The sequence below is a fragment of the Heloderma suspectum genome, chromosome 2 (assembly GCF_057233095.1).
Source record: "Heloderma suspectum isolate Gila_16-S chromosome 2, 16-S_ref, whole genome shotgun sequence".
Classification (NCBI taxonomy): domain Eukaryota; kingdom Metazoa; phylum Chordata; class Lepidosauria; order Squamata; family Helodermatidae; genus Heloderma; species Heloderma suspectum.
The window spans coordinates 177,209,228-177,350,640 of NC_139459.1; the positions used below are offsets into that span (position 1 = coordinate 177,209,228).

The following is a 141,413-nucleotide window of genomic DNA, read 5'->3' on the forward strand; positions in this document are numbered from 1 at the left end:
TGTCCTTCCAATGAGCACTTAGGGTTGATTTCCTTTAGGATTGACTGATTTGACCTCCTTGCAGTCCAGTGGACTCGTAAGAGTCTTCTCCAGCACCACAGTTCGAAAGCATTCTTCGGCGCTCAGTCTTCCTTATAGTCCAGCTCTCACAGCCATACGTTGCTACTGGGAAAACCATAGCTTTGATTATATGAACCTTTGTCGGCAAGGTGATGTCTCTGCTTCTTACTATGCTGTCTAGGTTTGCCATAGCTTTCCTCCCAAGGAGCAAGCGTCTTTTAATTTCATGGCTGCAGTTACCGTCTGCGGTGATCTTGAAGCCCAAGAAAATAAAATCTGTCACTGCTTCCATTTCTTCCCCTTCAATATGCCTGGAAGTGATGGGGCCAGATGCCATGATCTTAGTTTTTTTAGACACCAATAATTGTACCATATTTCATTTGATTATTGGTTCTGTATTGAATGATCCAACAGGAGGGAACATGTGGTCCAGTTCATGTTGTGTAACACGTTCCAAGCTACTTCAGCCTAAAAGGTCTTCCCAGAGTTGACGATGGGAAGCTGGCGGACGTAGGGAAGCCGTATTTGTACTTACCGATTCGATAAATGACTGCCAGGTCTCATAAGAACTGTCTGATGTTGCTTGACAAAAATATACCACTAAAACACACACACACACACACTGTATAAATACTAATTAGCAGCAACATTGATCAGAGCAGCAGAAACAGGTAAAGGAGGCACTCAGGGCAGTCCAAAAGCTTTCTGGAAGAGGGCTGCTACTTTGGTCTGGCATTAAAAAGCCAATAAGGGAGGAATGAGGCAAAGCGGGGGGGGGGGGGGTGCGCCACCCACCAGTGATTCTGTGGAGGAGTCTTCTTCCTTCCTTGAGTTTTCTGGTTTGTTTTATTTGTTTTCTAAATTTCTGGTTTGTTGGGTGTATCCTGTTTAACAACTGTCAAAATATGCCTTTTCCTACTACCCAAAAAGTATGCTATCATGCCCAGGTGTCACAATTTTGCACACTGTGATTGTTCTGCAATAGCGCACTCCCCGAGTGCTAAACATTTTCAAGGCGCAATCCTATGTATATCTACTCAGAAGTAAGTCCTCTGAAGTTCAATGGGGCTTACTCCCAGGTAAGTGTGTATAGGGTTGCTGCCTCAGACTATTAACATTCAGGACAGGTTCATAAATGGTGGAACCCACTTCCCAACGACAGACAGCATCATGCTACTAGTCAAAGAAGACAAGCGGCGGTGACAGCACATGCCAGTAGCAACCTACACGCATAGTGAGAATGTAGGTACTTGATCTATTATTACATAAATGCCATGAAGGGGTGAGCAATGTGTGGCCCTCCACGTGTTTTGGCCTACAACTCCCATCAGCCCTCACCATTGGCTATGGTGGCTAGGACCAATGGGAGATGTAGGCCAACAACATCTGGAGGGCCACAACTGGGCCACCCCCGTGTTGGAGGATATGGAGGGCCCTAATTCATTAATATTATGAATAAAGAATTCAGGAATTTAAGTCCGTCTGCTTGTAAAGAGGAGTGCATAGCCCTCCTCCACCCTAAAATACCTCCTCCTCTGCGGAGGACCGAAGAAAATAAATCTGTGAATTCAAAGTGACCGTTGAGAACACGACCTGTGTTTGCACAAATGTAAAGCATGCAAGAAATAGTCACCAGATGGCGCTCAACAACAGGGACCCTGTTCTTCACTGTTTGCAAAGCTAACCAAATTTCCATAAACTTATAGGCATCATCATCATCACCATCGTTAATAATAATAATAATAATACTTTTTAGCCTGCCCTCACAAGGCGGCTTACCATATTACAAAAAGATTAACATGCACACACCAACTGCAGCAGCTAATGATTTTAAGCACCAAATGCTGACTGGACCAAAAGTGTCCTCAAGTTTGTTTGTTTTTAAAGCCAGCAATGATGAGGCTATATGTATCTCCCTGGGAAGAGAGTTCCAAAGGTGTGGTGCCACCACTGAGAAAGTCCTATCCATAGTACCCAGCAGCCTAATGGCTGTTACTGGTGGACCACAGAGTAGGGTCTCTGATGCTGTACTTGATACTTGGGCAGACTCCTACAGGTGCAGGAAGTCCTTCAGAAAACATCATCTCAAATCATTTAGGGCTTTAAAGGCCAAAACCAGCACTTTGACTTGTGCCTGGAAACTAACAGTTAACCAATATAAATGATACAGAATAGGAGAAATACAATCCGAATGCCCATCTCCCACAAGCGTGCTAGCCGCCACATTCTGTACCTGTTGGGGTCCTCAAGGGCAGCCCCGTCTAGAGCACATTACAGTAATCTAATCTGTATGTAACCAAGGCATGGGTCACTATGGCTAGGTCACCTTTCTCTAGATTGGAAGCAGGCTGGGGTAAGATCCTATCCTCCGCTTCCTTTAGGCAGTGTCTGACTTTTTGCCTCATTCATTCCTGCTTGGTGCAGATGGAAGTTGCAAACCTTGTGACCATTTATGTGGGAATAAATAAGGCACATGTAACTGTGTTCTGACATCACCTGTGATTGTGACAGCACTGCCTGGCACAGCCATTGAAGGGGAAGATGTGGGGGCAGGAGGAAGTGGCTGTGGGAATTACATGATTTACATTCATATCAGCGGGGAGTGCCTATTTTGCATTGGTTGAGACCTGCCCTTGGTTTGCCAATCATTATGTCTAATGCTGCAATCCAGTGCACATCGACCTGTGGGGTGAGCCCCATTGACAACAGTGGACTTACTTCTGAGAAAACATGCATAGGGCTAGACTGTTGTTGCTTTGGATTTAGTACTAGTAGTATTTTAAATACGTTAGAGCTGAGACGAAATTTCACAGAATGTTGAATTTTGCCAACATTTCAAGCTTTCAACATGAAACTTCAAATTTGAATCCTGAATGTTGGCAGTTCTTAATAGTTCTGTTTTGATTTTGGGAAGTGTCAGATATGAGCTATCAACTCTCAATAATTTCAAACACTAAATGCCATTGCAGGTCAGTTATTGATATTATCAGTACTAAAGGCATTGCAATCAAGTACTACCTACAGAATTGGGGGAGGGGGGCTGAGGGTCCCCTAGACAGGGTATATCAAAGACCATCAATGATAATGCAAATGAATAAAAATGTAAGAATGGTGGGGGAAGATATTACATGAAGTTGAACATCCTATTAGAACATTATAATATATATCATATATGTAAAGTATAGAAATAGAGTAAGTACCAAATGGCCAGAATATTATTTGTCAATTGTTAAAAAAATGTGTTCATTCAGAAGATGTCTTCATGCTATTTAAGTGATCTTCTGAATGCATGTATTTTTGACAACTGACCAATGGAATTCTGGCTATTTGGTGCTCTGTTTTTATATAGTTCTATATAGTTCAAGATCATTAATAGTTTGAAGCTCAGGTTCATATACCTTGGCATCACTTCACATGTGGAGAAATTACACATGGGGAGAAAAAAAATATAACATCCATAGTCTCATCTTTTCTTTGTCAGGCAAATGTGGGGGCAAGGGAGCACTTCCATTGTGTCAGACAATTAGTGGATGGCGAGGGGGTGCTTAACACTCCCCTGGCCCGAACCCCTCATAGGGGGGGAGGCAGCAGCTCAGTGGTAGAGTACTTGATTTGCATGCAGAAGGTTCCTGGTTCAATCTCCAGGGAGGCTAGAAAAAATCCTTCCTGAAACCCTGGAGACAACATCCAGGGGGAATATCTGTGGGCATAGGAACAATTAAGGACCCCTTCCTCCAACTTCCTGACCTCCCACTGCTAATGCCCCTTCCAGCGCTGCAGTCATATTATCTTGGCAAACACACATCTGGAAACATGCATTTGCCAAAGTATCATGTGTCGTTCCAGATGCGTGCATGGGATTTGGTGTGCAGGAGGCAATCTGCCCTCGCTTATTCTTTTGCAGGCTGTGGGCCAAACAACACCCCCCCCAACACATACAACTTGGCTGGAGAAGTGAAAATGATGACGTACACACATTGTCCCTCTGCCAAGCAGCAGATACACATTAATCTCCTGTCATTTTGTTTGCAGGTGGCGTGCTGTCGGGCCCCGTCGAAGCCAAACTGGCTGACTTACTCCAGGCTATCTCCTCCTTTCTCAGCAAGTATCCAGCCTTGAACGGTCATGCCATCCAGCCAGCCACTGCCTCCCTCATCACCTGTGTGAATAGTAAGTTTATCAGCCCGGGTGCTGCCAAGCCATCCTGAACAACATTTTCAAGGCCATTTTAGAGGATAGATAGGCTGATGGTATAGAATAAAAGACAGCAATGGGGGATGGGGGCTCCGATGTCAGTGGGGCAGTGAATCTGCTCTGGGTTTCAGTCAGAACTCTAAAGGAGCTATCCAAGGTGCTGAACCCTATCTCCAAGCTAGGTTCAGCACCTTGGATAACTCCATCAGAGTTCTGACTGAAACCCAGAGCAGACTCACCGTCCCACTGACATCAGAACCACGCACTTCCACTGGAGCACAGCCACCTCGCTCACCACAAACTTTGGAGAGGGAATGTTAGCAAGCGCAGCTTGTCCTGTCCCAGGAATGAGAGAAGTGGCATCTACCGTGATTCACGCTTCCACACACACATTTCTTTACTTTAGTGTATTACATTTATGTCCTGCATTTCCTCCAAGGAGCTCAGGGTGGTGTTTATTTATGTGTTTGTTCATTTACAGTATTACCCCTCTCTTCAACCAAGCAAATGCTCCCAGACTTGCTTACAAAGATTAATAATAAGACAGTCCCTGGCCTCAGATTTATAATCTAAAAAGCAGGACGCAAAAGGAAAAGGGATTGGGAAGGAGGAGGAAAAAAGACAGAGGAACATGGTTCTCCACCCCCATTTTAGCCTCATAGCCACCCTGTGAAGTAGGTTAGGCTGAGAGAGTGATTGGTGCAAGGTTACTCAGTGTGAGCTTCTTGGCTGCGTGGGAATTTGAATCTGGGCCTCCCTGGTCCTAGTCGAACACCCCTTACTCCAGCCTTCCCCATGCTGGCTGGGAATGATCGGAATTGCAGTCCAGCATAACAGGGGAGGACCAGTTGGGGGAAGAGGAGCTGGTCACCATAAGAGTGGAAGGCTGACTAACGATATGACCAGTAAGATTTCATACCTGCCAGTCAGTGTGCATTTAAAGGAAGCCACCACTTGCTGATGTTGATTAAACTCACACACACAATATTATTTTTAAAAAGCACAGCTGGGGGGAAATAGTTACATATATGGATTACTAACTGTACACTTAAAGAAGCTGATGATAGGTAGTCAAAGACAGGGTTTTTCAGGGTGTGAGCTGAGCAATTAGTATAGCATATATAACACTGAAACCAAGGCAGCCTAAGAGAATTGGGCAAATGGCGTCATAAAGCCAAATGGGAACAAGAACCAAGGCAGTACCAGGTCACAAGCAGGGCTTCAACCAGGAGACTCATTGGCCTGGTTCTCATACAACGCTTAACCGATGGTTGATTCCCTTACCCAGGGTTTGTCTGGCAGATGATCAAACAAACGGTGGATTGTTTTCTCAATTCCTGGTTGTTTGTTTCCCTTCCCCTCCTTTGCCTGCTCTCTCCCTGTATCCCAGATGATTTTGTGGCACTGTAGTACTGGCATGTAGAGTGGCTGGGTTTTTGGGGGCTGCTCTTGCCCACCACCTCTCTAGCCTGCCAAAACAACCCATGGTTTTGGGTTCACACAACACATGGTTTAAACAACCCAAAGTTCACAAACCAGCAACAAACCATGGGTTCTATTTCTGAGGTTGTTTGTGTTTAACAAATCATGGGTTGTCAGCGTGGCTGTGTTCACACATCGCAACATCCCAGAATTCAACAATCCAAACGATGTGTTAGCATAATGTGCACACTAGGCCATTCAGGGGACATGTAGGATGACTGGCTGAAGATGTAGACTTTTAAACTAACCCGGTCAAAAGCAGCCAATCTGAAATCCTGGAGAGGACGTTCCGTTATTGTGATGTCACCCTGTTCTTCTAGTTCATCATCAGCACCTATTTTCCGTATAGCTGTATAAGCTATATACACTGGTACACTGGCATTGGTAGAGGCTGATGCTAGTTTCCTTGGCTCTAACCCCTCCCTTTACTTTAGTCAAGTAGTTGAAATTTCACTTTTTAGGTCAGCTGGATTCAAAGCCTTTCTGAGTGCCAGAAGAACCACTGCCTTGTTCAAATGCAAATAAAAGGAAGGGCATCACACATTCCCCCTAGATGACACAGGCGCCGACAGCCTAATCTCTATAGTGCAAATGTGATGTCACTGGCTAAGGATTGCCAGAGTTAAATTTCCATGAACAAAGGCAAATGGTGTCAGGCCGATACTTCCATAAGACTTACTTAGCTCTCCCTTAAGCTCTGGCCTGGTCTCCTTCTCGTTGTTCCCCTGAGCAGGACTGCCTCCAAAGCAGCTGAGTGCAGTGGCCGCACAGTTGTTCCCTGCCCTGTTTTTAAAGAGGAAGTTGTCACCCTGTCTGTGGTGAACAGAAGCTTCCTGAGTAGGGTAGGGAGTCCTACTGTGGCAACTGTTCTCTTCAGTTCTAACACTTCCACATAGGGAGATGCACTCCTGTTTACACAAGAGTGCATTGCACCTCTGCTTTTTCCTTGCTCTAAATCCTCTCAGGCCCTATTCTCACATTGCCTGTGTAGTGTGGTTGCCACTGAAACGCCAATTTGCCTATAGGGGTTGTGTCAACCAACTAGAATGAAATCCATTCTGGCCTAATCTTGTGCTTTTTAAAATAGCCCCTTGATAATGCAAGTTATCTGGGTGTTCCTCTAGCCCTTTTCAGGCATTGAAAATGTGGTTGACGAACACATGTGGAGGAGACAGGCATAATTAAGAAAGGAATTGAAATTAAAACCACCAGTATCATACTGCCCTTATAGAAATCTATTGTATGATCACACTTAGAATACTATGTATAGTTCTAGTCACCTTACCTAAAAAAAAGGATATTGTAGGACTGGGAAAAGTGCAGAAGAGGGAAACTAAACTGATCAAGAGGCTAGAGCAGCTCCGCTATGAGGGAACCTTACAACATCTGGGACTGTTTAGCTTAGGAAAAAGGTGAGTGATAGAGGTTATGCATAGTATGCAGAAAGTGGATAGGGAGATATTTTTCTTCCTCTCTCATAATACTAGAACCCAGAGTCATCCCGTGAAGCTGATTGGTGGGAGATTCCGGACACATAAAAAGAAAGACTTCACACAGCACAGAGTTAAACTCTGGAATCTGCTACCACAAGATGCAGTGATGGCTTTAAAAGGGAGTTAGACAAATTAATGGAGCATAAAGCTATCAATGGCTGCTAGTTACGATGGCTATATATTATCTCCTGTATTGGAGGGAGTATGCCTATGTACACTTGAGTGGGAGGGTGTTGTTGCACCCATGTCCTGCTTGTGGGTTTCCCACAGGCATCTGGTTGGCCACTGTGTGAACAGAATGCTGGACTAGATGGACCCTTGGTCTGGTCCAGCAGGGCTCTTCTTATGTTCTTATGACAGGTTGTGCCACCCCCGCCCCCAACCTACACGCAGTCATTAATGAAAGCATGTAGGTCAGGGGTGGAGCTTGCCCTGGAAGGACAGCTGGAAGGGGACAGTGGGAGGTTGGGCCAGCTTCTTGCTGTGGAGCCTTGTCTGCTCCACATAACAGTGTCAAGATACCCACCATACACATCTATTGTCTATGTTTCTCAAGCCTGAAAAAGGTTATCATCACCGAGCTGCTCCTAAAGACACAACTATAATGTCCAGTTGAGAAGTTGTCATCCTTCACTACTGTGGCCTGGAGCGGGCATAGGCGGAAGCTGTGTGTATCAAACAGCTCCCCCATGGAGCAGGATTTTTTATCTCCCTATGTCAGGGTTCCACCTGGAGCAGAGTTTTTTAGGATTTGGACAAGGCAATAGACATGGCAGGGGGTATCTACACAGGGTTTTTACTCTGGTTTTACTGCACCCTGAAGACAATTGTGGTAGATAGGGATGTAAAGATTGGGCAAAATCTGTTCCATCTGTGTTTCACGGATTGTCAGGTGCCTTTCATTCCATCATCTGCCCATCTATGGAATAGGATTTTTTTGGCGTCTGAATTTGCGCAAATTAGCAGTTGAGCAAATGTGCATTTGCGCAAATTCACACATGCGAAAATGCACAATTTCCCCCCAAATGCACATTTTCACGCTTTAGCCTATTGGGGAAATGCGCATTTTTGGTCACTTTTTAAAATTTTGCATATTTTTCTATGATGAAAATTCAGGAAGGTTAGAAAACTGGTCCACAAGTCCACAGAATCCACCTGATGGGAAAAGCCAGTCTGCTGCAGAACCCACAGGTCGGATTCATGAAAATCCAAACTCATTTGGTTCCATTGTGGATTTCTCTGACATCCTCAGTGATAGATGATGCATGCTCATGTCAGCAGCCAGCTCGCTTTTCCTTGCCATAAAACCAGATTTTGTGAAACTGGTTTTCTGATGGATTTTCCTGTTGCGGAGGTTTGGTAGTCTCATGTGAGCTGAACTGCCCTTGCTGCAGGCTGCTGGAGCAGCGCTGATTGGTGGAAAGTGGCAGGGTGGGTGGGGAGAGCAGAGTCATGTCTACCAGCAAATAACTTCGAATTGCACTTTGCTGAGTACAGGAGCAGAGGGGTCGGGAGAATTCCTCTGCTTGTTGTTATAAATATTCATTGAGCACAGGAGTGGGGAGCAGGAGTGGTAAAGGCAAGCCTCAAGCCTGCATTTTAAAACTAGGCATCCCTGCTTGGAAGTATCTCGCCCTCTACTGCAGTTCACTGCCTGCAGGGCGGGGGAAGAGTGGCAGAGAGCAAGCCTCAAACTGCACTGTTATGGAAGTGTGAAGGTATGCATTTATGGAGATGCTATGAACTTATGGCAATACGCAGATATGGAGAGCCTTACTGATTTTAACAGCTGACGACCCCTAATCACACAGAGGAGGGCTGGGGGCAGAGACGAGTGCTGTCTACTACAGTTGCTGCTTACTGGAAGTAACTCGTCCTGCATTGCAGTTCACTGAGAATGGGGCAGGGGGGAAAGGTGCAAAACCTCCATTCATTTGCTGCTCTCCACCTACACAGTTGATGATGCTCATTTCTATTCACAGGACTCCACCCACCCCACCCCATGGTTTCAGGTGCCATTTGCCCCATGCAAGTGGATTTTTCTTAATGCATAAACCGCTTTACTGGCTATCATTTCCCCTGGGAGGAACTAACCTGATTTCATTAAAACCCAGCTTTAAACAGAATTGCCTCAAAACCCATCTCCATGTAGATTTGGTCCAGGTTGGTTCCTTTCCCAGATCCCATTAAGAGCAGAAGAACTTGGGAAGGAGAAGGTGGGTACAGGAAAGTTATGTCCTTTCAGTTACCAGGAACCACGCTGTCATAACAGATGTGCTCCAGAGCCAGTCAGCCATGGCATGCTCCTTGCCCATGGAGGGGTTAATCATTATGAGTTCCCTTGGGCTTATGATATTGGCCGGGTTTGCACAATCAGTGGTGATCCATGCAGTTTGGGTTGTTTCCCCCACCTCCGCAAGTGCCCGCCATTTGCTTAATTACCCGAGCCACATCACGGGTTACTGTGTGGTCCGAACCTGGCGCACGGTGCAGCAGGGGCAGCTTCTAACCCATCCCACAACCCATGGCTTGTAGTGAGGGTTGTGGGGTAGGTTAGAAGCCACCCCCACTGCACCATATGCTGGATTCGGATGACATGGCAATCCGCAATGTGGCATAGTTAATTAGGCAAATACCAGGCATGCAGGCAGCACATGTGGGGGCAGAGGAAACAACCCATAGTTGCGTCGTTTCCCCTGCGATTGTGTGAACCTCGCCATTGCATCTCCATCACAGGTTCTTGTGAACTCATGCTCCCGTCATTAATGAACCATCAGCTATACCTTTGACTTGGCTACATCCTACAACTGGTATCTCTGATTAGTCTATCCCTTAACACCTGGCTATCTTGCCTGGAATGTCCTCTCTAAACTCTCCCCTTAGGGTTCAGGAGAAAGTTCAGGCACAGAGGATGAACGAAAGGGAAGACTCGGGCATGGAGATCTGAGCATGGGGGAAACTACTGTCATATACCACTGTTACTCTCCTCGTGATCACCAGGGTCTTCTGGAATGTCCCACTACAGTCAGCTCGACCTCCTGTCAATGGGTGGTTCTGCTGAAAATTGCCTCGGCCTGCACAGAGAGCTGCTACACACATATGGTTCCCCCTGCAATTTCGACCCCAGACAATGCAGCATCTTGGGAGCAATCACGCTACAAAGGCAATGCGAGGATGGGATCTTGGTGAGCATGGAATAAACATAAAAAGAAGGCCTCAGCACTTGGCAGCTTTGGGGGGCTGCTGGGAACCCCATCCCTGCAAGGCCACCCCTGAGTCTGGGAGTCACCTGCCGCTGCTCTGGGGTGCTTCATACAACGCCTCAGAGCAGCCTTCCCCAACCAGAGGTTCTGGACTTCAGCTGCCATCAGGCCCAGTCAGCAGGAGCAATAGTCAGGAATGCTGGGAGTTGCAGTCCAAAACATGTGGAGGGCACCAGCTGGGAAAAGCTGCCCCAGAAAGCATCCAATGTATAGTGTCACGTTGGGGCATTCCTGGCAGTTTAAAACCATGGCCCAGGGGTCCACCAATGTAAGGGGGGGCATCTTATGAGGCCCCTTGAAACATGGAGCTGACCCTGAAACAGGGGAGGTGCTCATTAAGTGTATGCAAGAACTGCTTCACCCATTACTAAATACCTGCATGGAAGGCAGAAGTAATAAGGCAGAATTCAGTAGTTGCAGCTTTTCCCAGGTTGTCTGGTTGGAAAGGCTTCATAGACATATAATCATAGGGTGGGAAGGGGCCTACAAGACCATTGAGTCCAACCCCCTGCTCAGTGCAGGAAGCCTGATTCCCAGGAAGTCTCCCATCCAAGGACTAACCAGGGCTGACCCTGTTGTTTTCTCTTTAATGCTGTTGTTAAAGGGCCAATCCATACTTAAGTTTCTTTTCGCTTCCAATAAGGTTCACCACTCTTTCACGCTACACAGGACCTGCCTTGAATTGGGACCGGAATTTCCCACTTCTGTGCTCCCGCTTTCAATACCCTGATATCCCGGTATTTCCCATTCATGTGCTCTTTTCTTCCCTGTTCATTACCTTATAAGGTTGTAGTCCCCTCCCACACCTGTCCATATGCAGCGGTGTTTGTATTTCCCTCCTGTCCAATCACAGCTCTAGATGCTCCCATCTGGTCTTCCAGCTACTGATATCATAGGTTTCTTAGCACTGGAAGTTTTATCACCAGCCAGCAGAGGGCTAGAGGTGCCAGCTCTTGTCTGATCTGAGAAGCTAAGCCAGATCAGCCCTGGGCAGACTTGTGGATGGGCAACCACAAGGAAATCAAGCTTCAGAGGGTTGTTCTCTCATTTAATTTTCTTGGGCTCCAAGATCACTGCAGACGGTGACTGCAGCCATGAAATTAAAAGACGCTTGCTCCTTGGGAGGAAAGCTATGGCAAACCTAGACAGCATAGTAAGAAGCAGAGACATCACCTTGCCGACAAAGGTTCATATAATCAAAGCTATGGTTTTCCCAGTAGCAGCGTATGGCTGTGAGAGCTGGACTATAAGGAAGGCTGAGCACCGAAGAATTGAGTTCAATATGGCTTACGCCCGAGTAAGTGAGTGTCCAGGATTGGGGCTGCGAGAAAACATTACAGCACCAGTTACGCTAGAATGGGGGGGAGGGGGAGGCAGCGTGTGTAAAGGCACTCAGTTGTGATCCTTAATTTATTTTTTTTAAGCCAAAGCAGGGGATAGAATTAGAAGGAGGTAAAAATTAGTATCATTTGAAGGGAGAGAACAACCCCTTGCTCAGTGCAGGAAGCCTGATTCCCAGGCGGTTGCCCATCCAAAATTCTGACCAGGGCCCACCCTGCTGAGCTTCCCAGACCAGACAAAAGCAGGCACCTCCAGCTATTTCCTTGCTAGTGATAAAGCTTTGAGTGCTGAGGAACCTATGCAATGTCATCTCACAGTCTTTGAAGCTGCACAGCTTTGAAGCTTCGAAGATGCTAGCACCCCCCCCCCAAGCTGAGCACTGGGTGCCGTCACGACTGCCCCTCTTCCTCGCGCTGGCTGCAAAGGGCTGGCACAGGGAAAAGAGCATCAGCAGACACCCTCCAGCCTCTCGCCTTGGCCTCCAGCAGGTGGGGGGGGGGGAGAAGAGGATAGGTGCCTCCTTCTTCCCTCCACCCCCACCTGCTACAGCGGCGGCGGCAAGGGACAAGCTCTTGCCAGGCTTCGAGCCCCAACAGGATGCTCACACCATCCCTACACACTCACACACACACACACACACACACACACACACGGATAGAGGAAGAGAGGGATGGTGGGCAGGGAATCAGCAGAAACAGGGAGAGTTTCTGCTCCTCCAATGAGAGCTGCCATCTTTAAGAGCAGGAAAACAGCGCAGCTCTTGAGTGTGAACCGAGTTCGCGCATTCGATCAAGAACCGCAACGGGGAAAATGGATGAATGTGGATAATTATGGTTTAATGTGAGTGCGTTTAACCCGACAGGACCCCAACTTTGTTGTGATGGCAGGCACAATGTAGATCGGCCCAAAGTCACAAATACTCTGCTCAGCGCTCATGAAAAGATGACAACCCTAAATGGGGTTAAGCGGAGGGGGAAGGAGCAAAAAAGAGGTGGTAGCTTAAGCCTTGGTTAGGAAGCAAAGATGCAGCAATGGTCTAGAAGCAAGAAAGGAGGAAGACGGGGCGGATGGTGGAGCTGGGAGCGGGTAGCACAAGCCCCAGATGCAGGAAGCAAGAAGGGAGTATGGGAACTGGAGCACAGGAGAAAAGGGTCTATTTCACAAAACCAGCAGACGAGGTAGTAAAATTTCTCCTGTACGTGGGGGATTGCATGGCTGAATGCTTTCCCAAGGGAAAAATATTCCTTCCCTGAACATGCCAAACTAGCGTATTAGAAAGAATACTTGGTGGGGATGGTTCTTATTTCTTTGTTATATTTGTATCCTGCCTTTCCATCCAATGGAACTCAAGGGGGCTAGCAGCAATGCCAACAAATACAATAAAATATAATCAAATGCAATGGGCAGCCTCCAAGACTGCCCGTAGCACTCACCGCTAGCACAACGGGGACCTCGCGCTTCCTAAAGCAACCTGAAACGAGCAGAATCGCTTTTTGCAGAATTAAGCTCAGCTGGCCTGTCCCAATTCAGAAACAAGCATTTCCCCCTTGTTTCCAGAGTTGCTTCTTGTACTGCTTGTGCAACAGATCAAGCGGGAGCACGGTGACAGTATTAGATACTGCCCAATAAAACAATAAAGTACAAAACATAAAAACAAAGCAGCTAAAGCATCAAAAAAAATTCCATAAAAACAACCAGCTAAAACCAATGACAGCATATTTACAAGTCAGCTTATGGGCCAAAGGCCCATCTAAATAAAAATGTCTTTGCCTGCTGGCAGAAAATAATCAGAGATGGGACTAGCCAGGCCGCCTTTGGCAAGGAGTTCCAGCCTGGAAGAAGGCCCTCTCACCGGTTCCCATGAAAAGCGCTTCAGATGTTGTTCAGGACAGAAAGAAGGGCGTCTCCTGCAGCTCTCGATATTATTTCTTTATTATTTATTTAATACCCAGGCCAGCTTTTATGGGAGAGTGCTGTCTTTCTGAAAGATCTTTTCTCCCTAGCCTCTGGTTTTCTACATGCAAGCATTTTTATAGAGAAGTGCTTTCAGTCAATGGATTCCCTCTCCACCCGTTCAGCAATCTGCAATAGTACACTTTTGCTATTTATGTGAACTAGGCCGGAGAGGCCATAAACAGAAGGGGGTGGGGTCAAGCCCTTGTCCGTTTAGACAGTGATTACTACCTACTGTTTTTCTTTGGGGGATGAACTTGCTTTGCACATCTCAATCTGTTGCAATATCCAGCTGTTATAGATCTTTATGTGGAGTTTGATTTGCTCCCACCATATAATTTTTGGACGAAAGACTGCCGGATACCCACATGTTGGCCAATAAGCTTGGCATGGTTGTTACCGAGATGTCTTTTGCGGCTTCAGAAATGCAGAAGTAGAGGCACAAAACTCAACTTCCTCTTTCTGACTCAGTCTTTTGTCACATCACTTTACAGTTATTCATATATTCGGAGTAATTCGTGTTTGGGTTCCTGGCCTGTGATGGTGCAGTATAGATTAGTTTGCTGTGGTAAAACCCAAATTGAAACCCTTGTAACTTTCTCCTGAGAGGCTCATTCACTATTGTACAGTGTGTTGCCAAGATGGTTCTAAAGTCTGCTAAAGCAGCCTTCCCCAGTCTGGTGCCCACCAGATGTGTTGGACTACAGCTCCCATTGTCCCCAGCCAGCATGGCCAATGGATGGTGGGAGCTGTATCACAACACACCTGGAAGGCACCAGGCTGGGGAAGGCTGTGTTAAAGTAACATCCTGCAGTGCTGGTCACGTCTTCAACAAATGTAGAAACAAGTGTGGAAAAAGGGAGGGCGGGGAGGAAGGCACCGTGGGTAGCACTGCTATTCTGCAACTGCACTACTGATACCAAAGAGTTGGTATTAATACAGGATTCAGCACTACTTTATTTTATTTTATTTTAAAGCACAATTCTACCCATGTTGACAGCACAGGTAGACAGGAAAGCATTGGTGTAGGTGCAAAATCTTTTCTGCTCCAACTGTTCTTACTTATCAGGGGTCAGCCCCTCATATCTGTTAGCTGTTCTTAGTAAATCACTGCTCATATTTTGTGTCTGGGGGAGATTTGGAAGGCGCCTCCTTAAAATGGGACCAGTATATGATCTCTCCTGGAGACAGGCTGGAGAGATTTTTTTCAAGTGCAATGAAGGGGTTTTTGTGCAGGGGTCCAGAACCTCAGACCCAGGAGCCTTCTGGGGGTCCCAATCTGGCCCTGTGGAGGTCCCTAGGAGGCCATGCCTGGCCCTACCCCAACTACCAATCGTTTGGTGGTTTCCCAGCTTTTGTGCCATTTTCTCCCATTCTGAAAGGTTTAAATGCCTCTGCAAAGGCTTAGTTACGGGCAGGAAGAGGTTTAAGCTAAAACGCTGGTGCTTTGGCCCCACCCCTTTTGTCTTGGGCCCCGCCCACTGTGGCCCCTAAGAACGTTTCCCACATGGAATTTGGCCGTGGGGCTGAAAGAGGTTCTGCACCCCTGGTGTAAAGGAGGGATCATTGTTCTTGGCATGGTTACTCATGTCACTTTTGCCTCTGGCAAAATAGACCTTGCAGGGTTTTGTACTGTTTCAAGCCCCTACAAAACCTGTTTGATCAGAGGTGAACGCGGTGCACATGCGCACACACAGACCTGTGTGCGCTAGGGGTGGGTGGAAGGTGGGCTGCAGTCCACCAGTCGACCACATGATGCTTGCTGGTTGCTGTGATCCTCACAAAGAATACTAGATGGGGAGAGCAATCCTATGGCCGCTAGACAGTGTCTAGAGGGGCACAGGATTTCTCGGTTCCTGGGATCCAAGGTTGGAGCCAGCGCTCCGACCACATTGCCAAGAACCGTGCTCCCCTCCCTTCCCCGCCACCTCATGGGTGGTGCGTTCTGGCCGGCCTCCGCACTCAGAAACGGAGCACAGAGCAGGTAAATAGGGGGTGTTCCCAGGGGCAGGGAGGGGAGGAGACACTGGAAGCTGCTTACGTGGCTTCCTGTGCACTATGCAGCCTCTCTCACTCCCACTCCAGCGCATCCTGGCTAGACAGCCAAAATTAGCCATCTAGCCACAAAAGCAGGGTGGGCGGATCCCAGATGAGAGGATCCCCTCCGTGCTCTGCCCACCCTGCATAGGATAGTCGGCCGCCTCCGACTTCTAAGGATGATAGGATTGTGCCCAAAATGGATCATGGTTTAATCCAGCAGGGCTCATGTTCTTAAACAAGGGTACAGACTCAGAATAACTTCAGATTAGTTAAACCTTAAGTCAGCATTCCCCAACCTGGTGCCCTCCAGATCTGTTGGACTACAACTCCCTTCAGCATGCTTACAGGGGATGTTGGGAATTGTAGTTCAACACATCTGGAGGGCACCCAGTTGCGGAAGGCTGCCTTAAGTGGGAAGAGACCCGGAACTGGCACTCTTGCTTTGTAAATTGAAAAGACATAAATGGTCTGTGGGGATTCTATTACAAAGACCACCCAAACTGAAGTTGACCCATCCGTGTTACACACTGTGGCAGTGGTCCTCAACCTTTTCAGACCCAGGACCCACCTTTACTCTAAACATGCATTTGAGGACCCACTTAGTTCCCCCCCCCTTTATGTATTTCTGTACTGGTAGTGCTGCTTTTGCAACCCACCCTGGATCAGTCTTTGACCCAGTATATGGTCCCAACCCACCCACGAGTTGAAGACTGATGCATTATGGGAAGTGATTCCTCCCTCAAACCAATGGGCAAACCCCTATTCTCTCAGCTTCAGTACCTAGCTCTAATATGGGGATAATGGGATTAGCCTACCTTATAGGGCTGTTGTAAGGTTTTCTGAGATTATATGAAGCATTTTGGAACACTAGAAGCACATTATGAATGTTGACCTGTGATGTTCAGGACCCAGGGGTACCTAACTACTGCATGCATATATCCTGCATTTCTGTGACTAGCGCAGTCAAGGTGGCTTACAAAGCAAAACTATCAATTATAAAACACTATCACAACCATAAAAACCCAAACACAGAAGCAAGCAATATTGTAAAACTTGTTAGAATGCCGCTAAAAAATCATAGCCTTTTTTTAAAGTCCTGTCTAAATAAAAGGATCGTAGGAGCCCATTTAAAACAGGTAAGGAGGGGGCCAGTTGAAGGCGATTCCTTCTGTTTAGACACCACAAATGAAAAAGCCCCTTTTTAACACCCACCCATCCCGCTCCCCAAGATCTCTGACAGCAAAGGAACAACGAAGAGGGCCTCAGAAACCAAATGCAGATCTCAGGCAAGTTAGTATTGGAGGAGGTGATGCACATATATAAATGAATTATATTTTTTTTGGGGGGGGGGTGTTTTTCAGAATAGAAAGTATGGTTTGCTAATCTGACCGAAAAGTCAACCCAGTGAGACCTGGTGCAGTTGTACTAGATGGCAAAGCCAGTGGGATCTGCCCCCAGGGCCCTCTTTCTTGAAAACCGAAAAGTATGCAAATCAAAGGGACAAACAAGTTTCCTCACACGGAAATGCTGTCGGCAGGAAGCAGCAAAGTCTGAGTGGCTGCGAGCTCACAGACCAACAAGGCTCTGCAAAGTATGCCACATCCATGGGGCTACCTGCCAGAGCTGGTGGCTTTTGAGTCATCCAAGGATTTGGGCTGGGATTCACATCGGGGTGTCCTGCTGAGGACTTGACCATGGCAGACCCTGAACCCACTGGTAGGTGAAGCAACCTTCTGATCTCTTTAAGGCAGGAGTACGAAACTCATCTCTAGCACGTTGCTTGTCATAGCAGGAGGCAATCCCTGGGGCTCATCTGGGGCCTCACTTAAGGTTTTGTGGTTATGACCGTTGGAGGATTTCTCTTTGGAGACGGATCTCTGATAGTAAAGCGTGGTTAGGTGAGACCATCAATTTATTCAAGGTTGGAGAAAGACTTTTTTTCCCGAGTCAAAGGTGGTACAGAAGAAGCATTGTTATTCATGGTATATACGCAGCTTTCCTCTGTGATGAACAGGTTTTTCAGGGAGTCAACAACCTGCAAAACCTGTTTGAACAGAGACGACAATGGAGCAAAAGAGACAAATGTGTATGCCATGGAGGAAAGATGCCTCTGTCATGCAACAAGCAGCCCTGTCTGTCTCCAGCGCAACTCAGTACACAGTCTTTGAGCAAAGCTATGTAGATTCAGAGCTCATTTCAGCTGTATGTAGAAAAACAAGAGTATTTATTCATCACTGCAGAAATCTCTGTTGTATCTTTACTGTATCCTCAGTTAGAAGGAGGGCTCAAAACATAGCTGGGAATACTTGGCATCCATGGAAAGAGGCATTTTATATTTGGGATTCAACATTTGCTTTTAAAAGGCTGACACTTCAGTTTTCTCTCTAAAATTTCAGCCATTGACATGTGTATGCACACATAAGTTGGAATCCACCCTAAAACTTTAGAAATGCATATTTTAAAACTCTGTTTTTGAAAGCTTTGTATTTTAAGCATTTGATTTGTGAGCTGGGGTTTTCTGTACACACATCTGACATTTGTAGAAAACTTTCCTCAAATTCCTTTCAGCTTTTACATGGGATGTTTCAGTGGAAGGTATTTAGATAGCCCAGGGAGCACTTACAGGGTGACTTGTCCCCTGTCAGCCATGCTCAGCGTTGTGATTAGCACATCTTTCAATTTCCTGATCGTTTTTACCTAACCGCATGCTTCTTGTGCACGTTCCTGCATATGGAACACCAAACCCTAGTAGAATCAAACAGCAGGAAAGGACATAGAGATCATGTTGTCAAGCTCCTGACCTACAGCAGGACCTCACATACACCAAGCCCATGTCAACAGTACAACCATCGCCCCATAGACCAGCCCTACCCTACAGACCACAATGTTGTGCCACAAGTATTACCCAGGAGCAAACAGTGCACCTCATGGAAGAGGTGCCTGCATGAATCACAAAACAATTTAGATCAGGGGTGCACAGAAGGTGATTTGCAGTAGATCAGCTAGGATTTCTGACTCCCAACTGTTTAACAATAGCAGCAGCAAAATTACTTCCTCCTCCCCCCTAAATCATGCTGCTGAAATGAAGAACGCTTGAGGTAACCAGAAGTGGATTGTTGTTTGGAAGGACCACAAGCTCATTTGGCTCTGGCATTTAAAACAAATTCCTGGGCACAGAATTATTTAATTCCCACTGTTTGTGTTTTGCACCAGGTTCCAACTGGTAGGTCTCAGGATTTTAGTAAAAAAAGAAAAGAAAAAGACATAGATCCTGAAAGCCTGTCCACCCCTGAATTAGATGGCTGACGCAACTGGGCCAAGCCACATGCTAGAAAAGAAAAGAAAAACCCAGAAGTTGCTGGTGTCCATCTGACCTGTAGGAACTTTATTCCTAATTCTAAACATGAGATCCTGAGAGTGAAGAAAACCCTGTCCCTACTGTGTGGCTGTCTGCCATGTCCGTGGGAAGACCCTCATTTGTAAAGCAACTGAGGGAGTGAGAAATCTTCCGAAATATTAGAAATGAAAGGAAAGCATAGACCTAACCCATCATACCTGATCTGCCTGTGGCCTGCGAATTAGAGTTCCAGCAGGTAATCCACCTGGAGGCATACAGTGAAAGGGGTCTCACAGCCTAATGAAGGGGGAAGACAGGATGGGTGGGAAGAGCCATTTGAGTCAGGTAATGGTTGAGGGGATAGGTACTTAACTGATAGCTAAAGGCTAGAGTGAGAGGTTAAGAGCAGTTACAGAAAATCATCTTATAAATGTAAGTCAGTGCCCTTTGACTCCAATTTACAGTGTGATTTTTCATATATTGCTAAATTCAGGGCTCCTAAAAAATGGACATAAGGTACCTAAATTCCATACCAAGAAAAGCTGGATTGTATGTTCTATGTAAAAACAAATAAAAACAGTCTCTCTCAGATATTTTGAGCCCAGCCGTTTGGGGATAAAAAGTAGCCCACATTGCTTGGACCCAATAATTTTCTTTTAAATAGTTTGTATACCAAAAGCTGCATATGAATCAATGTGTTTCTGTTCTAGGAGGGTGGATGGGAGTCCTGGGTTCAATTCCCAGCTCACTCTCAGTTCCTCATATGTGAAATAAGAACCTTCACCACAAGGCTGTTTTGGGAATAAATGGAATTTAAAAAAACAAGAGTTGGATCCAGAATCTGCCTTCCATGACAGGAAGGGCTCTACTCACAAAAGATTCCAAAGCCTGATTTTTGGGGACTCCCAAACACCACATCTCACCCCATTCAGCAGGGTCTCCTGAGTCTCTGTGTAGCATTTTCAGGGCCTGCCATGAGGAGATGGGAGCAGGGAAGTCCACTTCTGCCAACACAGTTGATGCAGTGTTAATTTGGATCCAAACCTAAAAGGCATTTGACTTTCTATATGAAATGGGTGTGGTTCTCCTGAGCATTCTTATGGGAGCACACTCATAAGTCCCATTGACTCACTCACATGTTCACTGCACAGCAGTTTCCAACCAAATTGCACTGCATAAATGACAAATAGTTCTTGATGCCAGTTCAGACCTCCATTTCACTACATTAGGTAGTAGGGCAAGGAAAAGTAGCCACTGGCTCTCTTTCTTTCTCTGTGCTGGATGTTTCTACAGTCCATTCGCACTCAGGAAGAAGGCAGAAGTTCCACTTCCCTTTGCGTTCCTCTTACCTCACTTCACAGAAAGTGTCAAATGTTTAAAAAACTTGGCATCTTTCCCTGCTTTGGTTAGAACATTATTTCCGGTTTGGGGCCTGATACATGCAGAATAGATGTTGACACTGCCAAACAACAAGCAAGCATTCGGAGAAGGGTGCGGAGAGCCACTTCCCACATTTACACAATGTCTACATGGGAGAAGACACTTCTGTGTATAAATTAACATGCAACCCATCACGCATGGAAATGGGTAATCATCAACAAGTAGTTTGCAGCTTAATTTCTATGCAGAAGTCTGGGTGGGGGCAGCTTTCTGTCCAACTCACTGATTCAGCAGACTGATTGATAAGTTTACAATGATTCGCTTGAGGATAGGACAGAAAGCAATGACTTTAACTAACAAGGAGCTGGATTAACCTGCTTAATGACATTCTATCAAGGTACCAGCAATTTTTTGGTCACTGTGTTGGAGGTTCAATGATGTTGTGTCAGGGATCAGATGGCAGTGGATCTAGAGAAGCAATGAGCTGCACATTCAAGAACATGGTAGAGTTTGGGGAGGACAGGATGCAAATATGGGAATGGAGCCTGGTTGAAGGTGTGAGGTGCGGAGGGATCCCATAGGTGGAGTGAAAGGAATGAGAGGAGTTGGTAAAAAAAATATTTGGTGGGGATGGTCTGGGGCAGGGGTGAAGAAGCTCACACCTGGGGGCCAAATTCAGTCCTCCTGGGGTCCTAATCTGGCCCTCTGCGGTTCCCCAGATTTGTTTGGTTGTTTCATTTCTATACCGCCCAAGAGCTGAAGCTCTCAGATGGCCATGCCCCCTTTTCCAAGCAACTCTTTGGTGCTTTCCCAGCTTTTGTGCAGTTTTTCCCACATTCTAGAAGGTCGACATGCCTCTCCTAAGGCTTAGTTACTGGCAGGAAGAGCTTTAAGCTGAAATACACTGTTATTTTTGGCCCATCCCGTTTTGCCTTTGGCCCTACCCGCCACTGGGATGTGGCTCCTGAGAGCTTCTCTGAAATGGAATTTGGTCCTTGGGCTGAAAGAGGTTCAAGACCCCTGTTCTATGGTTTAAACAACTTTAAAATGTGTACAAATGTGTATCCTTGGTCAGTAGGGAAAGGTGATATTGGGTATGGTGTTTGTATGTGAGATTTACATGAATAGTAAGTTGCTTCAGAATGCAAGCCGCACCCCCTAACGTATAAGATAGGAAAGGTATATATTTAAATACATAAATAATTTGTTTAGATTAAACATTATGACATACTCTCCTGGGTTGTAGAGCCCTTCCTTCCTTGGCATTTACATAGGTATCCATGTTATAAGGTATCTTCATGGGTCTGTGTGTGTTCTACATTTTGGGAATTCTACTATGCACGCATAGAATTTGATATTAAGTACAGAATTCTGTATCCTGACCTTTCAACCTCCTTTTTCTCCCCCAATGTAAGTCTCCAGTCCTGACGACTGCAAAAATAGGATTGGAGCAGTGAGAGCACCTGGTGAAATCTCAGCAAGTGTGGGGAAGTGGGCCCAAAAAAGGTTTCTAGTGGTGAGAGAGTAGGGTTTCAGTTCTTTCAAAGCCATTTGCTCATTTCCATTGATAGACAATGCAAAATAGGCAAATACATATCATTTGCACAATTCATAAGCCTTGTAGATCTCAACTTTTCTTGGTACAGTTTTGAAATATCTTGTGAAAGATATTTTCCCCCTTAAATCATACAGTATACACAGCCATGCATAGCCTGTCTAAGTTTTGTCTTGATCCAGCCCTTCTATGATTCAATGTATATTGCATAGAGATATGATTATATCTGCCAAATAATCCATATCAAATAATGAAATAATGAAGAGCAAAACCAATTGTTTTCCTGTGATCGCTCATTAGTAAGACATGACATGACTGAAGGGAGGAATATCATGGATTAAATATTCACAGGGAAAGTTGAAAAAGCCTTCTGAATTCCGGGCTGTCTGAGAAGACCGTGCACCAGTTGTCAGGACCTCACTTTTCTGCCAGATATGTGGTTCTTGTAAACCCTGCTGGTTGTTGTTTTCCAGCACTTAAGTTGCTAACTGATGGTGCTGGTTGTAGTGATTCTAGGCTAGCGAGCACAGTTACTCTTTGTGTTTTGGATGGGAGGAGCCATAGAGTCCTGGACTCCCATTGGATAATGCCCATGTCATCACCACCAGGCATGTCTGTCACATTTTCCAACCTTGCTTTGGGTATGCCCCCACCCACCACACCACCATGCACTGTCTGGATTTGGCAGGTGATTACGAAGTCCAGGGCCTTTTCAGTAGTGGCATCCTCCCTGTAGAACTCTGCCAGAGGCTTACCTAAGGCTCACTCCTATGCGTGTTTAGACAGAAAAAAGGCCTATAACTCCCAGCATGTCCCAGCCAGCATGGCTGGCTGGGGCATCCTGGGAGTTGTAGGCCTTTTTTCTGTCTAAACACGCATAGGATTGCACCCTTTAGACAACGGATGTCAGGGGGATGGGTAAGATCTTTCCATATAGGAAGGCATTCACTGCACTGGGAGCGGGCTGAAGACTGATTTTTACCATAACTATTTTTTAGTGGAATTGCATCTATTTTGTGCACCTTGCATGGTTGATTTACAGTTCTGTTGTTATGGTTCTCCTTTGACTTGTTCTTGTGGTTTCTGTTACTATGGTTCTTGTATATTTTATGTGAGTGCAGGGTGGGACTGGGGGTTCTGCATTTTTATTTTTATTTTTGGTTTTAAATTGACTGCAAACCATTTGGAATGTCCATTGGCCTGGGAATAAGGGATACACATTTTAGAGCACTCACACCCTCTGCCTGCTCATGCCATTTTGAAGGCCCACAATTTGCGCATATGCACAGAGAAAAAGAGGAGGCGGCTTTGGAGGGGTGGGCGAAATTGTCTACCATTCTGTCTCAAAGATCAGGCGTATGTCTCCAGCTGGTGGTGGTAGTAGTAGTAGTTATATGCTGCCATTCAGGCCCTCACAATTAAATCAAAAGCCAGTTCTCAGATTATCCCAAATAACAAGGCTATCCCACCCCCACCACTAGTAAGGGTTGCCCCAGTCTGTTTCATTGGGTCAGATCCAGATTTATGCTGGATCAACTATGCTGGCGGAAGTGGCCTTCCCCGCCCCCTCCTTCTCATGGCAGCCCCACTAGCCCCATGATAATACTACCCAGAGCGTCAGGAGACCCTGCTGAATGGGATGAGCTGTGGTATGAGTGTGGGGGAGGGGGATCTCCAAAACTCAGGCAGAGCCCTTCACGAAAAGACCCCTTCCTCTTGTGGAAGGCAGATTCTGGATTCCACCCATTATGTGAAGATAGGCTACTTGCTTCAAGTGTGCAGACCTACAGCATTACATCCAAGGGCAGAAGCCAACTTTCTGGACATGCCTCTGTGTTGACAACCGCTACAATAACTTTTACGTGAGTTTGTGACTTTCAGGTCACGGAGACTTCTCAAACTACCAAGGTGGTTGGATTCAGTTGAATCAATCCTGCCTGCACACAAGGTGAGGGCCTGCAATCCCTCTGACCCAAGACAGTATCTGTGACTGGCCAAGGTATTTCAAGTGATATACTGCAAAAGACGAAATTCAGCCCACAGCTTTATACTGTCCCTCTTAGCTGCCTCTCAATTAAAATTCTGCTTGACAGTCTGCATAGTTTAGTCGTGAGGCAAGCAAGGAGGCGAGCCCCAGCTGGGTCGGAATGACTTTGAGAGCCACCGGCTCCTTTTTTCCTTCTGCTGCTTGGTGACGCAACCCCTCTAAGGCAACCACATCCTCTTTCCGGGGGGAGGGGAAAGGCGATTTCGCTGTGTTTGTACCGTCAACCCCTGCCAAGTTTGAAGGTTTTTGTAAATGTCCGTAGCCCGGAGGTAGGCCTGCTTTAGACGTGCTGCAGAATGAGGCACAAACGAAGTTGTTGTCCTGAGGTGGTAAGACGGACAGCATACCACTTCAGAGTGTAGCTGGTGGATAGCCTTTTTTTAATCACCCCCTCCGTAAAAAGCTCTCTGCATACAGTCAGCCATTTAGCACACCACGGAGAAATGCTGTGTAGTTCTCTTCCTAAAGTCTTATAGTTTATTATAAGTAAACCTGTTTCTGAGGGGATGTATTTTTATGATGTCCTTTAATTTTTGATTTTGTAAACCCCTTAAAGATGTTGCTTCAGATATGGTAAGCAGTATATAAATTGATTAAATAAATAAATAAATAAATACTACGTAAATAAGTCCAGAGGCCCTTCCTTCACATACACAAGCATTCTAAAATGGCTCCTCTCTCCCACCTCCAGTCTAAAGTGGTCAGGCCCACAGTTCTACCACCTCAGCGTCCTACTTCATTCTGCTGCACGAGCAGATCTGGCTGTGCCTCTCAACAGACAGACTCTACGGGGCAGCAGGGCTGTGTTGCCGCCCCCGGCCCTGACACTGTACGGCTTCCCCAGCCTTACTGCTGAAGTCTATGTGCTTGACTGTAGGCATCTGTGGCATAAAGGCCTATATGCGTAGACCTCATGGGCTTTCACACCTTCTGGAACCCCATGCAGTTGGGGTTCCAGATCACATGGGAAGCCTATGTGCACAGAGGCCTACGTGTGCAGGCTTCCCCGCTGCAGATGTCCATGCTCAACACCCAGATGTCAAGAATAGAAAGGTACATGTTGTTGATGTGTGTGTTTTTGTTTTGAAATTAATTTTTTATTGTGAAATGTCAACAAAACACAAGAAAAGAAATGTAGTTACATAACTGGATCCAGAGCTTCCTTGTTGCTTTGCTGTTGTTCCGCTTTACACCTCCCTCCCTTTCTCTCTATATATATTTGTGTGTGTGTGTGTGTGTGTGTGTGTGTATATGAGAGAGAGAGAGAGAGAGAGAGAGAGAATACAGCTTCTAAGAAAGCTACATGTATAACAACAACAATAATAGCAACAACATGTCTATAGCTCAAGAGCCAAATCTGTCTGGGTGGTTTACAAACAATGTTGGGGTCAGTGGTGCAGGCCCACTTCTCCTTAATCGCTAGTGCAGCCCCTGGCACACAACTAATTTGTGCGTGGGGCTTCTGCCATATAGTCACTGTGTGGGCCATAGGCAAATCACTGCCTCTAAGCCTCAGTTCCTCCTCGCTAAGATGGAAATGATGACATCCTATCATGGGGTTTCTCTGAAACAAGGGTTGGAAAACAAGAAGTGCTGCATTTAAATAAAGGCACATTACGACACTTCACAAGCAGTGGGGGTACGGCAGGGTAGTGCTGAGGAGGCAACTCCTGCTTTACCTCTTCCCATTACGCTTTTACTGTTCCTGCCCTTTGCCACTCCCAATCTCCCACTCAGCACCCCACAGCCCAATATCTTCCCCAGTCAACATCCTCACTCAGCACCTCCAGGTCCCTCTCCCTCCCCTACTAGAACACCACACCCCAGTCCAGGTTCAACCCCCCCCCCACACACACACATACACATTTAACCTCCTCATTCACTTTCTGTCCCTCCATACTTCAGCTTCTGCCTCTACTCCCACTTGCCACTACAGCTTCTCCCTCCTTGTGGACATAAGCGAGGGCTGCATCTGGAGCAGCGCTTTGCTCCATTCCCATGAAGGTCCTCAGTGATGGATCAAAAGGCGATGGCGTGAGCTTTTGCAGACTTGTCTCTACCTCAGACTCCCCGAAGCAACAACTGCAACCTGCAGTTACAATACGAATTGGGTCATGGACAAGAAGGAAGAGGAAAACAAGCAAAATTCAAGTACCATAGCCACCTCCCTCTTGGGTGAGGAGGAGCCAGATGGATGTCAGTCCTAACCAGGCTGGTGGACAGAGCGTCTCAGTCTCCTCCCCTTCTGATACAGCCAGAAATGGCTGCTGGTGGAACTAATGCCACCCACAATGGAACATATAATTGGTGAAGTTGGACTCGATGGTCTTATAGGCCCCTTCCAACTCTACTATTCTATGAAGTAGTTCCAGAATCTGAAGAGATTTTGAGCTGGTTGGTGACCGTAGTGATAAACCTTCTCATTGTGATTGGCTGAGTAGCACTGATGTCATGTTAAGGCTGAGCTCATGCATTGATGATGTCACAGACAGACAGCCTACGCAGTAGGAGGAGGAGCTTAGGGACATCAGGGAGCTCCATTTGCTGCTGGAGGAGGTGAGCAGAACAGGCAGAGAGGACTGAAGAACAGGGATTTGAGGAAAGAGTAACTGACGGAAGAGGAAGCCTGAGAGTTATGGAAGCATGTAGGTAAGGATGAGCAGAGGAATCAGTGTGTGTTCATGTGCGTGTGTGTGCCCAGGAAGAGGGGCACCATTTGGGGAAGGCAGGGTACAGTTCCCCCCACCCCCTGCAGTGTTTCAGACCAGACATGGTTATTCCTCAGTGTGTGTGTGTGTGTATATGTGTGTATGTGTGTATGTATGTATGTATGTATGTGTGTATATATATATATATATATATATATATATATATATATATATATGATTATTATGAAATAACCACAACAATTGCTGTTAACATGCACTGTTTTGGGGTTGGGGTGGGTTTTATTTATGTATGTATTTATTTTTACATGTATATCCAGCTTTTATTTCTCACGCAAAGAACCCAAGGCAGCTTACACTGTCCTCCTCCTCTCCATTTTATCCTTACAACAACCCTGTGAGATAGGTTAGGCTGACAGTCAGTGGCCCAAAGTCACCCAGTGAGCTACATGGCTGAAGGGGGACTAGAACCCAGATCTCCCCAGTCCAACACTCTAACCACTACACCACATTGGTTCTCATACTGATATTTCATTTTGATATTGAACACATCCACAAGCTGGCCTTTTGACACTTGCTGTGAATCTTGCCCCCAGCCCACTATTGGAATCTTTTGGCCCCCTTTTACAGAAACATAGAAAGCCACCCCTGAGCAGGAAAGAAGCCAGGAGGCCAAAATAAGTAGCAAAGGAAAAGTTTAAGGAACTATAGGATCAGAAAGAGGAAGGGCTCAAGCATTATTTTTTGGAGGCCCATTACAAACTTGTAGCACAGGCCCCTTCCCACACATATAAAATCTCATGCAAGGAAAGTTTCTATTTTATTTCTCAAATGACACTTTCTATGTTTCTGAAATTATACCAAGGTCCACACTGGGGCTTTTGTACCATACCTCCAAACGCTACCCCTGTCCCTTTTGCTATTTTTGTTTAATGTAACATTCAGCGTAAAGAAGACTCCTAGTCCTACAAAGCTTGCTGACTATTATAGAACTTTTTTGTTGATCCTAAGAAAAGGAAAGATATTACCATGTGAGTGTTTTGTTCTGTTTTATTCTAATGGACCAACATGGTTCTAAACATTTTATAAATAGACCAATTCACTTTAATCCATACTGTCCTTTTAAATTACAAAGCCATTTATTAATCTTTTTATTGTGATTTTAACAAAACAAAACAAATTATGAAAAGAAAAAGAAAAAAAACAAGAAATTACATGCATAGAAATATAAGTGTTCCATTGAATACAACATTCTTTTAAAAAACCCAGGAGATTATGTGTAAGCTTCAAGAAAAGCAGACCAAATATCCATATATTTATCCATTCACGAGTGGCGCCTATGTACTGCCTATTCAAATGTTGGTAGTGTTGTTAGGTCCTCAGTCCATTGCATTATAGAAGGTGAACATTTATTCTTCTAATATTGTAATGTCAGTCTTTTAGCTATCAAAAGGGCTCGGAAAATCCATTTGCGCTGACCATACGTTAACTTCCAAGAAACTGGTAAATAGTTTAGGAGGACATGTACATTATTCAATATTAAAGAGTACTCCAATACAACGTTTATCCATATTATCACCTCCTCCCAAAAGGTGGTGACTATTGGGCATTGCCAAAACATATGGATAAGAGAAGCATTAGGTGTATTACATCTCCAACAATTACGTGAATTAGACAAACTATTATTAAAAAGACTTTGTGGAGCCCTATAAACCTAAAACAAGATTTTTTGCTGAATAAGGCGTAGCCTAAGATCCGTAGATACAGACACTAAAACCACGATCCATTGATTAGACAAAATAAGCCGCTCCAATTCTCTATTCCATTCCTATCTTAAACCTTGAGTACCATATTTATTTACAGATAAGAAGTATTTATATACATGAATTGTGGATTGATATGACTGATCAGCCGCTATAAGTGTTTCCAATAATAATGGAGACACTGAAGCTGTAAAAGCCGCTGGACCAAACCTAGATTCCAACAAGTGTTGCCATTGCAAGTATTGCCATTCAACCATAGTGGGTAAATCATATTTAGCACGCAAATCAGAAAATGACAAACTCATTTCTGGGCCTAATAATTGATCCAGTGTAAAAATCAACTTATCTGTCCATATCTGCCACAAAAACATTTTCTTTCCAATTTTTAAATCTGGATTTCCCCATAAAGTAAATTGAGCATGAGAAAATGGATCAAACCGTATTTGATGTGAGATTATTTATTTATGTATTTATTTAAAACATTTGTATCCCACCCTATATCATTAAGATCTCAGGGTGGTACAGAGATAAAATCAGTTTAAACAATATGAAACAATGAATAATTTAAACAATATGAAACAATGAATAATTTAAACAGCTAAAAGCATATTAAACCATTAAACAAGCTACTATCAATTAGAAAATCTAAAACAGTTAAAACAGTGTGCAACTTTAGGGAATTCAGTTAGCCCTCAAAGGCTTTGGTGAAAAGCCATGTTTTAACTTGGTGCTGAAACAAAACCAACATCTGCACCAATTAGGTCTACAAGGGGAGGGCATTCCACAACCAGGGTGCCATAGCAGAAAAGGCCCTGGTATTGTTTATTTCACTTATAAAAAATAAAATAAATATAGATTCAAAAAAAAGAAGGCCCTCTCCCATGCCCCACCATAGGATATGTCTCACACTGATGGGACGCAGAGGAGGGCCCCTCCAACAGATCTCAATCCTCAAGCAGGCATACATAGGGAGAGGTCCTTCCTCAAATATTGAGGCCCCAATTATACACCACACCTCTCTGTCAGAATTGTGGGAGGGGATTTGTCTATTCTAATATGTCAAGAACCTAATACCATCCATTTGGAAAGAAGCTTCAAACTGACGGATTCCAGAATTGACCAGGGTGGAAAATCTAACCAGACTGGAAAAGACCAACATTTAGTACAGGTCAGCAAGTAGGCCCGATGGTATAAAGCAAGGTCTAGAAAGCCAAACCCACCTTCTTTAATTGGAAGTTGCACCTGTTTCAGAGATATTCATGATGGAGATGAACACACACACCCAAATTTAAGAAACAAAGCATTACGCTTTCGGAAATATTTGCCAGGTATAAATAGAGGAATCCTACGTATAACATGAACAGTTGGAGGTATGATATTTATCTTTAGTGTGTTAACTTTACCCCACAAACTCACCTTTAATTATGCCCATCTATCTATATCTGGTGCAATCTCATTAATCAACTTATTCAAATTTAGTTTAATCAATTGGAATATATCTCTGGGAATAAGTATTCCCAAGTAGGTAATAAAATCTGGGCACCATCAAAACTGCCTACCAGCCAACACACTAGAAGATGTATTATCTCCAATCGGCATCAGTTCAGCCTTTGACCAATTAACTGAATAACCAGACAGATCACCAAAGGTATTAATCAATTTCATCAAAGCTGGAATAGATGACTAGAGTTTTGAAATAAACAGTAAAAGGTCATCAGCATAAAGAATAATTTTAAATTCTAAACCAGCATGCACAAAACCATGAATACTACTATTCTGTCTAATTGCATACAGCAGGAGTTCCAAATATAAATCAAATATCAGTGGGGAAAGTGGACATCCTTGTCTAGTGCCTCGCCCAAGAAGGAAAAAAGCCAAAACCCAACCATTAGTCATAACTCTAGCTCCTGGGATTGAATATAATATCCTTTGTTGTTGTTCAGTCGTTAAGTCGTGTCCAACTCTTCGTGACCCCATGGACCATAGCACGCGAGGCCTTCCTGTCCTCTGCTCTCTCCCGGAGCGTGCTCAAGTTCATATTCATTGCATCGGTGATGCTATCTAGCCGTCTCATCCACTGCCGTCTCCTTCTCCTTTTGCCTTCAATCTTTCCCAGCATCAGGGTCTTTTCCAGTGACTTTTCTCTTCGCATTAGGTGGCCAAAATATTTGAGCTTCAGCTTCAGTATCTGTCCTTCCAATAAGCACTCAGGGTTGATTTCCTTTAGGATTGACCGATTTGACCTCCTTGCAGTCCAGGGGACTCATAAGAGTCTTCTCCAGCACCACAGTTTGAAAGCATCAATTCTTTGGCGCTCAGCCTTCCTTATAGTCCATCTCTCACAGCCATACGTTGCTACTGGGAAAACCATAGCTTTGATTATACGAATCTTTGTCAGCAAGGTGATGTCTCTGCTTCTTACTATGCTGTCTAGGTTTGCCATAGCTTTCCTCCCAAGGTGCAAGCGTCTTTTAATTTCATGGCTACAGCCACCATCTGTGGTGATCTTGGAGTCCAAGAAAGTAAAATCTGTCACTGCTTCCATTTCTTCCCCTTCTATATGGCAGGAAGTGATGGGGCCAGATGCCATGATCTTAGTTTTTTTAATGTTGAGTTTCAAACCAGCTTTTGCACTCTCCTCTTTCACCCTCAACAAGAGGCTCTTTAGATCCACTTCGCTTTCTGCCATTAGGGTGGTATCGTCTGCGTATCTGAGGTCGTTGATAATTCTCCCGGCAATCTTAATTCCGACCTGTGATTCATCCAACCCGGCGTTTCTCATGATGTACTCTGCATATAAGTTAAATCAGCAGGGCGACAATATATAGCCTTGTCGTACTCCTTTCCCAATTTTGAATCAATCGGTTGTTCCATGTCCGGTTCTTGCTGTTGCTTCTTGGCCCTCATACAGGTTTCTCAGGAGACAGGTAAGGTGGTCTGGTACTCCCATCTCTTTAAGAATTTGCCAGAGTTTGTTGTGATCCACACAATCAAAGGCTTTAGAGAAGTCAATGAAGCAGAAATAGACGTTTTTCTGGAATTCTCTTGCTTTCTCCATGATCCAGCAAATGTTGGCAATTTGGTCTCTAGTTCCTCTCCCTCTTCGAAACCCAGCTTGTACTTCTGGTAGTTCTCAGTTCACATACTGCTGAAGCCTAGCTTGTAGGATTTTGAGCATAACCTTGCTGGCATGTGAAATGAGCGCAATTGTGCGGTAGTTTGAACACTCTTTGGCATTGCCCTTCTTTGGAATTGGAATGTAAACTGACCTTTTCCAGTCTTGTGGCCACTGTTGAGTGTTCCAAATTTGTTGGCATATTGAGTGCAGCACTTTATCAGCATCATCTTTTAAGATTTTAAATAGCTCAGCTGGTATACTGCCATCTCCGCTAGCTTTGTTGTTAGTAATGCTTCCTAAGGCCCACTTGACTTCACTCTCGAGGATGTCCGGCTCAAGTTCAGTGACCACACTAACATGGCTACCAAGGACATTAAGATCTTTCCTGTATAGTTTTTCTGTGTATTCTTTCCACCTCTTCTTAATCTCATCTGCTTCTGTTAGGTCTCTGCCTTTATCATGCCCGTCTTTGCACAAAACGTTCCCTTGAGATCTCCGATTTTCTTGAAAAGATCTCTAGTCTTTCCCATTCTATTATTTTCCTCGATTTCTTTGCATTGTTCATTTAAGAAGGCCTTCTTGTCTCTCCTTGCTATTCTCTCGAACTCTGCATTCAGTTGGGTATATCTTCCCCTTTCTCCCTGGCTTTTCGCTTCCCTTCTTTCCTCAGCTCCTTGTAAAGCCTCATCAGACAGCCACTTTGTTTCCTTGCATTTCTTTCTCTTTGGGATGGATTTAGTTGCTGCCTCCTGAATAGGGATGTACGAAAGTCACTTACCTGGTCTCGCAGCTTGCTTCGCGGTGGGGGGGAGGCGCTTCGCTTCTCCCCCCGAAGTTCAGGCCGGGGGGGAGGCTTTCCGCCTCGCCCGGCCGAAATTCAGGCCAGGGAGAAGCGCCCCGTCTCCCCGGCCGCGAACTTCAAAGAAAAAAAAAAAGCCCCGTGATAGGCTACGTGACGATTAACGTAGCCTATCACGGGTGACTTTGCAGATCTAGCCGTGATAGGCTACGTAAATCGTTACGTAGCCTATCACAGGGGCGTTGTGTTTTTTTTACTTTTCTTGTAATGGCGGCGGCGGCAGCCGTTCAAAAGACCAGCTGCTGCTCCCGCCCCTGACGAAGACCTGCCAAACCGCCGCTGGGACCCACCGCCAGGAGCGACATTCGTGAAAGGTAAGTCCCATCCCGGGCGGGGGGGTGGCGGAGAATTTCTCCCCGAACAACCTTTGGAGGACCGAATGCGTTGGCACTCGGCCTCCCGAAGTTTCGGGGAGAAATTCTCCCCCATCCCTACTCCTGAACAGTGTTACAGACCTCCGTCCATAGTTCCTCAGACACTCTGTCTATCAGGTCTAATCCCTTAAATCTATTCCTCACCTCCACTGTATATTCATAAGGGATATGATTTAGGTCATACCTGAATGGTTTAGTGGTTTTCCCTACGTTCTTCAATTTCAGCCGAAATTTTGCAAGAAGCAGCTCATGATCTGAGCCACAGTCAGCTCCAGGTCTTGTTTTTACTGACTGTATGGAGCTTCTCCATCTTTGGCTGCAAAGGACATAATCAATCTGATTTCGATATTGACCATCTGGTGATGTCCATGTGTAGAGTCGCCTCTTGTGCTGTTGGAAAAGAGTGTTTGCTATGATCAGCGTGTTCTCTTGGCAAAACTCTATTAGCCTTTGTCCTGCTTCATTTTGTACACCAAGGCCATGCTTGCCTGTTATCCCGGTGATTTCTTGACTTCCTACTTTAGCATTCCAATCCCTTATGATGCAGAGGACATCTTTTTTTGGTGTTAGTTCTAGAAGGTGTTGTAGGTCTTCATAGAACTGATCAACCTCAGCTTCTTCGGCCTCAGTGGTTGGGGCATAGACTTGAATTACTGTGATGTTGAATGGTTTGCCTTGGATTCGTACTGAGATCATTCTATTGTTTTTGAGATTGTACCCCAGTACTGCTTTTTCCACCCTTTTGTTGACTATGAGTGCTACTCCATTTCTTCTAAGGGATTCTTGCCCACAGTAGTAGATATGATGGTCACCTGAATTAAATTCGCCCATGCTTGTCCATTTTAGTTCGCTGATTCCCAAGATGTCGATGTTCAATCTTGCCATCTCATGTTTGACCACCTCCAGCTTACCTTGATTCATTGATCTGACATTCCAGGTTCCTAAACAATATGGTTCTTTACAGCATCAGACTTTCTTTTCACCACCAGACACATCCACAGCTGAGTGTCCTTTCAGCTTTGGCCCAGCTGCTTCACTCTTTCTGGCGCTACTTGGAAATTCCCTCTGCTCTTCCCCAGTAGTATATTGGACACCTTCCGACCTGAGGGGCTCATCTTCCGGCGTCATATCTTTTAGCCTTGTGATACGTTCCATGGGGTTTTCTTGGCAAGAATACTGGAGTGGGTTGCCATTTCCTTCTCCAGTGGACCACATTTTGTTAGAACTCTCCGCCATGACCTGTCCATCTTGGGTGGCCCTGCACGACATAGCTTATGGCTTCACTGCGTTACGCAAACCCCTTCGCCACAACAAGGCAGTGATCCATGAAGGGGTTATATCCCTTTATTATATTATAATAATAATTATATTATATTATTATATGATATGATATGATATCCTAACCCATTTCAAAAATTCCACCGGAAGACCAAAATTACTCAATGTAGCAAGCATACATTTCCAGTGAATTTTGTAAAAGGTCTTTTCAGCATCCAAAGAAACATTCTTTCTGGATGTAAAGCTATCAGATCAACAAGTCTCAAATTATCAGCCCCCTGTCTGTTTTTAATGAATCCCACGTGGTCTGGTCAGACCAGCACTGTAATAACTTGTTGCAGTCTATTGGCTAAAATTGCTGTTAATATTTTAATATCAACGTTTAATAACGAAATAGGTTGATAGCTAGCACAATATGATCTTTGCCAGGATTAGGAATAGCTGTAATATAAGCATCGTTTAGCGATGAGGAAAGAGACCCCGATTCAAATATATATTTATAAAGATGATAAAACTTTGGAGCTAAAAGGCTAGAAAATGTTTTATACCACTCAATTGGGAACCCATCCGGACCAGGGGATTTCCCAGTGTTCATATTCATAATTGCTTTCATAATTTCTTCCAGTCTCAATGGAGCCATGAAATGTTTCCTTTGTAAAGAATCTAAGCATGCGAGATTAACCTGAGCAAAAAAAGCTTTCATATCCTGCTCCGATATCTCACTACCCTTACTATACAAAGCCACATAAAACCTTAAAAATTCACAATTCACAAATTATAAAATCATGAATGATCTCCCCACAGTCAATTTCTCTTTGCAAGTTCACACTCAGTAGATGGTTTAGCTAGGTGGTTTAACCATTCTTGCCTTAATCGTAGAACTCCAGCAATTGTTGATGAGTGCTAACTTGGTGAAATTTCTTTCATCTGCTGTCACTGGCAGTGTGCAAAGCAACTGTAGGTCTATGTACATGTCACTGAAAATGAAATAATAAACTATTTATAATAATAAACTAATAAATAATAATAATAAATAAACTATTTATAATAATAAACTATTTATAATAAAGTATTTATTACTTATTTTATAAATCGCACCCGGAGGAGGCAACCTTCCTAGATCAATGCACAATGAAAACATTAAAACATCACATAAAACCATGAAACACAGAAGCAAAAACACACACACATTAAAATAAGAGTGGCATTAAAACTGAAGAGTGACAAAACATTATGTAACAGTAAAAGCCTGACAGAACAAAACAGTCTTCACTGTTCATCTAAAGCCGCCTTGGGTTCCTTAAGGAGGAAAAAAGGCAGGATATAAATGTAATAAATGAATAAAGTGAATTTTTCTCCATGATCACTCTAGTTGTCCATTGAAATGTTTCGTTGTCCTAAGCTCCTCAGCAAACCAAGAAGCTTACGTTTTGTGTCCCTGCAGAGGACGTTTAGGAGGTCAACTGCCCAAGTCAACTCCCCTTTGTTTGTTCGTTCATTCACAGTTCTTATATCCTGCCCTCCCTCCAAAGGAGGAACACGGAACAGCTTACAAATATTGATAAGAAAAATACCAATAAAACAACAACAACAAATCCTGCTATTACAATAAAACAAGTAAAACATGACATAATTATCAGAGAAGCACACATACACACACCAACAAGTCAAGAGGCAAATACTTGTGTAAATCAAAAGGTCTTTAACTTAGGTTTTAAGATATTCACAATGGGGGCTAAACTCACCTCTTCTAGGAGGGAGTTCCACAAATGGGGGGGGGGCTGTTACTTAGAATGCCCTGTTTCACATCCCCAGCCTCCTCACCTTATTTACGGCAGGGACAATGAGTAAAGCATCTCCTACAGAGTGAAGGGCCCTACTTGGCTGGTAAAGGGGGAGGCCCTCCCTCAGATAGCTGGGTCTCAAGTCATTAAGGGGTTTATATGCTACTACCGAGACCTTACATTAGGCTCAGTAGCTCACTGGCAGCCAGTGCCATGCTTTTACGTTAGGTGTAATATTCCTCCTAGCTGCTCCTACTAGCAGGCAGGCTGCAGCACTCTGAACTAACTCCAGCTTCCAGACCATCTTTAAGGAAACCCCCATGTAGAGTGTGTTGCAGTAATCTATCTGAGATACTACCAGAACATGGACAGCTAAGGCCAGATTATCCCGCTCCATTAAGCAGACCAGCCAGAGCTGGGCAAAAGTGCCCCTTGCCACTGCAGCTATTTGGGCCTTTCAAGCAGATCAGTACGGGCTTTGACAGGTTCACCAATGCTAGCGGATGGAAAATCCCCAAGGGCATTCAGAAATCCTTCAGGATCTAGCAAGGGTGGACCAGTTGAATGCATCCCCCACCCCTGCAGAGGTTGTATGTCCCAGTTAATTTAGGCATTTATTCACGTATATTGAGGCCTGTAAATCCTGTTAACCACATTGGCTGCCATTGCTCCTGGGATCGATGTCCCTCCCACCAGCTCTCCCTTCCTCCTGTCTATACATACGGAAGACTGGGGCTGTACTTCTTCAGAGAGCATGTCACACAGGAATGTACAAATTTCTCAGTCTCTCAAACTACAACGCGTAGTTTAATTGCACAAGCATATTCCCTCTGTTCTAGATAAAGGCCTGAGCCAGATTTTTTTGTGTTTCCTGCTCTAACATTTTTTAAAATTTCATTTCATTTCTGTACTGTTGAAGCTGTCTGGACGGTTCACAACAAAACCATAAAATAAAACAAATGACAAAACACAGCATAAAACTTTTAAAAGTGTAGAACTATTATATAAAACCAAAGTAAAGACCAGCAACAGTGCAAAGATCTGAAGAATAAAATAACAGATTTAAAACAAGAAAAACTGAAGAACTAAAATGCCTGGGAGAATAAAAAGGTCTTCACCTGCTGCTGAAAAGACTACAATGCAGGTGAGCCTCTGGGAGCTCATTCCACAACTGGGGTACCACAATTGAAAAGGCCATCTCCTTAATAGTCACCTGTGTCACTTCATTTCGTGGGGGCACCCCAAGGAGGGCTTCTGAAGACGATCTTAGTGTTTGGGCAGGTATATATGGGAGGAGAAAATCCTTCAGGTAACCTTTGTCAAGCTGTTTAGGGCTTTGAAAGTTAATGCCAATACTTTCACTTGGGCCCTCAAATAGACTGGAAGCCAGTGTAGATCACAAGGCACTGGCATAACTTGTTCATATGGACCAGTCCTTGTGAACAGTCTTGCTACCCTATTTTGGACCACCTGAAGTTTCCAGACCATTTTCAAAGGGAACCCCATGTATAACGTATTGCAGTAATCCAGAGAAGAGATTACCAGAACATGGATAACTGTAGTTAGGCTATCTCTGTCTAGATAAGGACATACTTGCTATATCAGCCTAAGCTGATAAAAGGTGTTCTGCACCACCAAGGCCACCTGTAACTCCAGTCACAATGCTAGATCCAAGAGCACCACCAAACTATGAACCTGATCCGTTAGGGGGAGTATAACCCCCTCTAGAACAGATTGAACATCATGTAGCTGGGCAGACAAACCACCCGCGAACAGTACCCAATATTATGGCTTCTGACTGGCTCCAGCAAATCCCACAAAATCTGGACAACAGGTACATAGATACAGGGAAATAAGTTTCTATAATTATCTTCAAGTGTGATCTACAATTTATCTGTATTTATTTTCCTCATGGTAATGGGGCTGCAGTCTGGAATGGCTTTCCTTGAATTCCCAGACCCCAGTAAATGACCCCAGTCATGCTTGGGCCCTGGAAGAACGAGTCTTGAGGGCATAGGCATAGTACAAACCTATATTGGCTTTATGTCAATTGAACTATTGTGGCTTACCCCAAAGGATCTTGGGAATTGTAATGCGGTGAGGTGCTGAGAATTCTGTTACAGATCCCTAGCCATTCCTTACAATAATCACGCATGTTTTACTGTTTATTTCAAAACTCTAGTTGTCTATTCCAGCTTTGATTAAATTGATTAATACCTTTGGTGATCTGTCTGGTTATTCAATTAATTGGTCAAAGGCTGTATTGATGCCGATTGGAGATAATACATCTTCCCTAGGAAGTGGGAATCCCCTTTGAACCAATTTAAGTCTCTGGTGTGTGTGTGGACACGCTCTTAGGTGGGTGCCGTGCTTTGTGCACCTGGCTGTCCTTTGCCCAGCCAGCTTGCTGCTGATGCCTGCTGTGTAACTTCCCCAGCAATCTGTGATTCAGGTGGCTGTGGGTTGGGTTGCCAGCTCTTGAAATGAGAAGTTCTGCTAGTTCTAGGTTAGAGGGTGGCAAAGAGGTAGGGTGGCCACATGAATCGCTAAAAAAAGAGGAAATGCGTCACCAACAAGAACAAGATAGGACACCAATTTGTATAAAATCTGCCTATGCTAATTTATATGTATAGATGCGAATTTGGAAATAATAATTCGAATTTAAATAGAAATACAGTACATCTCAGCATAGTGTGGAAGACTGTGACCAGGTGACCTGTGGGCCTTGCTCAGTCTGCTGTCCGGGTGCTGTCAATGGGCAACTTCGGGCACAATCCTATGGCTGCTAGATGGCCATAGGATTTTTTATTTTCTGGTTGACTGGGAACCAGCGCTCTGAGGCTGGTTCCCAGTAAACCACCTCCCCGCCCCCACCGCCTCATAGGCAGCATGGTTCACCCCCAGCTCTGCGCTTGTAAGAGCAGCATGAAGCTGGGGGAAAGGGGGCATTCCTGGGGCGGGGAAGGAAGGGGACAGCGGAAGCACCAATACGACACTTCCTATGCACCATCTGGCCTCCGCCCCACCCCTGCTCCAAGCAGTCCCGGCTAGACAGCCAAAATCGGCTGTCTAGCCACAAATGCAGGGTGGCTAGAGAACAGAGGAGAAGATCCCCTCCGCCCGCCCTGCATTGGATAGTTGGTCGCCTCTTAGTTTGGAGGTGGCCGACTATCCCCATAGGATTGCATCCTCCAAGGCTCAGCTCTTCCTTCTGGTGGTCCTCTATCTTTATACTGGACCTGGGTTGGACATCCCTTCAAATGGGGGGTGCCTCCAGAGTACAGGTCAGTTCTCTGGCAGCCCTTCAAATAGAGGAAGGTCCTCTATAAAAGAGGATCCATAAGTCAGGGGGTGCAGCACAGTGGTTTTTGGCAGGGCTGGGTGTGGACTTTGCCAAGTCCAGGGATGGAGCCCAGTACATTTGGTGAGCATAGGGATGGAACTCAGCAGAAAAGCTGTCTAATCACCTCACCTCTGCAGCTTTAAGAATGTCTAGGGGGATAGGAGGAAATAGCAGCCTCATCTCCTTGCTTTTCTGGCTATTGGTGTGAAAGCAAAGAATAAACCTGGCCAGTTCTGTTCTGTTTTTAGGTCACATGGGAACCCTAATTATGAGGCAGGACCCCTGGAATCCTGGCTCTGGACTGGATTCAGGCCCACAGCAAACAGGCAATTCACTGTACCCCCACCTCCACTGCAGTGATTGTTGTAATGTCCTGACTGAGAACTTTAGCCCCAGAGAAAAAGAAAGTCAACAGAAAATAACTTTGTGGTGTCTTTGGAAAAAGTAGGAATGAGAGGCTGTTGAAGAAGAGCTGGAAAGAAGTAGCAGCTGAAAAAAGGGGTAATGCCCTCATGTCCTCCTAAACAGTTTCCAGACATCGGTTCAAGAGCTCCACAGCCTCCCAGGGATGAGTAGAAGAAAATGAGAGGTAGAGCGGAGTGTCATCTTCATACTGATGACACTTCAGCCCAAACCTCCGGATGACTTCCCCGCAGTGATTTAATGTAGATGTTTGAAAGTATGGGGGACAAGGTAGAACTTTGTGACGTGGCAAAGGCTAATGGCCATGAAATGGAGACGTCCTCCAGCAACACCTGCTGAAACCACTCCTCCAGGAAGGACCAGAACCACTGTAACACCATGCCTCCTAATCCCAACCCAACTAGATGGTCCAGAAGCAGACCACAGTTGATAGTATCAGAAGCTGCTGGAAGGCCCAGGAGAACCAATAGGGTTGCACTCCCCCTGCCCCCATCCATTCCCTGGAGTACGTTATCCACAAATACAAAGAAGACTACTCCCACCCAAGCCACTCCTCAAACCAGATTAGAATGGATCTAAATAATTCGCATCATCCAACACTACCTGCTGAGGTCCCAATCCTGTTCCCCATCCCCCAACAGCTTTTTTTTTTTTTTTTAAGAAAAACAGTCACATTAAATGCATTTAAGTATTTAATGTAATGTGTAGTTTGCTATGCAATTACACTTCGGACTATGCCACTTTGAACTTGGGGGTGGGGGGTTGCTTCAAGTAAGCAAGCATTGGATAAAGTTGCACCTTTCTCAGGTTTGGAGCCACTGTTTAAGGCTGGACTCCTGTGCACACTTCCTTAGAAATCTGATGAACACAATGAGACTGGCATCAGAGTACAGATGCATAGGAGATGACATTTCTTGCTATCAAATGTCGTTTTGACATAGTGTCACTGATTCGTCTTGTCTTTTATCATATATTTGACTAATTAGTATTCACCTTTACACATTGTATTATCCTCTCCTCAAAAAAATCAATTGCCTGAGGTCATATTATGTTGCTAGCAATGGTGCCTGCCTAGTTAGCGCTGCTTTAGCTTTAAAAAAAAGGAAGTATTTCTTGTCATCTGGAAAGCCTCTTAATCAGGGTGATGACAGACGTAATATTTAAAGAGACATCACAGTGTGTTCTTGACCTGTGAGGTAAGCCTGGTGTCCTCCTGGCTTTGTAAATTGCATGATGGTTGTATAGTCTTATTAAGTAGAATGTTGGGTCAGCCATAAGTCCTGGCCTGCCCCTATGTTTCAAGTGTGCTGCTTGTCTTTATTTATTTTTTAAGTGCCACATGTATATTTATTCACTTATACTTTTATCCTTTTTTATTTAGTGGAAGCAGTTTTAAATAGAAACTGTTTTCAAAGAACTGCAAAACTGCTCAGGGGATTGCGGGAAGACCCCTTGGTGACATCACAGGCGCTAGCCAATTGGCGCCGTCCACACCCAACTCTTTTTCAGCAAACATGCGTGATTGTTTTTTCCCTGGACAGCAACAGGGTCATTTGTTTTGAGGAGAGTTCTAAGCCAGAACTGCAAATCTTATGTCTGTCTTTACCCTCAATATTCACTAAGCCCCAATGAGATCTGGAACACATCTCAGTGTTAGTGATTCGAGCCGGCTTCAACAGATTTCAGTTTGAAAGGAAGGCAAGGCTCCTGTATAATTTTAGATCGCAAGAAGGGCCAGGATGTGGTATGCATGGTTAGGTTCCATATTTCATTGTTTGAACGAGGCCTCACTGAAATGTCTCTTTAATCCCTTCTTTCCTTTCCAGATCTCAATGGCCAAGTGAAAGGGAATGAAAACAAGAAACGCTACAGTGAGATTTTCCGGAGTCTGGATGCCCTAGAAATTTCAATTGGAAATGAGTATGTATCCAAGAAGGGTTTCATAGTGCTCCTCATAATGCAGTGCACACTGTCAAGGGCTCCTTGGAGGGCTCTCTCAGTCTAATCCAGTAGCCAAGTCCAGACGCAGACAAAGGTATTCTTTTCAAAGCTTTATTCTTCTTTTACAACTTACAACTCTACAGGTAGCAACTAGATCTGAGCAGCAGCATCCCTATGCCCTAAGTTGGAACAGTTGGTCCCCGTTTGAAAGGCAATTACTGGCAGACCCCTGAATATAAGGACTAGGGAGAATCCCTCCCCTTTTCCCTTGGATCCTCTGGGCGCAGCCGTTCTTTGAGCGCGAACCGGGCACTACGCCTCCTTTCCGCGCCCTCCATTTGGCGTTGCTCTCTGCGTCTGCGCCACGCATCCACCAAGTCTGCTATCTGTGCTGGGTCACTCCCTGGACTGCTTTCTAAGCTAGGAATGCTGGTGGGAGGAATCTCCGTCAGCTGTTGGTCCTGGGAAAGAGGAGCGTGCTCCTCTCCCAGGAGCGACTGCTCTTCCTCAGCATCAGAACTTCTCTGGGATTCTATGGGCTCAGTGTCCACCCTGACATACACCAATAAATGTCTCTGTGGAATTGGGTTTTGCGGGTACATGACTTCAGGGAGAGAGGTTGATGTGAACTGGATGGTGGTGCAGGCTCTGAGTCGGCAGCCATCTCCATGGATTTGTGGCTCTTGGAAAAAGGGCAGCTCAGTCATGAAAATGGCTTAGTATTGTTACAGCCGTAATTATAATGGTCTTGCCCAGAATTTATCTTTTGGCTGGAATTGCAGAATGCAAAGCCAGAAGAAATTCCAGCGGAGCTGTTCTTGCTGTTAGGTCGACTGGGGTCAGATCTACACCTCGTTTCACGTCAGTACGATCCCATCGTGGTGATGCTCTATCCCTCTTGCACATTTATACCTCGTAGCACACACAATGACATCTGTTGCGGTATTGTGGATAATACGGAATAAAAAGCAGGAAATAACACTAGAAAAGCGGTATAACAGAATATATAACGTGCCCCAACATTTGTCAGTGCACTTCAATACTGATAAAAGGCATTAGATCTAGCCTTGCTCTAAGCCCTTGGGCACTTAATTTGTAGCACAGCGCACACATATGTTTTGTGAAGGTTGCATATTATAAATGCAAATGCATGCATGCTGTGTTGCCACATAGAGCTCTGCCCTTAATAAGAGGATTAAGGAGATGGATGGGGCTCTGTTATACGTGGTCCCGCTCCCCACCTCCTCCCCAAGTCTCCATAGCCTCCAAACCAGGAGGAGGAGCCTGGGGAGGGGAGGAGGAGGGGCCCACAGAGGGAGCTCAAGCCTCCATGGGCCAGATGGGGAACCTCTGCAAGCTGGATTAGGCCCATGGGCTGGAGGTTTGCCACCCCTGTTACACAGTGAGACTGCACATACATGTATATAGAGAAAAAGACCCCTTTTATTGACTGAAGTATTGAATATCCAAAACATTATCCTTATTGGTAACATTTACTAACCTATTGAAACCTTTTTGGCATGGGCCAGCTAAATTATATACAAAGGGCAAGTGTGGACACACTCTAGGTTTGCTGCGAAGCATAATTAAAATGTTCTGGTGATTAAGATATAACATAGTGTGAGCAAATTAACACTGATTTACTCCTGGAGCATTCTTCTGTAAGGAAATGGCATCATGTCCCTGACCTTGAGCCATGTCTCAGTCAGGACACTGCATCAGGAATCACACACATTCCAACGGACAGAATATGACTCCCTGTGGAGGAGCAGAACATGGACTCATAAGTAGAAGACCTCAGTTGGACCCTGACCTCTAAAAATGCAAGCTGGTTAAGTGAGCAGCTCAAGCCCTCGGGAGAATCCGTGCTCGAGCTGCCCAGGACTCTGTGCTTTCCCATAACCCCTTGCTTCAGAGGCACCAACAGACCTGTCTAGGGGCTACTGGATGCCATAGGCATGCAAGGCTCCAGGCCCCTTTAAACTCTGTCCACCTCCCACTGAGGGACAGAGCTTGCATCAATCATCAGTCATAAGGCTTAGCTGTGCTCTTTGGCTTGTTATAGCAAGTTGTCTGCTGCCCCTTGGATCTATCCAAGGACTAGTGTGTCCCTCTATCCAGCAAGAGGCTCATGTCTCTTCCTGTGCTGTCCCTGAAGCCTGCTTCCCAGAGGTCAGCTACCTGCCCCTCTTGCTAGATCCTGGTGTTCTGTCCATGCACCTAGCCAAGGTTCAGTGAATGTACCTAGTATCTGCAGGGCCTAACTAGGACAGATTTCTAGCATGCAACTGATGCATTTATATATCTGTCACGCTGATAACTTATTCTTGCTTTGACCTACACGGGAGTCCTAGGCAGTCTTTCATCCAGACACCAGCCAAGCTGAGACCTGCTTAGCTGAAAGAATATAGCAGCACTGTTGGTGCCTGTTTACTCAGAAGTGAGTCCCATTGTGCTCAATGGGGCCTGTATCTGAATAAGTGTGTTTAGGACTGACGCTGATCTGCCCTAAAATGTAGGGAGATGTTTGTGTGAACAGAGAATAATGGTATCAGGAATACTATGCTACACTATGTTTGCAGATCAAAGGAGGGCTGTTCTCATGGATGTTTCCATAGAAGTAGAATCAGCTAACACTGATGTGTGGAAAAGTGCAAATGGAATCCTAGGTAGCAGTAGATATTAGTGTTGGATTTGCAAAGTTGAAGGAAAGAGAGAAGGAAATTGAAGCTTCTAGACATTCATGTAATTTTATCAAACCAACTTCTCTAGCAAGCTACTCCAGTTTACACAGTCTTAACTTTAGGGCAGGGGTGCAGAACCTCAAGCTCGGGCCAAATCCAGCCTGCCTGGCATCCCAAACCGGCCCTCTGGGTTCCCCAGATGGCCATGTCCCCTTCCCCTAGCCCAGCCTCTTTTCCCTGGCCATGGTTTCCTGGGTTTTGTGCCACTTTTTTCCCCCATTCTGAAAGGTTGAAATGCCTCTGCTAATGCCCAGTAAGAGCTTTAAGCTAAAATGGGCTGGTATTTTTGGTATCTTTTGCCTCACCCTTTTTGCCTGTGGCCCCGCCCACCACTAGAATGCAGCCCCCAAGAGCCTCTCCAAAATCAAATCTGGCTCTTGAGTTAGAAGAGGTTCAACACCCCTGCTTTAGGGGACAATTGGCCCTTTTGGTGTGCTGTCACTGAAGATCTTAGAAGGCAGGCCTTCAAACTGATGAATGAGCTGCAGCTAGGGACTACCTTGTGTTACGGTGGTGGCAAAGACATCTTTGCCACCATGTGTAGTATATAATAGGACTGTGCTGAAAATTTCTCCCACATATTTTTTGACCATTCTCATTCAATGTGATGGAAAAGAAATGGTTTTCGAAAAGAAGTTCAAAGGAGGAGAAATTTCTGAGAAATTCTCATGGTTTGGTTTTGGATTTCTTGGGCTTACCCTCCTTACTTATGAGGAGGCCGAGGAGTGTGCATCAGTGTGCTGTCTTTCATCGTACAATAATCTCTGGTAGTCTGTAGCCTCCTCAGCTTCCTGCACTTCAGTTAAAGCCATCATGAGGAAAATATCATGAGGTAATTCTTCCCACAGGGCTTTTTCAGTTCAGGAACTGAAGGTGGCCTGGGAGGCTGCAGAGTAGTGGAAAAATGTGTAATAGAGAAAACAACACACAGCACCCTCACTTACCTTGCAGTGATTAGGTAAGCTCAAAAGTACTACCAAAAGAAATTCAAAATTCTGCCTCAGAAAAGTGGAAGCCTCAACACAGCTGATGCTGTTGCCACTTATAGAAGCAGTGCAATCAACCAAAAATGCTTAGGAAAAAAGAAAAAACCTGTGCTACAACCCCTGCCAATAGTGAGCCCTATTTGTGAGAACATGTTGGAGAATTTCTCCTCCCCAAAGAGAAATTTGGTGATATTTCTCTGCCCACAAATAAGCTGGAGAATTTTGAGAGGCTATTTGTGCACAGCTCTAGTATATCATAGGGAGCCACCCCAAATGGTTGGTTGGGGTTAGACAAATGCATTGAGGATTAGGCTATCAGTGATTACTAGTCATGCTGGGTAGAGGCATATGCTGGGGAACAAAAATGGGAGAGTGCCTCATGTCCTGCTTGTGGGCTTCCCAAGAGACATCTGGCTGGCCACTGTGGGAATAAAATTCTGGGCTAAACAGGCCTTTGGTTTGATCCAGCCGGGCTCTTGTTATCCTCGTTCCTAGTTGACAGTACCTGTGTAATACACTTGACTAGAAACTCTCTTGGCCTTTACAAAGGGTGTAAAGATACATCTTTTCAGTTCAGCCCTTCGAACTGTGTAATTTTTAAAAGATTTTAATGTTTTCACTGTTTTTAGTGTGCTTGTTTTTATTGTTCCAAGGTTTTGTTGTTCTAAGGTTTTAAATTGTTGTACACCGCCATGATGACTTTTTAGCAGATGTTGTTGCTCAGTCGTTAAGTCGTGTCCGACTCTTCATGACCCCATGGACCATAGCACGCCAGGCCTTCCTGTCCTCCCCTCTCTCCCGGAGCGTGCTCAAGTTCATATCCATTGCATCGGTGATGCTATCTAGCCATCTCATCCTCTGCCGTCCCCTTCTCCTGTGCCTTCAGTCTTTCCCAGCATCAGGGTCTTTTCCAGGGAGTTTTCTCTTCGCATTAGGTGGCCAAAATATTTGAGCTTCAGCTTCAGTATCTGTCCTTCCAATGAGCACTCAGGCTTGATTTCCTTTAGGATTGACTGATTTGACCTCCTTGCAGTCCAGGGGACTCGTAAGAGTCTTCTCCAGCACCACAGTTCGAAAGCATCAATTCTTCGGCGCTCAGCCTTCCTTATAGTCCAGCTCTCACAGCCATACATTACTACTGGGAAAACCATAGCTTTGATTAGACGGACCTTTGTCGGCAAGGTGATGTCTCTGCTTCTTACTATGCTGTCTAGGTTGGCCATAGCTTTCCTCCCAAGGAGCAAGCATCTTTTAATTTCATGGCTGCAGTCACCGTCTGCGGTGATCTTGGAGCCCAAGAAAATAAATCTGTCACTGCTTCCATTTCTTCCCCTTCTATATGCCAGGACGTGATGGGGCCAGATGCCATGATCTTAGTTTTTTTAATGTTGAGTTTTGGACCAGCTTTTGCACTCTCCACTTTCACCCTCAACAAGAGGCTCTTTAGATCCTCTTCACTTTCTGCCATTAGGGTGGTATCGTCTGCGTATCTAAGGTTATTGATAATTCTCCCAGCAATCTTAATTCCAACCTGTGATTCATCCAACCCGGCGTTTCTCATGATGTACTCTGCATATAAGTTAAATCAGCAGGGCGACAATATGCAGCCTTGTTGTACTCCTTTCCCAATTTTGAACCACTCGGTTGTTCCATGTCTGGTTCTTACTGTTGCTTCTTGGCCCTTGTACAGGTTTCTCAGGAGACAGGTAAGGTGGTCTGGTACTCCCACCTCTTGAAGAATTTGCCAGAGTTTGTTGTGATTCACACAATCAAAGGCTTTAGCGTAGTCAATGAAGCAGAAATAGACGTTTTTCTGGAATTCTCTTGCTTTCTCCATGATGCAGCGAATGTTGGCGATTTGATCTCTAGTTCCTCTGCCTCTTCGAAACCCAGCTTGTACTTCCGGTAGTTCTCGGTTCACATACTGCTGAAGCCTAGCTTGTAGGATTTTGAGCATAACCTTGCTGGCATGTGAAATGAGCGCAATTGTACAGTAGTTTGAACACACTTTGGCGTTGCCTTTCTTTGGAATTGGAATGTAAACTGACCTTTTCCAGTCTTGTGGCCACTGTTGAGTGTTCCAAATTTGTTGGCATATTGAGTGCAGCACTTTATCAGCATCATCTTTTAAGATTTTAAATAGCTCAGCTGGAATACTGCCATCTCCGCTAGCTTTGTTGTTAGTAATGCTTCCTAAGGCCCACTTGACTTCACTCCCGAGGATGTCCGGCTCAAGTTCAGTGACCGCACTATCATGGCTACCAAGGACATTAAGATCTTTCCTGTATAGTTTTTCTGTGTATTCTTTCCACCTCTTCTTAATCTCATCTGCTTCTGTTAGGTCCCTGCCTTTATCATGCCCGTCTTTGCACAAAACGTTCCCTTGAGATCTCCGATTTTCTTGAAAAGATCTCTGTTGTTGTTCAGTCGTTCAGTCGTGTCCGACTCTTCGTGACCCCATGGACCATAGCACGCCAGGCCTTCCTGTCCTGCGCTCTCTCCCGGAGCGTGCTCAAGTTCATATTCATTGCATCCGTGATGCTATCTAGCCATCTCATCCTCTGTCGTCCCCTTCTCCTTTTGCCTTCAGTCTTTCCCAGCATCAGGGTCTTTTCCAGGGAGTTTTCTCTTCGCATTAGGTGGCCAAAATATTTGAGCTTCAGCTTCAGTATCTGTCCTTCCAATGAGCACTCAGGGTTGATTTCCTTTAGGATGGACTGATTTGACCTCCTTGCAGTCCAGGGGACTCGTAAGAGTCTTCTCCAGCACCACAGTTCGAAAGCATCAATTCTTCGGCGCTCAGCCTTCCTTATAGTCCAGCTCTCACAGCCATACATTACTACTGGGAAAACCATAGCTTTGATTAGACGGACCTTTGTCGGCAAGGTGATGTCTCTGCTTCTTACTATGCTGTCTAGGTTGGCCATAGCTTTCCTCCCAAGGAGCAAGCGTCTTTTAATTTCATGGCTACAGTCACCGTCTGCGGTGATCTTGGAGCCCAAGAAAGTAAAATCTGTCACTGCTTCCATTTCTTCCCCTTCTATATGCCAGGAAGTGATGGGGCCAGATGCCATGATCTTCGTTTTTTTAATGTTGAGTTTCAAACCAGCTTTTGCACTCTCCTCTTTCACCCTCAACAAGAGGCTCTTGAGATCCTCTTCGCTTTCTGCCATTAGGGTGGTATCGTCTGCATATCGGAGGTTGTTGATAATTCTCCCAGCAATCTTAATTCCGACCTCTGATTCATCCAACCCGGCATTTCTCATGATGTAATCTGCATATAAGTTAAATAAGCAGGGTGACAATATGCAGCCTTGTCGTACTCCTTTCCCAATTTTGAACCAATCGGTTGTTCCATGTCTGGTTCTTACTGTTGCTTCTTGACCCTCGTACAAGTTTCTCAGGAGACATCACTCCCATCACTTTCAGAATTTGCCACAGTTTGTTGTGATCCACACAATCAAAGGCTTTAGCGTAGTCAATGAAGCAGAAATAAACGTTTTTCTGGAATTCTCTTGCTTTCTCCATGATGCAGCGAATGTTGGCGATTTGATCTCTAGTTCCTCTGCCTCTTCTAAACCCAGCTTGTACTTCCGGTAGTTCTCGGTTCGCATACTGCTGAAGCCTAGCTTGTAGGATTTTGAGCATCACCTTGCTGGCATGTGAAATGAGCGCAATTGTGCGGTAGTTTGAACACTCTTTGGCGTTGCCCTTCTTTGGAATTGGAATGTAAACTGACCTTTTCCAGTCTTGCGGCCACTGTTGAGTGTTCCAGATTTGTTGGCATATTGAATGCAGCACTTTAACAGCATCATCTTTTAGGATTTTAAATAGCTCAGCTGGAATACTGTCATCTCCACTAGCTTTGTTGTTAGTAATGCTTCCTAAGGCCCACTTGACTTCACTCTCGAGGATGTCCGGCTCAAGTTCAGTGACCGCACTATCATGGCTATCAGGGACATTCAGATCTTTCCTGTATAGTTCTTCTGTGTATTCTTGCCACCTCTTCTTAATCTCATCGGCTTCTGTTAGGTCCCTGCCTTCTTTGTCCTTTATCATGCCCGTCTTTGCACAAAACGTTCCCTTGAGATCTCCAATTTTCTTGAAGAGATCTCTAGTCTTTCCCATTCTGTTGTTTTCCTCGATTTCTTTGCATTGTTCATTTAAGAAGGCCTTCTTGTCTCTCCTTGCTATTCTCTCGAACTCTGCATTCAGTTGGGTATATCTTCCCCTTTCTCCCTTGCTTTTCGCTTCTCTTCTTTCCTCAGCTACTTGTAAAGCCTCATCAGACAGCCACTTGGCTTTCTTGCATTTCTTTTTCTTTGGGATGGATTTCGTTGCTGCCTCCTGAACAATGTTATGGACCTCCGTCCATAGTTCCTCAGGCACTCTGTCTATCAGGTCTAATCCCTGAAATCTATTCCTCACCTCCACTGTATATTCATCAGGGATATGATTTAGGTCATACCTGAACGGTTTAGTGGTTTTCCCTACGTTCTTCAATTTAAGCCGAAATTTTGCAAGAAGCAGCTCATGATCTGAGCCACAGTCAGCTCCAGGTCTTGTTTTTACTGACTGTATGGAGCTTCTCCATCTTTGGCTGCAAAGGACATAATCAATCTGATTTCGATATTGACCATCTGGTGACGTCCATGTGTAGAGTCGCCTCTTGTGCTGTTGGAAAAGAGTGTTTGCTATGATCAGCATGTTCTCCTGGCAAAACTCTATTAGCTTTTGTCCTGCTTCATTTTGTACACCAAGGCCATGCCTGCCTGTTATCCCGGTGATTTCTTGACTTCCTACTTTAGCATTCCAATCCCCTATGATGAAGAGGGCATCTTTTTTTGGTGTTAGTTCTAGAAGGTGTTGTAGGTCTTCATAGAACCGATCAACCTCAGCTTCTTCGGCCTCAGTGGTTGGGGCATAGACTTGAATTACTGTGATGTTGAATGGTTTGCCTTGGATTCGTACTGAGATCATTCTATCATTTTTAAGATTGTACCCCAGTACTGCTTTTCCCACCCTTTTGTTGACTATGAGTGCTACTCCATTTCTTCTAAGGGATTCTTGCCCACAATAGTAGATATGATGGTCACCTGAATTAAATTCGCCCATGCCTGTCCATTTTAGTTCGCTGATTCCCAAGATGTCGATGTTCAATCTTGCCATCTCATGTTTGACCACCTCCAGCTTACCTTGATTCATTGATCTGACATTCCAGGTTCCTAAACAATATTGTTCTTTACAGCATTGGATTTTCTTTTCACCACCAGACACATCCACAGCTGAGTGTCCTTTCGGGTTTGGCCCAGCCGCTTCACTCTTTCTGGCGCTACTTGGAAATGCCCTCTGCTCTTCCCCAGTAGCATATTGGACACCTTCCGACCTGAGGGGCTCATCTTCCGGCGTCATCTCTTTTAGCCTTGTGATACGTTCCATGGGGTTTTCTTGGCAAGAATACTGGAGTGGGTTGCCATTTCCTTCTCCAGTGGACCACATTTTGTCAGAACTCTCTGCCATGACCTGTCCGTCTTGGGTGGCCCTGCACGGCATAGCTTATGGCTTCACTGAGTTACGCAAGCCCCTTCGCCACAACAAGGCAGTGATCCATGAAGGGGGAAAAGATCTCTAGTCTTTCCCATTCTATTGTTTTCCTCGATTTCTTTGCATTGTTCATTTAAGAAGGCCTTCTTGTCTCTCCTTGCTATTCTCTCGAACTCTGCATTCAGTTGGGTATATCTTCCCCTTTCTCCCTGGCTTTTCGCTTCCCTTCTTTCCTCAGCTCCTTGTAAAGCCTCATCAGACAGCCACTTTGTTTCCTTGCATTTCTTTCTCTTTGGGATGGATTTAGTTGCTGCCTCCTGAACAGTGTTACGGACCTCCGTCCATAGTTCCTCAGGCACTCTGTCTATCAGGTCTAATCCCTGAAATCTATTCCTCACCTCCACTGTATATTCATAAGGGATATGATTTAGGTCATACCTGAATGGTTTAGTGATTTTCCCTACGTTCTTCAATTGAAGCCGAAATTTTGCAAGAAGCAGTTCATGATCTGAGCCACAGTCAGCTCCAGGTCTTGTTTTGACTGACTGTATAGAGCTTCTCCATCTTTGGCTGCAAAGTACATAATCAGTCTGATTTCGATATTGACCATCTGGTGATGTCCATGTGTAGAGTCGCCTCTTGTGCTGTTGGAAAAGAGTGTTTGCTATGATCAGCGTGTTCTCTTGGCAAAACTCTATTAGCCTTTGCCCTGCTTCATTTTGTACACCAAGGCCATGCTTGCCTGTTATCTCGGTGATTTCTTGACTTCGTACTTTAGCATTCCAATCCCCTATGATGAAAAGGACATCTTTTTTGGTGTTAGTTCTAGAAGGTGTTGTAGGTCTTCATAGAACCGATCAACCTCAGCTTCTTCGGCCTCAGTGATTGGGGCATAGACTTGAATTACTGTGATGTTGAATGGTTTGCCTTGGATTCGTACTGAGATCATTCTATTGTTTTTGAGATTGTACCCCAGTACTGCTTTTCCCACCCTTTTATCAACTATGAGTACTACTCCATTTATTCTAAGGGATTCTTGCCCACAGTAGTAGATGTAATGGTCACCTGAATTAAATTCGCCCATGCTTATCCATTTTAGTTCGCTGATTCCCAAGATGTCGATGTTCAATCTTGCCATCTCATGTTTGACCACCTCCAGCTTACCTTGATTCATTGATCTTACATTCTAGGTTCCTAAACAATATAGTTCTTTACAGCATTGGATTTTCTTTTCACCACCAGACACATCCACGGCTGAGTGTCCTTTCGGGTTTGGCCCAGCCGCTTCACTCTTTCTGGTGCTACTTGGAAATACCCTCTGCTCTTCCCCAGTAGTATATTGGACACCTTCCGACCTGGGGGCTCATCTTCCAGTGTCATATCTTTTAGCCTTGTGATACGTTCCATGGGGTTTCCTTGGCAAGAATACTGGAGTGGGTTGCCATTTCCTTCTCCAGTGGACCACATTTTGTCAGAACTCTCGGCCATGACCTGTCCGTCTTGGGTGGCCCTGCACGGCATAGCTTATGGCTTCACTGAGTTACGCAAGCCCCTTCGCCACAACAAGGCAGTGATCCATGAAGGGGTTTTAGCAGATAAGGCAGTATATAAATGTTAATAATAAATAAAATATATTTATCAATACACAGTTCATGCTTTTTTGGTACTAGATCGGCATGGCCCAAGACATTTTGGTTCTTGAGGTGGAAAAATCCTAATGGTATTCTTTTCCCAGCATGGTAAAACATTAACAATACATTAAATAAGATTCACCACACTGCAATGGCACCCAAAATCCCCTACCAGAGGCAGCTGGCTCATTCTGCATAATGGCATGGACCACCTCATCTTGTTCAGTCCTAATGGAGAATCATTTATTCTGCCATTTATGTAATTTCCCCTATTGGTTCTTTCTCATTTGCAGGGCAGTTGATATGTTCATTGATGACGCTAATGACAATGGTATTGGAGTCTCAAATCCAGAGCCTGAAAAACTACAGGTATGTTCAAAGTGATCTTGATTCAAGGGTGAAAAACCATTAGAATGGTGCGCTTGCTAAAAACGTCTTTGTGCCCTCGGAACAAAAGTAATGGCATCCCTTCCTTTGCATGATAGACTCTCCCACAGGATCTAGTCCAGGAACTATAGCGAGATATTCTGTCTGCACATAATGGGTGTGTTGGGGAAGGAAATAGCATTGCTGCAGGGAAATATGCATGCCACTGTTTGCCTCCAGCCCTTAAACCTGGCTCGATATGCAGTCTGCCTCAGAAGACCAAAGGTGCTCAGATTTCAAAGAATGGTAAAGCAATAGAGAAAACAAAAGGTTCACTATACTGGGGAAGAAAGGTCTTGCTGCTCTTTGCCATGTAAGGACAAAGCAAAAAGCACTGGATGGGCACTCCAGCACTGCTATTGCATAGCAAAGGAGTGCACAACTAGCAAAGAATAAAAAATAAAATAAAACCTAAAATAAAGTTCACAAAATGGTGTGAGGAGAGAGAGAATTTCAATGCTCATAACTAATTGTATCCTAGGGAATATCCAGTAGCTGACACAGAGCCACATTTCATACACAAATCATTGCTACAGAGCGAAATGATTGCATTTTTCGAAAACACAAAATATTATGCTTTGAGCACAAGGAAGGTGTGGTGTCCCTGCAACATAAGATAAAACTGAAAGGAAGATATATAGGCTGCATTTGACATGAAAATAATCTATAGATCATTGCTAAGTAAAGGAGCCTCAGTCTTCTACATTCCCAGCTTTCCTCCTCCAGCAGGGTGTTGAGGGGATTTGATGTGTTCACTTCTGGTTTAACTAACTGCAGAGTAGCGTTATATCCAAAGCTAGACAAAGGCCTAGAGTTCAGATGTTCATGGGAGTAACAGAGGCCATCGTGGCTTCTCCCACTGGCCCCATGTGTGCCATGTGTGTGACTGCAATTTGCATTATTACCCGTGATGCAGCGTGGGTTGCCGTGTTGTCCAAATCTGGTGCAGTGGGGGTGGCTTCTTACCCATGCCACAACCCATGGCTTGTAGTTGGGGTTGTGGTGTGGGTAGAAAGCCACCCTCACCATGCCAGATTTGGACAACATGGCAACCCACGCGGCATCATGGGTAATTATGCAAATCTCAGTCATGCGCGTGGCACATATGGGGGCAGTGGGAGAAGCCACAATGGCCTCTTTTACTCCCATGAATGTCCAGACAAAGCCAACCTGTGGTTAGCCTTAACTATGGTTTACTGTAGGGTTTTGGAACCTCAGATCTCGGGGCCAAATCCAGCCCTCCAGAGTTCCCCAGATAGCCATGCCCCCTACCCCTGACCTTACCCCTTCTCCCCGACTGCCAGTTATTTGCTGGTTTCCCAGCATCTTGCAGTTTTTCCCCATTCTAAAAGGTTGAAATGCCTCTCCTAAGGCTCGGTTCCTGGCAGTAAGAGCTTTAAGCTAAAATAAGCTTCTCTGAAATGGAATTTGGCCTCAGGCTGAAAGAGGTTCCCCACCACAGTTTACTGAAACAAGCCAACTTCAAACCTTGGTTTACAAAGCTGACTTAGTTTCAGTAACCATAGTTAAGATTAACCACAGTTTAGGGCTGGGGTCACGAAGAGTCGGACACGACTGAACGACTGAACAACAACAAAAGGGTTCAGACACAATGCTTAACTGCAGGTACCTTAAAATGGAAGCAAAAATTTCCAGTACCACAGCCATGCTGGAGAAGGAGAGGGGAGGGGGGAACGGTAACACTGAGGTAGGCAATCTGGTGCCCTCCAGATGTTTTGGACTGCACCACCCATAAACCCCTGCCAGCGAGAACAATTGCCAGGGATGATGGGAGTTGTTGTCCAAAACACCTCAAGAGCACCAGGTTGCCTATTCATGCTAAACCACAGTTTATCATTGCATCCAAATGCAGTCATAGATTGTGCACAACGAATGCATAACAAATGTGCATGTCTGGTCTTAGATGTGCCATTTTCATTGTAGGCTTCCTTGTTGTTGTTGTTCAGTCGTTAAGTCGTGTCCAAGTCTTCGTGACCCCATGGACCATAGCACGCCAGGCCTTCCTGTCCTCCGCTCTCTCCCGGAGTGTGCTCAAGTTCATATCCATTGCATCGGTGATGCTATCTAGCCATCTCATCCTCTGCCGTTCCCTTCTCCTGTTGCCTTCAGTCTTTCCCAGCATCAGGGTCTTTTCCAGGGAGTTTTCTCTTCGCATTAGGTGGCCAAAATATTTGAGCTTCAGCTTCAGTATCTGTCCTTCCAATGAGCACTCAGGCTTGATTTCCTTTAGGATTGACTGATTTGACCTCCTTGCAGTCCAGGGGACTCGTAAGAGTCTTCTCCAGCACCACAGTTCGAAAGCATCAATTCTTCGGCACTCAGCCTTCCTTATAGTCCAGCTCTCACAGCCATACGTCGCTACTGGGAAAACCATAGCTTTGATTAGATGGACCTTTGTCGGCAAGGTGATGTCTCTGCTTCTTACTATGCTGTCTAGGTTGGCCATAGCTTTCCTCCCAAGGAGCAAGCGTCTTTTAATTTCATGGCTGCAGTCACCGTCTGCGGTGATCTTGGAGCCCAAGAAAATATATCTGTCACTGCTTCCATTTCTTCCCCTTCTATATGCCAGGAAGTGATGGGGCCAGATGCCATGATCTTAGTTTTTTTAATGTTGAGTTTCAAACCAGCTTTTGCACTCTCCACTTTCACCCTCAACAAGAGGCTCTTTAGATCCTCTTCACTTTCTGCCATTAGGGTGGTATCGTCTGCGTATCTGAGGTTGTTGATAATTCTCCCAGCAATCATAATTCCGACCTGTGATTCATCCAACCCGGCGTTTCTCATGATGTACTCTGCATATAAGTTAAATAAGCAGGGCGACAATATACAGCCTTGTTGTACTCCTTTCCCAATTTTGAACCAATCGGTTGTTCCATGTCCGGTTCTTACTGTTGCTTCTTGACCCTCGTACAGGTTTCTCAAGAGACAGGTAAGGTGGTCTGGTACTCCCATCTCTTTAAGAATTTGCCACAGTTTGTTGTGATCCACACAATCAAAGGCTTTAGTGTAGTCAATGAAGCAAAAATAGACATTTTTCTGGAATTCTCTTGCTTTCTCCATGATGCAGCGAATGTTGGCGATTTGATCTCTAGTTCCTCTGCCTCTTCGAAACCCAGCTTGTACTTCCGGTAGTTCTCGGTTCACATACTGCTGAAGCCTAGCTTGTAGGATTTTGAGCATCACCTTGCTGGCATGTGAAATGAGCGCAATTGTACGGTAGTTTGAACACTCTTTGGCATTGCCCTTCTTTAGAATTGGAATGTAAACTGACCTTTTCCAGTCTTGTGGCCACTGTTGAGTGTTCCAAATTTGTTGGCATATTGAGGGCAGCACTTTATCAGCATCATCTTTTAAGATTTTAAATAGCTCAGCTGGAATACTGTCATCTCTGCTAGCTTTGTTGTTACTAATGCTTCCTAAGACCCACTTGACATCCCTTTAGGATGTCTGGCTCAAGTTCAGTGACCGCACTATCATGGCTATCAGGGACATTAAGATCTTTCCTGTATAGTTCTTCTGTGTATTCTTTCCACCTCTTCTTAATCCCATCTGCTTCTGTTAGGTCCCTGCCTTCTTTGTCCTTTATCATGCCCGTCTTTGCACAAAACGTTCCCTTGAGATCTCTGATTTCCTTGAAAAGATCTCTAGTCTTTCCCATTTTATTGTTTTTCTCGAATTCTTGGCATTTTTCATTTAAGAATGCCTTCTTGTCTCTCCTTGCTATTCTCTCGAACTCTGCATTCAGTTGGATATATTTTCCCTTTCTCCCTTGCTTTTCACTTCCTTTCTTTCCTCAGCTCCTTGTAAAGCCTCATCAGACAGCCACTTTGCTTTCTTGCATTTCTTTTTCTTTGGGATGGATTTCGTTGCTGCCTCCTGAACAATGTTACGGACCTCCGTCCATAGTTCCTCAGGCACTCTGTCTATCAGGTCTAATCCCTGAAATCTATTCCTCACCTCCACTGTATATTCATAAGGGATTTGATTTAGGTCATACCTGAATGGTTTAGTGGTTTTCCCTACGTTCTTCAATTTCAGCTGAAAATTTTCAATAAGAAGCTCATGATCTGAGCCACAGTCAGCTCCAGGTCTTGTTTTTACTGACTGTATGGAGCTTCTCCATCTTTGGCTGCAAAGTACATAATCAATCTGATTTCGATATTGACCATCTGGTGATGTCCACGTGTAGAGCCGCCTCTTGTGCTGTTGGAAAAGAGTGTTTGCTATGATCAGCGTTTTCTCTTGGCAAAACTCTATTAGCCTTTGTCCTGCTTCATTTTGTACACCAAGGCCATGCTTGCCTGTTATCCCGGTGATTTCTTGACTTCCTACTTTAGCATTCCAATCCCCTATGATGAAAAGGACATCTTTTTTGGTGTTAGTTCTAGAAGGTGCTGTAGGTCTTCATAGAACCGATCAAGCTCAGCTTCTTCGGCTTCAGTGGTTGGGGCATAGACTTGAATTACTGTGATGTTGAATGGTTTGCCTTGGATTCGTACTGAGATCGTTCTGTCGTTTTTGAGATTGTACCCCAGTACTGCTTTTCCCACCCTTTTGTTGACTATGAGTGCTACTCCATTTCTTCTAAGGGATTCTTGCCCACAGTAGTAGATATGATGGTCACCTGAATTCGTCCATGCTTGTCCATTTTAGTTCACTGATTCCCAAGATGTCGATGTTCAATCTTGCCATCTCATGTTTGACCACCTCCAGCTTACTTTGATTCACTGATCTTACATTCTAGGTTCCTAAACAATATAGTTCTTTACAGCATTGGATTTTCTTTTCACCACCAGACACATCCACAGCAGAGTGTCCTTTCGGCTTTGGCCCAGCCGCTTCACTCTTTCTGGCGCTACTTGGAAATTCCCTCTGCTCTTCCCCAGTAATATATTGGACACCTTCTGACCTGAGGGCTCATCTTCCGGTGTCATATCTTTTAGCCTTGTGATATGCTCCATGGGGTTTCCTTGGCAAGAGTACTGGAGTGGCTTGCCATTTCCTTTTCCAGTGGACCACATTTTGTCAGAACTCTCGGCCATGACCTGTCCGTCTTGGGTGGCCCTGCACGGCATAGCTTATGGCTTCACTGAGTTACGCAAGCCCCTTCGCTACAACAAGGCAGTTATCCATGAAGGGGGTAGGCTTCCTAATTAGCCCCAGTTAACAAGTATTTCTTATTAACACTTGACATAAGAAAGTTTGTTTTCCCATAAGGAGGAGGGGATTATTCTTTAAATGGGCTTTGATTTTGTAGACTTCCACATGCTGCAGACTGTGGGATTTGGCCTTACTCAGATGGTCTTCTTTAGTTTAAAATGATTTCTTGTCTTGACTGAGCCTGCAGAGTGGCCATTTCAGATGTGAGGCTTAAATCAATCTGTGGAGCAAATTTAAAACCCGTATTGCTTACAATATACATTCAGCTGAGGGCAGCTTCTTATCATTCCTCCTGTATTCTGGGTGAGATACTGGAGAGCAAAATATATGCACATAGTAACAGTAGTCAAAGGCACATGTGCGTTTCAATCACCACTTCACTACTTTTGTGTATTTTGCTAGCAGTCAAAAAAGAATCAAGCCCCTGTTTCTGAGTGTTTTTTCCCCAAAAAGTGGCAATTTAAACACACAGGAGGAATACATAATTGAAACAAGACGTGTATTTTGTATTTTGTGCCTGTTCCTAATCATAAAATATATTTTAAGAAGTAACTCTCGAAGATGTATCACTTCTGCTTCCTATCCAGTATCAGCATCATTCACAGATGGCACAAATAGCGTGAGATTCACTTAAAGTAGCTTAGGAATCACCTTCTCCCATACCAGCCTGCCCATGCGCTGAGATTTGATGAAGAGACTCTTCTCTATGTCTCAACTATAGCGGAGGTGTGGTTGATAGAGACAAGAGAAAGGGCCTTCTCTGTGGCTGCATCTAAATTGTGGAATTCTTTGGCCCAGGAGATTAAGTTGGCACCATCTTAAAAAATATAATATTTTATTATATTGGGTTTTTTTCTCTTTTGGAGTGTTATGGTATTATTGGTTTTCATGATCGTTATCCTCCCTGGGTGGTGCATAGGCACCAGACAGGCAGATAGAATTTTTAAAATCAGTCAATCAGTCAAAGCATTTTTTCATGTCCTGCATGAAAAGTTGTCTGAGACTACACGGCAGGGCATTCCAGTTACCTTTTATGAGGTTTTGAATGGCATCACCTTCAGACACTTTCCTTTTATCATCTGCTCCTTCCCATGTTCCTGGATCAGAAACACATTTCTTCGTGTGTGTGTGTGTGTGTGTGTGTATTGAGAAGCACAAATGGGGTTTGGTTTGCCTTCTGTGTTTGCCCGAAGGCAAAACCAAAACAACGCTGTTGTGTTAAACAAATCAAATGAAGCTTTGAAGGGGGGGGGGGCTGGGCATTCTTGGGGACATTTTCAGATTTTGAAAAACTTACATTTTCAATTTTTCCACATTTCTTTGTTTTGCAGACAGATGAACGTTTCTGTAAGTGTGACAGAGATGTGGAGCCAGGAGAACAAGCAAACATGTCAGGTAAGTGCCGGAGAGATAAAACGAAACGGACAGTTTATATTTTGATTTGCCCTATTATTGCAAACCGATTTTTGCTATTATGCTTGGGGTGGAGAAAATGGATGGACAGAAGGGTTGTTGTTGTTGCTGTTGTTTCCCCCCTCTCCCATGATCTGAGAATTCTGCCTCGTCCAAAGAAACTGACTGGCAGGAGATTCAGGGCAGACAATAAGAGAGAATACTTTTTCAAAAAGCCCACAATGGAGTGGTGGAATTCACTGTCACAAGCCGTATTGACAGTGGCCACTAGCTTAGGTGGCTTTAAAAGGAAATTAGACAATTGCATGGAGCATAGAACTACCAAGGACTATTCAGTCATGACAAGTCTATGGAGCCTCCATGTTCAGAGGCAATATGCCTCTTGAGGACCAGTTGCAGGGGAGCAACAGCAGCAGAGGACTGTTGCCTTCATAACCTCCTTTTGGGCTTCCTGGAGACATCTGGTGAACTTCTGTGGGAAGCGAGATGCTACACTTAGATGGACCTTTGGCCTGATCCAGCATTCCTATTGTTACATGAGCAAGGAGGCTTTCAATGAAATGACTAAGCAGCCTGTTTGTAATAAAAGCTGCAATGTTCTAATTTCACTGACACACCAGCACCATCACTACTTAGCAACATGACTACCCTAGGACCTGTTCTGGCAAGAACTGAGATCTTGGAATTGTTGTCGATCACAAGCTGAATATGAGCCAACAATGTGATGTGGCTGCAAAAAAGGCAAATGCTATTTTGGGCTGCATTAATAGAAGCATAGCTTCCAAATCCCAGGAAGTACTAGTTCCCCTCTACTCAGCAATGGTTAGGCCTCATCTGGAGTACTGTGTCCACTTCTGGGCACCACACTTTAAGAAGGATGCAGACAAACTGGAGAAGGTTCAGAGGAGGGCAACAAAGATGATCAGGGGACTGGAAACAAAGCCCTATGAAGAGAGACTGAAAGAACTGGGCATGTTTAGCCTTGAGAAGAGAAGACTGAGGGGAGATATGATCGCACTCTTCAAGTACTTGAAAGGTTATCACAGAGAAGAAGGCCAGGAACTCTTCTTGATCATCCCAGAGTGCAGGACACGGAATAATGGGCTCAAGTGACAGGAAGCCAGATTCCGGCTGAACATCAGGGAAAACTTCCTGACTGTAAGAGCAATACGACAATGGAACCAATTGCCTGGGGAGGTGGTGGGCTCTCCCACACTGGAGGCCTTCAAGACGAGCCTGGATAGCCATTTGTCGGGGATGCTCTGACTTGGATTCCTGCATTGAGCGGGGGGTTGGACTCGATGGCCTTGTAGGCCCCTTCCAACCCTACTATTCTATGATTCTATGATTCTATGATTCATGGTACTTCCGGATGATGTTTTATAACACAATTGCCCTGCCTCGCTCACGGAATTTTAGGTGGGTTCCAAACGCTAATAGCTTCCGCTGTTGACCTCCCTGTGTTTTCCCACTGCTTCTTCTGCCTTTTTTCTTACCATAGAAAATTTGTTAAGGAGGAAAAGATGGAGTAGCTGTATGCTGCTCTTTGGTTGGTAGTGCTCAGAGCCATCTGTCTGGAAGCATCCTCACTCCATGGTTGCCGAGCAACTGTCAACAGACTACCTCCGCTGCTTCCAACTGGAAGAGGGAGGAAAATGGTGGTGCTTCCCCAGCCCACACACACACACACACACACACACACATTCTTAGAACGATCTCATGGCTGAAGCATGCACAGCATGGTGACAGGATGAAAGTGACCCTCCTGGGAGGCGTGTGAGTCTGTTGCGCCCGTCATCACTATACAGAGCTGCTGAGGTATCAGAGCCAATCTTGCCTTGGAACAACCCTTTTGGGTTTTATCGTTTTCCACCATCATTAACAGATTATTTTCACTGATTCATTGATTGTTAGATCAAATTCAAGTTTAAACACTGAGGTGTTAAAGACAAACATAAAAGGCACTCCAAAAGCAAGACACTCTGAAATTTACTAGCAATCTCCATTGCTCTAAAAATGTGGAATTGGTATACACAGGGCCAGCCCAAGACATTTCATTGCCTGAGATGAAGGACAAGATGATGTCCCCCCACCCCACCACCATTTCACATGACCACACTGTCAGTTAATTCAATACTGGTGATGGGACAGCATCCTCCACCTCACCTGACCACAGTAGGCTAGCATAAGGGGTGAAGGGTAGGCCATGTGGAACACACAGCTCTGTCCTCCGACAGAGGAGAAGAGTCAAGGGGCTGCTGCTGCTGCCCTCACCACCCATCATCTGCCTCCTGAGGCAACTGCCTCACCCTACCTAATGGTAGGGCTGGGCCTGGATATATAAGCTAAATGTCAGGCATGCAATCTCCGTGTGATGTCTCATGTAGGAGGGGACCCATGCCCCTCAGCAGGGCCAAGGTCTCTCATGGGGAGAAGAGGAGGACCTGTATTTTTCAAGGGCTAGACTTTGCAGCCAGGAAGCCAGGCTGAAGGACCAGCTTATTGGGGGAGGGGAGGGGGAGACAAAATCGTAGGATGGAGAGCCAAGTTGGGGTCATATCCAGAAAGATGTGGGGCATGTGCAGGATGAGAAAAAGCTAGTGGGACTGCTAGGACTGAGGGACTGGCAAAAGGTTTGCTGGGCTGGGGAGCGCAAAGCAGGAACAGGCAGGTGAAAGGCATGGAGCAGAGACTGTGAGCTGCACACAGGAGGAGCTTTGTCCCACTGACAAGTCCGCTGAAAGAAAGGAACGTCTACAAGGTTTGAAAAGGAAACCAAAATAAAAAAAGAAACAGCTGCACCAATTGAATTCCCAGTGTGTTTCAACACTGGTCTTTATCCAGGGACTAGTTAAAACTCTTGTGATACGTTCCATGGGGTTTTCTTGGCAAGAATACTGGAGTGGGTTGCCATTTCCTTCTCCAGTGGACCACATTTTGTCAGAACTCTCTGCCATGACCTGTCCATCTTGGGTGGCCCTGCACGGCATAGCTTATGGCTTCACTGAGTTACGCAAGCCCCTTCGCCACAACAAGGCAGTGATCCATGAAGGGGAAGAAATGGAAGCAGTGACAGATTTTACTTTCTTGGGCTCCAAGATCACCGCAGACGGTGACTGTAGCCATGAAATTAAAAGACGCTTGCTCCTTGGGAGGAAAGCTATGGCCAACCTAGACAGCATAGTAAGAAGCAGAGACATCACCTTGCCAACAAAGGTCCGTCTAATCAAAGCTATGGTTTTCCCAGTAGTAATGTATGGCTGTGAGAGCTGGACTATAAGGAAGGCTGAGCGCCGAAGAATTGATGCTTTCGAACTGTGGTGCTGGAGAAGACTCTTACGAGTGCCCTGGACTGCAAGGAGGTCAAATCAGTCCATCCTAAAGGAAATCAACCCTGAGTGCTCATTGGAAGGACAGATAATGAAGCTGAAGCTCCAATATTTTGGCCACCTAATGCAAAGAGAAAACTCCCTGGATAAGACCCTGATGCTGGGAAAGACTGAAGGCAAAAGGAGAAGGGGACGGCAGAGGATGAGATGGCTAGATAGCATCACCAATGCAATGAATATGAACTTGAGCACGCTCCGGGAGAGAGCGCAGGACAGGAAGGCCTGGCGTGCTATGGTCCATGGGGTCACGAAGAGTCGGACACGACTGAACGACTGAACAACAACAAGTTAAAACTCTGAGTTTCTAAGTAAGCTTTTTTTAAAAAAAATGCCTGCTTGATCATCATTGGATATCTGAATACAGAGAATCTCAACATCATTTTTAAGCCAGTTGATACGTTTTGCAGTTTTTAACTAGTCATTTAGGGTATCTGGAGATTTTGTTGAAAATGTATAAATTTGCATTTTAAATGCCGTGTGTGCGCACGCATGTGTGTGTGTGTGTGTGTGTATATATATATATATATAATTTATTATGTTTTTTATACTTGTCGTATTATAAAACTTATGGATTTCTATATAGAGAATGTTAACATTACTTTTAGGATAGCTCAGCATGCTTGTCAATATTTTAATTAATTAATACATATTATTCAAGAATTATTTTGGAAACATGTAAAATGTATTTTAAGTGTTTTTGGTGTACATTATATATTATTTATCATGTATTTTGTATTTTGTATTCTTCAGTTCTCTTGATAAAGACCAGTGTCGAAACACATTGGGAATTCAATTGGTGCAGCTGTTTCTTTTTTTATTTTGGTTTCCAGCCTTACAGCTGTTTCCTCTGGTCCCTATAGGTACTGTTACAAGGATTGAAAAGGGCAGTCACAGCGGGGTATGGGAGTAAAGCAAGACAGGAAGCTGGTAAAGATACTTGGTGCTCCAGGAAGCTTATGGTTCTCCAAAGAGATAGAGTGGCTCAAAGACCAGGGCTCCAGCCCACCTCCAAGGTTCATGGTTCAAGTCTGACTGTGGCTGATGACCCTAACACAGGAGACTTGTTCACCTACCTAATAAGAGGTTCTCATGCTGCTGACAGGAGAGTCCTCAGTTATTTATTTTATTTATTTGTTTAAAACATTTATTGGCTGCCTTTCAGGGAAAAAGCCTTCCCAAGGCAGCTTAAAGCAATAAAATACATTAAAACAGTTTGTTTGTTTGTTTGTTTGTTTGTTTGTTTGTTTATTACATTTATATCCTGCCTTTTTTCCTCTTTGAGGAACCCAAGGTGGCGTACATAATCCTCCACCTCTCCATTTTAGCCTCACAGTAACAACCCTGTGAGGTAGGTTGGGCTGAGAGTCTGTGACTGGCCCAAAGTCACCCAGTGAGCTTCCATGCCCGAGTGGGGACTAGAACCCAGATCTCCTGGCTCCCAGTCCAACATTCTAGCCACTACACCACACTGGCTCTCCCAGTTAAAATATTAAAAGTAATAAAAACAATAAAAACAACAATAAAAGCCAACAGTAAAGCCAGCAACAATGATAATGACAGTAACAGCAACAATAGCAGTCATATCAAGAGAAGGCCATGGTAAATAGTATGTTTTCAAGGCCTTCTTAAAAGTCTGCAATGATGAAGCATGGCGGACCTCTGATGGCAATTTGTTCCAAAGATGTGGAGCCACTGCAGAGAAGGCCCTCTCACGTGTGATCACCCAACTGACTGCTCTCACTGGTGGGCAAATGAGAAGGGCCTCTTTCTGAGCTTAAAGTGTGGGCAGGCTGATATGGGTGAAGGCAATCCTTCAAGTAACTTGGTCCCAAACCACTTAAGGCTTTAAAGGTCAAAACCAGCACTTTGAATTGGGCTCAGAAACACACTGGTAACCAGTGCAGCTGGTGCAGTATAGGCATTATGTGATCGAATCACCTCGCCCCACCAATACTCAGGCGGCCGCATTCTGCACCAGCTGAAATTTCTGAACCATTCTTCAAAGGCAGCCCCACGTACAACGTGTTATAGTAGTCCAGCCTGGACGTTACTGGTGTGTGCATAACTGAGGCAAGGTCTATCCTTTCCAAATAGGGCCACACCTGGCATACCAGCCCAAGCTGATAAAATGCGCTCCTGGACACCACAGCCATCTGGGCTTCCCCCATTAGCTCAGAGTCCAGTTAGGTGGCAACACTGTCTTCTTCACTAGCTGTTTACTAAACCAACTTGCTCATTAATGTTCTCAGTTGAAGAAGCCGATGAGATGCTGATCAAGTGCGATGGCGGCGTGGAAGAAGCCCTGAATTATGCCAAGATGTGGTGCAAATATGTCAAGGAGCTGTTGAGCTGGGTAGACAAGCGCCTTGCTTATGGTGAGGTTCATTTATCAGTATCCCATGATCTAACCAGGCGAACTGATATACCAAACTCTTCCCTCCTCTACACATACCTTCCTTTACGTTAACGGTTACCCATTCAGACAATCCATTTTCCAGAGGGTAGTCGTGTTAGTCTATAGCAGCAAAAACAACAGAGTGTCTTGTGGCACCTTAAAGACTAACACATTTATTCTGGCATGAGCTTTTATGGACTATAGCCCACTTCATCAGGTGCATGGAATATCGTGGAGAGTTTTGGAGTTTTTTTATGCACTACACATAGTGGGATGAAGAATTGTCAACAGTGAGGTCAGAAGGAGAATACATTATTAACAGTGGTCCCTTACAGTGCATTTCTTATGGAGCCACAAAAATGTCCCCATAAGCCATCCTAGGGCTAAGGCAGCAGAATATTACATCAGAATGGATACAGTGCTCTTCGTACAAACCTTACCACAAGGTGAGAGCAGCCTTCCAAAATGTCAAGTTTTTGCAGCTAAATAGAAAGACACTCCTGCTCTTACCATGCATTTTTTGGAAATCCAGTCCACTAACCCATTTGTTGTTCACAGAGGTGGAGTTTGCAAAGAACATCCTGAAGATCGCAGAAGTTGGCAGAAGTATCATCTACCCACAGGTAATGTTTCCTGGATGCTCCCTTCTGTGACTTCATTCTGCAATTTGTGTGAAATGGTTTTAGAATGAGTTATTTTTTTGCCCTACTGCATCTGATCTGTAGGGTCTTTGTTAGTCTCTCCCAGATGGAACCTGAAGCAAAACGTGCATGTGCGTGTGTGCGTACATAATATTTACAGGCACTGTTTTTCAAGTATGTAGAAGAATGAATTCACCCACCACTGCATGCAGGTGCAAATGTTCCAGTGTATCATTTTCAATAATCCAAAGGCAGAGGCAGTTTTTGCTGTCTTGTTTTCCTAGATCTATTAATGGAAGGATGCACTTGTTGAAAGTGCCCCTCTGTACTTGGTCTGGCAAAATTAACTGTTACAGGTGTAAAAAAAAATACCATGTGACTAAAACATGGGATGGAATCTTCTAAATACATCAAAATAAATTGCACACTAGTAGTCCTGGTAAGTCATATTTTAAGAATGACTTGTTCTTAACAAGGACTTGTTTATGCCATGTGGATGCAAAGTGGAGTTTGTTTCAGAGCTTACTGACTAAGGCAGCAGTTCTTCAGCTGTGGGCCGGGGTACATCCATAGTCCCTGGTGTGCTTCAGATGGTCTTTGAGGCCACAGTGAAAACAACAGAGGAGAATTCTGATCAGCAGCAGGTGTCTCGGAAGGTTACGCCCCATGCTGAAGCCTCTTTTCACTTTGAAGATTAAACCGAGGAGCGGTTTGCCTCTTCAGCAGTGCAAGTAGCAAGCTGCCAATAGAGACTTAAACACACACACACACCTGCTATTCTCCATTGATGCATATAGTTTTGTTGGATCATGGCAATAGAGAACATGCACAGAAGCTGAATTTGGAATTCAGAATTCTTTCCAGAATCCTTACACCTGGTGGTTGCAAAGGAAGAAAATGTGGTAATCCGCAAATAATTAGCAAGCCACTATAGTGATACTCATTTCAACAAAGTTCATTGACCGCTGTAGCAAGATGTTACTTTTATCGATGTTAATTTCCAAAAGGTAGATGGACATTAATTTCATGACAATTTCATTCCTGAAATGTTGGCTGGAATGGGAGACCCAACCAGCAATAGTCTGCATGTTGTGCCATTGTGCCATGGGGGGCAGGTTCCATCACAGTTGCTGGGATGTGGCTTGGATTCCTGGCACTCAGTTCTCTCAGGCCTGCTTGATGGAGGCAGTGTGGTGGCTGCTCAAAGCCACTTCCATGTGGCAGGTGCTCCTTCTGGCTGCTGTAATCTACATACGCAGCACATTTTGTGGCTTGGCTCTGTTGCTGCCTTGGAAAGTCTCTCATGCCAATTCTGTGGCCTGCAGGAAGTTGTAGTCCTGGTTTGGAGACTTTACTCCTGATATGGCTGATCCATGAGGTGAGCTGCTTGCATATGCTACAGCCACTACATTGAGCTGCCAAAGGAAACTAGCAGCCACACCCCATACATGAGATATGTTGTGTTGCTTTTGGCGCCTCCTAAAAACATTGTTATTTCACGAAGCCTTCCTCGAGTGACCAACCACAGTTTATTAACATAAGAAGAGCCCTGCTGGATCAGACCAAGGGTCCATCTAGTCCAGCATTCTGTTCACACAGTGGCCAACCAGATGCCCACAGGAAACCCACAAGCAGGACATGAGGGCAACAGCACCCTCCCGCCCATGTTCCCCAGCAACTGGTGTACGTAGGCACACTGTCTCTGATACTGGAGGTAGCACTGAGCCATCAGGACTAGTAGCCATTGATAGCCTTCTCCTCCAGGCATTTGTCTAACCCCCTTTCTAAAGCCATTCAAATTGGTGACGATCACTACTTTTTGTGGTAACGAATTCCATAGTTTAACTATGTGCTCTGTGAAGAAGTACTTCCTTTTATCTGCCCTGAATCTCCCACCAATCAGCTTCATGGGATGACCCCAGCTTCTAGTATGAAAGAGGGAGAAAAATGTCTCCCTATCCACAGTCTCCATACCATGCATAACTTTGTACTCTTAATTAAAACCAATGGAGGGAGCAATCCTATGGCCGCTAGTCAGCAGCTAGACAGCCATAGAATATCTGGTTTTCCAGGAAACGACCTCAGATCCTGCGCGCCAAGGTCAGCTACCGGAGAACTGACCTTACAGGCAGCGCAGAAAAGCCCCATGCTCAGAGCTCGCAAGAAGAGTACGGAGCAGCCAAAATGGGGCATTCCCAGGGGGCATTCCAGGGCAGGGAGGGCGGAAATGCCTGTACGACACATCCAGCGTGTCATACAGCAGCCTTCTCCCCCGCTCAGCCCTCCCGCAGCTAGTCAGCCACAATCGGCTGTCTAGCCAAAAATGCAGGGCAGGAGAAGCGCGGAGGGAATGATCCCCTCCGTGCTTCTCCTGCCCTGCATTGTATAGGCGGTCGCTTCTGGGTTCGGAGGCGGCTGCCTATCTGCATCGGATTGTGCCCTAAATTTGGTTATATCAGAACTCTCTTTTAATTTTTAATTTTATTTTAACATGGTGTTTTTATTCTTTACCCTGTCTGCTGTTCACCACTCCGAGGCCTTTGGATGTATTTACAAACACTGTAAATAAATAAAATAAAGTTAAATATGAAGTGTGCCCTGCATTGCTGTGTCTGATAGGGACTCTGAGCTTCCATAAGCTGGGATTTGAATCCAAATGTCCTTTTTCCAGTCCCAGCACTCTAATTACTAGAGCAGGGGTGTTGAAAATGAGGCCCACGGGCCAAATCCAGCCTGCCTGGCATCCCAATCCAACCTGCCGGGGTTCCTCAGATGGCCATGCCCCTTCCCCTTTCCCCCGACCACCAATGATTTGGTGGTTTCCCAGCTTTTGCCTCTTTCGCATTCTAAAAGGCTGAAATGCCTCTCCTAGAGCTTTAAACTAAAATATGCTGGAATTTTTGGCACCACCCTTTCTCCTTTGGCCCACCCACCACTGGAGCCCCAAGAGCTTCTCCAAAATTGAATTCACCCATCAAATTGAAAGAAGTTCAGCACCACCTGCACGATAGCCTGTTGCTCTATGCTTTTTGTCTTTCCAGAGATGGATGCCCCTCCAGACTCTGTACACCAAGGTGATGGAGCACGACATAAAGGCAGGGAACCTAGCCATCGAGACAGCTGGAATTCTACATCTGAAAGAATACTACCAGGTACAGCATTTGCTGGCTTAGATGTGACAGTGCTATGCAAAGGCAGCAGCTAAAATACATCGTGGGTCCACTAGTTGGCCGGAATGGGAGGCCTCCTATGATTGCTGCTAGAACATCTCATGAAGCTTTGGTATCTCCACCTGAAGAAGAGGGTGAGGAATGGGGGCGGGGAGAAAATGATGCCCACCACATGTATATTCTGTGGATTTGATCTGCTCCCTGCACCACCCCGTGATGTCTTGGGGGGCGTCTCCACCAGTGATTTACTCCAAGCTGGCTGCGTGTTGAAGTCGTTAGGGACAGATGACGTCGTGGCCATCCAGCAGCCGCCCCGGAGCTTATCAGGGAAAAACTGGGTTTCCTGAGACTGCTTAAAGTCCGATTCTTTTCTTTAAGTTGGGTTCTCCCCAGTATAGTTGCTGTGTGCCCCAACCCCTGCATTTACCCCGGGTATGCTAGCCCTGCCCAGGGGTGTGCCTTTCACTGTGACCCCGGTCAAGGGGTGTTTCCTGTCCCCTGTGTTTCCCAGCACAAACCAATTAGTGTCTACTCAGAAGTAACTCCCATTGTGCTCAATGAGGCTTGTCATTCAGCCCCTAAATGCACACATCAGAATTTACAGAAATCCCCCCCCCCCCATGGAAATAGCAGATTTGAAAGCACTAATTCCCTAAGGCTGTAAAACGCTTAACCGAAGCTGCGATTCTCCAGTGTTTGGTTTATTGCCTTCGGAAGTAACTAATTCACACCTTTGTTACAGAGATCCTGTGCACTGTCAGGTTAAAACAGGAGCTGGTTTCCCCATCCCCCGGTGTTTCCTGCCACTTCCCAGCACAAACCAATTAGTGTCTACTCAGGAGTAACTCCCATTGTGGTCAGTGAGGCTTATTCCTGAAATGCACTCCCAGAGTTACTGAGATTCCCATGAATCAAAATAACACATTTAGAAGCCTTAATGTCAAAGCTGTGAAGCTACAAAGCTTCAATTGATCATAGCATACTGTGTCCTTATGATTGTTGTTTTAAGAGAGTAAGTACTGCAGGGGAGCAGACAGGAGAAGGAGAGTGATTTTTGACACTGGAGTAAGATTTTATTGAAGGAGGAAGTGGGGAGATAGCTTGGAGGGGGGGAAGCGTCTCTGATTGGTTGAGCAGCCCCTGCCAGTCAGATGATGTTTACTCCAGCCCCCCATCCTACCAGGATGTATGTTTTGTGAAGCGAATTAGAATGGAGCGATGCACTCACTCATGGAGCCCTGCCCAGGCTGAAACTGGCTCCTTGAAAAATGCGGGTAAGCCCCTCCTTCCTTCTCCTTTCATTGTCGTGGAGACACGGTCCCGGTGTTGTCATAGTTTTGTAAATGCTGGGTAGCGCTGCTCGAGATCTCACTCCCCACGCCCAACCCTGTTCTTTTCCTGCAGCCTCTTTGGGCCAAGAGGAATGAAATTGAGAAATGGCGGAAAGAATTCAAGGATCAGTGGCAGAGAGAACAGAAAAGGATGGTAAGAGCAGACTTGGGAGGGAGAAGAAGAAGCTAAATCACTGTTGGTCTCCTGTCAGGTGTCCATAGGCCACCCACCTTAAGGTCTTATAAATGCAAGATATGTTAGCAAATTCCTGGGTAATTCATAATGAAATTGATATGGAACAAGGTGATTGGGGAGGGACTAGGGACTTATCAAGTACACATAATTCCTATAACCCCAGTGCCCAAAGAAAGACTTGCCAACACCTCCAAGTAAAAAACACACACACCCTCTATTGTCCTCTTGTCCCAAGGATTGTAACCACAGGTGCTCTCAGGAATATTCCAGGACCCTTCCTTAAATTGTCATCATTAATTAAAAACTGAAAACCAAGTCTGTAGCCCTTTTACTTACAGACATAAGGAAAAATGCAAAGGTAGTATTCTATCAATACTGCCTGCTTCTTCCTTCCTGTGCTCTGGCAGGTGATTGTAAAGATACCAGGATGACTGACAAACACCTGATTTAGAGAAAAACAACAAAGAGTCTTGTGACACCTTAAAGAATGCCAAATCTATTATGGCATGAGCTGCCATAAACTACAGTCCACTTCATCAGGTGCATGAAGTGTTATCCTGTAATTTACAGGTATTACATATATACACATGGTTGGGTGGCGGGAGTGGGGTGGGGGCGGGATTGTAAATGATGAGGTCAGTTTAGACAGTGTCCAGGTTCGGCTGATCATGGGGGTAAAAGAAGCCACTGTGGTTTCTCCCCGCCCCACGCGCTTCTCTAATTTGCATGATTACCTGCGCTGCAGGGCCAGTTGCTGTGTTGTCCAAACCCGGCACGCAGCACAGCAGGGTTGGCTTTGTACCCACCCTGCAACCCATGACTTGGTTGTAGGATGGGTATGAAGCCGGTCAGACAACATGGCAACCTGCTCTACAGTGTGGGTAATCATGCAAATGAGGGGGTAGGGTGGGGGGAGAATCCACAATGGCTTCTTTACCCCTGCGATCGTCAGCGCCCCCAGTGATAACTGCCTTAAATAAGTGGCCATTCACATAACCAAAAAACAACTGAGCCAACAACTGTTTTGTGCTTATGCCATAATAAACTTCTTAGTCTTTAAGGTGTCACAAGACAGTTTGTTGTTTTTTCCAGCAACAGAAACTGATTTAGGGTGCAATCCTATGGCCGCTAGTCAGTGGCTAGATGGCCGTAGGATAGGTCAGTTCCTGGAACCGACCTCAGAGCCCACGCTCCAAGGTTGGATCCCTGACAACTGATCTCCAGCCCCTCCCGCGCTGCCTCATAGGCAAGAGGAACTTGGCAGAGGAGCGTGGGGTGGTGAAAACAGGGCGTTCCTGGGGGCATGCCAGGGCAGGGAGGGCGGAAGTGCCATTCTGATACTTCCTATGCGTCGTCTGGCATCCACCACCCCGCTCCAACTTCCCATAGCTAGACAGCTGATTCTGGCTGTCTGGCCGCGAATGCAGGGTGGCTGAAGCTAGGAGGGGACAATCCTCTCCGCGCTTCTCCTGCCCTGCATTGGATAGGTGGTCGCCCCCAAGGTCAGAGGCAGCCACCTATCCTGATAGCCTTGTGCCCTTAGGCACTTTTTAAAAATATTATTTCTTTATAAAGGAAGTATTAAAGTACCCAATAAATAGAATGGTTTTTAACATGGTAGACTATGTAGTTTTTCTGTTTGCATTGACTTACAGTGCCCCTCCCCACTTTTCCCTATTGTTGTGAACCGCCCAAAGAGCTTCAGCTATTGGGCAGCAGAAAAATGTAATAAATAAATGCATGTAAATAAAAAAGTGTGTGTGTGTGTGTGTGTGTATAAATAAATAAAATACAGAGATACTTTAAGTATAACTAGAAACCTGTAATGTTCACATCACTCCTGTGATGTGCTGATTGGGCAGCTGAGGCTTCCTGTAGTGAGGGTGGGTGCAATGGAGCCTGGCGGGCTGAGGACAAGCGTAGGATGAATCGGCACGCATGGCTGGATGTGCAGTGGGCCTGTACAGGAGCACCGAGTGGACACTCTCCTTGCACTACTTCCAGTGTGGCTTTTTATTTTCCCTCCTTTGCATTAAGTCCACAAAAGCTGCTAGCCCACAGAATCTTTTGCTCCCTCACTGCCCAAACAGATCTGTTTCAGTCAGTTGTGGCACTTGGATGGGCTGAAGGAAAGACAACTCTTCCAATTTAATGAACTTCCCCCGTCCCACCACATAAGAAGCAATTCTTATTTGCCACAGGCAAGCAGGCCTATGGCTATTTTCAAGCCTTGTGTGCAAAGGTTACATGCAGGAGTCACACTTTAAATCTACAAAAATATACTGCTTTTTCAAAGTACCCAAGTTCCTTACAGTGTTATTGTGGCACATAAACACTTCAGTCAGGAACAGAAGAAGCTGCCACCTAGAATCGTTCCTAATACGGGACAAGGCTTTTAAAAGCAAAGCCTGGGGCAAGTGAAGCCATTCCGAGCTACTGCTGGGCAGGTTTGCCATGATAACTCCTGCTCTAATTGCAGAACGATTCCTTGACCTCCATGCGCAAGTCCCGCCTCCATTACCGCCAGCGCTGCGAAGACCTGGAGAAAGCCAAAGTGTTAAGTGCCAAGGCGGAAGAAGAATTCCAGGGTGTAGCAGGCAGTGGCAACAAGCAGCTGGAGAAACGGCGGCGTTATCGAGATGAGGCGCAGTCAAAGGTATTGGTCTCTCAGATCCGAAAGACCGATCAATTCAACCCCCTGTCATTTGTGACCTGGTCTCTGGTATGGACCTGAGACTTTAGAATGCAGGTCCTTGTGGTGGTAGCTAAGAGTGTGGAAGTGTATGGAGAAGCCTCGGTCTGGGTTGGGCAACAGCACCAACTGCAGTTTTTTATGAGTCTACAGGCAAGTTTGTGTACAAGGGCCATATAACTATCTGGGTGTGGTAGATACTGACCTGGGAGAGCAAAAGCATGTACACTACAAGGACACTCCAGAGGCTGTTGTGTCATCACAGGAGATGCAGAAATGTACTTTACATTAGGCTTGGCAAAGTTAGACCAGGCCAGGCCATGCATCAAGTGAGAACCATCTGTAATATGTGTCTTATTCAATTGCTGTTACTATCATGGGGTCAGAGATGCCCTGATAGTTCAAATTATTATTATTATTTATTTAGTATTTGTTATATTTCTATACTGCCCCATAGCCAAAGTTCTCTGGGCGGTTACACAAATTACAAATTACTCAATCTTTTCCAGGTCGGTCTTTAGAATCTCTTATGTGCATCTTGCACAAAGGATCTAACAGATTAACTACTGAGCAAGTTGCTAAATTTTTGAATGTTGCTATTTTAACTAGATCCTCTATGGCACTGTGACTTAATTTTATTATTTAGAACAACATGTTTTACTATGTATTTTTGTATCTTTTGCTGGTGGTCAGTTGACCGTAAATAAAGGATTCATTCATTCAAGTGAGAACCAAGATGGTGTCGTATTGTCACAGTGGGTGGGCTACTTAACTGGTCTGAGCCCTAACATTAGCCACAGGCAAAGTTTTCAGTAGCCTGCAGTTGAGGTTGCTCTGCACAGCTCAAGTGCCATAGTTATTATTTTCTCCTTACATATGTCATTTCTATTATTTATTTATTTATTGCATTTATATCCCGCCTTTTTTACTATTGCAAGGATCCCAAGGCGGCTTACATTATCCTCCTCCTCTCCATTTTATCCTCACAACAACCACCCCATGAGGTAGGTTGGGTTGAGAGTCTGTGACTCGCCCAAGGTCACCCAGTGAGCTTCCATGGCCAAGTGGGGACTAGAACCTGGATCTCCCAGCTCTCAGTCCAACACTCCCTCTACTATACCACACTGGCTCTCTTTCTGTCAGAGAAAGTACATCCTCTTGGGGCCAGGCAGGGTCAACTTAATGGGATACCAAGGGGTGTGGCATCGCCCTCTCCCTAAATTGGCTCTGCCTGGGAAAAAATCACAGTTCGGAAGGCAGAATAAATCAGAGCTGAGCTGATGAATATGCATCCATTTGGATTTTTATATTGAAAGTAATTATTCTGAGGTAGAGCTTTTCATCAAAAAAGGAGACAACCTATGCTAACCACCCCAACCCAATTTATTTTGAATGCTGATTCAATGGGAGCTGCTGCCCAGGCAAGCCCCAAAGAGAGAAACTGAAAGAAGCTGCCCTGTCTTTGAAGGGGAACTGTGCAGTCTCACACATGGGCTGCACAGCTCTTTCAGCCAAGGCTGTGAAACTTCTTCACGGATATTCTTCCTTTAAGGTTTTGTCAAGAGACTTCATAGTCCCAATAGAAATTAACAACCAAGTGTTTAAAGCTGGTGGGGGAATGCTGCTACAAATAGATACATTTTTGTTCTGTGTGAAAATGGAACCCAAACGGAAACTGCATGAATGACTTCACCTTAGCCCTAAAATAAATTGTGCAACATAGATGCATATTTGGGGGGGGGGGGGTTTGCAGAGCTGAGACACTTTTTGGCATCCGCACAGCCCCCTTACTCAGACATTCCCACAATACATAAATACTCCACTCTCTTGCATCTTCAAGTCAGCAGCTCTCCAGTCCTTCTCTCCGTTTATTTATTTCACTGCCCACAGGTTCAGGAATCAGAAGTCGCCTATAAAGGCTGCGTGTGTGATGCCAATAACCGCCGGCAGGGACTGGAGAAAGTCAGGGAGAGAATCATCTCCCATATCCGTAAACTAGTGTACCAAGGAGATGAGGTGCTGACACGGGTGAGTAGTGAACCATGGTTAGGAAAGTCCCTGACTTTCTCCTCTCCAGCTGCAGGGAGGGAAGTGAGGGGGGTGGGGAAACTGAGCGCAGCAAAGTCATGTGTCTTTTATTAGATATTATTGAGGAGAAGTAAGGCTGTTGCTCTTGGTGGCAGCTGTACATCTTCTTAGTTTTCGGCCCTCATAAAGCTAGATTCTAGGCTATGATTACAGAACTCTAATGCCTTGGTCTGGACAGTGATAAGATGGAAGCTTTACTGGAGGCCAAGCAAGGAGAAGGAATAGAAATTTAGAGTATATTGGGAAAAACGGGGGAAGTAGGAGTTGGAAAATGGTGGTTGAAGAGGTGAGATGGGGGAACACATAAATGATTGAGCAAAAGAACAAGTCAGGTTACACTGAGACAAAAAGAGAAATACTAGCTGAGAGGATTTAGCAGCAGTTGCAGCTTGAGAAGTACATAGAGGTGGGAGAAACTATCTTTTTTTTTTTTTAGAAAATTCATGATGAGTTGCTTGTGGTGTACACTTTTATATAAAAACAACAAAGAGTCTTGTGGCACCTTAAAGACGTAACACATATATTATGGCATAAGCTTTTGTGGACTATAGTCTACTTCATCAGATGCATGAAATATCCTGAGTTACTGGGAGGGAGAGAGAGAAAGAGAGGGAGGGTGTGTGTGTGTGTGTGTGTACACACACATACACACATGGTGGAGGGGAGTGATGGAATTGTAAACAGTGAGGTCAAAGGAAAATGAACCCTGGGTAGTCATGAGCAAGTGGGAGTGAGTGATCGTGCTGGTAACTCTTCCCCAACAACTCAGAATTCTGTATTTCGAGATCACACAAAACAACCCCGGGACGGGACATCTCTGCATTGTTTAGCTCCACCCAGATGCAGTGGGAATGATTGGGCAGCAAGAACCAGCATGCATGCTTACTCCCATTTGTCTCACAACAGCTCAGGGTTTAGGAAAACCCTGGGCTGTTGTGACGTCTGAACCAAGTCAATGTTTTTTTACAGTTCAAAGCATTTCAGATACATTCTTTTGGTGATCTTCAACAACAATAGAATTACTATCCCCATGTTTTAGATGGGATGGGGAGCTGAGGCTTGAGTGATGATGGTTTGCCTAGGGCAACCTAGTGAGCTCATGACTGAGGTATGATTTGAACTGCGAACTCTCTAGTTCACACCATTAAACAGTAGGTTAAAAAACTTGTAGAGAGTTCTGCAAATTTCAGAAACAATTTTGAACTTTACAGAAATTAATTCATTTTCTTCATGTTTCCTGGTTTCATTTCCCTAAGGTCACCTTGAGGATGTTCAAGCTGCAGCATGCTCAAGCTGAGCGAATCCCCGTGGGGTATGAGAACCTGATTGAGTTCTGCATGCCCTACAAGGTCGGTGAGAAATACTTGGAGTTCATTCAGAAGCTAGAGAGAAAAGAGCTTGCAATGGAGGTCTACAAGTTTGATGAATTTGTACCCTCGGCACAGAGGTAAAGAAGCACAGACCTTATTCCTCCCCCATCCCCATATTCTGAGCAACATGGCTACTTATATCCGGCCTCAGTCCTGAACCACAGTCTCTGTTGTCCCAGCCCTGAGTTCCTCAAGCTCTGCAGACCTATAATTGTCCTGCTAGCAGTTTTAGGATGTGAAATCTCCACATGTGTACTAAACAGAATTCCTTTGGGGCTAAAAATCAATCAGTGAAGAGCACAGGGTGTTGAATGTTGAAGGCATATGGCGAGCAGAATGGTGTGACTTCAACAAGCAGGAAATAGAAAGTCCTTCTTACTTCTTACCTCAGGGGTAGCTTTGGCCCCCTCTTCCTGTAGTTGACACCCAGGGCTCCTTCACACAGAGCTTTTATCCTGTCATTGAGATTGCTCACTCACGGAAGTTTGTGGGTCCTTTAGCCGACATCATGAACCTCCAGGGCACATCCAGAGGTATTTCCTGCTTATTTCATCTCAAATAGATCTGGAACTAATGAACTATCTTTTAAACTCGGAATGTTACGTGATTAAAACAGCCACTAGATGCTGCAGTTTCACAGAGTTCTATGGAACCTTGAAAATTAAAGCTTCCCCTCTCAGCAATCACGTGGTCGCTATCTGGGAGCCCACTGTAAATGTGGAAAGGCTCCACAACAGGACGATTGCAGGGGTTTTCTTTAGTGTAAAGGCAGCCACAGGCTCCTTTGGATATGTGCTACTCTGCAGCAATCTTCAACCTTTTCAGACCTAGGAATGACCATTAGCCCCAAACATGCATTTCGGTGGGGAGGGGGGATCCTTCTGATTTTTTATCATATATTTGTATGGTGGTAGTGCTGCTGTTGCTGCCCACATTAGGTCAGGCCACAGCCCAGTAGTGGATCCCAGCCCTCCAGCTGGAGTCCAGTGTGCTAGCATAAAATTGCAATCTAGGAATCAGCTGAACTCTTAATAGCATCAGATAGTACCAGTTAAGCCCTTGGTTGGCACATGGTGGCTTTCAATCACTGTTTGCACCATGGCCCAACTACTTTAGCATGCAGGGTAGACCAGCTACTCACTGGGATGCAGAACAGCTGGATATGTCAAGCCATTTCACAGATATGCCAAAGATGTATGGGAAGGAAAGGCAGATCTTTGCTATTGACCCAGGGATCAATACTATGTCATGAGGTACTATGTCAGAAGCCTTACTGAAGCCAAACTATAATATATACTATTACATCCACTGCGTTCCTTTTATCTTCCAGCCATGCCTGAACTGGCTGTTCGGGAAGGATAAACATGTTTAAATTAACATCAGTTGTTTAGGCAAAGAAATTAAGTTGCTTCACCATGGATTTGCTATTGACCTTTCAAAAAGCCAGAGGGCAGAGCTACATGTTATGAGCAAAACAGATTCGACAGATTCTCCCTTGCAAATGCCAGCCCTGGCCATTTTAAATACTATCCCCAGGCCTCCCACCCCCACATACACACTCACACAGCCATGCCCTGCAACTTGAAGCATGTAAGCCCAGGCTGAGGGGAAATTATTGGTGGGGGGGATGCAACTACAGGGGAGAATCAGTTGGAGGGACTACGCAACCCACCCTCCGGCCTACCACTTCTCCTTTACAAATGCCCCCTGTGTTTCTGCATTCACATTACTGTAGCAAACACGGACTTGGGAACGGCACTTCATAAAGACAATGTATAGTTCCACTCTCAGTAGGGCATTTCCAGACATCCACTTCCCCAGCCATGAATCTGGGAGCAAAATAGGAAGCACCTCACAGAAAATCTAGCGCAAAAGCCACTGTGGCTTGAATTCTTACAAATAAGATCATACTTTAACTCATTGAAGAGTTAAAATTTCCACTTAATGACACTTAGCAGGTTATGAAAGGATGATGACAGGCCATGACAAAAGGCACGTAGTATCAAAATTATATATTACTGAAAATGGATGTGAAATGAAACAAGTAAAGGATTGTATGATATAGTAGGCACAGGATATAGGCAAACCAATTTCATTTGGTGAATAGAAATATATATGGAAGTACAACTTTTACTGTATATCATTTTTCTCTGTGTTCAAATCTAGGTGAAAATTGTATAAAGGTTATGATTTGGTAGTACATTACTCCAAACCAGCTTTTTGAATTGGTTAGTGATTATATAACCCACTTGCTGGAAGAGCAGGAAAGAAATAGGTATCTCTCTTATCGAAGGTGGTCATGCCCCGGGGCAATAACTTAGGAGGCAAAAGCTGCTTCCACACTAGACATTTAATGTAGAATGGCCATGCATCATTCACTCACATTTTACACCGGATGTTTCCACACAAGGCTTTTGTTGCACCATTGCCCTTCTTTGTTAATGGGATTTTATGGGGGAGGGGGGGTCCAGATGGCATTATCTCCCACTCATAGCTCTCCCATGTTTTCCCACCACTTCTTCCATCTTTTCTTTTACCACAGAAAATCTGTTAAAGAAGAAAAGATGGAATAGCTTCACAAGGCCTTCTAACTGGTAGCACTAGATACCCTCTGTTTGGAAGCACCCATGGAGACATCCATTTGTAATTTTCCCTGTGCTGCTTCCATCTTTTTTCTCACCACGGAATGTCTGACTGATTTGAGAAGGATGGGAAGGGAGTGTAATCTTCACAAGTGTAGATGCCCTTAGTGCAACTCCTCTGCCTTTTTAAAGCAGAGTGGTTTTGATGTGGGCAGTAACGTATCAGGCAGGTGAACCTATCACAGCTCAGCACACATTCACTATAACCTTTGCAGCAGACACCATTTTATAACCCTGTTAATTTTTCATCCATTTTTAATTAGCGCTGAAATGCTTTTCTGGCTATAGTTTTTTTTTTAAAGTTTACATATTAGTGAAATGCTGCTTAAACCAGCTTTCTCCAGCTTGGTGCCCTCCAGATGTTTTGGACTACAACTCCCAGCATTCCTGACTATTAGCCAGGCTGATAGGGGTTGAAGTTCAAAGCATCTGGAGGGCACCAGGTTGTGGAAGGCTGTCTTGAACAAAAGAGTGTTAGGAATGCCCTTTCACGCAATATTCATCTGAACAAATTCTGTTGGACTTTCCTGGAAGGAAATGCCTACTTACAGACAAATGTTTGCTTCCTGTGGGAAGACTGTAATGGATAATGGGTGCATTGCTTTCTCAGGTCACCCCCCAATGCTAGAAGAAAGAATGCTGCACATGTCCGTATCTCAGCATCTGCTGCTGACCTCAGCAGCTCTTCAGAAGAAGCCTCTGGAAAACCATCTTCCTCAAGCAGTGAGCAAAGTATGTTACATTAAAGTTCAAGTTCATTTTCTGTCTTAGCCTTTGGATTTATTTTATGATCCTGGTCATGGCCTGGCTAGATCAGCTTTTCCCAACCTAGTGCCCTCCAGATGTCTTGAACAGCAACTCAAATTGTCCCCAGACACCATGGTTTGCAATGCTGGCTGGGGGTGATGGGAGTTGTAGTTCAACACATAAAGAAGGCACCAGATTGGAGAAGGCTCGGCTAGAACAATGATTAAATTCTTAAACAGGTTGGGTGGAGAGAAAGGCCAAGCAAATGCAGGAGAGGCACCTCAAGGACAACATGATCCAAAACTATGTACTTTTGCTTCAGTGACTAGTGTGGAGGAGGGTGTCCCCCTTCCTTTGGATCTTTAGTTCAGGGATGGTCAACTTCTGTATTGTCAGGGGCCATTTGTTTCTCCCGACACTAGGCTGGGGGCCAGAAGTGTCTTTTCATACACATGATCCCAAACTTTTTCCTAGCATGTCAAAGTGTGGCCAGTGTTTTTAATATACCTTGATTAAGATTTGGTAGGCCCTCAAAAATATTTCTGAGCCCTGGTTTGTGGGCAACCAGTTGCCAGCCCCTACTCTTAGTTAGTCAAGAACTCTGAGAAAGTTTATGTTATGCTGGGGGTTTTTGTTTTTTTTTACAAGATTGTTAAAATGGCTTTAATTAAAAGATAGCAATAATATCAACTTTTAAAACAAAATTGATTTTTATGTGTAGCTAAGTGGTCATGTGGCATCATGGCTAAGCTTACATCGGCGCATACTCAGTGTTCAACCAAACTGTGCAAAAGTGTCAATCTAAGAGCATTCCCATTGCATGACCAGCTCATGTTGTAGCTGATTAGAACTCTGAAATGAGTGGGGAATCCTCGCTTGTGCTGGAGGTCTGTCTGTTCATCAGAACTCCCATGAGGCTGTGGATTAGGTTGAGTGAGTTGACCAGCCCACCCAGTGTGCCCATGGTAGTTGGGACTGAAATCCCTATCTCCCAGGCCCCAAGCTCAGCGCTCGGTTCATAACAGAATTTGCAATGTATCACTATGAATGCCTCATCTCTGGAGCTTCTGGCCATGGGCAGAATTCCCCACAGATTCTGTTGCACCCCTGCCAATTTCTTTCCACAAATGAGATGCATCACTTGCACAACAGAGATTTAGTACCTCCGGGAGCAACTGGAAACGAGCAGAAATGCTTGTTTCTGGAACGGGGCAGGTCAGCGGCGCTCATATAAGGGAGCTCCACCGACCTGTCCCAATCCAGAAACAAGCGTTTCCACTCATTTCAGGGCGTCCTATAGGAAGCATTCAATCTTTGTTGCACAAGCAGTGGGTCCCACTTGCCCAGTGAAATCTGCAGAAAGGTCTGCTTGCACAATGGCCCTGTTGGATACTGCCCCATGTCTCCTCTGTGCTCATCTGTCTCCCAGTTTCTCTTTTTCTCCCAGATCGCTCCCCTCGGGGTTCTCCGCTTCCTCTCACTCCTATGTTCTATTGCATCTCTTAAGTCCCCTCCAAACCCATATTTCTTAAGTCCCTATGCTTCCTTTGGCCTGCTACCTTCTCAGGCTCTTTGCTGCTCAATTCCTAGCCCTGTTTCTTCAGTGCTCCCTTCCAAGACCCTTCAGTTTGCCCTGCCTTTCTTGACCAAGAGCAGCCAGAGACTCATCAGCTTGCCCAGTTCTCTCTGACGTTGGGGAAATTCACCCAGTTTTCACCACCACCAAATCCTTTTGGTCATCATAGATTTATTGAGTTACTTAATTACAGAGCAGTCCTATCCTTGAGGGGGGAATTCCATGACAGAGCAATCCATAGCCCTGCCAGCTCACTGTGGCCAGGGAAGGTGGCGTGGGGGGCAGAATGTTGTGGGTGTATCAGGGGAACGAGTGGGCTCTGGATCCTTTGGATCCATGGATGCCCCCAGCACACCCCTGGCATGTCCTGTTTTACCCACCGCTACTGGTGGGACACCTGTGCCTGCAGAGCTTTCTGTGGGTGTATTGGGGGGGGGGCTCCAGGTGCCATCCCACCCGTAGACCTCCCTGTCTACCACCAGAGCAGCACTTGCACTGCTTTCTTTGTCTCCTGAGCCAGCCTCCCAGCGAAGATAGAATTGCTCCCTTATGGTTACAGTGGTATTAGTCCCAATCCTGCTTCATTAGCTGGATAACTATACAGGTGTAATGATGGAGTGAGGAGCCTTGCTAGAGACACACTGCTGGAAGGACTGGGACTGATAGATTTGCACTTCTGTTTTTAAGAACCAGTGTGGATTTATATGCATGCATGTTCATCTTTCACCTTAAAAATAAAAATATAATAATAATATTTAAAAACATGGGCAAAACTGGCTCAAGCGGACCTGGTGGTGTCAGGTAGTGCTGAGGGCCCAGCACCACAGCCTTGCTGCCACCACTTCCTTTTCTTCCCTGCTGTCATTTGCAAGGACTTTAATAGGTTGGAGGGCCAGGAACTGGCTAATTGGAGGGGAGGGCTCTATGACCCCATGCCACGGGCCCCTGCAAACCTGGAGATGGCCCTGGGATGGTGTCAAGGTTTCCCTTATGGCCTGGACTCCCTGAACAACTCCTTAAGGATCTCTTGCCTCCTTAAGTGTCCCACCCTCCTTCTTTTAAACTTCCCCTTCCCAGTAATGTGGGGTTTAGGCTGTAGATGTGGCTTGACTGACACCCTAGTGACAAGGTTTAACCACAACAGTTTACTAGTAAATTAAAGCAAACAAATTACAGCTAAAGGAATTTACACAATAGAGCTGAGCGATACAAAAGGCATTAAAAAAATTAAAAGAAAATGCAAGTTGCAAAATGCAAGTTCCCATACCTTAGCTGTCCTTAGACTTTTCTAGGCTGCTTCTTTTTACTCACTCTTCAGACTCTGCTCTCACTTCAGACCCCAGCTATCTCTTTCTTACTTCAGGCTCTGGCTGTCTCTCTCTTACTCCAGGCTCTCTCACTGTCTTTATATAACCTCCTCCCTCAAAACTGAAAGTACTGCTTCAAACCTGAATAAATGAAACTTAAGTGGAGAAATGAAACTGATATTTAACTGGAGAAATGAAACTACTCTTCTCAGGGTTGCCCCTTCCCAACAGAAAACTCCAGGCCTCTAAGCCAGATCTTTTTTCCCTTTGCCTCTATAGGCCTCAAACCCTCACAGATAGTATTTGGCTTGGTTACTTTGCTCCTGTGATGTCGTGAGTGCTAACCAACAGCTGTACACACTCCTAGAGAATCAACCATGGTCTGCCTTCTGAGATGAAGAATTGGGTTTTTATAGGTTGGGTTCTATATACTATATAGAATATAGAAGGTTTTATAGGATCGGGTTTTTATAGGTTCAGCTTGAAGTATGCCCCACACTCCAAAACCATATTTGGCTGGAGCCCATAAAAGGACAGGAAAAATGTACATGTGAACTGAAACTGTGGACAGTCTTATGCTACTTCTGTCAGTTTGAAAATATTAGTTATATGCAGCCTTTGTTTCTTTCCATTGCCAGGTGCCAACAAATCTTTCTACAGTGACACAGAGAGCCTGGGAGGGAGTACTGAGTGCCAGTCCTTGGATTCACCCACCTCCAGCCCAGGTGAGAGGAAGTGCGTCGTGTTTCATAGATTTCTCTTTTTCATAAACTAGAAAATTAAGAGTGGTCATACAAGAGGTGGGAGAGAGAGAGCTGGCGTAGCCTGATTGTAAATGTTGTCCCGGAGAGAGATTACAAATGGCATCTCAGAGGTGTCATGTCTTCATTTTTCCCAAACAGGCATGTTTTCATACATTTTGACACACTTTCACTAAATATTTAATTTCCATAATATGAGACCTTTGGGAGTTTTTCTGTGTAACTTTGTTTTTCAGCATATATAAATCTCAGTGTTTGTTTTCTTTGTGTGCAATCTGCCTCTCGTATTAAAGTTAAAATAATCACTTTAAACTTCTGGGTTTTAATTTGGTTTTCAAAAGTTGGTTTTCATAGAATAGTAGGGTTGGAAGGGGCCTACAAGGCCGTTGAGTCCACCCCCCGTTTTGAATTTCAAATGTTCAAATATGCATTTTAAAGACTGAAAGTGACAATTGATTTCCCTTTGCAAGCTTTGAGTGATCATGACATCAATTTTTAAAAATAAATAAATTCTGTACTGGGGCCATGAGAATGGTCTGGGGAGCACAAGATGCCACACAGTTGCTGCAGCTATGTGAGTGTGAACCTGACCAGTAGTAACCTGGATGGGAAACCCCAGTGAAGTGTGATATATGTGTAATGCATAAATATTAAAAAAAAAAAATCTGATTCGGAACTCTAATTTCATTTCAGCACTATCAATATCTTAGTTACATTATTTAAAAAAAACAAAACACCATTGTGTAGATCTTGCTTGCAGGGACTGAGCAAATGGGTAGCAGTAACCCATCTTCATGTGTTTGAAATCTGAACTATAAACAATAATTTCAGTCTTATATAAAAATAGGAGGCAGGAGAACATGTCACAACAACTGATCTCCCCATTTTTCCCAGTTTGGAAATTCTGCAGTGCCGATAATATAGAATTCAGAAGTTTCCATTTCATCACCAGCATCACCATCCTGTAGAAAATTGATATCTGCTTTTCAGTTTAAAGCATTTTCAAAACAAAGGGTACAATATAATAGTACGGTTTAAAGCCAAATAACAACAACAGCAACAACAACAAGTACAACCAGTAACCTAAGAAGAGAGATTAAATATATCACTGTGGATATCTTAGCACACTTAAAAATGAAAAGCCAGCTTTAAAAAATAAATCCTTAACCGGATTGGTGGCTCTCAGGTGGCAGCAAGCTGTGTAGACACAGGCACATTTGTAAAAGCTCTTTTACCTATTGAGCCCAATCTTGCCTCTGATGGTAGTGGCATTGGCAACACAATCTTTTTTTTACTGACTGGACATTAGTGAGCCGGAATGTGAGAGAAGACACTTCTCAGATATGCTGGACCCAGGTCATCTAGATCTGCAAAAGGAAAGAACCAGCACCTTGAATTTAGCCTGGTACAAACAGATTTGGTTACCAATGGAGCTCTCAAACAATTATTGTTACATGCTTCCAACATCTAACACATGCAACTTGATATTATTTGGTTTTATATTATTTAATTGATGTCAGCCACTTTGGACAACTCCAGTTCGGGGAAATGGGGAGAAAGTGGGGTATACACTTCAATATAAACTCTGAATCAACTTTGGTTTCCAACAAGTGGTCTTCAAGAGTAGCCCAACATGTAGTGAATCACAGTAGTCCAGTTGAGAGTTTGTCAGGGTTGACGATGTCAACATCACTCCTCGCCAAGAAATGGCACAGCTACCATAATAGTTGAAGCTATTAAGAATAAGCCTGGATCCAGGAACACTCCCAATCTGTCACACGAATCTGCTCTTTCAGGCAGAGTGTGACCTCATCTTAGATAGGCATTTCCACTACTTTCCCAGTTCTAGAGCCATTCGCCATACCCAACTCCATATTTCCCATGAGATAAGTAGCTTGAACATTACAATAAAACATTTTAAATTATTAATATGACAGTGAAATAATCTTTCATGAACTCTAGTCCAAAAAGTGCCAGGCACCTTGTCTTTTTCACATAAGAAATATCCTATGCAGAACCTAGCATTACTTTGAACTTAACTGGACTTTGGCTCTTAACTGGCTTCCATTTTGTTTAAAGAAATATTTAATTCATGTTCAGGCCACAAGAAGTTGCTGAAAGCTCCATCCACTGGCACAGTGTCCTCCTCAGAGGACTGTGAAGACAAAGATTTGATGATACAAAGCTTTGACAATGGTGAGAAGCAAAAAAACAAAATAACCTAGAGATTGGTAAAATGAAAAGGGGAGGGGAAGAGTAATGTAATTACATGATTTATATGGACAGGTGCTACATGTACGTTTCTGCCTATGGTCATATCTGCATTAGACTCAGTCTAGACAAATGGCAGATCATGAGGTTAAACTATTACTGGACTGTACCACTTTAGACTGCAGGTGGAGACCATACTTTTGAATGTTCCCCATCTGAAGGATCCCACTTATCTGACAATACCATTATGATACCAAATTTGGAAGATTGTGACTACCAACAACAACACTACATGTCGTCATTGGGCTTTTATCTCAGCAAGTGTGTACCCTAAGTGATGGATGTACCTGCTTTCTTTATCAATTTATGCTGCCACCATCTGTTTCTGGTAATTCCTTATTCCCCTTAACTCTCTCTCTCCCTGTCACACACACATACACACACACAGGATTTATGCTATAGACATAGAACAAACAGAACAGGCTATTTACTTTAAAGATGAAACAAATATGTTGTTTTTTATTTATAACTTATTTACACTATACTTATTTAGCAGGTAAGTAAACCTATGCTTTATTTGTTGCTTAAATGTTACTTTAAGGAAAAGCAATTCTCTTAAACTAGTTCCCTAATCAAAACCAACAACCACTTACCCTTCTCTTACCTCATCCCCAGTTATCACTCAGAGAATATCAGGGATCTAAACCTAAAGGCCTCCTTCTGGTCAAGGACTCAGTACAAGGCAGACAGTCCTTGATTTGGGCAAGCAGTGCTCAGAGCTGCTGCTTCTTTAGCTTCTTATTCCAGGCTCTCCTGTTTCTTGGGCTCTTCTCTGCCTAGCCCCAGTTCTGGATTAACTCACAGTGTGGTACTTGACCTTTTATTCTGTCTAACCAGAACCTTCTAACCAATCACATTTTATCATCGGCACCCTGATAGTCCATTGTCTATACTTAATAACCAATGAGTGAAGATAGAATGTTTCCTCGTGGACCTATCACCGCCTCATCTTTGCCCTTTCTGATTCCACTGCCCAGAATAAAAGCATTGGACGTAACTATAAACCTCCTAAGACAAACAGTAACTCTACTGTCCCTTGGCCCTACTTGTGCAACTGAGATTTAACACTTCCAGAGGCAATCCAAAACAATCAGAAATGCTTGTTTCTGGAATGGGCTACGTCGGCAGAGCTCACATAAAGGAGCGTTGCTATCCTGCCCCATTCCAGAAATGTTATTTTCCAGGCATTTTGGGGCTTGCTCCCTGAAGTGCTAAATCTCCTTTGCACAAGTTGTGGCCCCACTCGTGCAATGAAATTGGCCACTTGCAGAATGGAAGTGGCATTGGCCCCGCTTGCAGATGGCACATCCAGCCCTTTGCACATCCAGCAAAGGGCTGGATGTGCCCGATCTTGCCTGATCTCAGAAGCTAAGCAGGGTCACCCCTGGTTAGTACTTGGATGGGAGACTGCCTGGGAATCAGGCTTCCTGCACTGAGCAGGGTGTTGGACTCAATGGTCTTGTAGGCCACTTCCCACCCTATGATTCTATGACCATTGGATACTGCCCTTTATCATGCAGTCCCATCCACCCCCAGGTATTCTGAAATGGTACAGTCCAAGAACCACTTTTTCATCTGTTCTTTGTCTAGACCTGGCCTTAGATGCCATGTCTGAATTAGATGTTTAGTACCAGTCTAATGCCACTTGCAATCAGCATCAGACCTGGTGGATACACTAAACGTTACAACATTGCCTCCCCCCACCTCACCATTACTCACACTCTAGCATGGTGAAATCAGGCAAAGTCAGTGTCACGTCGTCCTCCCCCTTCGCAATCAACACTCTCCAAGATACCAGGCTTCAGGCTCACTACTTTATTAGTTAATGACCAGGTTCCTTACAAATGTAAATTCTAGGAAACTCTCAGGCTACAAAGGAAACAGCTGCTCCACACAATTGATTACCAATAGAGGAGCTGAAGTGGAAGTTAGAGAAGTTGCCGGCAGTTTGAACAACAACTTCCTGGCCAGACTAGCTTGGGGGGATGCCCCTCCCTTACAGTGGCTCCCTCCTATGTAGGCTATCATGCATAGCCAACCTGGAGGAGCGTCTGAGTTCCGCCTCTAACTTTTCCCACTTCACTCTGCAATGGACCCTAGCATCCCTCAGGTCATGCCCCTCACTCTCCTCCTCCCCCGAGACCTGGGTTCTCATGGAGGAGAAAATGGGGGCCCCTCCAAGCCGAGCCATCTGTGTGCCAAGGTCTTGAGAAGAAGGCCTTGCCATATCTGAGCTCACTGGGGAGGGAGCCTCCCCCGTTCTGTCTGTTCCCATTCTGAATCTGAGCTGCTAGCTATCTCCACACTCTCAGATTCATTCCTGACAGTCAGCACAGTGTGCCATTGTGTTTCCTTGTATCTAGTTGAGCATAGATGATGATCCTGCTTCACTCTCTAAAGCTTTCCCACTTTGGGCCAAAATCAGTCCCATGCTTGCAGAGAGCCCCTGAGCTAGTGTTTGGGGAGACCTTTTGTATGTTCTAGTCCTCCCCGTCCACTTCTGACCGTTCTCTGTGTAGATGCATCTTCAGCTCTTCATCAATCTATAGAAAATGTTTCTCCAATCTAGTAGAGACTAATGCCTCGTCCCCTTTTCAGATCTCAACGATGCATCTGAAAATGGCTTGCCTCATGGCCAGTTTAAGAACATAGTTCTGTCAAGTGCTGCTCAGACCCACCGTCTACGGAAGCAACGAGGGCCATCAAAATGCAGAGAATGTGAAAACTTCATGGTTAATGGCATCGAGTGCGAAGAGGTGAGTTGAGCATAAAGGGAACTGCTCTGCTGCAGCATGAAGTTCAGATCTGAAAGAGGCTCTCATCCTCAGTACAGCATCAGGATAAGCACAATGGTGGTGGAAAATGGGAGCCACTGAAACCACCCTGGAGTTTACAGTGTAAGCAGCAAGAGACTTGGAAATAATTATTGTTTAAGCTGCAATCCTATGCACACTTATAAGCCCCACTGAGCACAGTGGACTTACTTCTGAGTAAACATGCATTGTATGATGCTCTGTGTCTTTTAATTGAGTCCAATGTCCTATGAGTGTCCTCTGAACATCAAACCATATCCCCCCCCCCCCCCACACACACACACATTAACTCCTCTACTGGCTGAATGTGTATCAGTCAGACTTGATTGCCAGTCTGAACTAGGCAAGTGCAACAACCACGTAAAAAGGTTAAGTGTGTACTCTAACCTCTAATGTGGCTGGAGGTGAACACAGGTAAAAAGAATGGGGGACACGCTCAGATTGGGGTCAGGTCTCCACTATGATTTGCTGTTTTCACCCCACTTCATTTCCGCCCCAATGGCAGACAGCTCTATAGCAGCAATGTTTAATTTGTGTTTCCTAATTCAGGATGGCTAGAAGCAGAGAGCTGAAACTGACTCTAGAGGCTTAATTCCCATGACGTGCATGCACACATTTTTAAAACAATACAAAATGCTGCAAAGCCCATTTCCCAGAAGCAAAAGTGGTATGAGTATAGATGCCACAAGAATCTTCAACGTTCCAGCCTCTCTTCCCCTATTTTTGCTCATCTATGATGTGGTATTTTTCCACTGCAGCCCTGCCTAGTGATCACTACTTGGCCGTAAACTGCCTGGAGGATGTTGAGCCAATATTGTCTCTTGCCCTCAGTTCCCCTTTTGAAAATGAGAACTAACCATACCCTATTTCACAATATTGGTCTGAGAAATAATTGGAGCTGGCCTTAACAATGAAGCAACATGAAGCTGGAATCTTCAGGCAGCAAATTCCAGAGTGGCAGTATTCTGAGTGGGCTTTCCAAAAGCATCTGGTTGGCCATTATAGAAAGCAGGACACTCGACTAGATGGATTTTGGATCTCATCCAGTAGGGATCTTCTTATATTCTTTCCTTCAGTTGTCATCAGTGTGTGCCATTAAAAACTAGCAGGGGCAGGGTGCCATTTTGACTTCTGGGTTCAGGAGTTAAAATGTCTAAGATCAGCATTAAGATCTTAAGATCAGAACAACTCAACAACAAATGTGAGTGTTCTGTTATGGAGACAAGAAAGTAGGGTTGGAAGTAGACCCACTACTTCCAACCCTACTTTCTTGTCTCCATAACAGAACACTCACATTTGTTCTACAGGTACATAAGATTTCCTGCTGCACTCCAAGTCCCAATAGAGTTAAACTGACATCTCTCTAAGTGCCATTTCATGGCAGACCTAATTCTGCCACTGAGTGTACATTACGTAGGGGCCTGCAGCCAGTCATGGCTCCCCGAGGAGTGTACCTGTGTGGTACTCATGTTTATTTTATTTATTTATTTATTTATTTCATTTCTATACCGCCCAATAGCCGAAGCTCTCTGGGCGGTTTTAAAGAATGTTCATTACATTCTTTACCTTTTTAATTGTATACTTAAAATATCTTAGGTGTACATCCAAAAAATGTAGTGTGTGCAGTGGCTTAACCCTTCTAACATGACACTGGTGTACATATGAAGATGGGGGCCATGTCAGAAGAAGCTCTCAGATAAATGTTCTTACCTGTCTCTAGCCTAAGGGGACAAGTTGGTCTACAAACACAAATCCCACCCCCACTGCTAGTGTGTCACACACTCCTCAGAGTATCGAGATATGAAAAATAAACATGGGGCATCTTCTGGATTGGGAGAGAGCCTGGTCAGACTAACTCAGTACCTGTGGGCCACTTGCAGTGCTTGATGGCCTGTCACAAGAAATGCCTGGAGAGCCTTCTCATCAACTGCGGTCACCGGAAGCTGCCAGCACGGGCGCCGCTCTTTGGGATTGACTTCATTCAAGTGCCACGGGATTTCCCAGAGGAGGTGCCGTTCATTGTGGCGAAGTGTACCTCAGAGATAGAAACTCGTGCCCTGGGAGTGCAGGTAACTCATTCTCTCTGTGCACGAATCTTATCAGAGCACAAGGTCTGTCCCTGTCAGAATCTAGAAGAAGCAACAGCAGGGTATCCACCCCCAATTCCAACGTCCGCACAAGAAAAGCTGGATAAATAGCAGCTCGGTGGTGGAGCCCCTGCTATGCATGCAGAAGGCCTCCAGTTCAATCCTCGGCATCTCCAGGTGGGGCTGGGAAAGATTTCTGCCTGAAACCCTGGAGAGCCGCTGCTGCCAGTCAGTGTCAACAGTACTGGGCTAGACGGACCAGTGGCCTGACTCAGTAGAAGACACCAAATAGCCACTGGGCTAGACATGCTGTAGTTTGGCCCATGTGTATTCCTCGATTTGATGCATTCATAGCATTCTACAAACGAAAACATATTTCACTGTTAGTGTTAGGTCAGGCAAAGGGCAAGCAAGAGCACAGCTGCCTGTGGAGTGGCTGTTTGCTGGGGGGGGGGGTTAATTGGTTTTGCCCACTGCCTCTGGCAGAGCAACCCATAAACAACCCATGATTGCAAGTTCACATGGAACGACAACCTGTGGTTTAAACAACCCAGAGTTCACAACTCAACAACAAACCATGGGTTCTTTTTCTGGGTTGTTCGTGGTTAACAAACCATTGTTACTGCAGCTGCATTCATACATCATGACAATCCAGAATTCAACAACCTATACCATGTCTTAGAGTTATGTGTGAACCAGGTCATTGACAAGGAAGCAGTGGCAGCCAGTGGCAACGTTCTCAGTTGATGGAAAAAATTTAAATGATGAGTAGCCTCATCCATAATGAGGAGCAGACCATGCCAAGAAGATCTAAGCGTTCAGTTGGTGGGGAAAGAAAAGCTGCCTACCCCCTTATATGTCTGTCTCACAGCATTTCAGTGGATGTACAGAAAGAAAGAAGACAGAATATGGCTCAGAAGGTTGTGAGACTCTAGGATATTGCCAATTCCAGGCTGCCAATGTGTACTTTAACATTGTTCCATAAAATTTTTTCTCACTTGGCCAATTAGCCCTGAATTTGTAGCTAAGCCAAGTTGTCTGCCTCTTGACTTACAAGAGATGCCTTAAAGTTCCAGGGCAAGCAGAGAAACAGTACGTGTGTGTTCTCTAATTTGGTGTCCCAGTAGTCCACTCTCCTATCTGTTTGTGCACACATGCACACGCACCACCTCACTGCTGGATGTTCCCATTCTCTCTTTGAAACCTACATCACCCTGTTCCTCAATCATGTTGCCCCTCATTTTTTGTGTCCTCAATGCAGGGAATTTACCGCATCAGTGGGGCCAAAGCCCGCATGGAGAGGCTGTGCCAGGCCTTTGAGAATGGCCGGAGACTGGTGGAGCTCTCTGATCATTCACCTCATGACATTACTGGAGTCCTTAAACATTTCCTTAAGGAGGTAAGGAACAGAGATGGAGACATCCTTAAAATTGCATTTGCCTACACTTAAAAGTGGTTTCCCGAAGGTCTGCATCTTTGGTAGACAGTGGGAGTTCATCAAACTACACATCCCCCAGACCTTTTGGGGATTGTTTTATCTAAGGACAAAATCAAATGTAATATTAAAAGAGGACTCCGAGCTGGTCACTCATCTGTGCTGCTAGCCTGGCTTCCTCCCAGAGTCACATATCATGCTGGCTGGCTGCCATATATGCTGTTATACATCTGTATGTCCAACCATCACATTCTTTATTTTTAAAAAGGGAACTTTTATTGAAAAGCAAAACTATTCTGGAGTTTGGGGCAGAAGAGGGGTTTGCTGACGTCACCGATGCCAGTCACTTTCTGCTTCCGCTGCTGTCTTGCAGAGCTGTTATTTTGAGAGCTGGACCCATTTCAACAAGCTATGTTTGGACTGAACACAGTAACCCCTCTGTTCTAATAACCTTACGTCTGTCTTTGTCCCACATTTATTTAAGCAATATATATGCTGGGCCAGTCTAAGTGCTGTTTGAACTGGTTGGATATTATAATTTTAGACTGGACTTGGTAGATAGGAAATTTGTAGAGTACCAGCACATCACTAGCAACTTCCTGTGTTCAAGACTGAGCTTCCTGGGGCCAGAGCACTTGCCAACAATCAACCTCAAGGATCCTGCCTCTGCCATGATTCATACTAACTACACTAATGTGCACAGAGTTCATGCTGCAGCAAAATTGGGTGCCATGACTCCTGTATTAGAGCCCACTGCCTGGGGCCTACTCCACAGCAACAGAGGGAGCAGTTCTTTTGATGCTGTCTGCCTTCTTCCCTGATCCCAAAGGTGCTGCAGAATGGTGCCTGTATATCTTGAAAGTTTGGAGAGCTCTGGCTTTCCTTTAGGGTAGCCCAGTGTCCTTTAGATGTCTTTTTATATTGTACAAAAGACATTGAATGACCAACTCTGTTTCTTCTCATTGAGTAACGTTGATTATTGTACTATGTTCCAACTACTGGGATGCAACCCTCCTTCGTTATTGAGAAGACGTTCCACACAAACTGGAATTTGTGCACCATTGTTCTGTGGAATATCTCTGCCAGATCTTTGCAGTGCAGCTACCTAGTCTACTCCATCCAGCTTTATTATGCACCACAGCCTCTGTGTCAGACAGAGCCAGGGTTGACGGAATGCTTGGAAAAGCCATCCTGCAGAATTTGTTCAGTCTGCTCTGCCTGCATCTACCTCCCGGTAGATCAGCTTGGCAATCTCCCATATGTGTGAGACAGAGACCACAAAGAAGAAAGTTAACTACGGTTCTTCAAGTGGCCTTCCCTGCTGGTAGATGATCAAAAGGAACTGGTGAGAAGGTACTCACTGCCTCCTCAAGGCATGCACATAGTACGGGCTCCACCCACTCAAAGGGAAGGGTGAGTACCAGCTCCTGTTCTCTAAAGCTCTAGAATGGCTTGAAATGTTGTCTGGCACAGGCACAGAACCCATATATGAAACTCAACAGAAGACCATTCAAATAACTTTAGTTAACAGGTAACAAGCTTGTCTTTATGGGGGTTCACTAAGGTGCTACTGCATAAGGCACCCAAGGTTCCTAGAAATGGGACTGCTGGCTTGAAACATACAAGACACTGGAGAACATTGTGGCTGGCTTGAGAGATAGGAAAGTGCAGGATAGTAGATCTGCATGGATACTAGGAATGTATGGATTTTGTTAAATCAGTTCTGTCTTGTGGATTGTCAGGCGTCTTTCATTCCATCATATGCTCTTTGATGGAATCATATTTTTTTTAGGGATATATGAGAATTTTGTTCCACTTGCACAAGTGCATATTAGCACAACCCTCCCCCACAGTCAAAACCAGTCCACAAGTCCCCTCAACTCAGAAAAAGCCAGTTCACTGTGGAATCCGTAGCTTGGATTCATAGAAATCTGAACTCATTTGAATCTGATTTCCCTGACATCCCTAATGGATACTACTGGTAGTAAAGTTCTCTGAAAGTGGGTTAGCTTGGTAGGAACTTAAAACATTTGTGATCATCGCAGTCCAAAGGCCAGCACTGATGAGATGTTCTTCTGACACTTGTTCCCCACTCTACAGCTTTCCAGCCCTGTGCTTCCATACAAGCTCTATGACGATTTCATGGCCCTCTCAAGGAGCTTGCAAAGAACCGAAGACAGAACAGGAGAGGATCCTGAGACATGGGCAGATTCCATTAAGAGCACAAAGGACTTACTGAGCAAATTGCCAGCAACAAATTACAACACCTTACGGCATCTCATTGCTCACCTGTACAGGTAATGGGGTGGCTGGCACTGAATCCACAGCTCTTGTCTTGTAGGAAAGATCAGATATGGTGAACCTATCACATGTGGGGCTACTTTGGAGGCCCCCTTTTAGGGCCCTAAAGTGGGTATAATTATTCGTATACATAATTCTAACAATAGCCACTTAAAATGTGTAGTTGTAGGTAAAGGAACCAGGAATATTGGCCACACTCATAAAATAGAGACTTCTGTTTGTTTATATGTTAGATTTGTGTCCTCGTTTCTCCTGAACAGTCAGACATCAGTAGAATATGTAAAAGACATGGTTTCCATGCCCTAATAATTAAAAAGAAAATTCAAATCAAGAATTTTCAAACAATTGCAAAGGGAGATCAGCTTCCCTAAATATTTTTTTTTAAAAAAAACCCTGTTGGCATGTTCATAAAGTGGGGAAAGTACAGTAATGCAAATGTATGTAGCAGAACCTCAATGGCAGTTTCTTCTAGGGCAGTGATTGCTAACCTGTTTTCTGGTGAACCCTGGGATTCCATAGAAGTGCATCAGGGGTTCCTAAATGAAAACAACAGTGATGGTGGACAGGCTTCCCTGAAAGGGAGGTTGCCCATGACTACTAATCCTCTACTGAAATGTGTAGGCGAGTTTTGAGTGTGATCCAGGGCCCTCACTCAGTTCACATGAGGTTCCAGTGTGGCCCAGTAGGCCCTCGAACCTCCCACAGAAATCTTTGCAACATGCAGGAGTCCTGCAGCAGACAAGTCAATATGGAAATGATTCCCTGAACATAGTGAGTTTGGAAAACCTCAGCTCTATGAATAAGTATCTTCAGGGCGGGGCAGTTTGGAACAAGGCTATAGTGATATGCTGAACCCTTTCCTCACCTGCTGCTTCCCCCTCCCCCTGTGTTCCGTACATATTTGTCCTCACAAACACGTATCTGGAACTCTGTGGGGAGGGAAATGGCTTGGTGAGGTCGTTTCAGGGGAGTGGATGTGAGAAGGATTAAGCACCCCTCTTTCCTCCAAAATGCCCCCTCACAAAGCTGATTCTTCTTAGAAGAAGCTGCCGCCAGAGTCTTGTAGCATGTCATTCTGCCCCAAGTGTGACTAAGGGGTCGGGGAGGGATCGTTTGCTCAGCAGTGCTCACTTTTGCACTTAGTCTCAGCCGAGCAGACTTTTTTAGAAATGGAGATTGATAGTATACTGGGGAATTCATATTGGGTAGGGGCCATTGCTGAGGTGCATGCAGAGCACATGTTTTGCAGATAAAAAGTCCCAGGTTCAATCCCTGGCATCTCTAGGTGAAAAGAACAGGTAGCAGGTGATGAGAAACACCTCTCTCTGCCCGAGACCCTGGGGAGCCACTGCCAGTTACAGTAGGCAAGACTGGATTAGATGGACACACACTCTTGACAGGCAGCTTCCTGTGTTCCTATGAAACAGAAGTTTGCAAGGAGGAAAGTGTTACTTCAGTGGAGCCTAGATAGCCGTTTTGCAGGGATATTGCGTTTTTCAAGTACAGCAACATTTTGTTTTGGGCAGTGGAGGCTGATGGCTCCGATTTTGGTGGGGCTGTGAATCCATTCTGGGTTTCAGTCAAAACCAGCCAAAACTCTAAAGGAGCTATCCAAGGGGCTGAATCCTATCCCCAAAATGGGTTCAGCACCCTGGATAGCTCCTGTAGAGTTCTGGCTGGTTCTGACTGAAATCCAGAATGGACTCACAGCCCCACCAAAATTGGAGCCACCAGCCTACACTGGGTGCTGGGAAAATGTGATTCTTCCCCAGGCAGCATAACCATTGCTCTTGAGATTGCTGTGTGGAATATGGTTGCACAAGTGTTACAGCCCCTATTGGAAAGTGCCTGTGCTGAGGGACCAGTAATGTAACAGTTCCCTCCCATACCCGCAAACCATGGAGATGTTTTTCAGGATTAAGTAGAAAAGCCCCCTGACTCCATTAGATCACAAGGTGAAAATGCCTACCAACTCCATTGACAGTGCAGCATAAACATCTTGGTGTGTCTCATTTCTGAAACAATATTCAGGTTGTCGGTGAACCTACAAACTCCTTGATGACTGTCTTTCTCTCTCTCCAAGGGTGGCTGAAAGATATGAGGAGAACAAGATGTCAGCCAACAACCTGGGGATCATCTTTGGGCCTACACTAATCCGCCCTCCTTTCTGCAATGATATTTCCATGTCATGCCTCGTGGAGTCAGGGTACCAGTCCCAGCTGGTTGAATTTCTCATCCTCAACTATGAACAGATTTTTGGGATGGATGACCTGCCTTTGGCTGGGCTTTGTGAACGTGACAGTTCTTTGAAAGAAACAAATACCAATGAAGCTTCTTCAAGCAGCGAAAGAAATTTTGAGGTAGGAGTCTGGGGTGGGGTTCCCCAAATATCTGCTCTCCATTGTTTGACGAGCTATTGCATTTGCCTGTCCCATTGCCCACCTTCCCTCCAGGAATGCACATACACCATTTTGAAGGGGGAAAGAGGTATGTTGGAAAGCAGCAGGGATTGAAACAATACAGAACATCATTCAGTTGGAGCCATAGCAGGACAGCATATCTGAACTCAGGCCATGAGGAAGAAGGGGGCACCATGTTGTTGACCTGTAGCTGTTTAAGTATGAACTTTTCTACACAAGGCTGTTAATCCACTGTATCTACTTTCAGTTTCGTCGCAGAATTGAGATCCAAGCACTATATGAAGAGCGTTTCCTTTCCTGTTTTTCTGCTACATAACCTCTAGGTGGCACTGTGGTATAGCAGAATAGCGCAAATACACAAGTAAAAAAAGTCCTTTCTTTCACTTTTACAATTAGATACCGTACATTCCGTGCTCTAAAAAAACTCACAGAAAGTACTCTTTAGGCACAGAAACGAAACTGAAGGGTCATGACGTCATCTAAAGACCCCATAAGCAACCATGAGTAGGGAATGACGAGTGCACGATAAATGGTTTGTGTAGAAAAGCTTGGTTATAGTATAAATGCTATCCGTACATGAGGCCACAGATTCAGCCCCTGGTGTTTCCAGTTAAAGGATCTCAGGTAAGGGGGCCGGCCTCTTCATGGATCACTGCCTTGTTGTGGCAAAGGGGCTTGCGTAACTCAGTGAAGCCATAAGCTATGCCGTGCAGGGCCACCCAAGACGGACAGGTCATGGCCGAGAGTTCTGACAAAATGTGGTCCACTGGAGAAGGAAATGGCAACCCACTCCAGTATTCTTGCCAAGAAAACCCCATGGAACGTATCACAAGGCTAAAAGAGATGACGCCGGAAGATGAGCCCCTCAGCTCGGAAGGTGTCCAATATACTACTGGGGAAGAGCAGAGGGTATTTCCAAGTAGCACCAGAAAGAGTGAAGCGGCTGGGCCAAAGCCGAAAGGACACTCAGCTGTGGATGTGTCTGGTGGTGAAAAGAAAATCCGATGCTGTAAAGAACAATATTGTTTAGGAACCTGGAATGTCAGATCAATGAATCAAGCTAAGCTGGAGGTGGTCAAACATGAGATGGCAAGACTGAACATCGACATCTTGGGAATCAGCGAACTAAAATGGACAGGCATGGGCGAATTTAATTCAGGTGACCATCATATCTACTATTGTGGGCAAGAATCCCTTAGAAGAAATGGAGTAGCACTCATAGTCAACAAAAGGGTGGGAAAAGCAGTACTGGGGTACAATCTTAAAAACGACAGAACGATCTCAGTACGAATCCAAGGCAAACCATTCAACATCACAGTAATTCAAGTCTATGCCCCAACCACTGATGCTGAAGAAGCTGAGGTTGATCGGTTCTATGAAGACCTACAACACCTTCTAGAACTAACACCAAACAAAGATGTCCTTTTCATCATAGGGGATTGGAATGCTAAAGTAGGAAGTCAAGAAATAACCAGGATAACAGGCAAGCATGGCCTTGGTATACAAAATGAAGCAGGACAAAGGCTAATAGAGTTTTGCCAAGAGAACACGCTGATCATAGCAAACACTCTTTTCCAATAGTACAAGAGACGACTCTACACATGGACATCACCAGATGGTCAATATCGAAATCAGATTGATTATGTCCTTTGCAGCCAAAGATGGAGAAGCTCCATACAGTCAGTAAAAACAAGACCTGGAGCTGACTGTGGCTCAGATCATGAGCTTCTTGTTGCAAAATTTCGGCTTCAATTGAAGAACGTAGGGAAAACCACTAAACCATTCAGGTATGACCTAAATCATATCCCTTATGAATACACAGTGGAGGTGAGGAATAGATTTCAGGGATTAGACCTGATAGACAGAGTGCCTGAGGAACTATGGACGGAGGTCCATAACATTGTTCAGGAGGCAGCAACGAAATCCATCCCAAAGAAAAAGAAATGCAAGAAAGCAAAGTGGCTGTCTGATGAGGCTTTACAAGTAGCTGAGGAAAGAAGGGAAGCGAAAAGCAAGGGAGAAAGGGGAAGATATACCCAACTGAATGCAGAGTTCGAGAGAATAGCAAGGAGAGACAAGAAGGCCTTCTTAAATGAACAATGCAAAGAAATCGAGGAAAACAACAGAATGGGAAAGACTAGAGATCTCTTCAAGAAAATTGAAGATCTCAAGGGAACGTTTTGTGCAAAGACAGGCATGATAAAGGACAAAGAAGGCAGGGACCTAACAGAAGCAGATGAGATTAAGAAGAGGTGGAAAGAATACACAGAAGAACTATACAGGAAAGGTCTTAATGTCCCTGAGAGCCATGATAGTGCGGTCACTGAACTTGAGCCGGACATCCTCAAGAGTGAAGTCAAGTGGGCCTTAGGAAGCATTAGTAACAACAAAGCTAGCGGAGATGACAGTATTCCAGCTGAGTTATTTAAAATCCTAAAAGATGATGCTGTTAAAGTGCTGCATTCAATATGCCAACAAATTTGGAACACTCAACAGTGGCCGCAAGACTGGAAAAGGTCAGTTTACATTCCAATTCCAAAGAAGGGCAACGCCAAAGAGTGTTCAAACTACCGCACAATTGCGCTCATTTCACATGCCAGCAAGGTGATGCTCAAAATCCTACAAGCTAGGCTTCAGCAGTATGCGAACCGAGAACTACCGGAAGTACAAGCTGGGTTTCGAAGAGGCAGAGGAACTAGAGATCAAATCGCCAACATTCACTGCATCATGGAGAAAGCAAGAGAATTCCAGAAAAATGTCTATTTCTGCTTCATTGACTACGCTAAAGCGTTTGATTGTGTGGATCACAACGAACTGTGGCAAATTCTTAAAGTGATGGGAGTACCAGACCACCTTACCTGTCTCCTGAGAAACCTGTACGAGGGTCAAGAAGCAACAGTAAGAACCAGACATGGAACAACCGATTGGTTCAAAATTGGGAAAGGAGTACGACAAGGCTGTATATTGTCACCCTGCTTATTTAACTTATATGCAGAGTACATCATGAGAAATGCCGGGTTGGATGAATCAGAGGTCGGAATTAAGATTGCCGGGAGAATTATCAACAACCTCCGATATGCAGACGATACTACCCTAATGGCAGAAAGCGAAGAGGATCTAAAGAGCCTCTTGTTGAGGGTGAAAGAGGAGAGTGCAAAAGCTGATTTGAAACTCAACATTAAAAAAACTAAGATCATGGCATCTGGCCCCATCACTTCCTGGCATATAGAAGGGGAAGAAATGGAAGCAGTGACAGATTTTACTTTCTTGGGCTCCAAGATCACCACAGACGGTGACTGTAGCCATGAAATTAAAAGACGCTTGGTCCTTGGGAGGAAGGCTATGGCCAACCTAGACAGCATAGTAAGAAGCAGAGACATCACCTTGCCGACAAAGGTCCGTCTAATCAAAGCTATGGTTTTCCCAGTAGTAATGTATGGCTGTGAGAGCTGGACTATAAGGAAGGCTGAGCGCCGAAGAATTGATGCTTTCAAACTGTGGTGCTGGAGAAGACTCTTTACGAGTCCCCTGGACTGCAAGGAGGTCAGATCAGTCAATCCTAAAGGAAATCAAGCCTGAGTGCTCATTGGAAGGACAGATACTGAAGCTGAAGCTCAAATATTTTGGCCACCTAATGCAAAGAGAAAACTCTCTGGAAAAGACCCTGATGCTGGGAAAGACTGAAGGCAAAAGGAGAAGGGGACGGCAGAGGATGAGATGGCTAGATAGCATCACGGATGCAATGAATATGAACTTGAGCACACTCCGGGAGAGAGCGCAGGACAGGAAGGCCTGGCGTGCTAAGGTCCATGGGGTCACGAAGAGTCGGACACGACTGAACGACTGAACAACAACAACAACAAGGGGGCCGGGAGCTTAGAGCTTCTACTAATCAATGTTGATGGTACTAGGCTATGTCAACCATTACTTGAACTCAGTATTATATCAGGTAAAGGAATCACATGTGTGACACACACACACACACACACACACACACACACCCCTTCCTGCAAATGGAAAACTAGCACATCAAGGGAAAGGCTAGGTTAGAACTCTTCTCCTTAACGTGTGGGGTTTTTTTATGGGAGACATTCAATTTCCCACCAGCAGTTTGTTATACAGTTCAGCAAAGCTGTACGTGATCTTGCTCAGCATATTCCTTGGTTCTACACCTGAAACGAATATGAATAACAGATCCTAAGCTTATTACAAGGCTAGGTGTACAGGAATCCCTTGTTTCACATACTCTGCTACCCCTTTCTTTCCTTCTGAGCTTGTCAGCCCATGCCTAGTAGACTTATTTGGTACAAACCAAAATGGAGATGCCAGTGTTTTCACATTAATGTAGAATCTCGATATAAACTAAAGCAGTTACCAAAACATTACTTGAGGTTGAGGGGACATTTTGTCGCTTTTTCAACTTTCTCTGAGTACGTCAAGATTTTGCCATATTAAAACAACATAACATTTGGAAGCCAAGCTTTGCCAAGGTAATAGGCAGTATCCAACACTGCCTGTTGTGCTAGCAGGACCCACCATTAGTGCAACAGGAAGCTAACAGATCCAGCAACAATCAGAAACGAGTTTGCAGAACGAAGCTCTGCTGACCTGCCCCGTTCTGAAAACGAGCATTTATGCTTGTTTCCAGGATTACTGTCAGATGCGCTTGTTCCTGTTGCGCAAGGAGCAGGTCCACGACAGAAAGCACAACAGAAACAGCAGGATACTGACCACTATTAAAAGTGGAAGTAATAACTTAGAAAATGTAAAGGAAAATGTAATAAAAATAGACATTTCCACAGGGAAAAATTTAAACATCCATCCTGAATAATCATTCTATGACAGTAGGGGATACAGAAATTTTCAGATGTGGCATTTGGCTTTAAAATTTGAAATGAAATTTTCTAATTACATTCCCCCTCCCTAAAAAAGAAAAGAAAAAAGACAGTCTTCTTTCCATCGGTTATGACTCCTACCTCCTGAAGGTCCTGCCTGTTTTGCTAACGTTTTTCTTTCAGCAACCACACCTTAATAAAATTGCTAGAGGAGCTCAGTGCACCAATTCACAGGCATGGCTTTTTCCACAGAAACGCCTGTCTAACGTATGTGTGGATGATGGTGATGGTGATGATGATGATGGTGATGATGGTGGTGGTGTAGCTGAGGACTGCTCTTCCACTGAGGCCAGGCAGAAGCAGAGTATGGACCAAACCCACTGCTCTGTAAACAGAGACACCGTAGGTAATTTTTTCCTATATACAGATCAGGCTCTGAAGGAATAGTGGTCTACATTTTGGGGAGAACGTCTTGTATTCAGTAATGTCAAAACAGCTGCCTCACCCACCCACCCAGACCATTAACAGCCACAGCGCCTTCCTCCTTATAACCTCCAGGTACCCTCGTGCTCTCCCCCTAGACAATATTGCTATATAGTTGGCTTTGTCTGCTCTCTAATCAGAATGGTCAAATGCTTATGTGATGTCTGTTATGTTCTCTTTACCTGTGAGCAAGGCTGGCCTGAGACATTTTGCTTCCTCCAGTCACCGTACCATACAATCTGAGATGTGCCCCAATTTGCCTGTATAATCTCTAACAATTACATCCCAGAATCTTCTGTGACACTGCAGGGGATCTTGGAGTGCATCTCCCAAATGTCATTCTGCTTCTTTCACACCCCTAAATACAGAGCTCTCCCAAGCAACTGCTTGTGTTGATGGGTTGGCCCTGCCTATAACATTTAAAAATAAATAACCTTTAAAGCAAATCAGATGATTTAAAATTACGAACATTTTGTGACCTTGTATTTAACACTGCCAGTTCCATGGCTACCCCTGCACACACCTCCAACAGTTCTTCCTAGGAAAGAGGGGGACAAGGATAAACCTTTTATGCTCTGCTTCCCCGTGATTTGTTTATTTTATTTATTAACGATATGAACAACTTAAAAAAGAGAGAGAACAACAGTAAAAACCCAAGGGAGAGCCATGCAGAAGTATAGTCAGACAATGGTCAGTCCAAAAGCCTGCTGGAACTCCTTGGTATCACCGTTGATCTCATCACCTGACAGTGTGGTGGGAACCCAGGATAGAGTTTCCCCATCTGAAGACATGGGACATTTCACCAATCAGGTACTTAGGATAGCTCAGTCTTTGGGCATTGACACCTAGCAGCCTACTGAGCGCATTCAGGATCTCGTGTTCAACACAGTACATACTGAAGCTTCTAGGGTGGTGGTGATCCCCTTTCTACCCACTTTGCTCCAAACAGTGCAGTAATCCTGAAAGGCACCATGCTCGATGATGCCAACATCAAAATGTCTTGAGTCTAGGTATTGAGTCCAGGAGAAGGATGCGGCTTTCCTGTCTGCACATCCTAGACCCAATTCAATCATCATGGAATCCTCTCAGAGGAGGTCTCAGAAAGTCTATGCGTCACTAGTGGATAAGGAGGGTCGCAGCCTTGATCTACTGGGTCACAGGGTCTATTCTTCAGCTGCACTGAGGCTAAAAGTCGCCAACTACCAGGTGACTATGATGTGGTATCGACTCTTTTTGTGGGAGAAAATGAGCTCTTTATGTGACTATCTCCCAGATGAACAGAGGGAGCTTGCAAGGGTGTCCCAGGCAGAGGCCTTTAAGTTGTCAAGACAGCAGATCAACATGAGGCATCAAGCCAACTGTGACGCTAAAGCAGTGGCCAGAGCAGTCACATTGAGAAGGCACGCTTGGTTGCGTTCAGCGGATCTGACTCCAGAAGCTCCATCTCAGATAGAAAAGCATCTATTCAATGGGGAAGGTCTGTTTAATTCCTAGACTGATGATGCTATGGATACCATCCAAAAGGCTAAATCAACAGACAGGAAGGAGGTTCTGGGACAGCAGCAGATTTCTTACAAGCCACGTTGTTGGTTCCTTCAACAGAATCCATACCAGTCTCGTCAGTCATCAGATCACGCTTACCATTTTCAATCTTGACAACAGCACAGAGGAAATATTTTTCCACTGGTTGGTCCCACCAACTCCATGGAAAGCCTGACAATGCCTCTAAAACCGCTTTGACTCACCCAATCTGTCTCTTCATCCTCCTTGCTGTCTTCCACTATTCAGAACTCTCCTCTCTCAATTTCTTCCTCCATGGGCTGCGACTACTTCAGACTCTTGGGTCCTGACCATCATCCAATGTGGTTACAAGATAGAATTCGATGTCTTCCCTCCCGTGGGTGCTGTACGAGTGACCTCTCCATTGAAAGTGCTGTCATTGGAAACAGAAACCCTGTTGCAAAAAGGAGCTATTCAGCGTGTCCTCCCATACCGACAAGCAGACAGCTTCTTCTCCTGATACTTTATGGTCCCCAAGTGGGATGGAAGACTGCACCTTATTCTAGACCTCAGAGATTTGAATTCATTCATTACCCCCAGAAAGTTCTGGAGGACTACCTTGGTTGTGGTCCTGCCTTTTTTTATTGGGGGATACGATTTGCAGCAATAGATCTCAAAGATGCTTAGTTTCATATCGCAGTTGATGGCTCGCACCAGAGGTTCCTATGCTTTGTCATCGGTTCCAAGATGTTCCACTTCAGAGTGTTTCCGTTCAGACTAGCTACCACGCCAAGGGTATTCACCAAGTGTATGGCAGTGGTGTGTGTACATCTCCGGGTCCAGGGTATTGAGATCTACGCATATCTGGAAGATTGGCTTATTATTGCGTCCTCCCAAAAGCATCTACTTCAAGCAATAATAGTCATCTGCAACCTTCTGGCTGCCTTACATCTGCTAGTGAACAAAGAAAAGTCTGCTCTGAAGCTGACTCACATGATTCTGTTCATTGGGGCCGTGTTAAACTTGATTACAGCTCGAGTCTGTCCGCCACAAGACTGTGCTTCAACTATTGTCCACCTTGCCAGTAAACTGTGTCAGCAGCCCTGCACAACAGCATTCATCATTCAGCGCCTTCTGGGTGTGATGGCAGCAACCATATATGTGGTGGCTTGGGCTCGGCTCCAAATGAGGCCTCTTCAGAACTGGTTCTTTGTGCTTTCAACAGTACAGGTGATGCTTGTTGATTCTGACTAAGGTTGCCGAGCAGGATTATTCGTACACTCCATTGGTGGATGGACTTACACAATTTCAGTCAAGGGGTTCCATTTGTTTGCCCATCACCTTCACTGGTACTTGCAACCAGTGCTTCTCTCCAGGGGTTGGGGGGTCATTGTGGCTCCCTCAGGATCCAAGGACTGTGGTCTCTGGAGGAGAAACAGTAGCATATCAATATTCCCAAGTTATTGGCAGTGAAGAAGTCCCTTCAAGCTTTTGAAATGGACCTTCGGAACAGACAGGTACAGGTGCTTACAGATTATATGGTGGTAGTCTGGCATCTTAACAAGCAAGAGGAAACACATTCCTCCCATCTAGTCATGTTGACCTTCAACATCTTCAGCTGGGCCATTCCTTGCAGAATTGTGTTGACGGCACTTCATGTAGCTGGCACTGACAACATCCTGGCAGATTCTTTAAGCTGGACTTACCTGTTGTCCCACAAGTGGCAGATGGCTCCTTAAATCCTTCATCGTCTCTTTAGACAATGGGGAACTCCTGCAATAGATCTGTTCACAAGTCAGCAGAATGCGATTTGTGAGAGCTTTCACTCAAGAGCAGGAGTGGGCCAGAATGCACTGGAAGATGCTTTTCTGTGGACAGGCCATCTCGTCTATCTGTTTCCACTATTCCCTCTTCTGCCGAAGGTCCTCACAAAGGTCAGGCACAATGGTACCGAGTGCATTCTAATTGCTCCATGGTGGCCGAGGCAGGCCTGCCCCACTCTTGGAACTAGGTGAAGCAGTTTCTTTGTCTGTCGTCGGTGCTGGACCTCCTCTTCTATGGCTGAAGCCACATTTGTCACCCAGACTTATCAACTCAAATTAACTGCATGGAAGATTCGTTAGCGGACTTGAGGCTGAGTTTTCCTTCAGAGGTTGTACCAGGTTTGGAGGCAACTAGGAAGCCATCAACTAGACAATCTTATGTGAGTAAGTGGACAAAGCTTACTGCCTTTGTGAAAGCAAAAGGATTTGATCCAGTCCGGGGGTCACCTGAAAGAGTCTTGTGTTTTTTGCACGATCTATTTCAGAAAGGACTTAAATATTCTTCAATACGAGTTTATTTAGCTGTGATCTCAGCGAATCATCATTCCATTCAAGGGTTTTCTGTATTCTCGCATCCGACCGTCTGTCAATTCCTAAAAGGAATATGGCACACAGGGGTGGTGGCAGAGTCCGGTTGGGGGCTTGAGCTCAGTGGATTACCTCCAGTTTGGCTTCCCGGATTGGAGTCCACGGACTGCCGCACTTGCCCGACTTGGCACACACCAAGTTGGGAAAGGATAGTGGGCCCCACTGCTCTGCTGAGCCATCATTCTGCACAAAACGGCAGCTCAGCCTTTTCTGTAAAGGCCGATTTTACGTAAGTGGCGGCTGTAAAGAGGCCCATTTACTCATCATTACAGGCATAAATGGTCGAGCAGCTGGAGGGGGTCTTGTGCACCCCCATGTGGCATGGGCAGGAGTAAGTTTGCCCACCCCTAACAGCACACTGCTCCTCCAGTTCCAGTACTGGTACTGCAATGGAGTCTCTCAGTTGTGCTACAGGCTTTGACATCAAAACCCTTTGAGCCGCTTGCTACTTCTGATCTACGTCTACTTTCTGGGAAACTCACCTTCCTTGTAGCGATTACATCAGTGAGAAGAGCTGGTGAACTTTGTGCTTTGCAGGTCGACCTGCCTTATCAAGTTTTTCATAGAGATAAGGTGGTGCTCTGACCAGACATTACATTTATCGCAAAGGTGGTGTTGGATTTCCATGTAAATCAAGATTCCTACCCCGACCTCACCATTGGAGTCAACGTTGCACACCCTCGATGTCCAGAGAGCATTAGCCTTCTACAGGTCCAGAACAGAAGGCTTATGTAAAACATAATGACTTTTTGTCTGTTATGGGGGATCACAGAAAGGGCTTCCAGTCTCATCGCAGAGGTTCATCTCTTGGATTGTATAGACTATTTGACTTGCTTATGAGATCACTGGACTTGGGTTAAGCCATTGACATTTGTTAGACATTACAAGCTCAAAGTTCGGGCCTGAACAGACTGCTCTTTTGGCCATGCTGTGCTATTGTTGATATTACAGTGACACACCGACACACCACCGGTAAGTCAGCTTGTTAATCGCCCACATGTGTGATGCACAGAGACCACGAACAAGAAAGGCAGGTTGCTTAGTTGTAACTCTAGTTCTTGGAGTGGTCATCTGTGCATTCACACAACCCACCCACCGTCCCCACTTCGGTGTCAATGTCAATATTGCTGTTGGTACTGAGGTGAGATTTTTGTACCCTTGGTTTCAATGCCAACTAGGTGGTCTCAAGGAACTGAGGGACTGGGTGGGGACCCACTCGGGACATGCACAGTAGGATGGGGGGAGGGTTCCTGCCCAAACGTTCCTTGGCTATTAGAAGCTTCCTGAATCGAAGCTCCACATAGGCGCAGAGCCCATATGTGTGATGCACAGATGGCCACTTGAAGAACTACAGTTACAGGTAAGCAACCTGCCTATCCAATGATCGTTCCAAGCATCACATGGGAAACAAGGGTACTCTGAAATTCAGTGTAATGACCCTGTCTACCTAGGCAGAAAGAGCTGGCTACAGTGGCCAGCAACTTCTGTACTCCCTTACTCAGTGCAGGGGACTGAAAAGCCACAGCTTTTTTTCTCAGAATGGCGTTTATAGCAGACAGGAAGAGCAGTAGCTTAATTCATGGCCTGAATAGAAACAAAGTACTTTAATGCTGAAATTAATATGGGGTTAAACCACTGATACATAAAAACAGAGATGCAAATGCAACCTTGGGGAAGGACCCTAGGCACATCTCTCTACACTACAAACTTAAACTGGTTTAACAGCCATTTCATATCCCCAGGGAACCCTAGGAACTGTAGTAACCTGATGTAAGTTTGTCATGCAGATACACCCTAAGGAACAAAAAAAGCTACAAAAAATAGATGGCTGGTGCACTTGCTTCCATTATGGGCAGGATTGGTGGGCCCTATCAATTGCTATTGCACAGATTGAAAGGGAAAGATTTCTGCCTCCTGCCCCAGAGAAGACACATATTGCTTGTGTTCTAGGGGGAGCTCTTTGTGGTTTCCCAGAGCAATCCAGCCAACCCTTTAATAAGCACTATTTTTAGGCAAGCATCATTCAGGTTCAAATAAGTTTCCTGGGATGATACATTAAACAGGTCATTTAATTCCCTAATTCTCTTCTTCTCACTCAGAGTTGAACAGCAGGGACAGCACTGAACTGAAGGACTCTCTGCTTGACCCAGATGCCACAATCAGCCCACATTCCAGGGGGCGCTTCAGCCGGATGCCAGTGAAACATGCTCGCACCATCATCCCCAAAGTTTCCAGCCTGCCCCTGCTGGTTGCTGCCCTGTCAAACCCAGAGGCAGTAAGTGGCCTCCTGGACCCAGGGACAAGCAGCCGCAGTGCCTCGCCGGACACCCGTGGGAAGCGCAAGCACTTTGAGATCACGCCAGAGACTGCCAGGATCGTCTCCAAGTTCCATCCTCATAATGAAAGCCACGACAGCTGTCAAGCTGAGCTGGGGACACCACTCCAGGGAAAGTCTGTGGATGCACTAGAAGGAAGCAAGACTGAGTCTTGAGCCATCAGAGCTTCCTTTTAGGAAGCAACATGGACAGAGGGCAAAACCCCACTTCCTGGAGACAATTTGGAATGGCCAGATCATAATTCTCCAAAAGCAGAATATGATGGCCTCCGTCTCTCCATCAGTCTGACAGTATGCTTGGAAACTGGAAAAGAAATCACCGTGTTTCTCCCACAAATATTGGGGTGCTTCCAGATGGAGGGTTCCTAGCACTACCCATTAAAAGACATTGTGCAGCTATTCCACCTTTTCCTCATAGATTTTTTTTGTGTGGGAAGAAAAAAGACACAAGTGGTGGGAAAACACAGGAGGGCTACAAGTGGAAGACTGAATCCTCTGGACCCCCTGTATAATTCTGTGAATGAAGCAAGGCGATCCTACAATAAGAGCCTTCTCTGGGAAGCACCCTTGTGGGGAGGGGTCTTCTTCCAGATTTAACTGCTGCACTGTATCAGTTTACAGTGTGTTTTGCATAGCTGTCCCCAAAGGAAGGGGATGAGCCAGGGCTGGGATGCCTTAAGTTACAAACCCAGTGGTGCAGGCTCTCAAAATGAGGCTGATGCGGAGAGCCTAACTCCAAGGATTGTTGGGGTAGGGTGCGATGGTTCAGGCAAAATCCAGGGTAGTTGAGGTGTGGGTCTTCCAGCGATGCTGGGTATGATATGTGGCTGTGCTGGGACTACATGATGGGAGATCGGATCAGACTGGCATGAGTAGGGCTGCATGTACCCTGAGGTTTAAATATCAAAATTGTTGTCAAGAAAGCCAATTCTTATAACTTTTCTTATTTTCCATCATTCTACTTTTTCTTTTTTTTATTACTGTGTATAATTTATTCTACACCTGCTATTTATATAGAAGGAGAGAGACCTACAAAAGTCATTGAAGCACCACCCCGATCCCTGGAATACTTATAGTCCCACCTCTGTAGCTTCTGAGCTTTCAGAAGGCATTGCCCACACACTTTCGAGCATATCTTTGCCCTCCTCAGAGCTAGAAACTTGCTTTAAAAAATGAAAACAGATTCTCTGGAAGCTGAGTTCTGTTCCCAGTATAATTTTCTGTGCTCTCTCCCCCTTCCCCCGTGATGTCCGTGTCTGAATCACAAGGTGGCAGTCCTACTGTATGTATCCTCCATGGGAACCTGCCACCAGTTGGGGCTTCCAACCCTATGTACATGCACTGAAGTAGATGCATGCCTTTGTGGCTACGTATTGGCTGCATACAGTTTCCTACATGGTAATCCTATCAGGGTGGTAACATTGATATGAGTGAAGCAACTCTCAGTAGGATGCAGAACATGGTAAATATCTTTCAAAGCAGAAACTGAACAGCAGCATGGAACAACCCTGCACTGAAGTCATGCAGATACCAAAGCAGATCCAACCATTTCCACTCTCACCCCCAGTGTGTCTTCATTCTGAATCTCATGCTGCCAATGTGTGATTGAGCCATAGAGCTGGCCGCACATCAGTGCAAAGCCAGTGTTAACACATGCTTTTGCCCTAATGCAGATACATTATGATTGCTGATTGCTGGAGCAATGATTGCTGGAGGCATGACAGCCTTTAAATGTAAATTAGGAAGTAATAAATACTGGGGCACTAGTTGCCCCCTCAGCATCTTGGAATATAATTTGTTATATTTTCACCACCACACATTTAACTCTAGGGGTAAGGCTGGAGGCTACATAACAAGCTACATAACAGCCTCCCCCAACAGCCTCCCCCAACCAGCATAACAGCCTCCCCCAGCCCCCCCAATAGCCTCCCCCAACCCCAGCCTCCCCAGATGTGTTGGACTACAAATCCCACCATGCCCAGTTAGCACCAGGTTGGGGAAGGCTGCAGAGTTAATGAACTGGAGCAGCTGCAGATTCACAAGAACTGTAAAACCAGAGGACAGGTTACATACAGAGAATCACCTAAGCCATCTCCATATTTCTCACTCACTGGCTTCATGCCTCGTCAAGAAAATTATACAAATTCTTTCTTAGCAGTTTGGAGAGAAGTTACAAAATAAATAAAATCAATATTCGGAAAGGGGAGTGGAGGAGTCCTGTGGTTGCTTAGCCTCCCCATCTCTGATAAACTGGTATTTAATGTTAGTACTTTGCTGCAGATTAAATTATGGGGGGGGGGGAGGTTGTCACACTGGTTTCCTGTTGTGCATTCTTGAATTTCTCATCATTAGTTATGGTTCAGCCTGGCCCATCAACAGGTCAAATGGGATACTGGTTTTGGTTGCCAGCCTCAGCTACTGGTACCTGTACTGCTTCCACTGCTAAACCACTGGCTTGGTCATTTTGTTTCATTTCAGAGAAAGAGGGATTAGCCAGCATCTTAGCGGTACTGAGACTACTGGAAAGGGGCTTAGCTGTTCTGAATGGTGTGTTTTTAAAAAAAGGGACCACCCCATTACTAGAGAGGCTGCACCCATGCTTGGCTACCCTTATGCCCAAGTTCCAGCACTCTTCCAGGCACATGAGCACACAGAGATCCTCTGGCTACAATGGCTTTGTCAGTGGAGGGTGCCAAGCACTATTTACATTGGCTTCCTCCACTGAGATAAAAGTCCACAGCACCAACGTGAACAAGTTAGCATGTGACAAATTCCACCAGTCCACCCTGTTGTGTGCATATGCTGCACACAAGTGCACACACTGAACCTTCTCTGGCATCTCAGTTACCTCCCAGCAGGGGGAGTCGGCTGATGGGAATTTCAAATGTCAGAGGTATTATGTTTCTTAAGCTCCATCCTGTTACATGAAGAAATAGCAGAATCCCAGATAAGTAAACTAACATAATTATTATGATCTAAGCCAGGGGGTCACAAACTGCATCCCTAACTTGTCAGGCAGTGGGGGGCAGGGAAGTTAAAATGTTTGGGCCTCCCCATCTGTAAGACAAAACAAAGACCCTCATCCCGACTGGCAATTCTCACTCATGTGCAGCTTGGGGTCGAGTGTATTAAAGGAACAGGCACGGATCAGGACTGCATGGGGTCTTCCTGGTGTGTTTCCAGATGCTTAAAGGAGGACTCTGAGACGCAAACTGCTCTTGAAAACAGGAGTTCTTATGCTGCCCATTTGCAAGTGAGGGCCTGTATGTTTTCCCATCTGTGAACCATAGCAGCTGGGTGGATGTGTGGTTTGCACTGAGAAATCAGTGCAGGGAGGATTGGAAGGGTTAAACTGTGGCTGTTTTTTGTAAAATAAATAGATGTTCACAGGTCCAGTCTCGCTCATCGGGTGTAGTTTGGCCTTGTGTGCCAGTAGTCACTGATGAAGACATAGGGTGGTCAGGTGTCCTACTTTACGGAGGATAGTCCTCAATTTGAAGGGCTGTCTGGTGCAAGTCTAGTTTAAAGATTAAGAACCATAAGAAGAGAGCGCACAGACAGACCTTGAAGTTGCCCATCAATACTCAGTCCCTGGACAGCAGACTGAGCAGGCACACAGCTCACCTAGTGGTCACAGTCTTCCCCACTAGGGCGAGATGTATTTCTCTTTAAATTATAGCAATTATTTTTAATTACATCTATACATATAAGCATATGCAAATTCTATGCAAATCTGTGCCTTCTTTTTGTGTGATGCATTTCTTTTTTATCAATGTGTAGATGGCCACCTGCTTAGCATTCTGCTTCCCTCCACACTCCATGTCTGTGCTCCCCATGAAGCTTTCATATTTTTTTTAAAAAAGGTGTTTTGTTTTTACTTAGTTATTTCAAGGCTGTGCCCCCATGTCTATGCTGGGATACACATTTGGTTGTTCTTTTTAAAGTGCAAAACATATTCTTCACACACACACACCCCACCACTCCCAGAAGCAAAACTATACCCAACCCCAGAGGTTGGGCATAGCGAGATTGCCACCACACAGGAGGCAAATTTGGGACACCTTCAAAGCTGGCAGAGTGGGTAGATATGGTCCATGGGGCATGATCTCCCAGGAGTTGCTCCTCTGCAAGCCTAATTGAAATGAATTGCTGCTTTGCAAGAGCAGTAAAGACAGGTTGCTTACCTGTAACTGTAGTTCTTCTAGTGGTCATCTGTGCATTTACACATATGAGCTCTGCGCCTGTGCGGAGCCTCAATTCAGGTAACTTCAGGTAAGCTGACGTGTTTTGGAAGGAACTCCCCCCCCCCCCGCTGTATACTGTGCATGTCCCAACGGGTTCCCACCTATTCCCTCAGTTCCTTGAGACCGACATTGTGGCCTCAAAACAAGAGGATACATCTTTGGTACCAACATTAAACTCAAGTAGGACACCGAAGAGGGGACAGTGGGTAGGTTGTGGGAATGAACAGATGACCACTCAAAGAACTAGTTACAGGTAAGCAACATGTCTGTCTTCTTCATGGTCTCTGCATCACACATATGGGCGAGTAGCAAGCTGACTTGCCGGAGGCAAGAACTGATGACAGGACTGTGCATCCGAAGGAACAGTCAGCTCTTGCTCTGACATCCAGTCAGTAATGTGGCACAAATGTTGATGGCATAGACCAGGTTGCAGCACGACAGAGCTCTGGGATTGCAATCCCCCTCTCAAAGGCTACTGACATTGCTAGCACTCTAGTGGAATGTGCATGTACCAGAACAGGTAAGTCAAGACCAGCCAACTCATGCCAGTTCGATTGTCTTGACCATCCAGGAGGTGAACCATTGCGATGATAAAGGCTGTCCTTCCCATTGTCCCCCGTAACAAATAAACAAATTAAGTGACTTTTGAAACGACTGTGTCCCGGACTTATTAAAAGCAAGTGCCTGTGGGACATCCAGAGTATGCAGCATAGATTCCAGTGGAGTAGACAGAGATGGAAAAACTCTTGGCAAGACAATGTCTTGACTAAGGTGAAAATCAGAGACTGCCTTTGGTAAAAGGGCAATATCAAGACGTGAGATGTCCTTATCCCTGTGGAACAGAAAGGGGATCTACAGGAAGAGCGCAAAGTTCACTAGCCCAGCAGGAAGAAGTGATCATTATCAAAAAAGCCACCTTCCAGGAGAGAAGAAGCAAGTCGACTGTTGCCAATGTTCAAATGGCTTTGATGACAATGCCTTAAGTACAACCAAGATACTCCAGGCTGATACTCTAGGTTGGATCAGGGGCACTAGGTTCTAAACCCCTCTCAAAAACGTCCTTGCAGTTGGATGCGAGAACAGGGAAAATCCCTCAATAGCAGGGTGAAATGAAGAAATGGCTGACAGATAAACCCGAAAAGATGAAAGCTTGAGGACTTTATCAAACAGTAGAAACAAGAGGGCCTAGTGCACAGCGCACCTACGAGGGTCAAATCCAAAAACTAAAAACACCACCCATTTTCCAGCATACAAATGGAAATGTTTGGGGGCAGCATCAAGAACCCTCTGTACTGAGGGTGGTACTGCTTCCAAGTCGATCAACTGATTTTCCATGCAGTCATGTGAAGTGTTAGCAAGTCTGGGTGTTGCACCCAACCCCACCCCCATATGGGAAGAGATGGTACCAATGGAAGTCTGAGATACTGACCCCCTGCCATCTGGAGAACAGAGGCGAACCATGCTTGCCTGGGCCACCACAGTGTGATCAAAATGTACTTTGCGTTGTCAGACCTGATCTTTGCTAGTACCTGCGTTATCAATGGGAATGGAGGAACCGCATAAAAGAGGGTCCCTATCCATGGGTGGATGAATGCATCTCCCATCAATCCCTGATCACAGCCTGCTCAACTGCAGGATCATAGAAAGACAGCATTGTCCCTGGTGGCAAATAGATCCACTGTTGGTGTACCCCACTGGTTGAAAAGAGCTGCTAAGATGTCCCTGTATATCTCCCACTCATTGGAGGTTAGTGTCATGCAACTGAGGTGGTCTGCAAGGATATTGTCAACACCGGTGATGCGCACAGCGGGTTCATGACAGGTTTGACAGGCTACACACCAGTGAAGGTTCTGCATTGTAAGGGCAGAGAGGGGAGGTGATCTCATTCTGCTGTGCTTGTTCAGGCAAATGATCACTGTTGCATTGTCCGATGTAACCTTAACCCATCTGCCAGCCAGGTCCAATTTGAATGCCACAAGTACTTTTTGAACTGTGTAAAGCTCCAAGAGATTGATGTGGTTGGTGGCTTCTTTGGGAGTCCATTGGCCATGCATCGTAAGACTTGTGCAGTGTCCCCCCAGTCCCGAGAAGAGTGAGAAACCCAGATGACAGGCAGTAGAACAAGCCTTCTGTACTCATCGGTTTTGGCACTGAATAGAGCCAAACCGTCAAAAGGCAGGTCTTTGATCCTGGATCGCACCTCTTGAGAAAGCCCAGTTGATCGCAACCCGGCATGGTGACAAAGTGCCACAGCTCCCACCAGTGCTTTTGAGTCACAATCCACTTGATGCCTTAACGTATGGATCTGCTACCCTGAGAGTCTCATTGCCTCATTCTGGAATACAAGGGCTAGGTTCTTCTAGTTGTCTGGTAAGTGCTCAAACAGTCTACCGACCTTATCCCACAGGAGGAGCTGGTAGCCCAACATGGCAGCTTGATACTTTGAGTCTGTGAGGCCCATAGCAGCTGAAGAATAAATGCATCTACCTAAGAGGTTAAGGCGATGTCCTTCCCTGTCAACTGGTGAAGTGTGTCGTCAATGAGATTTCCCTTGTGCTGCCTCCACAGTGATGGAGTTGGGGGCAGGGTGTTGAAAAAGAAACTCTGCCTCTGACTCCTGCACCTTATACATACGTTCAAGGTGCTTCAATGTAGCTGGCATGGTAGATGGTGTTTTCCAAGACTGCTTTATCATGGCCAGCAAGACAGGCAACATCAGGATGGAGACTGGATGAGTCGCTTCTGTGTTGACAGCATCAGAAACCAGATCTTTGACCGAAGGTGCCGTCTGTTGAGTAGTCAGTTCAAGTGTCTGAGCTACTCTCAGCTTCTGATCAGTGAACTGACCTAGGTCCTTCGATGGGGAAACAATGTCCTGGGATCCCACCACTGCATCGGGAGAGGAGACTGAAGGATGCACAGAGGAAAGCAGTGGCAAATCTGAGAGGTATCCCTCGGTGCCAGATGGTGGTGAGTCCTGGATAAAAGTGTACGTGCTCCAGTGGTTGTCCAGCTGGAGGCACGATCTCCGGTGGTTGTTCGGCTGGAGCCTGCTGTGTAGCTGGAGATGCCAGTACTGACTGGACCACAGGTGGTAGCACGAACTGCTGTGCCTGTTCTGCCCGCACCTGAGGTGATGGCAGGGTCATCCCCAAAGACAGCTGAGAATCCAAAGGAACAGGTGGTGTGCCCGAAGGATACCCTCGGTATTGGGTGGTCTCAATACCGAAGCAGATGGGCATCAATGATAGCGTCCATCAGGTGGTTCAAACCAACGATAATAGGGACAATCATCCGCATCCCAATAGCGGGGTCTCCCATGCGGCAGTCGCCAGTCAGAGCGGCGATCCCAATCCAGAGGTGACATCAACCAGTCACTTGGCTAATCATAAGGTCATTAATAATCTCTCGCCAATGGTGCAGAGAACATAAGAGTTTGCGAGTCACAAAAATAATCCCTATCACCGTCCCTCCATGGTAATTTCTACTGGGGGGGCAGTCCTGGGGACACATCTCGAATCTCCCCCTTCATTGTTGAGGTAATCGGGCAGGGGCCAATGCAGTCTGAGCGACTGGAGGTGGTAAAAGTGGTGGGATGGGAGGGATAGTCTTCGGTGTCGAAGAAGGTCAATCCCGAGGAGGGTCAGGCAGCATTGGAGGCTGCGGTCGGCTCCAAGAGAATTGTGAAGATGGACGTTGAACAGTCAACTCCGACAGCCGCAGCCAGTCCTGACTGGAACCATCTGGCCTCTTTGAAGATGTTTTACATTTCTTTCTACCCTCAGTAGAGCGAAGTGCTGCCTGCTTCATTGTCCTCGCTGTTTCATCAGTTTTGTTGATAATGACAGCGTCAAAAACTGACCCAGGGTTGGGGGTTAGTCTTGCATACTCGCCACAGTATGAGCAGGATACTTTGGGGATTTCTCTCCCACTGAGGCAGGTGGGGGCATAGTCGGAGGTGGGGCAGCAGGTGGTTGAGCCATGGTTGTTTTAGGTTGCTCAACAGTTTCAAGAGCCCTACGCCACAGTACCACTTTAAGCCTCTCGGGGCAGTTTCGATGTGCCTGCTTGGAGAATGCCTGGCAGTGCGGGCAAGACTCTTCCACATGCCCGTCTCCTAACCAAAAGAGGCAGAGGGAATGGCTGTCTGACGGCAGTAGCTTGCTGCCGCAGTGTGTACACTTTCTAAAGGGGACCCAGAGGGCCATATGCCCTTTCAGGCAATCACTAGATAAATATGCAGATCACAATAAAACACAAAATAAAATAACGCAAGAAGAAACGGATAGAAATGACAATAGATAGAATTTAAAGAACGTCACTAACAAAGTTACTGAGACTGACCAAGAGAAGCTCCCTTACGAGGCTGCCACAATGGTGGATGAAAGAGAACCAAGGGAAGAGGTGGGACATGTGCAGTAGACAGTGTGGGAAGTGTTCCCGCCAAAACACCTCAACTATAGACGTTTTCTGAATTGAGGGTCCGTGTAGGCACAGAGCCCATATGTGCGATGCACAGAGACCATGAAAAAGAACCTAACATTGTTGGGGATTTCTTAAAAAAAAACAAAAAAGTGTCCAATGTATACCCAACCCCAACCCCTTTGGTTTTCCAGGGGAAATGCTCCTACTTTGCGCTGGTAATTCCACCCGCCTCTCTGCTTCGGTGACAGAGGTGTTGAGTGTATGGCCACAGCTCCAGCATTGCCAATCTCACACATGTGGAGGGAGTCGGCGCCTTTTCATATTTGGATTCGTGTTCAAGGCAGTCTGCCTCCTCCCAACCTTGCTGTGTGTTTCCAGGGAGCTGTTTCAAATAAATATCCGCTCTGAGGTTCTCCCTAAATCAAACTTGGCTGGGAGGGAAGAAAAGTCATCCAGCTTGTTCCCCTGCTGCAGCGATGTGCGAGATGCCAATTTCAACTGTCTTTAAAAAAGAAAGAAAAAAGATTACAGTAATTGTGTAATTTAAAGAAACATACAGAAGCTGACTTGCCAGAGTGCCTTGGAAAACTATCCATTACCTAATCAATGTAATTGGGGTCTATATAATAATATATGTAGGTGGGCATCCCCCAAAATTAAAACCCACAAGACCCATGATGCAGTTCACTACTGGGTGCATTCTTAAGGTACATCAGTGCTTGGCTTTCCAGGGATAACTACTTCAGAAGTAATTCTTCTATTTTAGCCTGCACCGCACAGTCTCTCCAGTGGTTAATTTCAAGGGTTCAAGTCCCATTTTGTTCTCTGCCCTAGCAGCCCCTCTCTAGGAATATCTAGGAATTCCCCTATTCCTAGATATACAGAATCTGGATACATAATAACAAAAGTATTTTGAACATGCTCTGAGGCACTCTTCTCTTTGTTATTACTTCACACCCTCGGACGCTGAAATAAACTTGCTAGGTTTGATATATAATTCCTCTTCTTTCTGGGCTTAAAACAAAGAAGAATGTAAACTTAGAGGGAAATTATGCATTTGGTGTTTTACTTGTTATTTCTCAACTTTCTACGAGATTTTTTGTTGTTTAGATTAGTGTTGGGGCATTCTTCACATGTTCTGAGGCCCAGTGTTCCTCAGATTCTTTTTTAAAGCAGTTCATGGAATTCCCTTCACAAAGAAGGGCGCTCTAGCCAATAGGGCAGAGGCGTTGAATTTCTTTCCGTCTGAGGGCCACATTCCATTTCAAAGAAGATCTCGGGGGAGACTGCATTCCAGTGGTGGGCGGGGCCAAAGGAAAAAGGGGTGAGGCAAAAAAATGACAGCATATGTTAGCTTAAAGCTCTCACTGCCAGTAACTACGCCTTGAGGCATTTCAACCTTTTAGAATAGAGAAATAAACTGCACAAAATCCAGGGAGCCACCAAACAATCAGGCCTGGGAGCGTGGCCTTCTGGGGAATCCTGGAAGGCTGGATTGTGACTCCAGGAGGACCAGATTTGGCCCCCAGTCCTGAGGTTCTGCACCCCTGTAATAAGGTAACCACAGAGGCAGAGGACAACAGGGTCCCCCTGTGCCTTTAATAATTGTGCAGAAGACAGAAAGTTGGCAGGGGCTGTTCGCCATGACTTGGTGAGAAACATTGACTCCTCAAACTCATCTGTGCATCAACAGCAATTTGCTCGGCTTATATGCTCTGCGTGTGCTGGTCCCTTACTTTGTTTCAAGAAATGCTATGGCTAGTAGCGGCAGCTGCAGTCACAATCAGGTCATCTGAGACAACCAGGAGACTTTGGTTCTTCTGGACATTTGAGGTGGAACAGAAGAAGATCCAGGATCAACTGGTAGCCATGTGTCCTCTTTTACAGAGGACAGTCCTCTCTATTTCTATCTGAAGGGCTGCCCTATCCAATTCCGGTTTAAAAATAAAGACCCATAAGACATGATGCCCATCAACAGTTAGCACCTGGGCAGCGGATTGAACAGACAGGCACACCACACCTGGTCACAGCCTTCCACACTATGGTGAGATGTACTGTATTTCTGTTTAAATTATAATAACGTCTAATTTTGCATCGATATGTATAAATTAGCATGTGCAAATTTTATGCAGATTTGTCATATTTTGTCCTCTTTTTTTGTGATGCATTTTCTGTTTTTCAGCAGTTCATAAGTGGCCAGAGAACTCGAATGTGCATGATTGCTCTGGAGCATGTCTTTCAAGTTTTCAAGTGAGGGAAGTTGGCCAGAGGCCACCCACTAGTATTGTACTGTCCAGTTGTAGCTTTTCAAGAGTGGCTGTGGGGAGAGAAGCCGCAGGAGGCTAAAGGGAACAAAACTGCATTGGTAAGTGTGTGGGGAATAGGAATAAAATCAGCTGCTGCAACATACATATAAAAATAGCATATGAGGAGTGCTAAAGGACCATAGAATGGAAGCACCCAAAATATGCATGGGTTATGTGTTGCATACAAAGTACCATTGCAGTTGGCATTTCCAAGGCTTAAAAACCCTATCGTTTGTGGACACAGACTCTTTCTTTCCTCCTTGTATCCTAGTGCCTCCTCTGAATCACCTTTAATATATCAGCCTTGGACAGACAAATTCTTGGCCACTTTTATGACCACATCCAAACAAATGCTTCTGGCAACAAGCCCTTTGCCATTGTTCAAGGTCCAGGGCTCCACAGCTCACTGCAAGCATCTGTCTGGAATCAGTCCTCAATTATTTGTTTCTTTCATTCATCTCTGGCCTGTACTACAAGGAATTCAGGGCGAGTCAGGAAAGAATGTAGGGGTAAAGCTTTTCGTACTACTTCAGATTTGACCACTTCAGGTTGCAGGTGCACATGTGGGGACTGCGTGTAGCAATATCCCCCCGTGGGATAGGAAAACTCCTTGCATGCAGACAGCTAGCATGTCAGAGAAAAAGGTCCAGTGTAGCCTTCTCAGGGATACGCTATTTGCAAAGAGATTTGGATTGATTTTTTTTTTTAATGGAAGATATTTCAAACATACAATCCCCATCACCATCTCTTGCAGTCTAGGCAGTTTCTCACGTCAGGTGGAATGAATGGGAAAAGAATCCGCCTCCATCCCCTATAAGTATTAGTGCTTCCCTCCTGAAGGTAACAGCAGCTCGGGGAGGGGTGTATGGGTTTGGACTGCAGTTGGGGGAGGAAAAAGTAAAAAAAAAAAAACCCACACACATATGCCACAGACCCAATCCTAATCCTTGTGCACCCACCCAAAGCCTGCTAATTAGAGTTTTTTAAAGATTCATGGAACTTCAAATGACGCATTTAGCATCTCACTTCAGGTAACTTTCATCCTTAGGACCAAACTGCACATGACCCTAAACACTTCATTTCAAGTTCTGTGAATCTTTTTAAAACTCTAAATTGCAGGCAAGTGGGGTGGGGGGTAGAACAGGATTAGGACTTTGGCATAGGCAGATGTGTGTGGGGGTTTTACTTGATCCTCCCTTATTGCAATCCCAACAAAAATCCCCCACCTACATTGCAAAGCTTCTATTAGGCCCAGCAGGAAAGCGTTAATATCTATTTACAAAGAGGTCAGTTGGTGGAGATGGATGCCTCTCCCATTCCTTCCACCTGAGGTGGGACACTGCCCAGATGAACTCTGCAACGATGAGAGCCAGTGTGGTGCAGTGGTTAGAGTATTGGACTAAAACCGTTCCTACTTGGTCATGAAGCTCACTGGGTGCCTTTGGCTAGCCCCTTGATGCTCAGCCTGCCCTACCTCACAGGGTTGTTGTGAGGATAAAATGGAGAGGAGGAGGATCATGTATGGTGCCCTGGGCTCTTTGGAGAAAGATGGGATAAATAAATAATAAATGCTCTTAGCCACACCTGTGGCCTCTAAGCCAATGGGAGACAGGGGGTTTTGTCTTGTGTGTGTGTGTGACAAAATAGGGTTTGGTGCACCTTTCCCCAACCTGGCACCCTCCAGATGTGTTGAACTACAACTCCCATCATCCCAGATGGTGGTCACTGGCTATGCTGGCTAGGGAAGATGGGAGTTGTAGTCTGACACATCTGGAGGGCGCTAGTTTGGGGACAGCTGGTTTAGCGTAGGGCTCACATATCTATTAATCCAGAGTTGGGCAGCTCAAATGAGGGAAGCGTGAGCCACAGCCTTGTGCAATATCCCAGTGTCAGCAGTCACCTTGAGGTGAAGTGTGGTGTTTGTGAAACTGTGACATCCAGCCCAGCTCTTTTCAACCCAGAGCTCATTTTCTCTGGCACCATTTCCTATTGTCAATGAAAACAAAATTTGGGAGGAAACTGCCCTCCCCAAACAGGCTCACGTCGACCCACATAGTTTCAAACCACTCAGAACTTGGCTGAGGCCCAGTGGGGTGGAGGCTTCCCATTTCACGAGGAGAAAAAGGAAACAATACGAGGAACCAGACTCCACATGCTTTTTCACTTTTGCAGGAATTATGTCTGCTAAAGACGGCCTTTTCTCCACCTCTCTGTCAGGTTTAATGTTGGATGCCTGCAGAGCCCTAAAAAGTCATTTAATATGCCTTTCTGTTTAACGTCTGGAAAGGAAAAACAAAGGCAGTGTGTGGGGGCCTACGGCTGAAGGGCAAAAGCATAAATACTGCTCTCTCCCTGACAAAACACATGAGGGATGCAGAGACGCTCCTCTCCTCGTGGCTCTGTTCAGCCAGGGACGCCCACTCACTGGCTTCAAAGTTGTCTCCTGCAGAACATCCCTATGGGCAGGAACTTTTAGCCTGCCCCCATTGTGGAAATAACCAGGCATCTCCTTAGTGTAGGCCCATAGCCAGAAATAGTGTGTGGATGGGAGCCAAAGTGTACACTGGTAAGGCCATTGCAAATCAGTGTGAAAGCAGAGGGCAGAACTATATATTTAGTGGCAGATCTATTACAATACAGGTCACCAGTGAACAGCTACACAGCACCCATCCCCTAGCCACTTTCTTCTAGCTGAGCCCCAACTTTGGAAATGAGCTCAACTGTGGCAAAGACAGCCGAGGGCAAGGCCAGTATTAGCTCCCAGTATCCTTGGGCAGCTGCCAAGGTTCCAGCACCACAGCACAGCCCATTGGTGCCGAGTGGCTAGGTCTGTGAGCCACCCAGCAATTTAATCACCCACAATGCCTCTGGCATAGCGCTCCTCCAGAGCATTGTGGGTCATTAAAATGGCAGCTGCCATTTAATTTCCCACAATGCCCTGGAGAAATGCTAGATCAAGGGCACGGTGGGTAATCAAAATGGCAGGCAGATCGCAGCTGTCTAGTGGATTGCAGAGCTGCTGCTACCACCATCACCACCACCACTAACAACCAGCAGGTAAGCCCACCAGAAGGCACTTTGTCATGAGCCCCCTCAAAACTGGAGCTGGTCCTGTCCTGAGGGAGAAAATTGGCCTGAATCCACCATTTGCAGTTATTTGGTAATGACCCTCGTTCTAAGGCATGGGTCTGTCATTGTAATATCTAGTTCCACCAAGCATACAAATGGCCTAACACAGTCACATTTATAGAAAGTTTATGGGTTGGATTCAGATATAGTCATACTTAATGTAGACCCATTGAAATAAATGAGACTTAAGTTGTTGTTGTTCAGTCGTTAAGTCGTATCCGACTCTTCGTGACCCCATGGACCATAACACGCCAGGCCTTCCTGTCCTCCACTCTCTCCCGGAGTGTGCTCAAGTTCATGAGACTTAAGTTAGTCATGACTAACTCAAGTGCCATTGATTTCAATGAGTCTACTCTAACTATGTCTAAATTTGGATCCAAATAACACTGTTTAATGTTCACAAAATATACAGATATAATCAATGGGGGAAAAAACTAAAGTGCTCTGCAGTCATCCAGTGCCTTTGCACTCATTGGTCAGAAGATGTTTACTTCTTATATGTTGCATGAAGAATTAGAATATGAAGAGTGCCTCAGTAAAGATGATTCTCCTTATATCTCTGTAGTGGAAAGGGCTAGTGATTAAATCTGCAGTCCTATGCACTAGGGTGGCCACTTATGTGTTGCCAAAAAAAGAGGCCCCCAATTTGCATAAACATTGTGTGATGTATATAAATATATATGTGTGTGATTGTGTATGCATGTGTGTATGCGTGTGTGCAAATTTAGAAAGAATAACTAAAATTTAACTAGAAATATAATACATTACCCAAAGTAGGGAAGACTGTGGCCAGACGACCTGAGGACACTCTGCTCAGTCTGCTGTCCAAGTGCTAACTAGCTGCCTTGAGTGCCATTTTTCTGGGTAGAAAGTCAGGATACAAATCAAAATCCATCCATCCATCCATGCAACTGTTGATTGGCAACAAGGCCTCTGGTTTCCCTTTCTTAGGATTCATTACCTTGAAACTGGACTTGGACTGGACTGCTGTTTAAATAAAGGTCTCCTTCAAAATAGACTACCCTAGGACAACTGTTGAAATAGAGGACTGTCCTCAGTAAAATAGGACATATGGCCACCCTACCATGCACACTTCCCTGACTAATCAGTAAAGAAGATTAGGATCAAGCCTTTACTTTTGCTTTTTGTTTTAAATGAAGGCTGAAAATTCAGTGAACGCACCTTGAATAGTTCTTGGGGAACAGCACACCCACCCAAGTAGCTACGGCCTGTAAGATTCTTCATAGTTCTTTTAATATAGGAGTGGGGAACCTCAGGCCTGCAGGCCATATCTGGCCCTCCTGTGTCCCAATCTGGCCCTCTGGGATTCCCCAGATGGCCACACCCCTTCCCCTGGCCCCACCCCTTCCCTCAATCACCAATCGTTTGATAATTTCCCAGCTTTTGTACAGTTCCCCCCCTCCATTGTAAAAGGTTGAAATGCCTCTCCTAAGGCACAGTTGTTGGCAGTTAGTGCTTTAAGCTAAAATATGCTGGTATTTCTTGTATTTTTGCCCCACCCCCTTTGCCTTTTGCCCTGCCCCCTTTGTCTTTGGCCCTACCCACCACTGAAATGCGGCCCCTGAGAGCTCTCTGAAATGGAATTCGGTCCTTAGGCTGAAAGAGGTTCCCCACCCCTGTTTTAATATGACTGGACCTTTGCCTTGAACACTCCTCTACATTTTCCTAGGTCTATGAAGAATCTTACACAGGGCCTTGCCGTCATTTCCCTGAGAAGCAGGCCAGGAGAATTATTATTCCCCATTGCAGAGTGGGAATGCCGGGAAAGACTGGTGCCAGTAAAGACTGCTGGATAGTTTGCACAATGCAGCCACAGCAGAAATAACTATGAATTTCTCCATTAAAACATCAGCCGTTAATGTCTGTGGTAATATTTAAGCTTCAGGCCTTTTACAATCCTTCAGGCTTGGCTGTGGTTACAAGCCATTCAGTGGAATGAAAAGTGCCAACATTAGGGCTGTACTGACATTTTGTTGGGCTCATATCTCAAACTGAAATTTGGAGTTTGGAGGGTGAGGGGACAGAGAGACCTTTTGGGTGCAAACTTTATTTAAGCTGTTAAAATGTCACCATCTCCACTGAGCCTGGTGTCTGAGTTTTTTGTTTTTGCTTTGTCCTAATTTCCTTGTTTTGGTACTCGCTGCAAAACCTGCAGTTCCCATTATGCTCAGTTCTCTGTTCTCCCCCACATGTATGTATGTATGTAAATAGTTATCTGCCACCCTTCAATTTAATAATAAAAAAGTTCCCAGGGCAGCTTACAAATTATGGAACATAGACAAAAACAATAAAACACAGTCGTGAAAGGATCTGCAGGAACCAGCAGACAGCAAACATAAAACCAGGGCCAGAATGAGACATTTTGCAACCTGGGGCGGAACAGCAAATTGTGCCCCACTCTCGAGTCAAGATGTATAGTACTCAAGGCTGACCAAGTTATTTGGGCACAAGAGACCAAAACTTCCCACAAGTGCCTCTGGTATAGCTCCGCTTCCTGATTTCAGCCACATCTGTATGGGATTTTCCTCAGGGATCAAATCTACTCTTTGTCAGATTCAACCAAAACTTGATCTATGAGACCTCTGGTCTGCGTACTGGTGCCCCTTGAGATAACGCACTGCAGGCTGCAGAGGTGCAGATGAATTTTATTTATTGATTTCATCAATTTATATTGCTATCTACGTGGTTTAGAGAATCAAAAATTAAAATAAATCACAATGCATACAAAAACTTGTCAGTTAAAATGTTTAAAATACTTAAAGACAAAACTAAAAGCACAAGAAGTGCTAAATAAGCACTTATTTAGTGATCACCGGGCAGCACAATTATGCAGGGAAGGCTTGGGTGAAGAGGTGGGTCTTTAACAGGCGCCTAAAAGATGCCACCGCTGGTGCCTCCCAGACAGCCATCCTCCTTGATCCCAGCATGGCTCCGCTGCCGTAGGCAGACAGTTGATTCCTCCTGGTTCACACAGGCTATAAAATGTTGGCTATACATGCTCAGGCCTGGCTCTTTGCGTGGACAGCACAGCAGGCAAGACTTCAGTTTTGCTTGTCTGGCTCCTACCTTTGCTCCAGGTGTCAGCCTGTCCCTCCTTTATCTCCCTTCCTACATGTTCCATTCCTGGTTTGTCATCTTCCCCAACTGCCTACCTGCCTACACCCTAGTTCTTGTCCTACTTTGGAAGGACTTCTCAGCTCACTCCTCAGCCACCAACCGATTTAACTCTGCTCCAGTAGCAATCTTCCTGTGGACCTGCTCCAGAGGCTCCCTCCAAATAGGCTGGCCTCACAAACAGGGTGGCCACTTATAAATCACCCAAAACAAGGAAATGTGCTACTAAAAAAGAGAACATAGATGTGCATTGTATTTGTGTATGGTAATTTATATGTATAGATGCAAATTTAGACATAATTTAAGCAGGAACGCAGAACATCTCACCGCAGTGTGGAAGGCAGTAACCAGGTGAACTGTGTGCATGCCTTAGTCTGCTGTTCAGATGCTAACTATTGGTGGGCAACAGTTCTTATGGTTCTTTATCTTTAAACCAAACTTAGAGCCTTTCCACACGAGGCCTTTATTGTGCGCTCATGATTCCTCACTTATGGTAGTTTGCAGGTGCTTTACATGACATTGTCATCCTCCAGGGCCTCTCCCATGCTTTGCAACCATTTAAGCAGATTTTTTTCTAACGAGGAAAGCCTGGTATTATTTGTGAATGGCAGAATAAAGCCTAGCATAATTGCACTATACCACAGTGCCACCTAGTGGCTATATAATGGAACACATAGCAAGGCAGAGAAAGAACCCCAAGAAAAAAACACACCTAAAGGAGCTGATCTTAAGGAATCTGGAAACAGAAACCTTGGTAAAGTGGCTGGTTAAAAGCCTCATGTAGAAAAGCCCTTTGACCAGACACTCCTTCAAATAGAGGATACCTTCAAAGAGAGGATGATGCTCTGGCTGCCCTTCAGACAGAGGGCTATCTTCTGTAGAAGAGGACACATGACCATTCTACAACAAATTTTGCTGTGACTCACACTTCAGCTCTCCATGTTCTCAGCTACCTCTTAACCAACACTGATGCTCTTTCAGCATGGTTTATCTGATCTCTGCTGCAACCCACACACCCACACACTAGGAGTCCATGGTCTCCCATCCATCTGATTCTGCACGGTGCCACACGTAAGATCTGCTTTTCCTTTGTAAAAGGAACAAATGTCCTTTGTACATTTTTGAAGCATTAAATGGCTTTCTTTTCTCTCCCCAACAGGATCGGATCCAGTGTAAAAAAAAAGAAAAGAAAAAAGTAATAATAATTTAGACTCTTGCAAGGAGGGCTATCATTTTGCTTTCAAACCACCTTATGCATTTTTCTTTCTTCAATATATATTTGCCTTTAAGCAGCCCTGCATGTCCCTGTGACAAACAGCCATTCTCCTTTGCTCGGCAGCAAGAAACCAGTCAACGGCGTTCATTAATCTGACATGTATGGAGAAAGGTAAATTTGTTTGAAAGTGTCGTCCATGAAGCCAGCCCATCTCCAGGGCCCTTCTTGCTAACGATCTAAAACCTGCTGCCTAAGCAAAGCCAGAATTGCAGCTTTGCAAGTTCTTTTTTTAACATAAATGATAGAGCAAGAGGAGACCACAAACAGCTGGTTGAAAAGGATGTTGAGCTTGATCCATTCCAAATCTGCTCCTCAGCACGCTCCCAACTTGTTTTCGCTGAAGCAAGCGACAGCCAAGGGCGTTTTCTGGATCTGTGGCAGAAATGACAGAAGATGACTTCCGGTGAAAAAAAAACCTGTCAACCCACAGGATCCGACCGACAACTTATTCCAGGGTGTGCCATGCCCGATTTGCCGGCTCTGGCTCACTGTTTGAACATCCACTGGCAAGTTTTTCAAGTTGATTTGCCTGGAGGGGAAGGTGGCTGTGCTCTGTAAGGGAAGCTATTGCCAAGTTTTCAGAAATGATTGTTATAGTTTGGAACCGCCCAGCAGCGCACAACAGCTTCCTCTGCTAAAGAACAGATGATCCCATAAGCAGTATTACCTGTATGTCTAAGGCCAATGTCTTCCCATTTAAAAAAAACCTACTCTGCTGATTTGTGCCAGTGAGGCATCCTTTGTGTCCCCTTTTACAGAGGACAGTCCACTGTTTGAAGAACTGCCAGAGGGCCATCCTCTATTTGAAGGTGACCTCTGTTTGAAGGGCTGTCCTGTAGGGATGTTGGAGAAATGATTGAAATGAGTTCAGATTTCTATGGATCTGTCCTGCAGATCCCACAGCGGCCCAGCTTTTTCTGAATCTCATGGATCCCGCGGACCTGTGAACCATTTTTTCCCCTCTTTGGTGGGATTTGTGCAAATTCACTCTTGCACTAACGTGCATTAACACTAATGTGCACTTGCGCTAATGTGCATTAGCACTAATCTGCATTTGGGCAAGTGGAACGAAATTCTCGTAAACCACTAAAAAAAATCTGATTATGTCAACAAGTGGACGATGGAACAAAAGACACCTGACAATCTGTGAAACACAGATGGAATGGATTTAACAAAATCCATATATCCCTACTGCACTGTCCCGTTCTGGCTTAAAGATAAAGAACCACAAGAACTGCTGCCCATCAACACCACCTGAACAGCAGACTGACTAAGGCAGCCACACAGGTCACCTGGTCACAGCCTTCCATACTATGGTGAGATGTACTTTATTACTATTTAAATTATAATGTCTAAATTGGCATCTGTACATATAAATTCTATGCAAATTTTATGTGAAGCAGTGTCTTCTTTTTTGAATGATGCATTTCTTCTTTTTCAGGTGATTTGTAAGTGGCCATCCTAGTTTAAATATAGTTCTTCCCCACTTCTCCATAAGCTTGGGATGGTTCACAACACAATGAACACTGGAGTCCTAAGTGGAGTCAGGGAGGAGTGAAGCCCTGGACCGACCAGAACATCTCATGCCCTGCTGGCTTGCGCTGGCCAAGGATGAAGGGGTGTGTGTGTGTGTGTGTGTGTGTGTGGTTTTGCTGAGCTTTTTAGCCCAGCCAATCTTTTCATTTTACATTTTCCCCACATTGGAAAGCAGTGGTAAGGGGAATTTGCTACACTAGCTTCTGGCTGCCTAGCTGAGGGGCTCAGTCCAGGACTCCAGCTCCCATTAGCCCCAGCTAGCATGGCCAGCAGTCAAAGGTGATGGGAGCTAAAGTCCAACAACATCTGAAGAGCCACAGGTTCCCCACTCCTGCTTTACAACAACTACGAACAATAAAGCTACTTTCTGGTGCGTGCCTTATAGACCATATTAACCCTCTTTTACATCAGTTGCGCTAGCTTCCAATTTGTTCCTGGGCCCAGTTCAATATACTGGTTCCAACCTAAAAGCCCTAAATGGCTTGGGACCAGCCATTTCAAAGACCTCCTCTTCCTGCCCGTAGTTTACAGTCTTTGTCCAAGCTCCTGTTGTATGTCCCACCACTGAATGAAGTTAGATTGCTGGGAATGTATGACAAGGCCTTTTTTAAAACTGCGCCCCAGTTTTAAACTTCCCTCCCTAGAGAGGTTAGGTGAACCCCTTCATTGCTCAGGTTTTTTATGTTTTTTTTTCTGTACAGCTTTTTATGTTTTTAACAAGGATTAAATAGTTGGTTTTACTCTTTGGGTGGTTTTATTGTTCTGTTTTTAATCCCTGCTATTGTTTAATGTTTGTTTTCTGCATCACCTTGAGAGCCTTATGGCTGAAAGGTGGCCTATAAATATTTAAGTAAGTAAATAAATAAATAAACAAGCAACCAAGCAAGCTGAGTGGGAGAAGAAACAGCCTTATGACTTGGCTTTTCTGGAAACAGGCCTGAAAGTGAAAAGACCAGCCAGGTTGTTACCACCTGCCCCCATCTGTTTCTCTTGATTGGCTGGCAACCTTTGGGGCTTCCCTGTGGGGTGCAATAACAGTCCAAGCCAGGTGGGCTGTCCTGACAATGCCAAGCGCCTCTAATAGAGTGCTTCCAGATGAGGCTTTTATAGCGCCATTGCTCTGCCTCAATTCACAGAATTTTATAGGGCGTCCAGACAACGACATCTTCCACTCGCAACCTCCCAGCAAGGGTTATCCCATTTCCTGGAGATGGACTGGGCAACCCGGCTGTTTGCAACCACAGTCTTAAAATATTATTATTATTATTATTATAATTATTGAAAAGAGAAATGCTCTATCAAAGTTCAGATGGACTTGCTGTTTCTTATTCATGACGCTCTTGAGGGCCAAACAGTATGTTACATTAAGCATCCCTCAGTCCTCTCTCTTTCTTTCACAAAAAGCAGCTTCAGTGTGGACAGCAGTTGATTTACGAGCAGAGGGACTCTAGAGAGGGACCACATGGGGTGTGCCTTCCTTTGAAGCAGAAGACACAGGCTGGATGCCAGATCAAGAGGGATTTGAAAGACACTTGAACAGTGATCCTGTTAATTATTACACCCCCCCACACTAGGGTGGCCACTTGTGAATCACTCCAAAAGAGGATATGCATTACCCCCCCCAAAAGATGACAATTTGCGTAAAATTTGCCTATGCTAATTTATAGGAATAGATGCGAATTTAGAAATAGTCATTATAATTTGAATAGAAATACAATACAACTCACCGCAGTTCACCGCAGTATGGAAAGCCGTGACTAGGTGACCTGTGTGCTTCCCTGCTCCGTCTGCTGTCCAGGTATTGCCGATGGGCAACTTCAGGGTCCAGCTCTTCCTTCTGATGGTTGTTTATCTTTTCAACCGGACCTGGACCAGACAGCCCTTCAAACAGAGGATGCCTTCAAAACAGAGGACAGTCCTTTGGCCAGCCCTTCAAAGAGATGACTGTCCACTGTAAAAGAGGACACGTGTCCGCCCTACTCCCAGGTGTTGCAATCTGCATTGTAAAAAATACTGTGCGTTAGATGCAATGACAAACTTAATGTCACTTGCTTGGCCCTGGAGTCCTATGCTTGAAAAACAGGTTTACCATGTCATCTGCTGTTTTGTGATAACTGGACCCCGCTGCCCCAGCATCAATTGCCGCTGGGTCAAAAACAGGATAAAATGGGACAAAGTACACACAGCCGCAGACATGGGTCCTGACCTTGTCCCAATAAGTCATATTTCCCCTGCCTCCCTAAATATTGGAGGCGCCTGCCCTTCTGTTACACATTTACAGTGCTGAGATAGTGCAGCTGATCACTAAAGCCCCACTGGACTCAGTGGGATTGAACTGGGTTCTAATTCCACCAGAGGTCAGCATATTTAACCCAATCAGAGCTTCCTATCATGATCTCTCTGACTGCAAAGTCTTCTGAGGGCCTCTTGTTGACTTGGTGATAAGGCAAGCTATTGATTATTCTTCTCAGGCACAGAAGCACCATTATTAGGGGTGGATTAGGGCTTGTTTTGTGTCACGGATGGCTATTGACTCATGCAAGGCAATGAGAGCAATGCAAGAGGTGTGTTTCTATTACTTATTTTTTATTTAAGAGTTGGGGTCCTCTAAAGCTGTGCATCCTAGTTCTACATAAGCTAGAGAGAATGGCAAACCCTGAGAGCTGCGTTAATTGGACTTTACCACCAAACTGCAATTGAGCCACACTGACAAAACATGAAACACAGGATCCTTTGGGATGACCAGAGACAGGCGGAAATATTTAAGTGCCTGAGGCAGAAATTCCACCCACCTCCCACTAATTAACAAGGGGCACAAAACCACTGGGAAGTGTTTCTGTGCACACTGAAATGAATGAGAGCTGTACAAATGCATGTAAGGAAGCCCTAATGTGTTTTCATTGTTCTGTTCCTATTGATTTTCATTGATAATCTTTTTTTAATGGATTTATACTGAATACATACTTATTGACATTTACTGAATCCACTTTGTATGGTTTTTATCTTGTATGCTGCCTTGAGAGGGTTCCACCCTTAAAGGTGGCCTAAAAAATTATTTTAAATAAATAAATAAATAAATAAAATATGTATTTTTCTTTTAAAGGCGGCTGGGATTTTGGAATGGAATGGCAGGAGGGAGTGGCAGAGATAAAGGGTGTGCTTAACCCAGGGATAGGTAACCTGCATCTCTAGGAACACTTGGCCTAATTTCAAACGCCCTCTGCAAGAGGCTAGTTGAGACCTCTGCCATAGGATGGCCATGTGTTGTCTTTTACAGGGGACTGTCTTCTATATGAAGGGCTGCCAGAGGACTGTACTCTGTTTCAAGGCATCCTCTGATTGAAGGGCTGCCCTGTCCAAGTCTGGTTTAAAGATAAAGAACCTTAAGAACTGTCGCCCGTCAACAGCTAGCACCTGGACAGCAGACTGAACAGGCAGGTGCATGAATCACCGGGTCACAGCCTTCCACACTGCGGTGAGATGTTCTGTATTCCTATTTAAATTATAATGTCTACATTAGCATCTATACATATAAATTATTCTATGCAAATTCTATGCACACTGGTGTCCTCTTTGGTTTTTTTTTTTGGTGATGCATTTCCTCTTTTTTGGCGATCTGTAAGCAGCCGTCCTAGTTTAATATGGTTCCCCCCCACACACACTTCTTCATAAACTTGGGATGGCTCACAATACAATGAACACTGCAGTCCTAAGTGGGGTCAGGGAAGGTGAAGTGGTGGATTTATCACCTCAGCCCAGCTGCCTCACGCTGCCCAGGGACAAAAGTGTGTGTGCGGGTGGCTTCGCTGGGCTTTTCAGCCCAGCCAATCTAATTCTATTTAAATTATAATGATTATTCCTACATTGACATTTATTCACATAAATTAGCATATGCAAATTTCCTGCAGATTGATGTCCTCTTTTTTGGTGATGCATTTCTGCTTTTGGGGGCAAGTCGTAAGTGGCTGCCCTTTTCTTGTAAGTCATACGAGTAAAGATTGAAGGAACTAGGTATGTTTAGCCCTCAGAAGAGTAGACCGAGGGGGGATATGATAGCACTTTTCAAGTACCTAAAAGGTTGTCACACAGAAGAGGGCCACAACCTGTTCTCTGTCATCCAAGTCTGAAGAACACAAATAATTTACAGGAAGGCATTTTTTGGGTGAACGTCAGGAAAACGTCCTAACCATCAGAGTAGTCAGACAATGGAACCAGCTGTCATGGGAGGTGGTGGGCTCTCTGGTGCTGTAGGTATTCAAGCAGAGACTGGACAGCCATCTGTCAGAGATGCTTTAAACTGGATTCCTGCACTAAGCAGGGGTGGAACCTATCGTCTAAATCGCCCCTTCCAACTCTGTGATTTTATGATTCCATCATAGAATCCTCTGCAACACACATGGGTTCTACAGCAGACCTGCATGGATTCCTTTGGAAACAAACCCACACTGAAAAGATTCACTCCACATAGGCAATTCTAAATCTTCTGAGCTAGAGAATGACCTGGTTCGATCATCATTGGCTAAACAAGTCATGGGCTCTTGTTGGGTTATTTGAGGGTTGTTTCCCCCTCAAACAAGCCATGCTGCCTGGGTTCAGACGACACAAGCTGTGGCCAGGCAGGCGATTATGCAAATCGCGCCCAGCACACACCATAGCTTAAACAAGCCACCATTGTTTAGCCACCTATGATTATGCAAACTGGCCCAATGTGTGCATGCGTTTGTTTTCCAAGCTAGTGCTTAGCATTTTATACATGCACTGCAAGAGGAGTATAATAGCCATTCCCTGCACACAAAGCTATGGAATGGAGAAAATGCTGAGATCTCCATGCAATTGACTCAGGAGTATTTTCAGAATGTAGACAAAACAGAAGCAAGATGATTCTCTGGGGAGTCCGGATCTGATTCAATTGCCAGAGAAGAGGGTGGGAGATGCGAATGTGACCACCCCTGCAACAATTTGTCTGCATGGGGCCAGGATGTAAAGGCCTTTCTTTGAAGTAGAAAGTGAGAAAGAGCTAACAGTTTCCTTCAGCAGCTGACTGAAAAGATAAAACCATCCTTTTGTCCACGGGGATGCTAAAGATGCCCTTAGAAATGTAGGCAACACAAGTAAAGAGCCTATTGGGGCTGTAAATCTTCCTGCTAAGGGTTTGTACATATTCAAAAGCTGCCTAGGATGGAGTCAGTCAGGCTCACATTTCCCCTAGTGTGAACACATAGCCAAGAGAGCAAAGGGCATCTCTCAGACTCTTGAGGACACAGCAAAGTGTGAACACCCTCAAAGCCACATCCTCACGATGTGGAGTCCCACCAGTGGTGTAGTGGTAAATTCTGAAAAGCAGGAACTCATTATGACGGCCCTACAGCCATGCCCCCAAGGAGAATCCGTAGCCACACTCCCAAGGGAAGTTCAGCTGTGTTGATCCTCCGATTATACATAAAACCCAAAGAGCAGCAGTCTAGCATAATATCCAGTTTATTAGGGCCAGCTGACGCTCATAGAGTAGTGAGCTGGCAAAGGATGGAGTAGTTATCATATTGGGCTTTGGCTAGAGAGATCTGGGCACACCTCCCTGATCAGCCATGAAGTTCATTATGTGACTTTGGGCCAGTCACGGTCTGAGCCAAGCCTACCCCGAAAGGGTTATTATAGGAATAAAGTGGATAAGTGTAACCTAACATCCTGAGCTCAGTGGAGGAAAGGTGGGTCAGATACAAATGTGAACAGTATTAAAGTACCATGTCACGCACAAGCCAGTTCACATGCTGGTGATGCTCATTTCGAACTGTTTGTAACAGGCTGTATGTTTGGAACTGTATTACTTCCTAACATACATTTCATGTAATGAATAGACACCTTTGTGTCTTTTAAAATAGCATAGGAAAGGCTCTTGTCAGGTAAATGATTGAATGCCAAATCCTTCACCAATGTGGGGCTCTCCAGATTTTTTGGAACTACTGCTCCCATTGTCCCTGTCCATTGGCCATGCTGGCTGGGGGTGATGGGAGTCAGAATCCAAAACATTTGGAGGGTGCCATGTTGGGGGAAAGCTAGAATACAGCATGTCCTGTATTGCAACCCCCCAAAGCTAGCAAATGTTCCCAACACTGGCAAATGCTGACCTTGTAGATGATGCAATTTGTTTCTGCTGCAGAAAAAAGTACTGGAGCTGCACTCCCCGATGTTCCTGATCCATTACACCACTGGGCTCCAAAACGGTCCATGGTGTTTACACCACAATAATTTCTGCAGTTGCTGCTCAGTCTCCCTCCACTGTGTCTTTTAAAGGATGCTGGGTATTACTTTTATTAAAACTGCTTTTAGCCACAATAGCTAAATGGAGCCTCCATGCATAGTGACAGTATACCTCAGAATACCAGATGCTGGTTTTCAAACAGGAGGCGAAGGCCATCATGCCTGGCTTGTGAGTGCCCAGAGGTTGCCTGGCTAGACCTTGACTTGATTCAACAGGGCAGTTTCTCATGGTTCCTATGATGTTGTTGCAAAACCTTCAAAATGTGCTGTGTAGAGAAGAGCTACAGGAATTATTCAAGGGTAGGAAAACAAATTGTGCAGTGTGGAATTGAAAACGCTCCAGAGAAGGAAGAAAACTGGGCATTGAAGGAGGAGGACAGGAGGAGGAGAAAAAAGGCAGCTCCTTAGAGATGCAATCCAAGTTCCAGTGAAACAGACCAGAGCTTGCCTCTATGGAAATGTGTTTACGATCAGCACACCAGTGTGGGAGGTAAGGGTCTAATCAAACAAATGCTAACAATGCATGGTATGTTTAATGGTCATAGGCTGCTCAGGGAGGGGTTTGGTTTTTGGTAAGATTCAAACTTGGATGCCTTCTTTACAGAAATGTTTGTTTTTGCCACACACAAGTGTAATGGGTGTGATCAGGTGTAACTGGAATGTTCTAGGCTGTACTCTTGCGGGTGGGCGGACAATGTGCATCCCTTGCCGTCAAACACGTCCAGAATTTCTGCAAGCCTTTTACGGTCAATCAACTGCAAAAAGCAGCTAGATCACCAAAGGCAATCATCGAGTTATCTTCCCAGCATGGGCAGTGCTGCGTGGGGAGGTAGGGGCCTTAACTAGCCCCACCCCTGACTCTTCCAAACTGTAGCTGAATCATGCCCCCACAGCCTTCTAAAAACAGTAGATTGCTGGGGGGGGGGAGCAATCTCCTATTCAGGACCCTTGTAATTCAAGCACTGAACATAGGTGGCTCTGGACAGGCAGCCTGAGCAAACAAAACAATGCAGACCTGGAGTCCAGACTGCCCTTCTCAGCCAGGCACATCACCACAAACATGGTGGGGAGATCAAGGTGGTGGTGGATGTAAGGAGGGGGGCACAAGGGCCCTTGAATAAAGCTAGGGTTGTCATGATCCATAGCCTTTTAAAACAGGAACAAAGGAAGCTACCACAAAAGGTAGGTGGGATGGGACTGCCCTCCCCCTATAATTAGAAGCTTGAATGGAATGTCACTCATATCCACGGGCACACCCGGAAATGCTTGTTTGGCAATACCCAGCCCTATGCACATGTCTTCTGAAGTTCAGTCCCCATTGGATTCAACAGAGCTTATTCCCACAGAAGCAGGGATAGAACCGGAGGAGCTTTCCTAGGCAGACTCCACTCCCCCATTCCTTCGCTCCACTGCTAACACACATCCCACACCCAGGGCCTATGCTTGTGATCTTCTCAGCACATGGCAGCTGTGGTTCAAGCTCAATCTGTGCCTCACAAATGGGAAACTTCTGATTGCTAAGTTTGAAAGACCAGACAAAAAAGACAGCTGTACTGGTGTTTATGTTTCCTGGTGCATTTTGAGAACATCTCTTTATCAAGGACATGATATTCACAACTTCCAAATAATGCTCATTATTCCTTGCGTGGCTGGTGCAGCTGTCACTTTTGTCTTAAGTTGGGAAAAAACCCAGATGCACTTCTTACATGGGCATATCTGTCAATGACAATAGCATAAGAAACAAAATGTTGATGACTGCAGAATATCTTGCCAAGGTATGCCTTTGCGTATGTGTGGTGGAGATAGAATACCCATGAGTAGGTTTGTCCTGCCTGTTAGTTGCAGGATGGAGAGTCTTGCGTGTGAATGCTCATTGCTGTGAATGCAGGAAAAGGCACCAAGTAATGCAGACAAAACTGGTCCAAAAATGAGTAGAAACAAGCAGAAATGGGGGGGGGGGGACTGTGAAAGTGTGTTCATGGCCTACACAATACCACCCTTACTCATTCCACATATATTCCCTTTCACACTTCTTCTATCCCCTTTCCCATAGTTACTCATCTCGTAAAAAATCAAAACAAAAAAAGTCCCAAAAGAACATACCTCTACCTTATCTATGTTCTTCTAGAGCTCCTTCTCACCTCTTCCAAAAGCTTTGTTTCAGATTGATTGATTACACTTATATCCTACCTTTCTTCGAAGGAGCTCAAGGCAACATACATGGTTCTCCGCTCACCCACCCCATTTTATTCTCACAACAGCCCTGTGAGGTAGGCAAGGCTGAGAAATAGTGACTGTCTCATGGCTGGAGCTGGAATTTGAACACAGGTCTCCCAGATCCTAGTCTGACACTCTAACCAGCTACACCACACTGGCTGTTACAGAATCTCACAGAAGCAAGCGAAGCTGCACAGTCCCAGAACCACTGCAGTCCAGAGAAGGGGTTGTATCCAACAAATCCCTTCTATTTGCGGAAGGCCTTTTGATCCAACAGAGACCCCCACTAAGGAGGGGGAGGGAGGTGATTTTAGCCATTTCCTGCTCTTCCTTGTACCCTCTTCCCCAATCTGCTCCAGAGGATGGGGGAAATCCCTGAAACCATGTGGGAGGTGATATGTTTGGAGGGCTTCAGTGGGAATCAGCTAAAATCGCCTCCACAGCTTTAGTGGAGGGTTCCAATGGATCAAAAGCCCTTCCATGAACAGGAAGGCACCACTGGATTCAACCCAAGGAAAGTGTATGCCATGTTCCCAAGGCATGCAGGCCTTGGCATGAGGCTCCAACAGCCAAGCAGTAAATGCATCCTCACTGTAATGGACACTATACTGCCCCAAACCTGGGAACACTGAACATCAGATGGTTTTCTTTGTGGATGTTTCTAACAAAACTGTTTTCATATGCTTTTATGATGGGTTTGATTTGGATTGTAAGCCACTTTGAGCGCCATCTAGTGGAAAAGCAGATCATAAATTTAAAAATCAATCAATCACTATTGCCCAGAGGCAGCTTTCCTCTAGGTCAGATATGGTAGGCGCCTCAGACTGCAGATTTTGAAAGACAAGAAAAGCAGCAGAGTTAGCAGCAGGCACGAGTGAGCCATGGGGCATGGTCCACTGGGAAATTCTCATGCACAAGGATCTTCCCAGTGGTTTGTGCCTTATGTTCTAGGAGCGCCTACAGATGCAACCTGGATTTTACCGCCACAGGCACCAAGACGTCTTTCTATCCTCATCCTTTATATCAGGGGTGTTGACTTTCTTTCAGCCTGAGGGCCAAATTCCATTGTGGAGAAGCTCTCAGGGACCACATTCCAGTGGTGAGTGGGCCCAAAGGCAAAAGGGACAGGACCAAAAAACCCCAAATACCAGCATATTGTACCTGAAAGCTCTTACTGCCAGGAACTAAGACTTAGGAGAAGGCATTTCAGTCTTCTGGAATGGGGGAAAAGTCACAAAGGCTGGGAAACCATCTAATGATTGATTGGTGGTCCAGGAAAGGGGGCAGGGCCATCTGGGGAACCCTGCAGTGCCTGACTGGGATCCCATGAGGGTCAGATGTGACCTCTGCACCTGTATCTAAACATCTACATTATTTGTTCCACAGTATAGTCCCAGTTGCCATGGGTGGTGGGCTGAACAGATATGAGAGGCAAAATCCAAAGTCAGTGCATGGACATTTAGGGTAGGGGTGGGCAGAAGGTAGATTTGAATCCACTGGTAGTTCTCTGAGCGATTTGCAGTAGATCAATGAAGACTTCTGACTCCCTATTGTTTAACAAAGAGTAGCTACACAATGACCCTCCTGGCCCTAAATTATACTGCTGAAATGATGAATAGCTTGGGGTAACCAGGAATGGATTTTTGTATGGAAGGACTGTGAGCCATACTGTGAGCCATGAATTCCTGGGCTCAGAATTCATTCATTTTAAGTGTGTGTCTTCTGCACCGGCCCTGATTGGTGGATCCTGGAAGCTGGATGCCTGCCCACCTGCGATCTAGGGATTTGAAATTTCTCCAGCCCTGCAGATAGGGACAGTTCCTAAGAATTTGAGTCCAGCTCCTAAAATTCTGATGCTGGTGCTTAGGAATTTGAAATATTTTTCCTGCCGAGCAGCTGATTTTAAACTCTCCTTTGGACCCACCCCGATCTGAACTTGCCATCCTTCTGAAGGTGAAGGGTCAGCTATTACTATTATTTTCAGAAAGACCTTTTGTGTCAACCCCAGACTGGAGCTGACTGAGTGACTCACAGCCTGGAAAGGGGAGATGAATGGAGGAGCCTCGTGCATGTGGCAGTGATTACAGCAAGTGGGTTTTAAATTGCTCTCCACTACAGCTGGCTAAAAAGGGGGAGGTGGTGGGGTGGGGGAGTTCTAGCATCTTCAAGGCCTCCTTCAGAAAAGCCCCATTCTGCTTCCTGCCTGTTGCGAAGACATTTTTGGCCAGGAGTACCTGTAATTCACCAGCTTGTAAAAGACTGGGGGGATGGGACACTGGTGGCCACGCTTCTAGGAAACTTTGAAGGACGGGAAGAAAAACTCCTGTTGAAGTTTCTAGCCAAAGCTAAATGGCAACAGAGGAATGCACTGGTACAGAATAAAAGGAGAAAATTAGCTGGGTTGCTTGCAATTCCTATGCAGATAGGATGACACTGCAGTGAGATGAGAAGAGCTGAAGAAAACTGTATTTCTGAGTATAAAATCAGTGACCACCAATCTAAAGGCAGGGATATGGAGGCAATACAATTGGGCCCACATTCAAGTGATGAGCAATAGGCCAGCCTTCTCAACCTGGTGCCCTCCAGGTGAGTTGGGACTACAACTCCCATCATCACCAGCATTAACTGTGCTGGCAGAGGATAACAGGGATTGTAGTTCTACACATCTGGAGGGCGCCAGATTGGGAAAGGCTGCACTAACACTTCCTGTCTCCCCACACTGTGAATGAAGAGCTGAACTCAGGAGCCTGAGTTCCTTTCCCCCTACTAGCTACCTTACCCACATCCAACCAATAGGTGGTCCTAAACGGCCAACTAAGAGGGTTCATACACAGAATTCTCTCCCTCTTTTTCTTTTGTGTGTATAACTTCCTACCGCAGATTGCAACTATACCATTCTTCCTTAAAAGATAGTCTGTATTGCAATCCACCAACCACTTTGAAATCCCTCTAATCCAGAGGTAATTCACTTTCTTGGGAGTCCTAAACTCACTTTCTTGGGAGTTGTAGCCCAATTACTATGCTGCTTACCCAGAAACGAGCCTCCCTTATGCACACTAACCCGGACACATGCTGTACTGAACACTGTGGGACACACACAGGACTGGGCTGCACATTCCACTGAACAAACCGGGACTTCTCTTTAAAAATATTTTTGATTAAATTTTTCATAAATACCATCAAAAGGATGTAAAATGCATCAATAACAATCACAGCACAGAATCATTCACAGGATACAAGCATGCAAGTAGCTTCTGAGTAAACATGCAAGCCTTATAGCTTGATCCTATGCGGTTTTACTCAGAAATAAGTCCTACTGAGTTCAGTGGGGCTAACTCCTGAGTAAGCATTCCTAGGATTGCGTCAAAAGCTTTGCAGGGCTTTGTAAGGCAAGACATGCAACAGCCCACCCCGACTACTTAAGCTTCTTGACAGTAAATCAGACAGGTCTTCTTACTAATCTTTGCTCTCTGTTCACAACAGCCACCTCCACATCCCACCTTGGCAGCTTGGATGACGGATCATACAATTTTAATCACTTCCTCCCTTGCCTGTTTCTGTCTCTGGTGTACACTTTCTAAAAACAGAGATCCTAGGGCCAAATCCTGCCCAGAAGCTACACCCTGATCTGCTCACTGCAGCTGCTTTACTCAGTAGTGACAGAAAGGCACTATCTGCACATCCACAAAGGCTGAGGATATTTCACTTGTGTCAGTGCTGAACCCTGGCTCAAACTAGAACTCTATAAACCTTTACTAAGCCTTTCCTACCCACACTGACTTTTACACTACAGAGAAGTGTTGCACATTAAGAGATCAACATATAGAATACACAGGGTCGTATCCAACATTAGTCCTGCTTAGAGTAGATCCATTGGAATGAATGACTTAGGTTAGTCATGACTAACTTTAAAGTGAATGGAACTTAAGTTAGTTATAAGTCCTTTTTATTTCACTGCGTCTACTCTAAGTAAGACTAACACTGAAAACAACCCATTGCAAAACAGTTATCACCGAACAACTGCAAAATGAAGTTCAGAACAGAAACTAAGAAAGAACATTAAACTCATAAT

At 45.2% G+C, this 141,413-nt stretch overlaps 1 protein-coding gene across 5 annotated transcripts; it reads left to right on the forward strand.

Annotated features, from left to right (window-relative positions):
• Positions 1-17,361: 17,361 nt before the first annotated feature.
• Positions 17,362-111,062, forward strand: GMIP (GEM interacting protein). 5 transcript variants are annotated; one of them, XM_084836423.1, is made up of 21 exons: positions 17,362-17,542; positions 41,580-41,673; positions 52,893-52,968; positions 59,538-59,601; positions 65,258-65,383; positions 65,962-66,026; positions 69,086-69,196; positions 70,619-70,699; positions 73,221-73,397; positions 75,324-75,461; positions 76,778-76,968; positions 80,144-80,265; positions 83,802-83,888; positions 86,025-86,120; positions 88,794-88,951; positions 90,889-91,077; positions 92,357-92,494; positions 94,631-94,827; positions 96,915-97,191; positions 102,339-102,492; positions 108,580-111,062. In XM_084836423.1, exons 1-21 carry the CDS (start codon positions 17,521-17,523, stop codon positions 108,969-108,971), a joined length of 2,955 nt encoding a protein of 984 aa, XP_084692549.1. In that variant the 5' UTR covers positions 17,362-17,520; the 3' UTR covers positions 108,972-111,062. The 5 variants fall into 5 exon arrangements, with proteins under 5 accessions (XP_084692549.1, XP_084692552.1, XP_084692550.1 ...); XM_084836426.1 differs by having other exon boundaries at positions 102,339-102,488; positions 108,580-111,020; XM_084836424.1 differs by lacking the exon at positions 86,025-86,120.
• The last annotated feature ends 30,351 nt before the right edge of the window (positions 111,063-141,413 follow it).

Coding starts and splice junctions, on each gene's coding strand:
- GMIP (XM_084836423.1), top strand. CDS start 17,521: ATGGCAGACCCTGAACCCACTG. Junction 83,889..86,024: donor TTCACCCACCTCCAGCCCAG/GTGAGAGGAAGT, acceptor ATTCATGTTCAG/GCCACAAGAAGTTGCTGAAA. Junction 92,495..94,630: donor TTAAACATTTCCTTAAGGAG/GTAAGGAACAGA, acceptor CCCACTCTACAG/CTTTCCAGCCCTGTGCTTCC.